The following is a 144,179-nucleotide window of genomic DNA, read 5'->3' on the forward strand; positions in this document are numbered from 1 at the left end:
AGGACTACTGACCGCTGCCTTACAACTTATATCTTCAAGAAGTATTGCTAGCCCGGACACGAATATTTGATAATCGATAACTTTTTGTATGGAGAGAGAGGTCTGCGACAACCTCACAATTCTTATATGATTCATTTGTATCGGCGTTGGCCTGACAGTTCTAAATTTGGGAACCTGTCGAACAATGATGGCTATTCTTATTCTAGCCCATGAAAATGGTCACATGATGTTTTTGTTTGTACACGAGAGATCTTTTTCAGCTGCAACATCATATATATTTCATACTAAATTCTGACATTTGTGTATTGCTGTTCTTATTCTAGTCCATGAAAATAGTCACATGATGTTTTTGTTTGTACGCGAGAGATCTTTTTCAGCTGGAAAATCATATATATTTCATACTAAATTCTGACATTTGTGTATTGCTGTTCTTATTCTAGCACATGAAGATGGTCACATGATGTTCTTGTATGTAATGGTCACAACTTGATTGCAGCGAGAGATATTTTCCTAGCCACAGAGCCATATCTTTCATACTAAATTATGACTGTATGCTGGAGCGCCTTCCCCTGCTTACCAAACTGCCACAGGGACAGGGAAAAGGGGTGATATCCCCGTCGGAGATGGGGATCACCTGTGTTGGTGAAAATCCCCCGCAGGGGTCTTTCACCCTGGGTTATCCTTCCCTTGTAACCAAACAAAGCCTAAGAGTGAGTTTTCATTCCGTATCCTTTCTAGTACTTATCTTCTTTGGAGCCATGGTTGCTTCATGGTTGTCTACTATCCCCGCATACTACGTGATACATCCGGCAACAGATGAAGCAACCATGGCTCCAAACTATTGCAGATCGGAAAACCAGATCCCTGCAGGCCACCAGGCAGTTGATGTGGATCTTGTTGAACAGGTGAACGAGAGCAAACCAGCAGACGCCGCCGGGCCGGCAACCAGCAGTAAAGACGGATGGATCAGACTGGAGAGGCAACGATCTGAACACCTAAGAAGAAAGGATGGCACCAGGACGTTTGGGTTTGCACCAGATATCTATTGGTGCCAACTCAACATTTTCTAAATCACTGTCATCTTTTCCCATAATCTGAAAACAGCATTGACCCAAAAACAAACTGCAGGGCTGGTAGCGGTCTTATTGCACTTCACTGAGCAAGGCAATGGATGGGTACTAAATTACAGAGGATTCTGTCGCCGGTAAGAGATACAACAGAAAAGTGTAGTTATTTTCGATATACTGAATGTTGCAGGTAAGAAGAGATCGACCATTACAGAATGATACTGCTATATGAACTACAGGGATTAATGGGAAACGTCGGGCAGCTCCTACTAAATTCAAAATATGCCAGGCTGATTCCTTGAAGAACAAAAGAAGTACTATGTGCCTCTGTGTCCACCCAACAATAATGCTGGCAACGGTGTTCATCCGGAACTGTCGTTAAATATTGGTGCTGTGTATCAGACGGATATTGGCACCGAGTGTATTGTTTCCCCCTACAAATGACTGTTTACTTTCAGACTCACAACTTATCTATGTATGCGGTAATGATACCATTCGAACATCTTTTCGTTAACTGATGGTGGTATGGAAGAAAACATGAATTCTTATCAAACACTGATGCGAGTGACGACAAATTGTTGAGTAAGAAATTACACAAAATAGTAGAACATTGTAATATATTTGGGTTACATAAATCACTGGAAATAGCATGAGAAGTTAACAGTACACGCAAGGACAAACAGTAGGCTACAAGACTGCTAGCAATACCCAATAATATGACGACCAGTGTGTCACATCCCTAGTTCTGGCCTGACCTAGGCTTGCTTCCATCTGTGCATCATGTTTAAATTTTGAAACTTGAACTGAGGAAAATTGGAAGCCTCAAAATCCTAAATAAAAGAAGGGCAAAAACCCTAAAATCTCATTCATTGTTCCAAAATGTTCTTCTTAAATGTTTGATAATTTTTGGCAAGGGTTCTGGTCCCAACCAAAATATTGAACATTTTTAAGGATTTATTTTTGGGACTTTGAATTTAAATCATTAGCTATTTGAATTTGAATTATATTCATATAATTAGAATATAATTTCAAATACCCCTGAAATATTTTATGAGCTTTTGGAAAAGTCCATCTAGCCAAATAAAATTATTCAGAGGAGTTTTTGGCATTGTTTGAATTTGTTTAAAATTCAAAAACAATGGCAAAAGATATTAAATAAAACAAAACAGAAGAAAAAAATAAAAAAGAGCAGAAGCCTACCTGGCGCTCACCTGGTAGCCAAACCGGCCCAGCACTGCAGCTGGCCGGCCCAGCCCGCCACCGCTACCCCCCTGTCGCCTTCCTCCCTTGCCAGGAGGACGGGCACGCGCCCGGCGCGCGCGGCCACGCGCCCCGGCCACCTCCTGCTTCTCCGGCCACCTCCTGCTTCCCCGGCCCCTCCTAGACGACGCCATGGAGCGCCACGCATCCCCTGGCTCTCTCTCACTCTCTCCCTCGCCTCATCCTCTCCTCTGCTCTCTCTCCCTCTCTGCCCGAGCGGAGCTCGTCGCCACCGACGCCGTTCGCCGCGGCCACAGCCACCCCCTCGCTCCCTCTCCACACCCCTGAGCTCCGTCCCGACCCCATGGAGCTGCACACCGACGCACGCGACCAGAGGAGGCCCCAGTCGACCGGAGCGTCGTCGTCTTCATCTCCGGTGCCCGGAGATCGCCGCCGTAAATTCGCGTCGTCCAGAGCTTCCCCGACCTCGTCGTCGACTCTGCTAGTTCCTACGTGAGCCACTCTTCTTTTTCCCCCTGGAATCCCCGTCGTTCCCCTCCCCTAGCTAGCTTCCCCACCTCGGCCGAGAGCTTCTCGCCGCCGGCCATGGCGTGGCCGTGGCCACAGCCACCGCAGCTCGCTCCCGAGCCCACCATCGTGCTCAGCACGATCGCATGAACGCATAGACACCCACAACGCCTCCTGCCGTGCTCCCTAACACCGACCCCGAGCTCGCCCGAGCTCCGGCCGCCGCCGAGGTCGACGCCGTGCTCAACTCCGGCCACCTCGTGGCCTCCCGCCCGTTCCTTTGGATGCGGAGGAGCAAGAGCTTCTCCCTAGTGCCCTCAGCGCGCCAAACCACCGCTCGTAGCGCCAAACCCGCCACCACCCGAACTCCGGCCGCCGCTCACGAGCTCGCCGTCGTCGGTACCGGCCATCACCGGCACGGCCACCACCACCGTTCGATGCGCACGAGTCCCAGCTCGCCGTAGAACCCAACCGCACCCTAAACTGTGCCCTGTAGCGCGAGCCCGATGCGTTTCCGCCGCTCCGTTGGTCGTCGCCGGCGAAACTCCGGCGGGAGCTGACGTGGCTCCGTCATTAGGAGCTAACCCAGCTGGTTAATCAACCTACAGACACTGACAGTGGGCCCCACCCCTGGTCAAACCCCAGCCAGCGCTGGGTTTGACCGGGATTAATTCCTGTGTCACTGACGTGTGGCCCCCACACGTCAGGTTTGACCTGGACCCGCCCTGTTGACCTGATGACGTCAGGGTGAGGTCATGCTGACGCAATATTCCTTTTCTGGAATTTAGTTTATTTTATAATAATCAGGAAATTCCAGAAAATAGCTAAAACTTCAATAAATCATAGAAAATTAACCGTAACTCCAAATTAAATGTTTTATATATGGAAAATGATCAGAAAAATCCAATCTATCCATCTGTACTATTTTCATGCATGTTAGAACAACTTATAGGTGCTGTTTAGCACAAATCATATTAATGGCATTTAAATATCCACATATGGAGTTTGAGTTTGAATCTTGGATTCAAACCAACTTCATTTAACCTGGTCTAGGTGCATTAGCCCAAAACACACTCATATTGCCATGTCATGAGCATGCATCATATTGTGCATTGCATTGATTGTATTTCTTCTTTGTTGCCGGTATCTGTCCCCTCTCGGTAGACGATGTTTCGACAATGAGATCGATGACACTGATGAAGACTCAATATTATCTTCAGAAGTGCCAGGCAAGCAAAACCCCCTTGTTCATTCCGATAAAATCCCACTCTCTCGCTCCTGCTCTCTATTACTGCATTAGGACAACAATGATTCAACTGTTACTTGCTGCGGTAGCTGAACCCCTTTATCCTTTGCATGACCTGTCATTCCACAGTAAATAGATGAAACCCACTAGCATGAGTAGGAGTTGTTTGAGCCCTGTTGTGCCTACTCATTCATGCTTGTTTGTCATGCCTGCTACTGCTTAGAGTTGAGTCAGGTCTGATTCATCGGGGATGAATCAGAGGCGTGTGAACATGTCCTACTGTTGAGAGCTAAGTGTGTGAACACGATTTGGTAAAGGTAGCGGTGAGAGGCCATGTAGGAGTACATGGTGGGTTGTCTCATTGCAGCCGTCCTCAGGAACTGAGTTCTGTGTTTGTGATCCATGAACAGCTACTACCACACATTGGGATCCTTAATTGACTCTCTCGACTTATTAATCAACATGATCTCTGTCCAGGAGTTGCAACTAGTTTCTGGTGTTTGTAGGTAGTGTTAGTAGTCTACCAAGTGGCACCCGGTACAGGTGGGCTTGTGACAGACTAGGCACCATGGCACGGTGTACCAAGTGGCACCCGGATGGTGGGCTTGGGAACCCTGCTCACATCGTTTGGGGCCGTGAGCGACACCCCGGCCGGATCTCCTCGCGGATGGAACACGAATAGGCGATAAACCTGGACTAGAGACTTGTTCGGTTAGTCAGGTCGTGGCCGACTCCCTCGCCCGGCTTCCGCTTGAAGGTTGCCGAGGTACATGACGTGTACAGGGCGATAAGTGGCGAGAGCATGTGTGAAGAAGTACACCCCTGCAGGGTTAACATCATCTATTCGAATAGCCGGATTCCTCGGATATGGAAACTTGGACCCCTTGTACAGTTCATAGACAAGTGAAAGTGGATACTCTAAAATACGCAAGATAAGCGTGAGTGCTATGGATGGCGTTCTCGTAGGGAGACGGGAGCGGATCCATATTGGTGTATTGATATGGTGAATATGTGGACTCGTGTGCGCCACCCCAAAAGAGTTACTTGCAGTCGTAGTTCAGGTTAGCCACCGAGTCAAAGCTGGCTTGCTGCAGTTAAACTCCACCACCCCCTTTGTTGATAATGATGCATATGTAGATAGATCTGATGTAAGTCTTGCTGGGTACATTTGTACTCACGTTTGCCTATTTTATATTTTTGCAGAGAGACTTCAGTCTCACTAGTAGTTCCGCGTGGAATTCGACGTTTAGCTTGTTACTTCAGCTACGATCTAGTGCCCTCGGCAGGATCTGGTAGATAGTCAGGCTTCTCAGCCTTTTTCATTATAGATGTCTGTACCCAGACATATTAAGCTTCCGCATGTGCTTTGACTTGTATGCTCTGATTGTTGGGTCATGAGACCCATGTTTGTAATATCTCGCTCCTCGGAGCCTATTGAATAAATACTTGAGTTGTAGAGTCATGTTGTGATGCCATGTTGTATTTACACATATCAAGCATATTGTGTGTATGTTATTGAAATGCTTGGTATGTGTGGGATCTGACTATCTAGTTGTTTATCCTTAGTAGCCTCTCTTACCGGGAAATGTCTCCTAGTGTTTCCACCGAGCCATGGTAGCTTGCTACTGCTCCGGAACACTTAGGCTGGCCGGCATGTGTCCTTCTTCGTTCCTGTGTCTGTCCCTTCGGGGAAATGTCACGCGATGAATACCGGAGTCCTGCTAGCCCAGTGCTACAGCCTGGGTTCACTCGCTGATGACCGACACGTTCGATGCTGGGTCATGGATGCCTGTCCCTGTAAGTTAGTGCCACTTTGGGTTCACGACTAGCCATGTCAGCCCGGGTTCTTTGTCATATGGATGCTAGCGACACTATCTTATACGTGAGCCAAAAGGCGCAAACGGTCCCGGGCCAGGTAAGGTGGCACCCGTGGGAATACCGTGCGTGAGGCCGCAAAGTGATATGATGTGTTACATGCTAGATCGGTGTGACTTAGGATCGGGGTCCTGACAGTGTTGGTATCAGAGCTTGACTGCCTGTAGGATTACCAAGCCAAACTGGTCGAAGTAGAGTCTAGAAATTCTTAGTTATATAAGGGAATTGATTGTGGGATGGAACGTAAGGCTCTTTTTACTCCTTATACCTCATGGCCCTCTGATCTGAGTCGTCCTCTTCTCTTCTACGGGGATTAAGAACTAGGCCTTCTCTTCTTTCTATCAGGATCACGTGTTACTAATCCGTAGACTTATAGATTGTTGGATTTAAGCTTGAGTTCAGTTCCTACTACTTCTGTATGTTAATTGTTGATCTCGAAACCTTGATATTGTGTTTTTGAGTGGTTATGCCACCATTTTTGTGAATGTCTCAAATCTTTTCTGAGCATTTACAGCCGTTATGCTGTCCGAGTCATCTCAGGTCTCTAAACAGTCTGATGCACTTGCAAATTCCTTCCTCCCGTTTCAATGTTCCTTTGGGCCAGATTAACCACACTAATCAGTGAGTTGAGGTACTCTGTTACCTTGACATATATGTTGGAGATATTATTATGACCCTAGGTGTCTTAGGGGATCATCTAGTAATTTAGCCATGATTTGTGTCCCAGTGTGATGACTCTGGCCTTTATCCTCGAAAGCATCCCATGATGCCACTTAGTAGTAGGTATTCTACTCCTGGGTTTTGAACCCGAGATTCACCCTACTTGCTTCATGTTGATAGTTTTGCTCGTTCCTTTAGGTTATTAGTAACTTTGCGATAGTCCTCGAAGTTTGTGGTATTTCCTTCTTCCAAATACTAAGAACCACTCTATGGCAGATGTTTATTGGATCAAAAGATCACAATTAGAGTGCTCTCGATGAGTTCTCCATGCTATATTGTGACTCTGCCAGCTCAACCTTTCTGCATGGGTTATCCGGAAGAATCATGTTGAACTTGGTTCGGCATACTAATCTATGCATCCACGACTCAGAAAATTATATGTTCCTTTGAGTTGTCCCTCTTTAGTTGTCTTCTGACCCTCGTCTATCAGTTGATAGTCAAGATTATGTGTGCATTCGTTCATCGATGCCTATTACTCTTGTGGTCTGTCAAGCCATTCTATTCCGGAATGACTAGGAGAAACAAACTCCAGAACCTGACCCATATCCAGGGTTGGGTCAAAGAAGTTGTGCTTCGCAGATCAAATTGCTAATTTAGCTTTTGTTCTGCTCTACCTTGGAGTATTACCATCTTTTTATCGGGAATGTTATAAGAATTGCACACCACCCTATGAACTCTTGGTACAGTGATACTTCTTGCCATCATTGTTCATTCCTCGGTTTCGTGTTGTCGCAACCGGAATGCCAACAAGTGAATCGTGATGTGTGAATTCAATACTCCTAGCAACCTTGTTGCTTGGTAGTTAAATGGACAATAACCTCATTCTTAGCATGTTGATTTTTGAATCATCACCCTAAGGTTGATTGTGCTACCTAGTCCTTATTTCCTGGTGCACTCTTTGATTGATGAGTTAGGATTTTGTCAAGTCCTCGCTCATTTGATCATATCATCTTGCCCTGAAAAGCAAGATTGTTCTCGAGCTTAGTAACATATCGGTGGTTCGTGATTTTTCGAAGATCTTCTCGGTAGTATTACCAGGTTGTCACCTGACCGCTATGTTGAGCTCGTGATCAAGTTGGTTTCTTGTGAACCACTCTTTCTCCAAGATCGGTGTTAGATATCCCTGAGCTAGTTGGTTGAGCTAGACAACAACTTGGAGAGTTGGAAGATAAAAGCTTGCCTGACTTAGTTCGTTCCAAAGAGATATTCTTGTGTAGTGTGTGTTGAAAAAAGATGATATCTTCATCGATTGGTCCCTGTGATCAGTTGCTGGACCTATTGTCTCATCAATCCTTTGATTTGAGTGTGGGCTATCGTCAAATCAAATCAGTACCAACGATGTTTGTAATGTTGTTTTACTCGTGGTTTTTCCTCGAGCATACACCATTATGTTCTTTGGGTCTGACCAATGCTATCACCTGTTCACATAATTAGGGAATTCCATCTTCATGGGAATCTGGATGAATTGTTGTTGAGCCCATCGACAACATCCTTGTCTTCTCCATAATTTTGCTGAACATTAAGCTAGTGTTGGAAACTTTTGAAAGCATTTGTTCATGCTAGCTCATGAAGCATATGTTCGGATGTAAGGAGAGACTTCCTCTAGTTCATGTGCATTGGATGCAAGTTGCCGCCGTGGACTCGAGAAAGTCAATGTTGTTTCCTTTGGAATCATCCCAAATCAGTCATGCATACGTGCGAAGTATTCTGTGGTTCGGAGACTTGCAACCTCCATTCCATATGTATATCCTAGCACACCAAGCCACTGATTGATTTGTTCACGGAAAAGGAGTTGATGTGCTAATTCTAGGTCATGCACAAGACTTCAATATCCTCGATTATGGTTCCCCACCTGAACTCGGTAGTGTTTTATTGTAAGACTACCATGTGATAATGTTTGTCTAGGACAGCGTGTTCACATGTTTGTAGCAGAACCAGCTCATGTTTTGGAGCTTGCTATCGCAGTTCGTCCCTCGAGAATCTCGCAACGTCATCTCGTCGATTTGTGTTGCAAACTTTCATTTTTCTTTCTAGACTTGGTGAGTCTAGAATATCCTGACACCAACCAGATCTGAATCTCAGGCAGATATGATGGTTGGAACATTTCCCCAAGAACTATAATATTGGTCCCTCGATAACTGGTAAAGTGGATGTCGTGGCCAGCACCACCCAGCCGAAAGACCTATTATTATAGTATCTTGATCGAAGAAGTTGGCCACCTCCCCATAAGGTTTTCACAGGATTTACCTCCGTAGTTATTCCTTATGGATTCTTGTGCTCCCGCAGTCCGACCTTTTACTTGATGTTCTAGATATCAAACCATAATTATCTATGGATTACGCTAGCACGTCAAGGAGAACATTAGAAGCGGAGTGCTAAATGTCTCTCGGTCGATCATCCAGATTTTGCTTCCTTGGCCTCGCTAAGGTGAAATCTGAGAAAGTGTTATCTTCCTTTGCGTCTGTATCATCCATCATTAGCCATCATGGTAGTATGTTGTGTTGCCAAGATCCCTGACATGGATATTGGTAAAACCTTGATGAATATGGAAATGCTCAAGTTCTTGAGAGCACGCACAAGCGCTAGGTGTTATCATCGGTACTAACCGGATTGCTCTCAGTTTCCTCGGCAATGCTATGACCTTTTCAAACAGTGAATTCACTCTCTATTGTTGGGTTCTTCCCAGTTACCAGAATCATTCCCAGCATTTGCATTTTTGTTCCCAGCTTGCACCGCCAATGTGCCATTCTACCATGGGTCTCTTCCATTTCCGGTGGTAAGCAAATTCATCCATTACGTTGTCTTCAACAAGGTAATCCACATCATCCAAGTCCGAGTATGCCATTCTACCGACCCCCGCCAATCGATTGTTGTGATTTGCCTTAGGCTGATATAGAGAGTCTCAATGATCTCTATATCAAAGGTAATTCTTTTTGCCACTTAAGGGGATATATCTACGAGTCACCATCCCTAAGATGCCTCATTGTGGTATCATGGCAACTCAACTCCTCGCTACGTTGACAATCAATTACCACCTTCTTAAGCGTGAAATTGTTGTCTACCTAGTGAACCTTCGTCATCTGCTCCACTCCATTCCTATGGATGTGTGCTTCGTCTCTCAGCTCGAGAGATGTTGCTATGTCTCATTCCGAGAGTTAATCCTGAGTTGTTCGACCTTCGAGAAGAACGATTCTTTTAGGGTCTTCCCTTTCCTCTCGCTGACATGGTAGTTGGAGTTCTCAGAGGAAGACTTCGAGACAAAGATGGTGTTTGAATCAAGGTTCTTATGAAGTGCACCCTGGATCGTGAAGATTGTGCTAGTTTGCGTTCCCCCTTCACCTTACCCTACGCTTGAATCTCGGGTCGAGATTCTTGTTTAGTGGGGGTGAGTTGTCACATCCCTAGTTCTGGCCTGACCTAGGCTTGCTTCCATCTGTGCATCATGTTTAAATTTTGAAACTTGAACTGAGGAAAATTGGAAGCCTCAAAATCCTAAATAAAAGAAGGGCAAAAACCCTAAAATCTCATTCATTGTTCCAAAATGTTCTTCTTAAATGTTTGATAATTTTTGGCAAGGGTTCTGGTCCCAACCAAAATATTGAACATTTTTAAGGATTTATTTTTGGGACTTTGAATTTAAATCATTAGCTATTTGAATTTGAATTATATTCATATAATTAGAATATAATTTCAAATACCCCTGAAATATTTTATGAGCTTTTGGAAAAGTCCATCTAGCCAAATAAAATTATTCAGAGGAGTTTTTGGCATTGTTTGAATTTGTTTAAAATTCAAAAACAATGGCAAAAGATATTAAATAAAACAAAACAGAAGAAAAAAATAAAAAAGAGCAGAAGCCTACCTGGCGCTCACCTGGTAGCCAAACTGGCCGGCCCAGCCCGCCACCGCTACCCCCCTGTCGCCTTCCTCCCTTGCCAGGAGGACGGGCACGCGCCCGGCGCGCGCGGCCACGCGCCCCGGCCACCTCCTGCTTCTCCGGCCACCTCCTGCTTCCCCGGCCCCTCCTAGACGACGCCACGGAGCGCCACGCAGCCCCTGGCTCTCTCTCACTCTCTCCCTCGCCTCATCCTCTCCTCTACTCTCTCTCCCTCTCTGCCCGAGCGGAGCTCGTCGCCACCGACGCCGTTCGCCGCGGCCACAGCCACCCCCTCGCTCCCTCTCCACACCCCTGAGCTCCGTCCCGACCCCATGGAGCTGCACACCGACGCACACGACCAGAGGAGGCCCCAGTCGACCGGAGCGTCGTCGTCTTCATCTCCGGTGCCCGGAGATCGCCGCCGTAAATTCGCGTCGTCCAGAGCTTCCCCGACCTCGTCGTCGACTCTGCTAGTCCCTACGTGAGCCACTCTTCTTTTCCCCCCTGGAATCCCCGTCGTTCCCCTCCGCTAGCTAGCTTCCCCACCTCGGCCGAGAGCTTCTCGCCGCCGGCCATGGCATGGCCATGGCCACAGCCACCGCAGCTCGCTCCCGATCCCACCATCGTGCTCAGCACGATCGCATGAACCCATAGACACCCACAACGCCTCCTGCCGTGCTCCCTAACACCGACCCCGAGCTCGCCCGAGCTCCGACCGCCGCCGAGGTCGACGCCGTGCTCAACTCCGGCCACCTCGCGGCCTCCCGCCCGTTCCTTTGGATGCGGAGGAGCAAGAGCTTCTCCCTAGTGCCCTCAGCGCGCCAAACCACCGCTCGTAGCGCCAAACCCGCCACCACCCGAACTCCGGCCGCCGCTCACGAGCTCGCCGTCGTCGGTACCGGCCATCACCGGCACGGCCACCACCACCGTTCGATGCGCACGAGTCCCAGCTCGCCGTAGAACCCAACCGCACCCTAAACTGTGCCCTGTAGCGCGAGCCCGATGCGTTTCCGCCGCTCCGTTGGTCGTCGCCGGCGAAACTCCGGCGGGAGCTGACGTGGCTCCGTCATTAGGAGCTAACCCAGCTGGTTAATCAACCTACAGACACTGACAGTGGGCCCCACCCCTGGTCAAACCCCAGCCAGCGCTGGGTTTGACCGGGATTAGTTCCTGTGTCACTGACGTGTGGCCCCCACACGTCAGGTTTGACCTGGACCCGCCCTGTTGACCTGATGACGTCAGGGTGAGGTCATGCTGACGCAATATTCCTTTTCTGGAATTTAGTTTATTTTATAATAATCAGGAAATTCCAGAAAATAGCTAAAACTTCAATAAATCATAGAAAATTAACCGTAACTCCAAATTAAATGTTTTATATATGGAAAATGATCAGAAAAATCCAATCTATCCATCTGTACTATTTTCATGCATGTTAGAACAACTTATAGGTGCTGTTTAGCACAAATCATATTAATGGCATTTAAATATCCACATATGGAGTTTGAGTTTGAATCTTGGATTCAAACCAACTTCATTTAACCTGGTCTAGGTGCATTAGCCCAAAACACACTCATATTGCCATGTCATGAGCATGCATCATATTGTGCATTGCATTGATTGTATTTCTTCTTTGTTGCCGGTATCTGTCCCCTCTCGGTAGACGATGTTTCGACAATGAGATCGATGACACTGATGAAGACTCAATATTATCTTCAGAAGTGCCAGGCAAGCAAAACCCCCTTGTTCATTCCTATAAAATCCCACTCTCTCGCTCCTGCTCTCTATTACTGCATTAGGACAACAATGATTCAACTGTTACTTGCTGCGGTAGCTGAACCCCTTTATCCTTTGCATGACCTGTCATTCCAAAGTAAATAGATGAAACCCACTAGCATGAGTAGGAGTTGTTTGAGCCCTGTTGTGCCTACTCATTCATGCTTGTTTGTCATGCCTGCTACTGCTTAGAGTTGAGTCAGGTCTGATTCATCGGGGATGAATCAGAGGCGTGTGAACATGTCCTACTGTTGAGAGCTAAGTGTGTGAACACGATTTGGTAAAGGTAGCGGTGAGAGGCCATGTAGGAGTACATGGTGGGTTGTCTCATTGCAGCCGTCCTCAGGAACTGAGTTCTGTGTTTGTGATCCATGAACAGCTACTACCACACATTGGGATCCTTAATTGACTCTCTTGACTTATTAATCAACATGATCTCTGTCCAGGAGTTGCAACTAGTTTCTGGTGTTTGTAGGTAGTGTTAGTAGTCTACCAAGTGGCACCCGGTACAGGTGGGCTTGTGACAGACTAGGCACCATGGCACGGTGTACCAAGTGGCACCCGGATGGTGGGCTTGGGAACCCTGCTCACATCGTTTGGGGCCGTGAGCGACACCCCGGCCGGATCTCCTCGCGGATGGAACACGAATAGGCGATAAACCTGGACTAGAGACTTGTTCGGTTAGTCAGGTCGTGGCCGACTCCCTCGCCCGGCTTCCGCTTGAAGGTTGCCGAGGTACATGACGTGTACAGGGCGATAAGTGGCGAGAGCATGTGTGAAGAAGTACACCCCTGCAGGGTTAACATCATCTATTCGAATAGCCGGATTCCTCGGATATGGAAACTTGGACCCCTTGTACAGTTCATAGACAAGTGAAAGTGGATACTCTAAAATACGCAAGATAAGCGTGAGTGCTATGGATGGCGTTCTCGTAGGGAGACGGGAGCGGATCCATAGTGGTGTATTGATATGGTGAATATGTGGACTCGTGTGCGCCACCCCAAAAGAGTTACTTGCAGTCGTAGTTCAGGTTAGCCACCGAGTCAAAGCTGGCTTGCTGCAGTTAAACTCCACCACCCCCTTTGTTGATAATGATGCATATGTAGATAGATCTGATGTAAGTCTTGCTGGGTACATTTGTACTCACGTTTGCCTATTTTATGTTTTTGCAGAGAGACTTCAGTCTCACTAGTAGTTCCGCGTGGAATTCGACGTTTAGCTTGTTACTTCAGCTACGATCTTGTGCCCTCGGCAGGATCTGGTAGATAGTCAGGCTTCTCAGCCTTTTTCATTATAGATGTCTGTACCCAGACATATTAAGCTTCCGCATGTGCTTTGACTTGTATGCTCTGATTGTTGGGTCATGAGACCCATGTTTGTAATATCTCGCTCCTCGGAGCCTATTGAATAAATACTTGAGTTGTAGAGTCATGTTGTGATGCCATGTTGTATTTACACATATCAAGCATATTGTGTGTATGTTATTGAAATGCTTGGTATGTGTGGGATCTGACTATCTAGTTGTTAATCCTTAGTAGCCTCTCTTACCGGGAAATGTCTCCTAGTGTTTCCACCGAGCCATGGTAGCTTGCTACTGCTCCGGAACACTTAGGCTGGCCGGCATGTGTCCTTCTTCGTTCCTGTGTCTGTCCCTTCGGGGAAATGTCACGCGATGAATACCGGAGTCCTGCTAGCCCAGTGCTACAGCCTGGGTTCACTCGCTGATGACCGACACGTTCGATGCTGGGTCATGGATGCCTGTCCCTGTAAGTTAGTGCCACTTTGGGTTCACGACTAGCCATGTCAGCCCGGGTTCTTTGTCATATGGATGCTAGCGACACTATCTTATACGTGAGCCAAAATGCGCAAACGGTCCCGGGCCAGGTAAGGTGGCACCCGTGGAAATACCGTGCGTGAGGCCGCAAAGTGATATGATGTGTTACATGCTAGATCGGTGTGACTTTGGATCGGGGTCCTGACACAGTGATTCAGATTTTTTTTAAAGAGCATGAGCAGAGTAATTTCAACTACTCATTTTCAATTCAACATGCTTGCGGATTTCATAGGTTGTGGCACTTACATTATTCCTGGATGATATAAGTCTTGAAGCACAGATTTGAACAAATTGTTGCCAATGCTTTCCATCGAATTGTAGTTCCAGGGTTGTACTGAAACGACATCATGAGTCACCCCGACGCATCTCTGACTCCCGTCTTCGAATTCTGCCACTGCCGTCGTCGAAGTCAAATTGAATCTGTTTCTCTAAGTCACATTTCCACATCCTTCCAACGAAACGTGCCTTCACTAAAATGTGAGAGCTTTAATATTGCGGTCTATGCTTATAATGTATCTAAAAAGGCGAGGCTGTCGAATTTCTTACTGTACTGACTGGCATCCCATGGAGGAAGAGCGCGCCTCCGTATAGCATATCATACCCTGGAACCCTGTTCACATGTTGCTGCATGGTCCCTTTTTTTGGTCAATGGTGCAACTCTACAAGCACACGTGAATATTGAACTGTATTTAGTTGCGATTCTTTTTTTTTTAGAATTAGTTGCAAGCCATTTCTAGTAACAATGTATGAGGCTTCCAAGATCAAGCTTCATATTTAAGTGGCAAAGTAAATGACGTTGCTGAGTGCAGCTAACCGGTATAATAAATATAATATTTAGTTGGGAGTCATTTTTTAATACAAAAGATGATACTTTCAACACTTGCAATGTAGAGGTTCCGTCTATTTCCTGTAGAAGTTGAGAGGTTACTTGCCAAAAACAATAATGCTAGAGTTAGAACCGTTCATACTTTCTAAATGTGTAGTTCTTCCTCTTGTGAATGCAAGGGATGATGTTTTCTTCAAGAGTGCGTTAATAAACATGGTGCCATCTGAGACAACTTCCCCGTGGGTGATGTAAAAGGTGCTGAACCGTCGGCCTGTGATTCGGCCAAATGAATGTTATACTTACTAAAAATACACTGAGATGAATGGAACCTTTGAGAGCTAGCAATGCAACAGAACCTACCCAATAGGCTTTCCCAAAGAAGATGATGCTCGGGGACCAATGCTAGAAAGAAGATGCCCCCATTCTGTGAATAAGCCTCTCATCTCAGGGCCTAGGTTGCCATTTCCATCCACGGCCTCCTAAAGTGCCCCACATGTTCTCTTCTTATGTAAATGCGATCTCCAATAATGCAAGATTCCGGAACCTTGTCCATATAGAAGTTCGGATCTTGATTCAAATCAAGGGTTCCGATAGCACACTCTGCTGCTAGTGTAGATAGGAAAGCCGTCCTCTCTCTCTCTCTCTCTCTATACATATATACACTCTGATGTAGGTTTTCATGAAGTATTATTGTTGACATTACCCTTGAGGTAAAAAATTGAGAGGCGAAACTATAAGCCCCTATCTTTCTCTGTGTCCGACTAAAGCTTTGAACCCATAAGTATCGCGTGAGTGTTAGCAATTGTGAAAGACTAAATGATAGTTGAGTATGTGAACTTGCTGAAAAGCTCTTATATCAACTCTTTCCGAGGTTTTGATAAATTGCAATGGCTTCAATTACTGAGATCATAGTTTGTTAGTTTTTAATGAAGTTTCTGATTCATACTTTACCTTGTGAATGAATTGTTACTTTAGAATAAAAAATTATATGACAATATATGTTGCTGTTCTAAAGATGATCATGATGCCCTCATGTCCGTATTTTATTTTTATAGACACCTCTATCTCTAAACATGTGGACATAATTTTTGATTTCGGCTTTCGCTTGAGGACAAGCGAGGTCTAAGCTTGGGGGAGTTGATACGTTCATTTTGCATCATGCTTTTATATTGATATTTATTGCATTATGAGATATTATTACACATTACTCCCTCCGTTCCTCAATATAAGGTGTATTATTTTTCCAAAAAGTCAAACTTCTCTAAGTTTGACCAAATTTATAGACAAAAATATCAATATCTAGAATACCAAATCATTATCACTAGATTCATCATGAACTATATTTTTACTTTTTATGTATTTAGTATTATAAATCTTTATATATTTTGCTGTAAAGTTAGTCAAACATAGACAACAGTTGACTTTTTGAAAAACTAATACACCTTATATTTAGGAACGGAGGGAGTATATCACAATACGTATACCTATTCTCTCTTATTTTACAAGGTTTACATGAAGAGGGAGAATGCCGGCAGCTGGAATTCTGAACTGGAAAATGAGCAATTATTAGAGACCTATTCCACGCAACTCCAAAAGTCCTTAAACTTCATGGAGAATCATTTTGGAATAAATAAAAAATATTGGGCGAAGAAAGCAACATCATTCATCACCCTATACGACCCTTTTTGCTTCAAACCTACGCCCTTCGGACTCAAAAACGCTGGGGCCACTTACCAACGTATGATTCAAAGATGCTTGGAAAAACAAATCGGCAAAACAGCCTAAGCATATGTGGACGACGTGGTCATCAAGACAAAACACGCCGAAACACTAGCCGATGATCTTCGCCTCACCTTCGAAAACCTCCGGACATACGACATACTGCTCAATCCGGAGAAATGTGTCTTCGGCGTTCCAACCAGAAAATTACTATGGTTCATTGTTTCCCATAGAGGAATCGAAGCAAACCCAGCTAAGATAAGAGCCTTGTCACATTTCGCCATACCAACCGAGCTAAAGCATGTCCAAAAACTAGCAGGGTGCATCGCGGCCTTGAGCCACTTCATCTCCAGATTAGGAGAAAAATCATTACCACTCTACAAGCTACTAAGACGCACTGATAGATTTGAATGGACGAATGCTGCCACAACTGGATTGGAAGAAATCAAGGCCCTACTCGCAAGCAACCCAATCCTAGCCGCCCCAGGCGTTGGCGAGCCCATGTTGCTGTATATCTCGGCAACCAATCAGGTAGTCAGTGTCGTACTCGTTGTTGAACGAGGGGAAGAGGGACATAAATTCCCCACCCAAAAACCAGTCTATTATGTATCGGAGGTCCTTACACCATGCAAATCCTGATACCCCCACTACCAAAAGATAGCCTATACGGTCTTCATGGCATCCCAAAAATTATGACACTATTTTCAAGAGTGTTTGATCACAGTGGCATCGGAAGTACCACTTAGCTACATTATTAACAACAGGGACGCCACTGGCCGCATAGCCAAATGGGCCATCAAACTCTTACCATTTGAAATAGCATACAAACCATGCCGGGCTATTAAATCTTAGGTGTTGGCCAACTTTGTCACCGAGTGGACGGAAGCCGAACTCTCTAAAGAGTATAGTTCATACTCCAACTGGACTATGTACTTTGACGTTCAAAAATGCTAGCCGGACTGGGGGTGGGCGTTATCCTGACATCCCCCACCGGGGAACACAGTCCGCTATGTATTACAAATCATGTATACGGACTCCAACAATGCAGCCGAATACAAGGCGCGCCTACACGGTCTTCACATGGTTGTGTTGGGGAACGTAGTAATTTCAAAAAATTTCCTACGTACACGCAAGATCATGGTGATGGCATAGCAGCGAGAGGGGAGAGTGTTGTCCACGTACCCTCGTAGACCATAAGCGGAAGCGTTATGACAACGCGGTTGATGTACTCGTACGTCTTCACGATCCGACCGATCCAAGTACCGAACGTACGACACCTCCGAGTTCAGCACACGTTCAGCTCGATGACGATCCCGGACTCCGATCCAGCAAAGTGTCGGGGATGAGTTCCGTCAGCACGACGGCGTGGTGACGATGATGATGCTCTACCGGCGCAGGGCTTCGCCTAAACTCCGCGACGATATGACCGAGGTGGAATATGGTGGAGGAGGGCACCGCACACGGCTAAGGAACGATCCGTAGATCAACTTGTGTTATTGTGAAGTGCCCCCCTGCCCCCGTATATAAAGGAGGGAGGGGGGAGGTGCGGCCGGCCAGGAGGGGCACGCCAGGAGGAGTCCTCCTCCCACCGGGAGTAGGACTCCCCCCTTCCTTGTTGGAGTAGGAGAGAAGGAAAGAGGGGGAGAGGAGGAAGGAAAAGGGGGCTGCACCCCTTGTCCAATTCGGACCAGAGGGGGGCTGCGCACCTCCTTCCTTTCGGCCTCTCTCCTCTATTCCCGTATGGCCCAATAAGGCCCATATACTCCCGAGCGAATTCCCGTAACTCTCTGGTACTCCGAAAAATACCCGAATCACTCGGAACCTTTCCGAACTCCGAATATAGTTGTCCAATATATCGATCTTTACGTCTCAACCATTTCAAGACTCCTCGTCATGTCCCCGATCTCATCCGGGACACCTAACTCCTTCGGTACATCAAAACTCATAAACTCATAATATAACTGTCATCGAAACCTTAAGCGTGCGGACCCTATGGGTTCGAGAACTATGTAGACATGACCTAGAACTATTCTTGGTCAATAACCAATAGCGGAACCTGGATGCCCATATTGGCTCCTACATATTCTACGAAGATCTTTATCAGTCAAACCGCATAACAACATACTTTGTTCCCTTTGTCATCGGTATGTTACTTGCCCGAGATTCGATCGTCGATATCCAATACCTAGTTCAATCTCGTTACTGGCAAGTCTCTTTACTCGTTTACGTAATGCATCATTCCGTAACTAACTTATTAGCTACATTGCTTGCAAGTCTTATAATGATGTGCATTACCGAGAGGGCCCAGAGATACCTCTCCGACAATCGGAGTGACAAAACCTAATCTCGAAATACGCCAACCCAACATGTACCTTTGGAGACACCTGTAGTACTCCTTTATAATCACCCAGTTACGTTGTGACGTTTGGTAGCACCCAAAGTGTTCCTCCGGTAAACGGGAGTTGCATAATCTCATAGTTACAGGAACATGTATAAGTCATGAAGAAAGCAATAGCAATATACTAAACGATCAAGTGCTAGGCTAACGGAATGGGTCATGTCAATCACATCATTCTCCTAATGATGTGATCCTATTAATCAAATGACAACTCTTTTGTCCATGGTTAGGAAACATAACCATCTTTGATAAACGAGCTAGTCAAGTAGAGGCATACTAGTGACACTATGTTTGTCTATGTATTCACACATGTATTATGTTTCCGGTTAATACAATTCTAGCATGAATAATAAACATTTATCATGATATAAGGAAATAAATAATAACTTTATTATTGCCTCTAGGGCATATTTCCTTCAGTCTCCCACTTGCACTAGAGTCAATAATCTAGTTCACATCGCTATGTGATTTAACACCAATATTCACATCTGTATGTGATTAATACCCATAGTTCACATCGTCATGTGATCAACACCCAAAGGGTTTACTACTTCAAAAAATTTATCAATGTATGTACTCATTGAAAAACTTATCAAGCGTCTTGATCTATCTATATAGATCTTGATGCTCAATGTGTAAGCAGCTTCACCGAGGTCTTTCATTGAAAAATCTTTTATTCAAGTATCCTTTTATGCTATCCAGAAATTCTATATCATTTCTAATCAACAATATGTCTTGCACATATAATATCAGAAATGCTACAGAGCTCCCACTCACTTTCTTGTAAATACATGCCTTTCCAAAAGTCTGTATAAAACCATATGCTTTGATCAACTCATCAAAGCGTATATTCTAACTCCGAGATGCTTGCACCAGTCCATAGATGGATCGCTGGAGCTTGCACAATTTGTTAGCACCTTTAGGATTGACAAAACCTTCTGGTTGCATCATACACAACTCTTCTTTAAGAAAACCATTAAGGAATGGAGTTTTGACATCCATTTGTCAGATTTCATAAATGTGGCAATTGCTAACATGATTCGGACAGACTTAAGCATCGCTACAGTTGAGAAAATCTCATTGTAGTCAACACCTTGAACTTGTCAAAAAACCTTTTTGCAACAAGTCGAGCTTTTTAGATAGTAATACTACTATCAACACCTGTCTTCTTCTTGAAGATCCATTTAATCTCAATGTCTCGCCGATCATTGGGCAAGTCAATCAAAGTCCATACTTTGTTTTCATACATGGATCTTATCTCAGATCTCATGGCCTCAAGCCATTTTGCGGAATCTGGGCTCATCATCGCTTCCTCATAGTTCGTAGGTTCATCATGGTCTAGTAACATGACTTCCGGAACAGGATTACCGTACCACTCTGGTGCGGACTATACTTTGGAAGACCTACGAGGTTTTTGTAGTAATTTGATGTGAAGTTTCATGATCATCATCATTAACTTCCTCACCAATTGGTGTAGGAATCACTGGAACTGATTTCTGTGATGCACTACTTTCCAATTCAGGAGAAGGTACAAATTACCTTATCATGCTCTACTTTCCTCCCACTCACTTCTTTCAAGAGAAACTCCTTTTCTAGAAAGGATCCATTCTTAGCAACGAATTTTCTGCCTTTGGATTTGTGATAGAAGGAGTACCCAACAGTTTCCTTTGGGTATTCTATGAAGACGCATTTCTCCGATTTGGGTTCGAGCTTATCAGGTTGAAACTTTTTCATATAAGCATCGTAGCCCCAAACTTTTAAGAAACGACAACTTTGGTTTCTTGCCAAACCACAGTTCATAAGGCGTCGTCTCAACGGATTTACATGGTGCCCTTTTTAAACGTGAATCCAGCTGTCTCTAATGCACAACCCCAAAACGATAGTGGTAAAACCGATAAGAGACATCATAGATCACACCATATCCAATAAAGTGCGGTTACGACGTTTGGACACACCATAACGTTGTGGTGTTCCAGGTGGCGTGAGCTGTGAAACTATTCCACATTGTTTTAATTGAAGACCAAACTCGTAACTCAAATATTCGTCTCCGCGATCAGATCGTAGAAACTTTATTTTTTTTGTTACAATGATTTTTCCACTTCACTCTGAAATTCTTTGAACCTTTCAATTATTTCAGACTTATGTTTCATCAAGTAGATATACCCATATCTGCTCAAATCATTTTGTGAAGGTCAGAAAATAACGATACTTGCCACAAGCATCAACACTCATTGGATCGCATACATCGGTATGTATTATTTCCAATAAGTCAGTAGCTTGTTCCATTGTTCCGGAGAACGGAGTTTTTAGTCATCTTTCCCAAAAGGTACGGTTCACAAGCATCAAATGATTCATAACCAAGTGATTACGAAAATCCATCTTTATGGAGTTTCTTCATGCACTTTACACCGATATGACCCAAACGGCAGTGCCACAAATAAGTTGCACTATCATTATCAACTTTGCATCTTTTGGCATCAATATTATGAATATGTGTATCACTACGATCGAGATCCAACAAACTATTTTCATTGGGTGTATGACCATCAAAGTTTTTATTCATTTAAACAGAACAACAATTATTCTCTGGTTTTAAATGAATAACCGTATTGCAATAAACATGATCAAATCATATTCATGCTCAACGCAAACACCAAATAATTATTTAGGTTCAACAGTAATCCCGAAAGTATAGGGAGTGTGCGATGATGATCATATCAATCTTGGAACCACTTCCAACACACATCGTCACTTCACCCTCAACTAGTTTCTGTTTATTCTGTAACTCTTGTTTCGAGTTACTAATATTAGCAACCGAACAAGTATCAAATACTCAGGGGTTACTATAAACACTAGTAAGGTACACATCAATAACATGTATATCAAATATACCCTTGTTCATTTTGCCATCCTTCTTATCCACCAAATATTCAAGGCATTTCCGCTTCTAGTGACCATTTCCTTTGTAGTATAATCACTCAGTTTCAGGCTTTGGTCCAGCTTTGGGCTTCTTCGCGGGAGTGACAACTTGCTTGCCATTCTGCTTGAAGTTCCCTTTCTTTCCCTTTGCCCTTTTCTTGAAACTAGTGGTCTTGTCAATCATCAACACTTGATGCTCTTTCTTGATTTCTACCTTCGTCGATTTCAGCATCACGAAGAGCTCGGGAATCGTTTTCGGCATCCCTTGCATTATAGTTCATCACGAAGTTCTACTAACTTGGTGGTGGTGACTAGAGAATTCTGTCAATCACTATCTTATCTGGAAGATTAACTCCCACTTGATTCAAGCGATTGTAGTACCCAGACAATCTGAGCACATGCTCACTAGTTGAGCGATTCTCCTCCATCTTTTAACTATAGAACTTGTTGGAGACTTCATATCTCTCAACTCGGGTATTTGCTTGAAATATTAACTTCAACTCCTGGAACATCTCATATGGTCCATGACGTTCAAAACGTTTTTGAAGTCCCGATTCTAAGCCATAAAGCATGGTGCACAAAACTATCAAGTAGTCATCATATTGAGCTAGCCAAACGTTCATAATGTCTGCATCTGCTCCTGCAATAGGTCTGTCACCTAGCGGTGCATTAAGGACATAATTATTCTGTGCAGCAATGAGGATAAACCTCAGATCACGGATCCAATCCACATCATTGCTGCTAACATCTTTCAACACAATTTCCTCTAGGAACATATCGAAATAAACATATGAAAGCAACAACGCAAGCTATTGATCTACAACATAATTTGCAAAATACTACCAGGACTAAGTTCATGATAAATTTAAGTTCAATTAATCATATTACTTAAGAACTCCCACTTAGAAAGACATCCCTCTAATCCTCTAAGTGATCACGTGATCCAAATCAACTAAACCATAACCGATCATCACGTGAAATGGAGTAGCTTTCAATGGTGAACATCATTATGTTGATCATATCTACTATATGATTCACGCTCGACCTTTCGGTCTCCGTGTTCCGAGGCCATATCTGCATATGCTAGGCTCGTCAAGTTTAACCTGAGTATTCTGCATGTGCAAAACTGGCTTGCACCCGTTGTAGATGGACGTAGAGCTTATCACACCCGATCATCACGTGGTGTCTGGGCACGACGAACTTTGGCAACGGTGCATACTCAGGGAGAACACTTCTTGATAATTTTTAGTGAGAGATCATCTTAAAATGCTACCGTCAATCAAAGCAAGATAAGATGCATAAAGGATAAACATCACATGCAATCAATATAAGTGATATGATATGGCCATCATCATCTTGTGCTTGTGATCTCCATCTTCGAAGCACTGTCGTGATCACCATCGTCACCGGCGCGACACCTTGATCTCCATCGTAGCATCGTTGTCGTTACGCCATCTATTGCTTCTACGACTATCGCTACCGCTTAGTGATAAAGTAAAGCAATTACAGGGCGTTTGCATTTCATACAATAAAGCGACAACCATATGGCTCCTGCCAGTTGCCGATAACTTCGGTTACAAAACATGATCATCTCATACAATAAAATATAGCATCACGTCTTGACCATATCACATCACAACATGCCCTGCAAAAACAAGTTAGACGTCCTCTACTTTGTTGTTGCAAGTTTTACATGGCTGCTACGGGCTTAGCAAGAACCGTTTTTACCTACGCATCAAAACCACAACGATAGTTCGTCAAGTTAGTGCTGTTTTAACCTTCGCAAAGACCGGGCGTAGCCACACTTGACTCAGCTAAAGTGAGAGAGACAGACACCCGCCAGCCACCTTTAAGCACGAGTGCTCGTAACGGTGAAACCAGTCTCGCGTAAGCGTACGCGTAATGTCGGTCCGGGCCGCTTCATCTCACAATACCGCCGAACCAAAATATGACATGCTGGTCAGCAGTATGACTTGTATCGCCCACAACTCACTTGTGTTCTACTCGTGCATATGACATCTACACATAAAACCAGGCTCGGATGCCACTGTTGGGGAACGTAGTAATTTCAAAAAATTTCCTACGTACACGCAAGATCATGGTGATGGCATAGCAACGAGAGGGGAGAGTGTTGTCCACGTACCCTCGTAGACCGTAAGCGGAAGCGTTATGACAACGCGGTTGATGTAGTCGTACGTCTTCACGATCCGACCGATCCAAGTATCGAACGTATGGTACCTCCGAGTTCAGCAGACGTTCAGCTCGATGACGATCCCCGAACTCCGATCCAGCAAAGTGTCGGGGATGAGTTCCGTCAGCACGACGGCGTGGTGACGATGATGATGCTCTACTGGCGCAAGGCTTCGCCTAAACTCCGCGACGATATGACCGAGGTGGAATATGGTGGAGGAGGGCACTGCACATGGCTAAGGAACGATCCGTAGATCAACTTGTGTTATTGTGAAGTGCCCCCTGCCCCCGTATATAAAGGAGGGAGGGGGGAGGTGCGGCCGGCCAGGAGGGGCGCGCCAGGAGGAGTCCTCCTCCCACCGGGAGTAGGACTCCCCCCTTCCTTGTTGGAGTAGGAGAGAAGGAAAGAGGGGGAGAGGAGGAAGGAAAAGGGGGCTGCACCCCTTGTCCAATTCGGACCAGAGGGGGGCTGCGCACCTCCTTCCTTTCGGCCTCTCTCCTCTATTCCCGTATGGCCCAATAAGGCCCATATACTCCCCGGCGAATTCCCGTAACTCTCCGGTACTCCGAAAAATACCCGAATCACTCGGAACCTTTCCGAACTCCGAATATAGTTGTCCAATATATCGATCTTTATGTCTCGACCATTTCGAGACTCCTCGTCATGTCCCCGATCTCATCGGGGACACCTAACTCCTTCGGTACATCAAAACTCATAAACTCATAATATAACTGTCATCGAAACCTTAAGCGTGCGGACCCTACGGGTTCGAGAACTATGTAGACATGACCTAGAACTATTCTTGGTCAATAACCAATAGCGGAACCTGGATGCCCATATTGGCTCCTACATATTCTACGAAGATCTTTATCAGTCAAACCGCATAACAACATACTTTGTTCCTTTTGTCATCGGTATGTTACTTGCCCGAGATTCGATCGTCGGTATCCAATACCTAGTTCAATCTCGTTACCGGCAAGTCTCTTTACTCGTTTACGTAATGCATCATTCCGTAACTAACTTATTAGCTACATTGCTTGCAAGGCTTATAATGATGTGCATTACCGAGAGGGCCCAGAGATACCTCTCCAACAATCGAAGTGACAAAACCTAATCTCGAAATACGCCAACCCAACATGTACCTTTGGAGACACCTGTAGTACTCCTTTATAATCACCCAGTTACGTTGTGACGTTTGGTAGCACCCAAAGTGTTCCTCCGGTAAACGGGAGTTGCATAATCTCATAGTTACAGGAACATGTATAAGTCATGAAGAAAGCAATAGCAATATACTAAACGATCAAGTGCTAGGCTAACGGAATGGGTCATGTCAATCACATCATTCTCCTAATGATGTGATCCCATTAATCAAATGACAACTCTTTTGTCCATGGTTAGGAAACACAACCATCTTTGATAAACGAGCTAGTCAAGTAGAGGCATACTAGTGACACTATGTTTGTCTATGTATTCACACATGTATTATGTTTCCGGTTAATACAATTCTAGCATGAATAATAAACATTTATCATGATATAAGGAAATAAATAATAACTTTATTATTGCCTCTAGGGCATATTTCCTTCAGGTTGTCTCCATGGGTATACAACATCTTGAGGTGCGCGGCGATTCAAACCTCGCAATATACCGGGTCAATGGAGAGTTCGACGCAAAGGACCCAAAAATGACGGCATACTGAAACGCCAGTATTAAAAATATCAGCTCGGTTCGAGGGACTTGAATTCCATCATGTCGCTCGAGACAGTAACCAGGCAGCCGACGTCCTCGCATGCATGGGCGCTAAGCGCAACCCTGTCCCACCTAACACCTTTGTGGAAAGGCTTCTCAAGCCATCCGTAGTATGGCAAGGTGAGAGCAGAGAATCTAGTACGAACCTGGTCACACCCCCAGCAGCCGAACACTAGACAGATACCGTTGGGGGATCGGATATAGAAATAACACCTCTGCTCACGAGATCATGGCTGTTATCGTTGCATGGACCAAACCCTTCCTGGCCTACCTGAATAGGCAGGAGGTTCCCGACGATCAGAATGATGCCTGTTGCATAGTTCGGCACTCTAAAGCCTGCAAAGTGCATGAGGGTGAACTTTACAAAAAGAGCACTACCGGAGTCCTTCAAAGGTGCATCTCCAAAGAAGAGGGACGACAACTCTTGGCAGAAATACATGCTGGTCTGGGCGGTCACCATGCCGCAACTCGAACCCTCGTAAGCAAAGCTTTCAGGACAGGTTTTTTCCGGCCAATGGCCCGGGCAGACGCACAGGCCCTTGTCCAACATTGTGTGGGCTGTTAGCTTTTTGCCAACCGAAGTCATATGCCTCCTACCACCGTAAGAATAATCCCCATTACCTGGCCCTTCGCGGTCTGGGGGCTTGATATGGTCGGTCCCCTTAAAGGGGGTAGCCATAAAAAGAAATTTTTACTGGTGATGGTCGATAAATTCATCAAACGGATAGAGGCCAAACTACTAAAAACACCTTAAGCAGGGTCGGTGATTGATTTTATATCCGGTGTGGTGCATAGTTACGGTGTCCCGCACAATATCATCACTGATAATGGCTCCAATTTTACAACTGATGAGGTGAAAACCTGGTGCACTAAGTTGGGCATTAAACTCGGCTATGCATCTGTATACCACCCTAAAAAATTACCAAGTTGAACGGGTCAATGGTCTGATCATGAGCGGCATTAAACCCAGACTAGTGCGTTCCATACGAGAATCCGACAAGCACTAGGTTGAGGAACTTGATTCCATACTCTAGGGGCTGCGGACCACGCCCAATTGAACGATCGGATACACAACTTTCTTTATGGTGTACGGCGCGGAGGCTGTATTGCCCTGCGATATTATTCATGACTCACCTCGAGTGCGCATGTACGAAGAGCGAGAAGCCGAACTTGATCGGCAGGATGACCTAGATGGACTTGAAGAGGAGCGTGACGTTGCAAAGGCTCGTTCCTCATTCTATCAACAACAGGCCAGGCGATACCAAAGCAGGGAAGTGCGGGCTAAGACATACAATGTCGGAGAACTTGTTTTACGCCTCCCGAAAAAGAAACAAGCTCAAACCAAAATGGGAGGGCCCCTTCATCATAGATGAAGTCCTTACAGGAGGAGCCTATCGCCTTCACAATGCAGCGGATAATTGCCTTGAGCCAAACCCATGGAACGTCGTGCGGCTCCGAAGATTTTACGCATAGTTCGGCCTCTTTTTGTTTTACTTTGACTAGGATTTTCCTTCCTTCTCTCCTTTTTTTGTTTTTCCTTTTTATATCACAGGGAGTGGTCGGATCTACCGCACTATTAGGGGTACACATCTTTAAATGTATAGACCCCATCATACTTGGGGGCTTCTCTAACGAAGCTTATTCAAAGCTTACAGCTTTTTCTATGTCAATTGTTTTACACATCTTTTGCCATTATATGCACCTCTATGACTTAAGTTCGTGCCAAGCTGGGTTGCCTCGCTCCTGTGCTTATGCCCTACGTCCCCGATTGTTCAGCTAGGGTGTAAAGGGAGTACCTCTGCGATTGTTACAACCGGATTATCCGGACCTGTACCTCAGATGGGTGAAGCAGAAAGTTAGCATTCTTAAGGGAATAATTGGTCGGCAAAGAACGACAGACTATTTTTGTGTTTGCAACATATACGGATTAGGCTGTCCGTAATTTTGTAACAAGCCTAGGCATGCATACTTAAGCATGACGACTGAAGGAAAGGAACCCCTAACGGAACTATTTTCCTTGGAAGATGTTTCTTACGTTAAGCAGTAATATAACATAAATCCCGGAACACATTTTGTCTATTCGAGCAATGTGACCGGATTGCCTGGTTTCCGGACATACTAAATATTTCTTATAGTATCCGGAAACACTCCAACTTATTGGTTAGGAGGTTAAAGCCGAAGGTCTGCGATGAAAATTTTCTACGAGTTCGGCCAAGATAAAAAGTTTGATGAAAAAGTAAATTGTTACATAGAATCAAACACCTACTCTTTTTCTACATCATCTATAAGACTATCTAGCTTGCAGTCTGCTTGCAAATATTTCGTCACAATCATCACTTGGTCATATACCAAGCTTACATGAATTTCTTTTCCATCCGGTCCCTGAGGTCCAACTTGGGCCATATGATTCAGATCGAGTCTGGTGTAGCACGTCTTCACCATGGCGCATGCCTCTCGTGCACCTTCCCGGCATGCAGATGTCTTCCATAACTCGAAGCGATGCCGAGCACCCTTGAACAAGTCCTCCAACCCCTCCATACTTTCGGGAGGGGCATCGGATGGCCATAGGGCTTTGACCATACTCTTCATGGCCTTTCGGGCTCGCTCGTGCACCTTCGACAGTTCCTTTAGAACATCGCCTTGGAACCCGGACACTTCCTCTTCGTGACGACTGGTTAATAGACCTGCAAGAACCGCATTATGAAATCCCGTATTATAGGATTATGCAAGTCCTCCGGATTGTTCAAGAATCATACCGAATATGCCGCCCTTCAACTTTTGGTTCTCCTTCTGTGCATCTGAGAGTTGAGCCTTTAAGATCTTTATATCTTTGGCTTGTTTATTCACTTTCCCATCCAGTTTCTTTCTTTTCACCCCTGGTCATGGGAGCGCCCCTAATTTATTCAAGCTCTACGACACCAGCATTTAGTTGTGTCCGATTTTCTTCAAGCTCCTGGGACAGCGTGTTATTCTTCTCTTTGAGAACCTGTGGTTTAATTGATCCTCAAATCGGTTAGTATTTACCGGTTTAAGTCTCAGGGGCTACTGGCACATATCTATTCAAATTACACAAACTATTACTTGTATATCTTTTGAAAACAGGTGAGCAGCGCTTGTGAGTCCATCCCGGGCAGCCCGGATATAGGCATCCACGGTACTAAGGGCGACAAATTGCAGCTCAATAAAAGCCGGAGTGCGTAGGGTCTCCTTCAGACGTCGATGATTCATCGCGCTCTCTACTTTGGAATTCGTGACGGATACATTATCCGAATCCTCTTGAGGCGGATGAGTCGGTGCCACCGCCGTTCTAGCTCACGAATTCGGTGCTAGATTGGCTGTAGCTCGGCTGGCCGGGATCTTTGGTACGGTTCGCCGTGTACCTCTCCTGAAATGATAGGAGGAAGAAGGTGATGATTCGGCATTACGCCTAGGCATGAAGTAAAGAATATACCTCTTTGGTGATGGAGGGGCCTCAGTGGCACTTTCTGTCTCCTTTCGTTTCACGCGTTCACCCCACGAAGACGCTGTCTTTATTTTGACCGCCCGTGCTTGGGTACGGCTAGCTGGGCGTCGATCCTATAAAACACGGTTCAGTGCAGTGGGTGAGATGCAAGTGGAGGTGTCTTTCTTTTAGAATGAATTCTGAACACTTACCTTAATGAAAGGGTAGAGGTCGGGGTAATCGGCCATAATGGCTACCTTCGAGCCGTCAAGGCTTGCCTGGTAGTAGACCCCATTGTCGGTGTCAAAATCGGCGGATCTCGGGTAGGGGGTCCCGAACTGTGCGTCTGAGGTTGATGGTAACAGGAGGCGGGGGACACGGTGTTTACCCAGGTTTGGGCCCTCTCTATGGAGGTAATACCCTACTTCCTGCTTGATTGATCTTGATGAATATGAGTATTACAAGAGTTGATCTACCACGAGATTGTAATGGCTAAAACCCTAGAAGTCTAGCATGTATGATTATGGTCGCCTCTACGGACTAAGCCCTCCGGTTTATATAGACACCGGAGGGGACTAGGGTTGTACAAAGTCAGTTACAGATAAAGGAATCTTCATATCCGAGCACCAAGCTTGCCTTCCACGCCAAGGAGAGTCCCATCCGGACACGGGAAGAAGTCTTCTGTCTTGTATCTTCATAGCCATCAGTCCGGCCCACGTCACATAGGCCGGACGGCCGAGGACACCTTAATCTAGACTCCCTCAGTAGCCCCTGAACCAGGCTTCAATGACGAGGTGTCCGGTGTGCAGATTGTCTTCGGCATTGCAAGGCGGGTTCCTCCTCCGAATACTCCAAAGCATCCTTTGAATATAGAGCACGTGTCCGGCTCTGCAAAACAAATACCACACACAACTGCAGAGAGTATAGTATTTCATGAGTCCAATCCACTGACAACTTTTTTGTTGCGTGACATCACGTCGCCGCCCGGCCATTATTCGAACCGTTTTTAGCCTGCCGCTTCATATTTTGAGATGCGGTTTCATTGGCACGTCTTGTCAAAGCAGAGATCATGTCCCCTTATTGCGGGATTCTCATCAATACGGGCGTGGGTAACCCAACCGTGTCACCTGCACGGCCCTTGGGGAATAGGCGAGTTTTAATGCAAGTAGGGAGGCGCTTAATATTCACTGCCTTTATAAAGAGATAAGGATTTACCCCTTTCACCGATGCCTTCTCTCTCTCTCTCTCTCTGCCTCCCCCATTCTCGAGCTCCAGCGCCCAAGTTCTCATCCTTTCTGCCCCAAGAAAGCACTCCAACCATGTCCGGATCCGGAGCGCAGGGCATGTGGATGGTCTCCTCCATCAAGGAGAAGGACATTACGAAGCTCCGTGAGGCCGGGTATTTGCCCAAGGAAATCGCCCACCGGCTTCCGGCCAAGGGACAGTTCATCCCTACCCCGGAGCCCCACGAGAGGGTGGTGTTCATCCCCCACTTCGTCTGTGGGCTGGGATTTCCTCTCCACCCATTCGTCCGCGGACTCATGTTCTACTATGGCTAGATTTCCATGATATAGCCCCAAATTCTTTCCTCAACATCTTGGCATTCATTGTCGTGTGTGAGGCCTTCCTCCGCATCCCACCCCACTTCGGACTATGGCTAAAGATCTTCAATGTGAAGCCAAAGGTGGTGAGTGGCCAACACACAGAGTGCGGAGACGCCATGGTGAGCAAGATGCCCAACGTCACATGGCCCGAAGGCTCCTTCGTGGAGACAGTCAAAGGGTGACAGAAATCATGGTTCTATATCACTGAGCCGCGCGGCACCACCTGGTCCGCGGCTCCAGAATTCCAGTCCGGAGCCCCGATGCAGCTCACCTCCTGGCCAGAGAAGGGCCTGGACTGGTCTTCCCCGGACAAGCTAATAGCGCTTCAGACGTGCATCAGGAACATGATAGACAAGAATATCAAGCTTGTCAATGTGATCCAGGTGATGCTTATTTGTTGGATCCTTCCGTGCCAAAGCCAGACGTGCTATTTGTGGGAGTACGATCCGGCCAAGCACCAGACCTTGCTGCAGTTCTTCGGCACTACACACAAAGACATCTGGAAGGTGCTTTTTCAAGTCCAGCGAGACATGGCCAGACACGGCCGAGGACTGTGGGCACGACTTGGCCCATCCCGCTAGTCCGGTAAGTTTTTTCATGTTTTCAAGGCGTATCCTTTACTTGCATACTCAAGGAAGATGCCTAAGCCTCCCTACTGATTCTCTCAGGGCTGGATAAAGAAGGCGGAACGGATTCACTGTCCGGCTCCGCTACCCGAAGACCCAGCAATTTCACTTCTGATGAAGATGCTAGTTCCGGCGCCCTATCAAGCGCCAGAGAAGAAGGCCAAGAAGAAGGCCAAGGGGACCAGAGGTGGCCTCCGTGGCAAGGGTGCTTCAGACACGATGTCTGAAGACACCGAGACTCACTCCTCCCCCGCCAAGGATGAAGAGGAGGAGGAAAGCAACTCTCCCCCTGAGGGGGAAGGAAGAATAGGGCAGCCTCCACAAATCTGGAGGCAGAGGCGTCCAAGAGGGGGAAGGGTTCCCTCGCGGATAACTCCGCGTGGGACGTCGATAGCAACCCAGAGCGTCGCTCCCGAGACAAGCCCCTGGCCAAATCGTGAGTACTCAAAAAGTCGGACACATTCATATATCCGGCCTCTCTACTTCATAGTCTTAATATGCTGAATCATGCATTTACAGTCCGGTTTGGTCCGACCTCGAGTGGTCCTCATCTTTGGGAGATTCGCTGGACCCGGAGGCGATGGACAGTGGGTCCCTTCCAGCGGCCTCCTCTCCCAAGGCCATGGATGGCACCGAGGCGTTGTCCCAAAGGATCCCAGGCCAGGAAGAGACTCAGGAGGCCGTCAGGGCAGCGTCGGAGGGTGAAACCTCGGCCGCCGGAGACATGGGGGAGCAAACCCCCATGGATACTGACGATGGGGGCCATATCCATTTCGCCCCCCAGCCGAATACAATTCCGGAGACCTATATGGATCCGGAATCAGGCAAGCAGCCTCCCACAAGAGAAGGAGGTGTGCCAATTCCACCGGTGACCTCTGTCCAGCCAGAGGCGTCGGACACTCTAATGGAAGCGCTGCGAAGTGCTTCCATTGTTGAGGAACACCGTACCCTTATGGGTATGGTGATTGAGAGGATATCGAAGCCTGCACAAGCCTTCTAACAGGCTTTGAGGTATAGATAGTAGCCCCTAAGACACTGTCCGGTGTTCGAAAAGAAAAGCCGGACAGAGGATCAAACAAGTTTCACAGGAGACTAACCAGATGATTCAATGTGAACAAGCAGGCGTCGTTACTGGCTGCGACCTCTCATACTGCCGAGGTTTCTGGACTGAAGCAGAGTCTGGAGCGGGCCGAGGAAGAGCTCGGGCGCGTGAAAAAGCAGGTAGAGGATAATCAAGGTATGCAATAACCTTGTCTATATTCAGGAAGGATGAATGATTTGTGCTGACTAAAGTGGCATGATATTTATTAGGAGCGGCGACCGAGGTGGAGACCCTCAAGAAGGCGCTGGCCGAGGCCGAGGAGAGAGCGGCCAAGGAACAAGTCGCCTGTGAAAAGCATGAGGCCAGGGTCAGTGAGGTCCAACAGGAGTTCCAGGACGCCGTGAAGAAATGTGAATCCTTGGAGCGCAACATTGCGGATCAAGAGTCCGAACTTGCCAAGGCCCGCCAAAGCACACATGATGCCCAGGTTGAAGCCCAGGGTGCCCTCCAGGAAATCCAGGAGGCCAGAAAAAATCGCGCCGGGTAAGGCTTTTATTATGTAGAGCAAATATGTGAAGAAAAGGTACCTCTTACTGACCCGGATTTGGAGTTCTCCAGGGGCGTTTGCGGATCTACCGCGCAACGTTTCAGACGCTGCGGAGTTCTTCTGAGCCGAAGAGGGGAGCTCCACGGAGAAGCTATTTTGGTCGCAATACCTTGCGCCAGAACATCCGGTGCCCTTTAGCGATCAGCTAAAACAGCTGGTCGAACTGCATAGGGTGGCCCATGAAGGATTTAATAATCCGGCTATGGCCTGCCGAAGCCATACCCAACAGCTACTTTGGGATCGTGAAGTGGCTGGTCAATGCCTATCCTCGGCTTGATGTCATTAAGCGGTCGGTCTGCATCGAAGGCGCGCGAATGGCCTTTGCCCGAGTCAAGATGCATTGGGTGAAGATGGCTGTCGTGAAGCTTGTGACCAAGGGACTGCCCACGGGCGAGGAGCACTGCACGCCCGAGCTGTATTTTGACAATGTCTTGGAGGGATCCCGCGTTGTGGCGGGGCAGTGTTCAAAAGACGTTATTTTTTAATGAAGTCATTCATATTGTCCCTTCCTGTATTATGAAATAGAGTCATTATGTAATATAATGTCTATTATTTAAAATTTTACCTCCTGTGCGACCGGTTTGTTAAATATGACAGTTGGCCAGTCGTCGGCTTCAGCCCCCATGTAGGCAGTACGGGGGTATTCGGGATGAATCTAATCACTCGTTATCCCAAAGTTTTGGTCCTTAAAGGAGGTGTTTAGCACAACGAACCAGGCAATCAGACTATGTGGATATATCACCCTCACTTAGCCATAGGAGTTTCACAATAAAAATTTAGGCGCAGCCCCTAGTGTTCGTAAGTCCGAACTTGGGGTCCTGTAACCACCTGATCGGATAAAAACTGATTCATCGCATAATGTGGAAAAATCACAAAAGATTTGTAACCTCTCGAACAGCTGACTGGCTCACGCCACATCATGACAGTCAGTTTTCGGCTTTCTCTACTCAGGTGCTCATCCGGATAAACCAGGACACAATCACAGTAGTTCACCCTTTACTACCCTAGCCGATATAGCAGAACGTAAGGTAGTAAGCACAGGAGCCGGGCAACCCAACTATTGACCAAAGACTTGATTCAGAGTCGATGCATATAATGCTAAAGTTTGGGGTGCCGAACTATACTGTAAAAAAGTGTTCGGTCTTTGTTGTCGTATTATGGGGCGTAATGAAGCCCCTAGCGAATTAAGGCATACCAGAGTGTACGGGTGCAATTGATAAGAATATCAAAAAAAATAAAAATGAAGCAATAGGCTAATGCCGCAGAAATTGGGCCGCAAACTATTTTCGATTGTAGTTTGGTTAATACGTCAAAGCGTATTTGTACAAGTAGTGCAATAAGCAACATGGCTATTTAACATGGCACGACCAAGGGAGAGCTGCGTGTGGGTCCTTAAAACAGGCATAACAATCGTTTAAAGAGACCACCTGGAAATTCCCTTATACGTCAATGCTTCTTGCCGTCTTGGTGTATCCGTCCATGGATTGGTCCGACAATCAGGCCACCAGGAAAGGCATGTGAATAAAAGAAACCTGGAAAGAAGAAGAAAAAGTGAAAGTATGTGGGTCCAGGGAAGGTTGGGGCGTATTATGGACCATGATCTAGCTGTGCCTCCGTCTATGCCCATGGTATTTTGAGTGCGTAGTTATGTACGCGCGGTACGAATGTCGCCATTTGGTCGGGACTGGGATGGAGGCCGAATTGCTAGTCAAGCTCTTGACGAACTGGATTGTCCTGCTACAAAGTAGTTCGGACTTGCTTGACAGTGTCCGGGAGCTTGGCCGCCGAATTAAGGTTCCGCCTAAAAAGGCCGCTCTGTACTTCTACTGCGAGGGCAGCCGTGTGCTCCTTGGTACGGAGGGAGCGTTCCATGTTTCCATTGACTGTTATGACACCATGTGGTCCGGGCATCTTGAGCTTGAGATAAGCGTAGTGTGGCACCACATTGAATCGAGCGAATGCGGTTCGTCCAAGCAGTGCGTGATAGCCACTGCGAAAGGGGACGATATCGAAGATCAACTCTTCACTTCGGAAGTTATCAGGGGATCCGAAGACCACCTCCAGTGTGATTGAGCCTGTACAGCGGGCCTCTACACCTGGTATGACACCTTTAAAGGTGGTTTTTGTGGGCTTGATCCTTGAGGGATCAATACCCATTTTGCGCACTGTATCCTGATAGAGCAGGTTCAGGCTACTGCCACCGTCCATGAGGACTCGCGTAAGATGGAATCCATCAATGATTGGGTTGAGGACCAGTGCGGCTGAACTGCCATAACGGATACTGGTCGGATGGTCCCTGCGATCGAAGGTGATCGCGCAGGACAACCATGGGTTGAACTTTGGGGCGACTAGGTCCATCACGTAGATGTCCCTGAGCGCGCGCTTGCGCTCCCTCTTAGGGATATGGGTAGCGTATATCATGTTCACCGTTTTAACTTGGGGGGGGGGAACTTCTTTTGTCCCCCTATGTTCGGTGGCCGGGGCTCCTCGTCATCGTCCTTGCTTTGCAACCCCTTCTCCTTGTTCTCGACATTTAACTTGCCGGCCTGTTTAAAAACCCAACAGTCTCTGTTAGTATGATTGGCTGGTTTATCAGGAGTGCCGTGGATTTGACATGGACGATCGAGTATGCGGTCCAAGCTAGACGAGCCCGGATTGTTTCTTTTATATGGCTTCTTCTGCTGACCGGACTTAGAGCCACTGAATCCGGTGTTGACCGCCGTGTCCTCGGTGTTGTCACTGTTGTTTCGACACTTGTGTCTGTTGCGTCGGGGTTTGCCATTGCTATTTCTGGCTTCAGAAGTGCCAGGTTCGCTTGCATTGTTATTGGTACAGGCTAGCCAGCTATCCTCGCCCGCGCAGAAGAGGGTCATAAGCATCGTGAGGGCTGCCATAGACTTTGGCTTTTCTTGGCCGAGGTGTCGGGTGAGCTATTCGTTCCTGATGCTATGTTTAAAGGCCGCTAGGGCTTCGGCATCCGGACAGTCGACGATCTGGTTCTTTTTAGTTAAGAACCTAGTCCAGAATTTCCTGGCTGACTCTCCGGGCTGTTGTACTATGTGACTTAAGTCGTCGGCATCCGGAGGTCGGCCATATGTACCTTGGAAGTTGTCGAGGAAGGCATATTCCAAGTCCTCCTAGCTGCCAATGGAGTTTTCGGGTAGACTGTTCAACCAGTGCCGAGCTGGTCCCTTGAGTTTTAGCGGGAGGCATTTGATGGCATGAAGATCATCACCGCGGGCCATATGAATATGGAGAAGAAAATCCTCAATCCATACCGCGGGGTCTGTTGTCCCATCATATGACTCGATGTTCACGGGTTTAAACCCTTCCGGGAATTCATGTTCCATTACTTCATCAGTGAAGAAAAGGGGGTGTGCGGCGCCTCTATATCGGGCCAAGTCGCGACGTAGTTCGGATGGAGTTCGTCTGTGGTCTTCGGTCTGGGCGTGGTTATGTTTGTCACGTCCGGACGGATGGCCATCATCGCGTGTCGGGGCACGCCCCCGCGATCCATAGATCAATCTGGTCCGACCTGCTCTGTTTTCTAGGTCATGCCGCAGGTCATATGTGTATCCCCGAGCTGTTGTGTTTCTGTTTTTACGGCGAGGTAGTGCGGGCTGGTGTTCGGCTTGAGTTGCCACTTTGTCCCAGCCACGTGGAGGTCGGTCAGCCGCATTATGCGCTAGTAGGATGGGCTCCAGCGCCTCGTCATCGAATTGGGGTAGGAATTTGCGCTTCAGGTAAATTTTGGTTGGGCACTCGAGGCCGTATTCCTCGGCTGCCAGGACATTAGTCCATCTATCATTGAGTAGATCCTGATCAGCTTGAAGCTGCTGTTGCTTCTTTTTCAGGCTCCTTGCAGTGGCTATTAGCCGGCGCTTAAAAAGCTCCTGATCGACGGGCTCCTCAGGCACGATAAAGTCTTCGTCACTGAGACTCGCCTCATCCTCGGAGAGTGGAAGATAATTACTGTCCTCTGAGTCTTCTTTAATGGCCCGTTCATTAGGGCTGACTCGCCCATCCTCCCTTTCATCCTGTTTGGAAGTTGGCTCAACGGGGTCTTCTTTGTCTTCGTCATAGTCCGAAGTATTATTTTCTCCTGTGCCGGTATTGCTATTTTTTCAACGGCGTGGTTTAGAGCGGCGCTGCTGACGTCGGCTCTTTGGCTGTATCTCAGGAGGCTTATCCTCGACTGTATCCTTTTCATTGTCGCTGTTGTTCTCTTTGGGTGTATCCACCATGTATACGTCATACAAGGAGGTGGCTGTCTAGCGCCCTGTATGCGGTGGTTTTTGTGCCTGCTCCTCTCCGGCATCGTCATCCATACCGTCGATGTCTTCGGAGCCGTAATCAAGCATGTCGGTTAAGTCTTCGACAATGGCTATGAAGTGGGTTGTGGGTGGGAAGCGGAATTCTCCGTCATCAGCCTCCAATTCAAGCTGGATATAGTTCGGCTAAGAGTCCCCTGACAAGGAGAGGGCTTTTAATGAGTTTAGCACATCGCCTAAAGGTGAGTGTCGGAAGATGTCTGCGGAACTGAATTCAATGATCGATGCCTGATCAGATTTGATGGGCATGGATGCACGTGGTTCGAAACCTATGGCCGGAGACGAATCCGAGGTTCCGGTGACACAGGCCCCGCTCGAGGTGGGATCTGTGTGCGGCTCTAACGCCGCAGAGTCTGCGGCTTCCGCGGCGGGGTTGAGCTTCCCGTCCTTGGACGATGCAGTTTGCTCCGGATCTTGGGCCAGAGTAGTTATAGGCGCTATCTCCTGGGCACGGTCCGATGACAGATTTAGTTCATGTTCATCATGGTGGCAGGGAGCGGCTATCATGGGCTCGAATCCGTCGAAGATCAAGTCTCCGCGGATATCGGCAACGTAATTTAAGCTTCCAAACCTGACCTGATGGCCAGGGGCGTAGCTGTCGATCTGCTCTAGATGCCCAAGCAAGTTGGCCCGCAGTGTGAAGCCGCCGAATATGAAAATCTGTCCAGGGAGGAAGACCCCCCTGGACTTTGTTGTAGATGATTGACGGAGCCATCAAACCTTTTGGTGACGATGCAGCGGAACTCTCAATGAAAGCACCAATGTCGGTGTCAAAACTGGCGGATCTCGGGTAGGGGCTTCCTCCCCGTACATCATCATGTAATAATCTACGACTCCCTTACCCATCATCAAATTCTACAAATATATCTGGATCCTCATGGAATCCGGGATCTTCGTTCCGTGCATCGTCCTCTTGCTGAGGAGGGGGGCAATGGATGTTTTCGAATATCTTCCTCCATGACTGCTTAAAGGCAACCAGAGTAGTTGGATTAGTGAATCCCAACTATAAGGGAAAAATAAATGCTGATAAAAGATCAACTTACCCATTCGATGGGGTTGTACATAAAAAAGCCTTCCCGACAATTCAAACGGGTGAATTCTTCTTCCTCCCCTTTGTACAGGTCGGCCACCATGGCAGCCAGAGCGGCTTGGTTATCTGGACCCTCGCGCCTATAGCGAGATGCGTCGTCCTCCGCGTTATAACACCATAAAGGGGTTACTCTGCATTGGAGAGGCTGGATGCATCATTTTATCGCAATGGCCATGACTTCAATGATGGATAGTTCGGAATGGGCAAGGAGTCTGCTAACCAGTCTCATTACCTCCGCACTGTCCTCTTGCTTGGGGGACTTGGGGCGCCAGTTGAGCAGCTTCTTCAGAGGAGCACTGGAGAATTCAGGAAGACCGCGCCAAACTGGGTCCGGGAGGGGAACATCCTCGATGTAAAACGATTTTGAAGACCACCCTTCGGGTCCCCTTTTGGGAGTCCCAACGGGGTAGCCGGATCTGGATATGCGCCATACTTCGGTGCCGCCCACTTCAAATATAGACCCTCCGCCTTGATGGAGGGGGACGAGGCAAAAGAACTTTCTCCATAGTTCGAAATGAGCCTCGCAGCCTAACAATAATTCAAAGAGAGCGACAAAACCAGAGATGTGCAGAATTGAACCTGGTGTGAGATTGTGCAGCTGGATCCCATAAAATTCCAATAGACCCCTGAGGAAGGGGTGGATTGGGCATCCTATGCCTCTTAGGAGGAACAAGATGAAACACACCCTCTCCTCTTTGCCGGGGTTGGGGAAGTTCTCTGCTAGCACATCATCACCCGTTGAAGCTAATCCTACCCGCACAGGAACTAGATCCACGGGAGGGATATATCCTTGTGTCTGGAGTCGACTCAGCTGAAAGTGGGATACTGAGAAGCTTCGCCAATCCCCCTCTTGAGGGCCATGAGGGCGCGAGGAAGAGCCAGGAATGCTAGCCAAGGTTCAAAACTTTTCGTGATTTACTCCGGTGTTCTCTAGGCGATGTGAGGTGGCATTTGGGGATCTAACCTCGTTATATAAACGCCACCCGCGCCTAGTAAATGGTTAAATTGTAAAACAACACGGGCCGTTCGCATTCGCTCAACATGTGGAAATCGAGGCGATGACAGGAAGGAATCATAAAGACTGGGCTCAGAAACCGATGTCGGACTATTATCACTCCGGAGTATGATGAAGAACCCGCCTTGCAAAGCCGAAGACATGAATCTGCATACTGCATCGTCATTGAAGGCAAGTTCATGGTCTACTGAGGGAGTCCTGGTTTCGGGGGTCCTCAGGTGTCCGGCTCGAGGTTACGGGCCGGGCTGAATGGGCCGTGAAGATAAAAGCTGAAGGTCGTCCTCTGTGTTCGGATAGAACTCCTATGTGCTTGGACGGCAAGATTAGATTCCGGATGTAGTGTTTCCTTCCCTTGTGAACCGACTTTGTACAAACCCTAGACCCTCCTGGTGTGTATATAAACCGGAGGGTTTAGTCCGTAGAGGCTATCATCACACTATTCATAGGCTAGACAAGCTAGGGTTTAGCCATTACAATCTCGAGGTATATCAACTCTTGTAACCCCTATACTCATCAAATACAATCAAGCAAGACGTAGGGTTTTACCTCCTTTAAGAGGGCCCGAACCTGGGTAAACATTGTGTCCCTTTGTCCATTGTTACCATCGATCGTTAGACACACAGCTTGGTCCCCCTACCCGAGATCTGCCGGTTTTGACACCAACAGCCGTGACACCAATATGTTTGAAAATTCCTTCCAATTTACTGCACATGGAATTAACTCACACACAAGTACACAAATATGATTTTTCAAACCGTTACGGTTAGCTGTTACATGAGATGTAGTTAAAATTTGAATTACGGTCATTAAATGACTAGAAAATCACTTAAATGTCTTTAAAAGGTCAAATGACCCCTGGAATTTTCCAAATTTTCAATGATAGTTGTATTAGTGCATGTTAAATGTATAACATTTTTGAAGTCCGCAAGAGGAAGCTATCGCCCGCTCGCCATCAAACATGCATTGTTCCCTCTCAGAACCACGAGCCTTCTAGTGAGTTACTCCTGTTTGTGAGAGGTGTGTGTCCAAACTTAATTCTTGCTCATCCTCGAGTAGGTAAATGATAAAAAAGATAATTTTTGATGTGGAATGCTACCTAGCATAAACTTGATATATCTAATCATGACATGAATATTAAGACACGAATGATTCAAAGCAATAGTCTATAATTTGACATAAAGACATCAATACTCAGGCATCCCAACAAACAATCATGTCTTTCAAAATATCAACTCTAAAGAAAGCTATCCCTACAAAATCATATGGTCTTGTCATGCTCTGTCTTCTTAACACAAAGTATTTATCATGCACAACCCCGATGACAAGCCGAGCAATTGGTTCATACTTTTTAACGTGTTTTAGCTTTTTCAACCCTCACGCAATACATGAGCAGGAGTCATGGATATAGCACTATGGGTGGAATAGAGTATGATGACAGGGGTAAATATAGAGAAGATAAAAAAGTAAGAAAGTCTCACACTGACATGGCTAACTAACAGGCTATGAAGAGGCCCATCAATTGATATCAATGCAAGGAGGGATTGCCATGCAACGAATGCACTAAGAGCTATAAGTGTATGAAAGCTCAATATGAAAACTAAGTGGGTGTGCATCTAACTCTATAATGAAAAATTCCCACTAGTATATGAAAGTGACAACATAGGAGACTCTTCATATGAAAAACATGGTGCTACTTTGAGGCACAAGTCTAGCATGCCCCTTCTCTCTTTTTCTTTCCTTTTTTTCCTTTTTCCTTTTTTCTTCTTTTTTTCTCTCATTGTTCAAAGTCTCAGCCTGACTTGTGGGGGAATCATAGTCTCCATCATCCTTTCCTCACTGGGGCAATGCTCTAAAAATAAATAATGATGATCATCACACTTCTATTTACTTACAACTCAGTATTACAACTCGATACCTATAACAAAAATATGACCCTATATGAATGCCTCTGGCAGTGTACCAGGATGTGCAATGATCTAGCGTAACATGTATTAAAAAATGATGGACGATGGCTGAGCCACAACTACTATGTCAGCTATATGATCATGCAAAGCAATATGACAATGAATGCTCAAGTCATCAAACGGAAGTGGTGGAAGTTGCATGGCAATATATCTCGGAATGACTATGGAAAGGCCATAATAGGTACGTATGGTGGCTGTTTTGAAGAAGATATAATAAAGATTATGTGTGATAAAGCGTATCATATCACGGGGTTTGGATGCACCTGTGAAGTTTGCACCACATTTTGATGTGAGAAAGGGCAGTGCACGGTACCGTAGAGGCTAGCAAATGGTGGAAAGGTAAGAGTGCGCATAATCCATGGACTCACATTAGTCATAAAGAATTCATATACTTATTGCAAAATTTTGTTGGCCCTCGAAGCAAAGTACTACTACGCATGCCCCTAGGGGATAGATTGGTAGGAATCATCACTCGTCCCCGACCGCCACTCATAAGGAAGACAATCAATAATAAATCATGCTCCAACTTCATAGCATAACGAGAGACTATACGTGCATGCTTCGGGAATCACAAACCTTAAGACCAATATTCTTACTAACCACAACCGTTTACTAGTACCTCCCACATATTCCATCTCTATATCGCAAAACTATTGCAAGGAATCAAACATATCATATTCAATGATCCATAAGTTTTATGTAGGATTTTATGACTAACCATGCAATTCACCCATTCCTGTTGACTCTCTAAATAGATATAAGTGAAGCATGAGAGTTTAATTCTTTCTACAAAAGATCATGCTCTAATAAATATAGGTGAAGCATGAGAGTTTAATTCTTTCTACAAAATATCATGCTCTAATAAATATAGGTGAAGCAAAAGAGCGTTCTACAAACAATAGTTTTCTATGTGAAGAGAAACAGGCAATCCGAACTTCAAATGATATAAGTGAAGCACCTGAAGCATTCTATAAAGCCACACTCAAAAGATATAAGTGAAGTGCAATGAGCATTCTATAAATCAACCATGGAATATCTCATACCAGCATGGTGCATAAAATAAAAAAGGAAAACTAAACACAAAAGACGCTCCAAGATTTACACATATCACATGAACGAAATGAAGACGAAAACATACCAATACTTATTGAAGAAAGACGGGATGCCTTTCGGGGCATCCCCAAGCTTAGGCGCTTGAGTCTCCTTGAATATTTACTTGGGTGCCTTGGGCATCCCCAAGCTTGAGCTCTTTCCTCTCCTCCTTCTCCTCATATCGAGACCTCCTTGATCTTTGATCACTTCATCCACACAAAACTCAAAAGAAACCTCATAAGATCCGTTAGTATAATAAATCAAATCACTACTTTAAGTATTGTTGAAAACCAATTCATATTTTGGTTTTTCATTTTATCTACTGTAATATAACTTCTCCACGGCTTATACCGCCGATAAAAATCGATAGTTTCATCAGAACAAGCAAAACAATGCATAAAAAACAGAATATGTCTTAAACAGGACAGTCTGTAGTAATCTGAACTCTACCATACTTCTGTTACTCAAACAATTCTGAAGAATTAGGAACAAACAAACAATTTGTATAGCAATATTGTGCAAAAAGTTTCAGAATCTTCTGACATTCTAGTAAAAAATGTAAATTCACGCACTACAGCCAAAGTTTCTGTTCCTGCGCCGCACATACCAACAAGCAATCTAATCATCCTAAAGGAAAATCTTGGCACCTTATTTTTATAATACAATGGATTTGTAAACGGGGATAATTATTTTTCTTGAAAATTATCTGTAGTTGAGATTCACAAAGTTTCCATGGGCATGAACAAAGTTCAAGGCTAGCTCCCACTTTCACGGTGCTCGTCTTTCTCACTTTAACTTTTCTTTTTGTGAAGTTTTAAGTTCCCCTCTATATTTTTATGTTTTAAACTTTATAAAAGAACTCAACAGAATAAAATGACTCTCTAAAACTTCAGGGTTGTCTCCCTGGAAGCACTTTCTTTAAAGCCATTAAGCTAGGCATAAAGTGCTCAAGTAATGGATCCACCCGGATCCCAAGGTATATCAAAGCCAATTTTAAGTAACAAGGATTTGTCATTTAGTAGTGAGCACAAGTAAACATATATCATGCAATGACGAAGTCTAACTCTCTTCCTACGCATCGGCATGTCATACAATAACAATTCATGCACATCAAGTAAAGGCCAATACATAGCAGAAGCAGTTTCTTGCAATTTTATCGTGTCGGAAACATAGAGGTGGAGATGTAGTTCCTCTCTCATTATAATTGCAAGTAGGAGCAGGAAGCACATGCATATTATATTCATCAAAATCATCATGTGTAGTGGTAGAACGCAACCCATCAATGTAATCCTTAATACGTGCAAATTTCTCTGATATAGTGTAGTTTGGAGAATTCAAAAAGATAATAGGACTATCATGTGTGGCTACAATAGCAACAATTTCATTCTTAACATAAGGAACTATAGCAAGTTCATATCCATAAGCATAATTCATATTGGCATCTTGGCCACAAGCTTAGCAAGCATCAAGTTCATCAAAAAGGGATATTTCAAATGAATCAACGGGATCATAGCAATTACCATAGCAATCATCCTTCGGTAAGAACGAAGGGAAATTAAACAATGTATGAGTTGAAGAGTTACTCTCATTAGAAGGTGGGCACAGGTAGCGAATCCACTCTTCCTCCTTTTGATTTTCGCTCTTCTCATCATCTTTTTCATCCAGTGAGCTCACAGTTTCATCAATTCCTTCTTCCATAGACTTCTGCAAAATATTAATCTCTTCTCGGACAGCGGAGATTTTCTCAATAAATTCATCAATGTCCGAATTATATTTATAATTAGCATAGCAATATTTAAGGATGGCAAAATTTTCAGGTCTATAAACATCATCATCAAAAGCTTCATACTTAAAAAACAAAGATTCAATTTCATAAGCACCCTTAAAAGCAACAAATTCTTCTATTCACTCCACATCATAATAATCATATCTACCATTGGCATAAGAGGCCAAGGTTTCATTATCATTAAATTTGCATGAAAAGGGAAGGTGTGGAGCGTTCATCCTAGAGCAACAAGTATAATCATATCTCTAGCATAAATTCCAAGCATACCAATGCAACATATCAATTTGAACCCATAATACTTTCCCTTTTTGTGTCAAGCAATAATCCCTAAAGTAACGTTGATCCAACGTTACTCCCATTATCAAGTTGACTGGGGTTTACTCAGGATTATTAAAGTAGTGCATAATATTTTTCACGTACCGAGCATCGAGGGTTTTAGGAGGTTCCCCATCTCCATGAGCAGCAAGTACAACTATTTTTTTGGTGTTTCGTGTTCCATATCCATAACTAAAGATAGAGAACAACTTAGAACAGAAAATAAAAACTACTTAGTTATAAAGGAAACAAGCACACATGAGAATATTCACCCCACGCTATTGCTCCCTGGCATCAGCGCCAGAAAAAGGTCTTGATAACCCACAAGTATAGGGGGTCGTTTGTAGCCTTCGTCGATAAATAAGAGTGTCGAACCCAACGAGGAGCTAAAGGCAGAACAAATATTCCCTCAAGTTCTATCGACCACCGATACAATTCTAAGCACACTTGACGTCTGCTTTACCGAAAACAAGTAAGAAACTATTTTGCAAGAATAGAACTACGGATTACTTTGCGAGAATAAAACTACGAATAAATTGTGAGGTAATAAAAGTGGTAGCTTTTGTCAACAAGAAAGTCATTTGTCCCTAGGCAATCAATAACAAGTACCGGTAATCATTCTTGTAATTTTATATGAGGGAGAGGGATGAGGTAACATACTTTCTCTACTCGGATCATATGCACTTATGATTGGACCCCTAGCAAGCATCCCCAACTACTAAAGATCATTAAAGTCGCGAAACCCAACCATAGCATTAAGTATCAAGTCCTCTTTACCCCATACACAATGACCAACTTACTCGGGTTGAAGCTTCTGTCGCTCTTGCAACCCACCATAAGTGAACCATAAACATATTGCAACACCCTACAGCGGGGATCCCTCCATTTGAGCGACATGGAGGGCACCGTAGGACAACACCATAAAAAATATACAGTCATACCAACCAAGATCACGATTAACCCATAGGAAAAAATGAATCTACTCAAACATCATAGGATAACCATAGATCATTAGGAAATAATATATGGAGTTGAGAACCATGTTTAAGTATAGATTGCAGCGGGGAGAAGGGGTACACCGTTGCATAGAGGGGGAGAAAGTTGGTGTTGAAGGTAGCAAGATTAGTGATGTCGATCGCCATCATGATCCTAGCCCCGGCGGCACTCCGACGCCACCGGTAGAGAGAGGGAGATATCCCCCTCCTTATTATTCCTTGGCCTCCCCCTAGATCTGAGGAGAGTTCCCCCTCTGGTCCATGGACTCCATGGCGGCGGAGGGGCGGGAGCCCCTCCGAGATTGGATCTCCCTCTCTGTTCTCTTCTGTTTCGCATTTCTCGGATTTGGCCCTTCACGGTTTCTTAAATCCCCGGAGATCCGTAACTCCGATTGCACTGAAATTCTTACACGGTTTTCCCATAAATTATCTTTCTTCCGCCAGAAGAAGGCCCCAACCGCCTTATGGGGAGGGCATAAAACACCTAGGAGCGCCTAGCACCCCATGGCGCGCCATGGTGTATCTTGGGGGTTGTGGGCCCCCGTTTGTGTTGATTCCACCTCCCAAAAATCACATATATTCCAAAATAGTTCTTCGTAAATTTTTATCGCGTTTGGACTTCGTTTGATATGGATTTTTTGCGAAACAAAAAACATGCAACAAACAGGAACTGGCACTGGGCACTGGATCAATAGGTCAGTCAAATAAATCATATAAATTGTTGCCAAAAATATGTAAAAGTTGTATAATATTGGCATGAAACAATAAAAAATTATAGATACGACGGAGATGTATCAGCACACAAGTACTCAAATATGATTTTTCAAACCATTATGGTTAACTATTGCATGTACATGTAGTTTAAATTTGAATTACAGTCATTCAATGGCTAGAAAATCACTTAAATGTCTTTAAAATGTCAAATGACCCCTGGAATTTTCCAAATTTTCAAATGACAGTTGCATTAGTGCATGTTAACTGTAGAAAAAATTTGAAGGTTGTAAGAGGAAGTCATCGCCCGTTCGTCATGAAACATGTATTGCTCCCTCTCGGAACCAAGAGCCTTCTAGTGAGTTGCTCCTGTTTGTGAGGGGTGTGTGTCTAAACTTTCATCAAACATGCCAAACTTTTTACCACATCATCCTGGTGGCATGACATTACATCAAGCAAGGTTTCATGTGTTTTTTGATCTTTTTTTAATTTTTTGGAATTTAGATGCCACTGGTACAACGAGGTGCTATACAAACAATTTTTAACCCCTTTCTGCAACGACGTTTTGAACCATCGCCAAGTAAGTGACTACGATAGGGGGTCCTTCCCACACGACCCATAAACCGTCGGGGATAGGCCCTCCGGTCACACACGCCTGGCAAAATGAGGTCGTGCGCGGCGGATGAGCGATCAAATACGAATATACGTGCCCAATCGCTTCCGGCCGTAAGTACATCCCACACAGTCAATCCAAGGAATATGTTTCCATTCTTATGTACATCCCACACAGTCAATCCAGAAAAAACCTTTCCGTTCATATGTACATCCCACACTGTCAATCCAGGGAAAATGTTTCCATTCGTATATACGTCCCACACAGTTTTATGTATACCCTCGTGTGCGATAGGTGTAACTATCACACATGCTCTGCCTCGGTTAACCATTTGGTTTTATTCAACTACATCACACACAATTTGATGAAGAAAATTGTATGGTATTGGGCTATACATCACAAGCGCTTTTACTGCTAGAACCGTTTGCAAAGTTCCATGACCCATTTAGGAGGTTTATTAGTTTACAATTAATAATTCTAGTATTACGCAAATTCACATTTCATATCGAACATTTGTTTGCCAATTTCATATCAGGCACATAAATATATTTTAACATAACAGTACGATAGCTACCTGAAAACAACACAGTACATCGTATAACTAGTTCACCTTCATAAGAACAATATTAGAACAATATATTCATTTCCCTAACCGAGATCATCCAGGCTTGTCTTATCCACCTCCGCTTTCAGTTCAGTAAGAACGTATTTTGCACTGGCCAACTGGGAAAGTGCCTCCTCCTTCGTCAACACCATCTTAGCAAAGTCTAATTTAAAAAAATCTGCGCTCATTCTCCATCTTCCTCTTTTTATCCCGCATCTTCAAATATTCTTCAGCGTTGACAACACTTTCTCTAAGCCTATCTCTGTTCTCTTCCTCATACATGCTCTAGAGCTTTGCTAGGCACATCTTCAAAGACCGTGGCCACTCTTGATCAACCCACTCCAGGTAAGAACACTTCCGTTCATCCTATAATATTTAAAACTAGACCAGTAACAATTGTAGGGGAAATGGGTTTCTAGCAACATAGAAAATCACCAAATACATATTTTAAAAAATGGAAGAAACATGTTAATTATGACATATCTTCTTAAAAAGATCAATGTGCAAATAAATTAATTGCTACTAAGACACATCAACCAAATTCTGTCAGAAACTATAATTAACTACAACAACACTACAAGTTCTTAGTCATGTACTATAAATAACAAATTGAACATTTTATGAGGAAGCTAAATATAATTGCAACAACATAGCGACAGTGTTTGGATGACAACAAATTGATACTAACATGTGTGTACATGCACAAATTTAGTAACATAGAACTAATAGCAAGGCCGTCCACTACGTATGCCAAACCCGTGTAAAGACAATTGTTGCTACATTTGGCACCAGTGCCTTGCACTGGCAGCCGATGCAGCGGAAAAAAATATCAGGGACCCGAACTCTGGAGCACCTAGTTGCTCCGATGCCCTATTCCTTCGTGCCATAAAGATTTAGTATTTTACTCTTGGCTGCTCGGATGTGTGGACCAAAGTTGGCTGCACAAACTACTGAAGCCATGCCAAATAATTTTCTAATGGCACCGCTGATGAGATGGCATCATTTTGGATACTAGGTAGAAACCGCGACACTGTCTTAACATCCAGAATAACATAACATAGTGACAGTGTCTGAATCACATCTAACAAATGATTTGTAACAATAGCAGTGGGGTTTTACCCTACTGTTTATAGTAAAAAAAACAAATGATTTGTAACAATGAAAGTGGGGCTAACCTTCTCTACACATGCCAGAAACTTCCTCCCACCGTCCACAGATTCAAACACAACTAGCTTCACGCATGGAGATTGATGGTGACAACGAGCAGGCAGATCTTCATCCGCCCCGCTCCATTCATTGCAACTAATGGTCCTAGTGAGCTACAAGAGGAAGAAATGACTCAAATTGACCGCCGGGTTAAAATCCTTCATTCCAAGTCATAACCCGAGAGAGAGAGAAGAGAGGCATACCCGGGTGGTGAAGGAGTTAGAGGAGGAGGAACCGCTGAGAGGTCATTGAAGAAGACCATGGCAACCCCGGTGGTAGGATGCAAGACAGCGAGAGCAAGGAGGCAAGCGAGGAAGCGGTTATAGCTTCAGAAGGAAGGAAGGAGGAAATAGGGGAAATGTGACTTGTGTTCGGGGAGAAAAGTGGGTGGGGAAGGGGGGCAGGGTAGATATTTCGGCGGTAGGCCAAAAAATTCGAAATGTGGAGGGAAACTTTGCGCGTTGTGCCGCCGGACACCATTCACTTTGAATGATTGTGTGCATCGCAAATGATTCTTCAGCTTTAAGCGCATGGGATGAGTTTGATAATTCAAATTTTGGTGGAAATTTCCCTGGGTACTGTCCTCATCCACGTCATTGCATAATTTAATATGGCTTGCTAATTTGGGCACACAAAAGAGGTACAATACATAGACCACACTTACTGAATCGAGCAATAAGTTGACCTAAACATTGCTCTAACAAAAGACCAGCATTAAAAATAAAGCCTAAGTATGCATAATTTTAACAAAGTCACCGCCGCGCCGGCCTATGCATCGTCGGTGAGAGATGAGACGTTGATGCCTTGTCCTGGTGACATGCCACAGTTGGTGGACTTTGCATCCCATCTGCTGAAGTCAGCCACGTCCTCGTCCTCGTCCTCATCCTCGGTGCCGCCCTCAAGGTTGTAGTACTCGTAGTAGTGGTTGCGCTAGAGCTCGCGTTGGTATTCGCCACCAATTCCTCAACAGACAGACTCTTCTCTAACTCGACCTCGGCCACGCGCAACTCCTCCTCCCGGCGCTCCTCGATCTCCGCCGCCTCCTGCATCTCCAGCTGCCGCTCAGTGATCTCATAAGGAAGCAGGTGCTCCATGGCCACCACCACCTTTTCAGACGTGGGTTGCATGCTGGATTCCGAGGTGGCCTGGAATGTCTTGGCGTGTGAATCCTCGATCATTGACCCAGACCAGGGCGACATCAGCGGCACGGATGACAGCTCGAGTGCTCTCGGTGTTTGCAGCCGCTGTCGCAGTAGCTGATATAGCCATCTCGGCTGCCGCAGCTGCCCTCTCGGCTACCGCAGACGCCCTCTCGGCGGATGCAACCGCACTCAATGCGAATGCAGCAACACTCTCGGCGTAGGCAGTCGTGCTCCCGGCACAGGCAGCGACGCTCGGGGAGGATGCAGCCATCGTACGACCCCTCATGAAGCGTTTCCACGGCATCATCTTTGCAAGAAGGGGTTGCGAGAATGGGGATAGGGATTCATGGATTCGGGGGTTGCCGGCACTGGAGCAGACGAGCCGTCGAAGCTTAAGGAGGAAGACTTAAATAGACACACGAATTTTCGTTGCAAACTGTTCCTACAAAAAACTGTGTGTGATGTTGTTGATATTTTTTATTAGCTATGAAAAACGAATTTGGAGTAAAGTGGCAACATATAGTTTTTAAAATGTACGAGAAAATTTATAATACTAATACAACTGTCATGTCAATTTTTTTAAATTTTAGGGGCCATTTGGCCTTTTAAGACATTTAAGTGATTTTCTAGCCATTTAATGATCGTAATTCAAATTTGAACTACATGTACATGCAACAGCTAACGATAATGGTTTGAAAACTCATATTTGTGTACTTGTGTGCGAGTTAATTCCATGTGCAATAAATTAGAAGGAATTTTCAAACATATTGGTCTCACGACTATGACACAAAGCATGGAGTGCCATGGCATTTAAATTCCAAAAAAAAAAGATCAGAAACACATGAAACCTTGCTTGATGTAATGTCATGCCACCAAGATGATGTGGTAATTTTTTTGGCATGTTTGACAAAAGTCTGGACACACACTCTCACAAACTGGAGCAACTCACTAGAAGGCTCGTGGTCCCAAGAGGGAACAATGCATGTTTGATGATGAACGGGTGATAGCTTCCTCTTACGGCCTTAAAAAAATTCTACAGTTAATGTGCACTAATACAATTGTCATTTGAAAATTTGGAAAATTTCAGGGGTCATTTGACCTTTAAAGACATTTAAGTGATTTTCTAGCCATTTAATGACCGTAATTCAAGTTTGAACTACATCTACATGCAACAGCTAACCATGACGGTTTGAAATATCATAGTTGTGTACTTGTGTGCGAGTTAATTCCATGTGCAGTAAATTGGAAGGAATTTTCAAACATATTGATCTCATGGCTTGGACACATGCATGGAGTGCCATGGCATTTAAATTCCAAAAAATTTAAAAAGATCAAAAATACATGAAAACTTGCTTGATGTAATGTCATGCCACCAAGATGTTGTGGTAATTTTTTGGCATATTTTAAAAAAGTTAGGACACACACCCCTCAAAAACCGGAGCAACTCATTGAAGGCTCGTGGTTCCGAGAGGGAACAATTCATGTTTGATGACGAACAGGTGATAGCTTCCTCTTACGGCCTTAAAACAATTTCTACATTTAACATGCACTAATACAACTGTCACTTGAAAATTTGGAAAGTTCTAGGGGTCATTTGACCTTTTAAAGACATTTAAGTGACTTTCTAGCCATTTAATGACCGTCATTAAAATTTGAACTACATCTACATGCAACGGCTAACTATAACGGTTTGAAAAATCATATTTGTGTACTTGTGTGCGAGTTAATTCTATGTGCAGTAAATTAGAAGGAATTTTCAAACATATTGGTGCCACGGCCTGGACACATGCTTGGAGTGCCATGGCATTTAAATTCCAAAAAATTAAAAAAAAGATCAGAAAGACATGAAACCTTGCTTGATGTAATGTCAAGCCACCAAGATGATGTGTGTCGGTGTACTAGAGTAGGGGTACCCTATTACCCCGAACTCATGCACGGGCAGTTGCAGCGCCCCGCGGCAAGGCTTGCCGGGTGACCGCCAGGACCCTCCGTGGTTCCCTTGAAGACCATTCAAGAACAAAGTACTCAAACCAAGGCCCCGGCAAGAGGAGCTTACCGGGAAGGCCAACCAAGGCCCCGGCAAGAGGAGCTTGCCGGGAAGGCCAACCAAGGCCCCGGCAAGAGGATCTTGCCGGGAAGAGACAAGACCCCGGCAAGAGGAGCTTGCCGGGAAGGCCACTCAAGACATACCAAGAAAGCTTGCCGCAACGCGCCCTGCGTCCCGGCAAGATCCGGCGAGCGACAAGCTTCCGGACGCGACAAGACGACAGCCGCGGCAAGGAGCTTGCCGCGGGAAACCCCCACTTCGTGCCCGCGCTCCATCTTACCTGCTAACGTGTCGCTCTGGGACTCTCCCAAGCACACGTGGCGGGAGGCCGTGCAGCTAGGGGTACGTGGTGGCAAGCGGAGATGAAGAGAAGCCCATCGTGGCAAACGGTGACACTCCTAACGGTCACCTTTTGCACTGTTTAGGAGACTCAGATAGGCATTTAATGCCTTTGTCCCCTGCCCTTAGAGTTAGGTAGGGCGCACTGTATCCACAGTAGCGGTAGCTGCACCTACCGCATCCTTTTCCATTTTTACCCTTCTTGTCTACGTTGCCCCCTATCGGTGACCCCTTGAGAGTATAAAAGGAGGCCCAAGCGCAACGTAGAAGAGGTTCGGAAGTTCAGAGGTTCGGCCAGTTCGGCTCGTTCAACACCAGGAACACTCTCATGCTCAGTCTGGCAGCGTCCATCGCTCCTGAGCAAGAATCCAATATACACAAACAAGCAGCAGTAGGGTTTTACGCATCCGTGCGGCCCGAAGCTGGGTAAAATCGCCCGCGTGCACTGCCTCGATCCGCTCTTTGTGCGCTCTCCGCCCCCCACCGAACCGAAAGGGGCCCTGTCCCCATAGGTGTTGGTGGGAATCAGCATCGCCCCCGACATCTCTGGCGCGCCAGGTAGGGGGCGTCGAGATCGTGCGAACCCGATCCGGCGTGCACGCAAGCTAAATCTTCATCGTCATGGCTCCCGAGGAGCGGGCTAGCAAAAGAACGACGCCAGTGCGGCAACAGAAAAAGCTAAGTCATGCAAAACTTTAGATATTTCCTTACTATATAAGGTTATCCGCCTCAGAGATCTTGTTCTTTGTACGGAAAACCTGTGCGCGGAGGAATCAACTCGTAGCTAGTCGCGCCCTTACTTTGTTTCGAGTCCGCTCAACAACTTAAGTGAGCTGCTAGCGCCCTTACTTTGCTTCGAGTCCGCTCAGCAACTTAAGTGAGCCGCTAGCGCCCTTACTTTGTTTCGAGTCCGCTCAACAACTTAAGCGAGCTGCAACTAGTTGCGACAAGATTGCTTGTCGGTAGCGACCCCGCTAGCAGGCTGCTGAAGTTCCGCACTCGGCGCTCGCGGCAAGGGTGCCTGCACCGGCAAGTTTCCCTAGAAAGCGTAGGGTGGACGTACAAAGAGGGGTTGAACAGGAAGATAGCATGCGCTATTTATTTGAGATTTCTGCATATACCTGTATATGCCGAGGAGCCTTCTCGGAGCTAGTTGCGCTCCATGTTGCCTCGAGTCCGCTCGGCAACTTGTGCGGTTGCGCTAGAACCAAGAAGGTAAACCTTTCCGGGAGGCGTTGTTCCCGAATAGCCGCTAAGGGCCCGTTCCCTCAAGCGCTACTGGCTGGATCATACGCACTGGAAAGCATTCCAGCAGGCATAGGGAATATGCAGCAAAAGTCAAAATTCGCAAGCAAGTTAAGTGCACTTCGGATGCTAATCACTTGCTATGTTTGAACGCAGTTATGGCCCGGGGGCTGGCAACGCCCTTAGGGCCAATCTTTTCGGCGTCAAGAACGACAAAGTTCTTTGCCATAAGCCTTTCCGGCAACGATCTTGCTGGGAGCCGGTGTCAAGAACGACGAAGTTCTTCGCCATAAGCTAGAAGAGCGCTTTGACGGCCTACAAATGGAGCATATCCCAAGAGCTCAGAATGACATTGCTGATGGCCTGTCAAAATGCGCTGCACTAAAGTTGCCTGTGGAACCAGGGATCTTTGTGCTCAAGCTGACTCAACCTTCCGTGACACCATCAACTGGACAGAATAAGAAGAGGAAGTTGGTTTCTGGTGACTACTTTCCGGCAGAGCTCCCCTAAGCCGCCACCAAGAAAGTCCCCAAGATCAACACCAAGGATGCTGAGGGGCAGTCTGCTTCGGCAAACCTTATGGTTTGTTCCGTCGAAGCAAATGCTCCCGACAAGTCCTGCTCCGGCAAGCTTGCCGGGGAATATCACGCTCCGGCAGAACCGCAGGTTCTTGCCGTAGAAGCGGATGTTCCCGCAGCAACAGATATGCCTTTAGTCCTTGTTGTCGAGCCGCAAGCTCCAGCATGGGCGTAGTAGATTGTCCGTTTCCTTCAGACAGGAGAGCTTCCCGAAGAGCAAGAAGAAGCTGAAAAAGTAGCCCGGCAGTCAAGTATGTACAAGTTTGTCGACAGCACACTGTACAGAATAAGACTCAACGGTGTGAAATTGAAGTGCATTCGCCGGGAAGATGGACAACAGCTGTTGGCAGAGATACATGGAGGCATATGTGGTCACCACATTGGCGCGAGAGCACTTGTCGGCAAAGCATTCCGACAAGGCTTCTTCTGGCCGACAGCCCTCCAGGATGCAACTGCACAAGTAACCAAGTGTGAAGCGTGCCAGTTCCATTCCAAACAGATACACCAGCCAGCTCAAGCTCTCCAGACGATCCCTTTATCCTGGCTATTTTCGGTCTGGGGGCTCGACATCCTCGGCCCCTTCCCCCGAGCTGTCGGGGGCTTTGAGTTCTTGTACGTTGCAATCGACAAGTTCACAAAGTGGCCGGAAGTGGAACCAGTGAGGAAGGTGACAGCACAGTCAACAGTCAAGTTCTTCAGGTCGATTGTTTGCCGTTTCAGGATCCCGAACAGGATCATCACCGACAACGGCACGCAATTTCCGAGCCGCACCTTCATGCAGTACGTCCAAGATCTTGGCGCCAAGGTCTGCTTCGCTTCTGTTGCTCATCCGAGAAGCAACGGTCAAGCGGAGAGGGCAAACGCTAAAGTGCTGCGAGGCCTCAAGACCAGAACTTTTGACAGGCTGCACAAGTGCGGAAGAAACTGGATCGAGGAGCTGCCGGTGGTTCTTTGGTCGATCAGGATGACGCCAAATCGAGCCACTGGCCAGACACCCTTCGCTCTAGTCTATGGAGCGGAGGCAGTTCTCCCCACGGAACTCGTATATGGGTCACCTCGAGTGCTCGCTTATGATGAGCTCGAGCAAGAGCAGCTGCGGCAAGATGACGCGCTGCTCCTTGAGGAAGACCGTCTCCAAGCCGCTGTGCGAGCCGCTCGCTACCAGCAAGCTCTGCGCCACTACCATAGCCGTAGAGTCAATGCCAGGAGTCTCGAGGAAGGCGACCTTGTTCTTCGGCGCGTTCAGTCGGCCAAGAATTCCAACAAGTTGACGCTGAGGTGGGAAGGCCCTTATCGAGTGAAACGAGTCACTAGGCCCGGCGATGTCCGCCTTGAGACCGAAGATGGCATTCCGGTGAGCAACTCCTGGAACATCGAGCATCTTTGTAAGTTTTACCCATAAGGCGCGGTTGTCGGACCCTGTCCGGCAACCACCTTTCTGTACAAGTCTTGCCGCTGTTGCATGTAATCCTTTGTACAGAGCCGGGCGCAGACCCCGTGCACTAGTAAAGTTCATGTGCCCCGCACATCTTGGCAGTTTCCTTATGCTATGATCCTTTTTCGCATATATTATCTGACACTTTGTGCAGCACCAGACCCCGGTAAGCGATAACGAGCCCAAGGCTCCATATCATTGCTTTATTTCTCTGTCTCTTTCTCAAAAGAAGGAAGGTTCCCTCGCCCACAAGGTTTACCGAGGGGGGGGGGGAAGGAGAAGATAATGGTGTGGACCAGGCCGTTCAAAAAAAAAGTTTCTCCTTGCCGGGAAGCAGACGACAGAAAAGCTAAGTTGCTAAAGCTTGAGCAATTAGTTTTTTAAAGTTTTTGAGTTATTTTCCTTGAGCGACCGGGCTTTGTATGGAAAACCTGTGCGCGGAGGAACCAATTCACAGCTAGCTACGCCTTTACTTTGTTTCGAGTCCGCTCAACAACTTAAGTGAGCTGCTAGCGCCCCTACTTTGCTTCGAGTCCGCTCAGCAACTTAAGTGAGCCGCTAGCGCCCTTACTTTGTTTCGAGTCCGCTCAACAACTTAAGTGAGCTGCAACTAGTTGCGACAAGGTTGCTTGTCGGTAGCGACCCCGCCAGCAGGCTGCTGAAGTTCCGCACTCGGCGCTCGCGGCAAGGGTGCCTGCACCGGCAAGTTTCCCTAGAAAGTGTAGGGCAGGACCATACAAAGCCAAGAGTCGAGTAAAGGAAGTAACACAGCTGTTTGTTGCCTAAGATAGAGTTATATTACAAGAATAACTTGTCGCGCCTCTAATAAAGTGTTCCCATGACATGACTGGCAGCGACAAGAGAAGAAGAAAACGGACGGCCTAATCTACGCGACCGCCGTCAACCCTTTTGACCTCGTTCACCCTGTCGACAATGGGTGCGACGAGGGCCTTAAGTGCGTCAAGATCAGCGTTCGCCGGCAGCTTCCTGAGGACGTTGGTGAGGTTGAGGCCTGGATTGCGAAAGGCCACCTTCACCAGCACCTTCTCCAGAACTCCGGCACAAATCGAGCGTGACTCGTCGGCCAGCTACTTTGGGATCCGTTCCCGGAGTTGCTGGAGCGCCGCCGCCACGCCTTTGAAGAATAGAGTGAGCTTGGCGCTGGGTTGGAGGTTCTCGTCGGAGGAGTACCCGAAGCCTTCCACCCCCAATTGCACCAGCTCCTGTACGATAACTGCAGCAATGTCCACGAGGCCCTCCGTCCAGAGCTCCACAGTATCTCTGAGAAGATTCTGGGTTTCGACGGCCTAGTTTCCCACTCCACCGTCCGTGACCCCAAGCGCATGGGAGCCGCATGGCGGGGATGCATAACTAAGGCGACAGATGAGGGGGCCTCGCTCCGCCCCGTGAACGCGGGGAGTGGACGTCCCGAAAACCGCGCACCGGCCCCGTCCAGTAAATGCACCATGCCCTCACACCTACCTCCGTTTAAGGAGGAGGGCGTGAACCGTCCCCATCATCGTGGCTTGACGCATGCTCGGGGGGCTTAGCCCCACACACGCCACCCACGATCTCACCCACGACGTCGCGTTTGACGCGTGCCATTCTGGGCGTGCGCGGTGGGAGAGGAGTTAGATTCGGCGTGACCTAGGCCGCGCGTGCTCGTCCACTGTTTTGGGCCTGGCCCAACAGCGCTCGGCACCGTGTATGGCCCAGGCCCGGGGGCTCCTGTCGGTGTACTAGAGTAGGGGTACCCTATTACCCCGAACTCGTGCACGGGCAGTTGCAGCGCCCCGCGGCAAGGCTTGCCGGGTGACCGCCAGGACCCTCCGTGGTTCCCTTGAAGACCATTCAAGAACAAAGTACTCAAACCAAGGCCCCGGCAAGAGGAGCTTACCGGGAAGGCCAACCAAGGCCCCGGCAAGAGGAGCTTGCCGGGAAGGCCAACCAAGGCCCCGGCAAGAGGATCTTGCCGGGAAGAGACAAGACCCCGGCAAGAGGAGCTTGCCGGGAAGGCCACTCAAGACATACCAAGAAAGCTTGCCGCGACGCGCCCTGCGTCCCGGCAAGATCCGGCGAGCGACAAGCTTCCGGACGCGACAAGACGACAGCCGCGGCAAGGAGCTTGCCACGGGAAACCCCCACTTCGTGCCCGCGCTCCAGCTTACCTGCTAACGTGTCGCTCTGGGACTCTCCCAAGCACACGTGGCGGGAGGCCGTGCAGCTAGGGGTACGTGGTGGCAAGCGGAGATGAAGAGAAGCCCATCATGGCAAACGGTGGCACTCCTAACGGTCACCTTTTGCACTGTTTAGGAGACTCAGACAGGCATTTAATGCCTTTGTCCCCTGCCGTCAGAGTTAGGTAGGGCGCACTGTATCCACAGTAGCGGTAGCTGCACCTACCGCATCCTTTTCCATTTTTACCCTTCTTGTCTACGTTGCCCCCTGTCGGTGACCCCTTGAGAGTATAAAAGGAGGCCCAAGCGCAACGTAGAAGAGGTTCGGAAGTTCAGAGGTTCGGCCAGTTCGGCTCGTTCAACACCAGGAACACTCTCACGCTCAGTCTGGCAGCGTCCATCGCTCCTGAGCAAGAATCCAATATACACAAACAAGCAGCAGTAGGGTTTTACGCATCCGTGCGGCCCGAAGCTGGGTAAAATCGCCCGCGTGCACTGCCTCGATCCGCTCTTTGTGCGCTCTCTGCCCCCCACCGAACCGAAAGGGGCCCTGTCCCCATAGGTGTTGGTGGGAATCAGCATCGCCCCCGACAATGTGGTAAAAAAATTGGCATGTTTGACGAAAGTTTGGACACACACACCTCACAAACCGGAGCAACTCATTAGAAGGCTTGTAGTTCCGAGAGGGAATAATGCATGTTTGATGACGAGCGGGAGATAGCTTCCTCTTACGGCCTTCAATTTTTTTTCTACATTTAACATGCACTAATACAACTGTCATGTGAAGATTTGGAAAATTCTAGGGGTCATTTGACCTTTTAAAGACATTTAAGTGATTTTCTATCCATTTAATGTCCGTAATTCAAATTTGAACTACATCTACATGCAACGGCTAACCATAACGGTTTGAAAATTCATATTTGTGTACTTGTGTGCGAGTTAATTCCATGTGCAGTAAATTAGAAGGAATTTTCAAACATATTGGTGTCACGGCCTGGACACATGCATGGAGTGCCATAGCATTTAAATTCCAAAAAATTAAAAAATGATCAGAAAAACATGAAACCTTGCTTAACGTAATGTCATGCCACCAAGATGATGTGGTTAAAAAAATTGGCATGTTTAAATAAAGTTTGGACACACACCCCTCACAAACCGGATACTAGAAGGCTCGTGCTTCTGAGAGGGAACAATGCATGTTTGACGATGAACAGGAGATACCTTCCTCTTATGGCCTTCAAAAGTTTTCTACATTTAACATGCACTAATACAACTCTCATGTGAAAATTTGGAAAATTCTTGGGGTCATTTGACCTTTTAAAGACATTTAAGTGACTTTGTAGCCATTTCATGAACGTAATTCAAATTTGAACTACATCTAGATGCAAAGGCTAACCATAATGGTTTGAAAAATCATATTATTGTATACTTGTGTGCGAATTAATTCCATGTGCAGTAAATTATCAGGAAGTTTCAGACATATCGGTGTCACGGCCTGGACAGATGCATGTAGTGCCATACCATTTCAATTTCAAAAAATTAGAAAATGATCAGAAACACATGAAACCTTGCTTGACGTAATGTCATGCCACCAAGATGATGTGGTAAAAAATTTGGCATGTTTGACGAAAGTTTGGACACACACCCCTCACAAACCGGAGCAACTCACTAGAAGGCTTGTGGTATCGAGAGGGAACAATGCATGTTTGATGACGAATCGACGATAGCTTCGTCTTATGGGCTTCAAAAAATTCTACAGTTAACGTTCACTAATAAACTGCCATGCCATATTAGGAAAACTGCAGGGGTCATTCGACCTTTTCAAGACATTTAAGTGATTTTCTAGCCATTTAATGACCGTAATCCAAATTTGAGTTACATCTACATGCAGCCGCCAACCATAACGGTTTGGAAAAAATATGTACTTGTGTGCCAGGTAATTCCATGTGCAGTAAATTGGAATGGATTTTTAAACATATTGGTGTCACGGCTTAGACACATGCATGGAGTGTCATGGCATTTAAATTCCAAAAAATTAAAATGATCAGACAATGTAAATATCCGGTGTTCAAAAAAGAAATGTAAAGATCTGGCTAGACAACCGGGCCCCACATGATTGACACTTTATTTCACGCCTTGAGGTTTGGAAGGTGAGTGGCGCGGGTTATTAATCAGACACGGTTCTGTATTGGACACCGTCAGCTATTAAGTTCACACACGTCTTTTGCTGCGGGAATCATGTGTAATTCAAACTACATTACTTGTAAATTTTTGCGACCGGCGTGTGTACTGTTCCCATCGATCTAGATTCTGGCCGCCAATAAATACTACCTTGCTCGCGTTGTCTTACCTGCATTCTCATCTACATCCTCCCCTCGCTCGCCCTCTCTCTCTCTCTCTCCCTCTCTCTCTCTCTCAAATCTCTGCCATGGCGCCGCCAATCTGCCCACGCGCCGACGAGGAGCCGCCGCCCCCCGAGGACGCTCAGTCGAAGAATAGCGATGAGGAGGACCCCTACGCGTTGCCGGACGAGGTTGCGCTGGACTCCCGAACTTTGGAGTGGTTTTGGGGCCATTACAATCTTTGTCTGTGGAAGTCGCGGCCGCCGACTGAGAAAGCCAGGCAAGTGGCATTCAAGAAGGAGATGGTGGAGGAGGAAGCCAGGTACCAGGCGGCCTGTGAAGCCTATGATGCCGCCTGGAAAAAGGAGGCGATGGAGCTTTGAGGGCGGGCGCGTCGTCGTGCGGAGGAGGTGTACAAAGACGGGTACTTCGCGAGGAAGGTCAAAGGAGCTAGGTGCCTCATCACCGCGTGGAGGTGGGCCGATAAGCTCCAGCGTGCCACCGACGAGGAGCTCCGGTGAGCGCCCAATGAAATGGCAAGATCGTTCGCCCTCGTCCGCTAGCAAGTGGCAGATCAGTATGTCAAGCGCTGCGAGGCGGAGTACTGCCTCCGCACTGGGAAGACACCACGCACTAGGGAGCTGCTGGCGAGGGGCTGCCAGAATACTGCCCCTAGGAGGGATTATTAGTTTTAGATTGTTCGTTTTCAATTTTATGCATTGTACCTAGTAGTTAAGTATCATCAAGTATATGTGATGATACTATATATATATATATTCCGCGATGAACTAATGAACAATTAATATATATTATGAATTCTATTTTCTATCTGTTTTTGTATACTAATTTGTATCTAGCTGTAATCATCCACATATACAGAATGGAAAGCATATACACACACATTGAAAGAGAACATATAAGAACAGAAAACAGAGTACACGCATTGAAACAGAGAAATAAACAGAGCAATATTATGATTGTTTTGAATACATAGCGATCCACGTCGAAACAACTTAACAAAATAAAATATGTCCATGAGACCATGACCAACAGCCCTTGCCTACGGTAGCTCTTGGCTCTGCCTGAACTCATGCATGCGTTCATCCAAGCGATCGACACGCTCGCGGTACATCTGGAGCACGATCTCGAGCTCCAAGTTGGCTATTTCATCGGAGATCACCATCTCAAGGATGCGACGACAATGTTCCTCTACTGCGCCCAGGTGGACACCTAGGCCAAGGAGACGGTCGAGCCTAGCGACCAGCGCGCTGACATTGAGCGGGTCGCGGATAAGGCGAACGACGCGACCCATGCGAACGGCGCGGCGGGCGTCGGGTGTAAGTACGGCGCAAACAGCCTTTGCCCACTCCTAGCGAGGAATGGGGGTACTGACAGAACGTGTACCCAGCTGCGACACCCTGCCGACAGCAGGCAAGAGCCGATGGATCCGCTCTTGCTGTGCGGCGCGCCGCGCCTTTCGCTCCACGGCGCTCCAACGGTCTCGTTGTGCGGCGAACCGCAGCCTATCGGCGCGAACGAGCCTAGCTTGCTCTGCGGTGTGCCATCGATCATGTTTTGCGGCGAGCTATAGCCTCTCTGCGCTAACATGCCTATCTTGATCCACGACGCTGAAGCCCCATGCGCCAAGGGTCTTCTCAACCCTGGCGATGACGCGCATCACGGCGTTGTCCATCGCGTCACCGGGGAGCGCCTCAGCCTCGATGGGCCGTGGCGCCTTCTCCACTGCAAAAAAAAGATACACCCGTGACATTTTGGGCCGAACCAATTTTTTTTCTGTCATGCTTATGACACTTCCATGACGATAATTATGACAAAACCCGTTATCATCATAGATATGGTGGGATCCTACTTCTATGGAAAAAATCATGACAGAAAATGGGATTTTCGTCCTGGGTGGGCTGGAGATGCAGCTGCATGACATTCTTTGGGCCGTCCATGACGGAAAAAACCATGGTACAAGCGAGGGCGAGGGAAATATCGAGGAGTTCCCGGTTACGGTGGGTGGTCGGGGGCTAAGCGGTGCGCGTTTCTCTCGTACATGTACGCGCGTGGGTGTGAGGCGTTGATCTCTAACTGAACCCGGGCGAGGTGTTCACCTACTGAACCTGAGCGATTGCACTGCAGGCTACGCGTTACGGAACCCAAGCGATCGGTCGATCCCTGGCTGTTAACTGAACCAGATCGAGCGATTCCTTCGCTACTGCTGCTAACTGAAGTCGGTCGAACCTTCTGCCTCTTGATGAACATTGAGCGTTGTTGGGGGGTGGATGAACAGTTCCTGGTGGGGGTTGGATGAACAGGACACCGTGGTAGTAGAGGTCGTTGCCGCTGGATGAACAGGACCCCGATCGATCGAGTCGGTTGGGGGTGGATGAACAGGACCCTGTGGAGGGCTGGATGAACAGAGCGACCCCATGGAGGGCTGGTTGAACAGTAGCTGGTGGAGGGCTGGATGAACAGTAGCCGTGGAGGTGTGGTTGAATAGGGCCCCGTGGAGAGGGTTGGTTGAACAGTAGCCGGTGGAGGAGCGGTGGAGGCTGGATGAACAGGAGCACGTGGATGAACAGTCATAGGTGGAGGCTGGAGGAGGTCGACGGTGAATGAACAGTACCCCGTGGAGGCTAGAGGAGGTCGACGGTGGAGATGAACAGTAGCCCGTGGAGTCCCGTTTTGCGGTACGCCACACCCCTCCCGATGAACAGGACCCCCGTTTCGACTGTAGCACTCCAACACAAGTCCGTTTCCTCTGGTTTGTGGTATGCCACACCCCTTCCGATCAACAGGACCCCGTTTCGACCGTAGGCACTTGAACACAAGTCCGTTTCCTCCGTTTTGCGGTACGCCAGACCCCTCCTGATGAACAGGATCCTGTTTCGACTGTAGGCGGACGAACACAAGGCCGTTTCCTCCATTCTGCGGTACGCCAGGCCTCGTTTCGATCGGCTGTTCCATCCAAGTCGGTTGCCTCCCGATGAACACGATGACACATTTTCTCCGTTCCGACCCAGCCAGTTGGCTGCTGATGAACAGGACTCCGTCGCTGCCTCTCCATGTACACGAGCCCTGGCCGTACGTATGCGCAAGTAGGCATTCAAGACCCCACCCGTATGTATGTGTGTGGTCATATTTACTTTCCTGCACCCTGGTTGTATGTACGTGTACATGCTACGTGCGCGCCTCTACTACGATATGTGCCCTTCCTTACTCGGCCACGGTTCATCGCTACAGTCTGCAGACAAACTGATCGACCAGTATGTACGTACGCGTTCGCGACCAGGATGACAACGCTACGTACGCTTTGACCAGGTGGGTCCCGACTGTCAGGCACTTCCTTGCGTGCGAAGATGTAGCTGGTGGGTCCCAACAGTCAGGGAGGAAACATTTTTTTTGTGAAATACGGTGGCCCGTTCGGTGGGTCCTTGCTATGAGGTGGAGGAATCATTATTTTGCACGTAATAAGGAGGCACTTCCTTGCTGCGGCCGTGGACCCAGCTGTCAACCTCTCCACGTACAGTACTCTTCCGATGGAAGTCATTCCTTGACCACATTGACCACGCCGTGCTGAGAGCACTAAGGCGGTGGACGATGGCGAGGCCTAGGAAGGGGAAGACGCGACAGTGAATGCCCGTGCAGAGAGGAGTATGAGGGTTCACTGGTTCGGCTATGGTGTGGGGCTGCCGTCGCCGCAGGGCCTGGCCAGCGGTGGGAGTAATAGGAGGCGGTGAGGCCTACGCGGCAGCACAGCCTGCCACGGGAGGCAGGAGCAGGCGGCACGACCGGCGCTCGTTTGTGCGGCTGGAGCAAGAAGACCAGAGGTTGAAGAAGCACTACGGCCGTTGGATGGACATCATATAGTCACTAGAGCTAGAATCGTTCATATTGACTAAGTTGATAAAGCCCTCCATCCCCTTCAACTTAGTAGGCCCACAAGTCAGCCTCCCACTATGGTGGGTCCCAGCTAGCAGGGGGAGTATTAATTTTTTTGTGTTGACCACGCCGCACCGAGCGCATCCAAGGTGGTGGACGAGGGCAAGGCCCCGGACAACAACGAGCCGGAGATGGGAAGACGCGGGAGTGGAGTCGCAGACGGAGAGATGTTGTAGGACCTTGAAGTATGTCTAGAGGGGAGGGTGATTAGACTACTTGACCAATTAAAAACTTAACCTTTCCCAATTTTAGAGTTTGGCAGATTTTAGCTATCTTAGGACAAGTCAAGCAAACATCACACAATTCAAGCAAGCATGCAAAGAGTATATAGGCAGCGGAAATTAAAGCATCCAACTTGCAAGAAAGTAAAGGGAAGGGTTTGGAGGATTCAAACGCAATTGGAGACACGGATGTTTTTGGCGTGATTCCGATAGGTGGTGCTATCGTACATCCACGTTGATGGAGACTTCAACCCATGAAGGGTAACGGTTGTGCGAGTCCACGGAGGGCTCCACCCATGAAGGGTCCACGAAGAAGCAACCTTGTCTATCCCACCATGGCCATCACCCACGAAGGACTTGCCTCACTAGCGGTAGATCTTCATGAAGTAGGCGATCTCCTTGCCCTTACAAACTCCTTGGTTCAACTCCACAATCTTGTCGGAGGCTCCCAAGTGACACCTAGCCAATCTAGGAGACACCACTCTCCAAGAAGTAACAAATGGTGCATTGATGATGAACTCCTTGCTCTTGTGCTTCAAATGATAGTCTCCCCAACACTCAACTCTCTCTCATAGGATTTGGATCTGGTGGAAAGAGGATTTGAGTAGAAAGCAACTTGGGAAGGCTAGAGATCAAGATTCATATGGTAGGAATGGAATATCTTGGCCTCAACACATGAGTAGGTGGTTCTCTCTCAGAAATGGTAAGTTGGAAGTGTAGGTTTAGTCTGATGGCTCTCTCCACGAATGAAGAGGAGGTGGAGGGGTATATATAGCCTCCACACAAAATCTAACCATTACACACAATTTACCAAACTCGGTGGGACCGATTCAACAGACTCGGTCGGACCGATTTAGTAAACCTAGTGACCGTTAGTGATTTTTGGTGGGACTGACATGCAACTCGGTAGGACCGATTCAGTTAGGGTTAGGGCATAACATAATCTCGGTAAGACCGATTACACAAACTCGGTGAAACCGATTTTGGTAATAAGCTTTCCAGAGAGTTGGTCAGGTAAACTCGGTGGGACCGATTTGCTCTTTTCGGTGAGACCGAAATGTTACAAAAGGGAAACAGAGAGTTTACATTGCAATCTCGGTGGGACCGATCGCTCACTTCGGTTAGACCGAAACGTTACGAAGGGAAACAGAGAGATTACAATCCCATCTCGGTGAGACCGAGATCCCTATCGGTAGGACCGATTTGCTTAGGGTTTGTGGCAGTGGCTATGACTTTTGGAATTGGTGGCGCCGGATTGGAAGAATCAGTGTGACCGATTTTGGCTTTGGGTTTAGGTCATTTGTGGATGTGGGAAAGCAGCTGAGGGTTTTGGAGCATATCACAAAGCACATGAAGCAAGAGGCTCATTAAGCAACACCTCATCCCTCCTTGATAGTATTGGCTTTTCCTATAGACTCAATGTGATCTTGGATCACTAAAATATAAAATGAAGAGTCTTGAGCTTTTGAGCTTGAGCCAATCCTTTGTCCTTAGTATTTTGAGGGATCCACTTTCATCATCCATGCCATGCCATTCATTGAGCTTTCCTGAAATAATAGTCTTGGAATAGCATTAGCTCAATGAGCTATATGTTGTTATGAATTACCAAAAGCACCTAGGGATAGTTGCACTTTCAATCTCCCCCTTTTTGGTAATTGATGACAACATATAGATCAAAGCTTCGACAAATGATAATAAGAATAAAAACATCGTCGCTTTGAGAAGTATGTGATAAGCAAGAGCTCCCCCTAAATTTGTGCATAGTTTGAAATTTGCTTTGGACTGCAAATGCACAAGGAATTAGGCTCATGGATTACTCTTCCATGTCACATACATCATGGTGGAGCGCTCAAAATGATAAGTATTGAATACATGCACTCATCACCAAGCAAAGTGAATGATCACATAAGATAGATAGGATAATATCATCAAACATGCATAAGTGTAGCTTATGATCAAACACATGATCATCAATGTCTCACAAGCATAGTATCTCAACCAATCAAAAAGCAAACAAGTTTAAACCAACAAAGCAAGAGAGAACAAAAGCAACACTCTCTCTCTCGAAGCCTATGATCCATACATTTTTCTCCCCCTTTGGCAACAAGTTACCAAAAAGTTCATAGAAAATGCATAGTGCTAGATCGACTCTCAGGCTTGATCTCCAGTTGGTGGTGTAGAGATGGTTCCTTGGATGAAGGCTTCAGTTGATGTAGAGGGTGTTGGAGTTGATGCTGAAGCTGGTTGCACTGGAGCTGAAGGGGCAGTAGCTGGTGCTGAAGATGTTGCTCTAGTGTCTGGCACTGGCACAGCAGCTGACCTCTGAGCTCTAGGCACTCTGGCAAAGACATTTGTGGTTGTCTTGCCCTTCCTCTCCTGCATGTCATCCTGCAGTTGCTCCACAACTGACTGAATCTTAGTTACTTTGACATCTAGATCATAGAATTTTTGTTCCATGATTCTTTCCAAGCTCTCCTGGTTTTGAGTTAAGGTGGCCAACCCCTTCTCAATCCTTAGTGATGATGCTATCAAGTAACCAAGCTGCTCCTGCTTGTTTTTCAAGAAATACTCAGATGCCTCCTCTTGAGTTGGCATCTTGGCAGCCTTCTCCTTCCTTGCCTTCTCCTTCTTCTCTTGAGCTTGAACTGATGATGGATCATCCTCATTCATGACAACCTCATTGTCTTCAAAGTCTGGATAGAGTGGAAAATGTTCCCTATCCAATAGATATTTGCCAGTTCCCATCTTTGAGTTGATCAATTCCTGAATCTGAGGTGCATAACCACAGCTCCTCTTCTGATCTGCTACAGTCCTCTTAATGGTTTCAACTATAAGGCTCATGACTTTGAATTTCTGTGGCACATCAAATAAATGCAACATATTGATGGCATGCCCTCTGATCATGTTGTGGTCACCTGACTTGGGCAATAGAGTGTGCCTCAGAATCCAATTGATAGTAGGCAGCCCTGACAACAGAAAATGGACTGATCCAAAAGAGAAAGTCTCTAGGGCTTTGTCTAGGATCTCCTTGTACATGTGTGCCATGGTATTGTGTCCCATTTTCTTCTTGGCATATACATCCAGATCATCATCATTTTCCTTTGGGGCATTTATCAGTTTTGCCCATTCTTCAACAGTGGATTGGTACCTTGTACCTTCAGACATCCAAACAATTCTTCCATCTGGGTAAAAATGTGATGTGGAGTAGAATTGCATGATAAGTTCATCATTCCAGTTTGTGAGCTTTTGCCCAACAAAATCTGCAACTCCACAAGCAACAAAGCTTTCTTGCACTCCAGGATAGTGCTCTTCCTTTTCCTTCATGTAGGTCCAGTTGACCCACCTCATATCACAAACTATGGGCTTCTTGTCCAATAAGATTGTCTCATAGAAGTCCTGTTGTTCCTTTGTATGGAACCTGTAATCAACAACAGTTCTTCTCCTTGTGGCATATGGATCTGCCATCCTCCATAGCCTCAATCCTGAGTCTTTTCTGATGTTCGTGTCCTCAGCCACAGGATGGGCATCATTGTGATCTGGTATCTTAGGCTTGAGCTTCCTTAGAACATGTCCTTCTTCATCTTCCTCCTCAGCAACCTCAGGCACTGGGGCCTTGTTCTTCTCAGCAGCTGGAATACTCCTGGTATTCCTCTTTGGTGCAGACTTGGCCTTGGGGGCAACTTTGGGTGCTTCCTTGGGCTTAGATGTTGCAGTCCCAGATTTAATAGCATCACCCATAAGCTTTGGTGCCTTTGGTGCTGGTGTAGTAAGCTCTTCCTCTTCCATCATGGAAGGTTGCCCAACAACTCTGGCCATGGTCTTCTTGACCCTTTCCTTCCTCTTCTTGCCTTTAGCAGCTGGCTCTTTGGGATCAGGCTTTTCAGGCAGTTGAGTTAATGCTCTGGCCTTGGACATTGGTTGTCTTCCTGCAGGCCTTTTAATCTTCATGCATGGCTTTATATCCTTTGCTGAGCCATATTCCTTCTTGAGCACCACTTTCTTGGAAGTAGCCTCATCTTCTTTAGCTTTGTAGTCCTTATCTTCTGAGTCTGAGGTTCTCTTTCTCCTTTGCCTGGTAGAAGCCTTAGGCAGGTTGCTAGGAGTGCTTCTGCTCCCTTCATCTGAAGTGCTGGAGGGACTAGTGCCCTCACTCATGTGAATCTGCTCTGCTGACCTGTTCTGACTGTCACTCTGGTCTGACATGCTGCAAAAGCTGACTGCTGAGCCTGTGAAGAGTTATAGATGAGATAGAGTGGATGAGCATCACAAAATGCAGAGATTTTTCAAAAGAATGATTCAAAAATTCAGTTTTAGTTTTCCACAAAAAGCATTTCGGATCAACCGATTTTCAAACTCGGTGATACCGAAGCAGTTTTTGGAACCTAAACTGATGAACCCGGTTGGACCGAGTCGCAGTTCGGTGGCACCTAGACTGCTAGGGTTTCACAGAATCCTAAAATCGGTCGCACCGATTAGTAATTCTCGGTCAGACCGAGAGTTACTAGTGCAATGGCATAAGCCAAATCGGTGGGACCGAGTTTTTCAACTCGGTGGGTCTGAGATGGTTTCGGCGGAAACCTAACCCTAAATTTGAATCTAATCTACTCTACGGACTACTTTGGCTGGATAGGATTGTTTCAATCGTGGCAAGAATCAATAGGAGTACAATGTGCTAGCAATCAGATGTGGATAGCACAAAGATCGAGTCCATAACCTAGTGTGGCGATGAACTCTCTACGGCGGCAACGGTGGGGTTGAATTCCATTGATGGCGGCGAAGACCAGCGACAGGAGGCGGCTGGCGACGAGGAGACGATCCGGAGACCTTCGATGGCAGAGCGAGCTATTGCACGGGCGAAGGGGTTCGGAGAAATTTCCAAAATTTTGCCCATGTCTATATATAGCCCGACCCTGTTGGTGTGACCGAGTGGAACAACTCGGTGGCACCGAGATGCATAACTGTGTTCAGTTACAGCAACTCAGTGTGACCGAAAAGTTCAAATCGGTTGCACCGAGATTGAAAACTCAGATCAACTTAATGATCTCGGTAGGACCGAAATGGAGGAATCGGTCAGACCGAGAATCACAAAGAGGTTTTGGAAGTTTAAGTCTATGACGAATCGGGGACTCTGAGTGCTCCTCACACAGAGTGGTTTGAATCTGACTTGATCAAATTTTGTGATGTAGCATGAATAGAGTTTGAGACGAGAAAAGCATAGATAGCTAGAGAGGGTTCTTAGGCATTCTTGTCCATCCACTTGGCCAAAAGAAGAATGAACCAAACAATCAAAACAACAAGTGGATGTCCTTGAATGAGTAAAATATGCACCAACATGCTCACACAATAAAATGGCAAATGAAATATGTGGCGAAGCATGCACAACCAATTCTAGCATCTATCAAACAATTGGCGATGACTAGGTCATCTATATATGAGTATATTGACTTAGGAGTCAAATGAGAACATTTGATCATAGGCCATACTCATCGTTTAAGCTCAAGTGGGGTTACCACTTTTACATAATGCATTTATGTGTTCACACCATTAGAGTTGCTTTGACTCAATTTCTTTGAGTTAAGCCCCCCCTAGATGTGAGATCCCCCCTTTAGAGGGATGAACTAACCTTGGGTTTTGTCGATGATGACTTCATGTAGGTGTTGAAGATGTGGATGCTCAATGTTGAAGTAGAACTTTTGGAGCAATCCTTTGGAGTGAGTTGCACTTTCAACTTGCCTACATGGGTTAGTCCCACAAGGAACAAACAAGAATATCCATAGACATAGAGTGATGCACACACAAGATGATGTCCATGAAACCACTAGGTTACCTTGTCCCTTGCCTTACCAACATGAGGGTTTGTGACTCCTTGAACTAGTGCAAGATGTGGAAGTTGATTGCACTTGTCCTTGCCATAAAGATATGAGTGAAGAATGTTGGCGGAGTCACCCTCAAGAACTCTCTAGTTCTTCTTCTTCGGGATCCACATCATCTTGATGGGAATCCTTGGAGTTGTAGTTGTACTTGATGAAGTAGAACTTGACGTAGTCTTGGGAATCCACTTGACCGAGACCTTAGGTGCTTCTTCAAATGCATCAATCTCTTCATGAAGCTTATCCTTGCCTTTGTTCTTGTGGTCTTGTGGAGGAAGATCATCTTGAGCTTGTGTTCCCTTGAAGGAAGTAGGATCATACTTCTCTTGTTGAGGAACAAACTTCGTATTGGGGTATTGATCTTCTTCCCACTCAACTCCATTGGCATTGAACTTTCGTTCAAAACCAACACCTTGATTCTTCCGGTGTCTTCCTTGCTTGCATACAATTTCCTCGAATTGCTTACTCCCGGCAAGGCTCTTGTAAACACCTTTCTCTATAATTCCCTTCAATAAGCTATTTTCTTGCTCAAGTATAACTTGGCTAAGAGAATCATTAGTGGAATCAAGAGAAATACTAGAAGCAACAATATTGGATTTAACATTATTATTGTTACTACTAGAGGAAGTATTTTTCTTGTACTTGTTACCAGACTTGACTTGAGGCATGTAAGTAGATAAGAGTAAACGCTTGGCAATGTAAGAAGAACTTTTCTTACGGAGATCATCATTGATTGCCTTTAAGAACTCATGCTCTTGCTCAAGATTGAGCTTTTCAAAGCGTAACTTCTCATGAGCCCTTAAAAGTTCTTGATGATCTTCGAAGATAGTTTCATGAGCCAACTTTAGAGTGTTTAGTTCTTTAGTTAGAAGATCAATTTTCTCCTTATCATTGTCATTCATTTGATTAGCATGATTAATTGACGTTTCATCATAGTATTCATCACTAGAGTTGTCAACAAGTAAATCATCATCCACAAGCAAGTCATCTTCATCACTATTGAAATCAACATACTCAGGATGTGTTACCTTTGGACCTTTGGCCATGAAGCATCTTCCAATTCCTTCATTTGGTGAATCAAATATGTCGTAGGAGTTGGTTGACACAAGTGCTAGACCGGCAACACCTTCATCTTGAGTATGTTCGGAGTCGGAGTGATAGCTTCTCTCGGAGTGATTGTCGGAGTCGGAGCCGGATACCCATTCACCAACATGAGCTTGATGTCTTTGTTTTGTGTAGCTCATTGATGACTTGTCCTTCCTTTCCGAATCCTTGCTTCTCCGTGAGGGTCTTCGTTCATAACGATCATCTCTACTCCTCCTCTCTCTTGGTGGTGATTCTTCTCTTTTGCTTCTTCTTTTTGGAGAATCTTCTCTTCTTTTGAAGTGCGCCATACACTCATTGGAGTAGTGTCCAGGCCTCCCACAATTGTAGCAATTGCGCTCTCGACTAGAAGATCTTTTGTCATGATAAGACCTTGACTTGGAGCTTCTTTCTTTGCTTCTACTCTTGTAGAATTTGTTGAAGTTCTTCACCATTAAGCTCAATTCTTCATTGAAGGTTTGTTTCTCACTTGATGATGTGGGGGCTTCACTTGTGGCTTTGTAAGCACCACTTGACTTGTTGTGAAGTTCCTTCTTATCCTTGAGTGACATCTCATGAGCAACAATTCTTCCAATGACTTCTGTTGGCTTGAGATCTTTGTAGTTTGGCATCATTTGGATCAATGTGCACACGGTATCATACTTTCCATCCAATGCTCTTAGGATCTTCTTGATGATGAATCTGTCGGTCATCTCTTCACTCCCTAAGCCGGCAATCTCATTTGTGATAAGTGCAAGCCTAGAGTACATTTCAGCGACACCTTCACCATCCTTCATTTTGAACTTGTCAAGCTGACTTTGGAGCACATCCAACTTGGATTCCTTGACGGATTCGGTACCTTCGTGCATATCAATCAAAGTATCCCAAATTTCCTTTGCATTCTCAAGACGGCTGATTTTGTTGAATTCTTCGGGGCACAATCCGTTGAAGATGATATCACAAGCTTGAGCGTTGTATTGCAGCATCTTCAATTCTTCCGCATTCGCTTCACGGTTCGGTTCTCTCCCATCAAAGAATTCACCTTGCAAGCCAATACAAATAATTGTCCAAACGACGGATTTATGTCCGAGAATTTGCATTTTCATCTTATGCTTCCAACTAGCAAAATTAGTACCATCAAAGTAAGGACCTCTACGGTGATAATTTCCCTCACTAGACGCCATACTCTCCTAGGTTGTGAAACCAAGGCTATGACCACCAAAAGCTATGGAAATCAAAGCAAATGGAGACCAAAGCTCTAATACCACTTGTAGGACCTTGAAGTATGTCTAGAGGGGGGTGATTAGACTACTTGACCAATTAAAAACTTAACCTTTTCCCAATTTTAGAGTTTGGCAGATTTTAGCTATCTTAGGAAAAGTCAAGCAAACATCACACAATTCAAGCAAGCATGCAAAGAGTATATAGGCAGCGGAAATTAAAGCATGCAACTTGCAAGAAAGTAAAGGGAAGGGTTTGGAGGATTCAAACGCAATTGGAGACACGGATGTTTTTGGCGTGGTTCTGATAGGTGGTGCCATCGTACATCCACGTTGATGGAGACTTCAACCCACGAAGGGTAACGGTTGCGCGAGTCCACGGAGGGCTCCACCCACGAAGGGTCCACGAAGAAGCAACCTTGTCTATCCCACCATGGCCGTCGCCCACGAAGGACTTGCCTCACTAGCGATAGATCTTCACGAAGTAGGTGATCTCCTTGCCCTTACAAACTCCTTGGTTCAACTCCACAATCTTGTCGGAGGCTCCCAAGTGACACCTAGCCAATCTAGGAGACACCACTCTCCAAGAAGTAACAAATGGTGCGTTGATGATGAACTCCTTGCTCTTGTGCTTCAAATGATAGTCTCCCTAACACTCAACTCTCTCTCATAGGATTTGGATCTGGTGGAAAGAGGATTTGAGTGGAAAGCAACTTGGGAAGGCTAGAGATCAAGGTTCATATGGTAGGAATGGAATATCTTGGCCTCAACACATGAGTAGGTGGTTCTCTCTCAGAAATGGTAAGTTGGAAGTGTAGGTTTAGTCTGATGGCTCTCTCCACGAATGAAGAGGAGGTGGAGGGGTATATATAGCCTCCACACAAAATCTAACCGTTACACACAATTTACCAAACTTGGTGGGACCGATTCAACAGACTCGGTCGGACCGATTTAGTAAACCTAGTGACCGTTAGTGATTTTCGGTGGGACTGACATGCAACTCGGTAGGACCGATTCGGTTAGGGTTAGGGCATAACATAATCTCGGTAAGACCGATTACACAAACTCGGTGAAACCGATTTTGGTAATAAGTATTCCAGAGAGTTGGTCAGGTAAACTCGGTGGGACCGATTTGCTCTTTTTGGTGAGACCGAAATGTTACAAAAGGGAAACAGAGAGTTTACATTGCAATCTCGGTGGGACCGATCACTCACTTCAGTTAGACCGAAACGTTACGAAGGGAAACAGAGAGATTACAATCCCATCTCGGTGAGACCGAGATCCCTATCGGTAGGACCGATTTGCTTAGGGTTTGTGGCAGTGTCTATGACTTTTGGAATCGGTGGTGCCGGATTGGAAGAATCGATGTGACCAATTTTGGCTTTGGGTTTAGGTCATTTGTGGATGAGGGAAAGCAGCTGAGGGTTTTGGAGCATATCACAAAGCACATGAAGCAAGAGGCTCATTAAGCAACACCTCATCCCTCCTTGATAGTATTGGCTTTTCCTATGGACTCAATGTGATCCTGGATCACTAAAATATAAAATGAAGAGTCTTGAGCTTTTAAGCTTGAGCCAATCCTTTGTCCTTAGTATTTTGAGGGATCCACTTTCATCATCCATGCCATGCCATTCATTGAGCTTTCATGAAATAATAGTCTTGGAATAGCATTAGCTCAATGAGCTATATGTTGTTATGAATTACCAAAACCACCTAGGGATAGTTGCACTTTCTGGTGCGGCGTGGTTTGGTAGTCGGTGGAGAAGAACAGGAGGTGTGGAGGGGTGGAGGGATGGCCTGGCCGGCGGTGGGGTAGCGCTTCATACCGGAGCATGCTAAGCAAAGCTGCTAGCGGTAGGAGGCGGGAGCAGGTGGTCCCGGCGGCGATGGAGAAAGAAGACGAGAGATTGAAGATGGATGCCGGTCGTTGGATGTAAATCCAATAGCTAATGATGTCAGAATCATTTGTTGACTAAGTTGACAACGACTTGCATTGGCTTCGTCCTATTGGCCCACATTTGAGCCTCCAAAAATGTGGCACATACTCAACCCATTTTTTTCAGAATTTACAGTACATTTGATCTTCTTTTTTGAGAATTACAGTCCATTTGCTGGGCTGGGTGAACAAATAATGTAGCGTCCATGCGGCCCATTTTTTTGAACTACATCCCATTTTCACTTTCTCGAAATACACAAATTTGCTGGGCTGGCTCAACAAATAATGTGGCGTCCATGCGGCCCATTTATTTTTTCCTAAAAAATTACAGTCCATTTGCACTTTCTCAAAATACATGACTTTGCTGGGCTGGTTCTAATTATAATGTAGGGCTGGGCGCATCAATGTTATCAAACAATAAACAGGGGCTGAGCATTTTGTTATAAATATATTTAAATAATAAGTGATTTATTATTACATTGGTCCTTAAATCTTACCAAGCTGTTGTACACAATCACCAGGATTTTCGTTGCCTCAATGTAAACAAATCCAGGATTTTATTGTTAAGAAATTATTTTTATAAGTTAATAAGATGTGGGATATTGTTTTCTCATATATGTAAGTATCTATTAAATATATGATGACAATGACAATAATATATAATAACGTATAAAATAATTTAAATATATATAATATCGTTAGAAGGGAAACATAAGTTGGACATGGCATTCCTATTGTTATATAGAAAAATAGAACAGACCTCTGCGTTCTCTTCAAAAAAAAACATAAGTTGGGATGCCGATGTTTCGGGAAAAATAAAACCTCGGATGGGAGGTCCATAGGCTGGTCGATACATGATGGCCCTCAAGGAAATACAAACCGGCAAGTCGTGGGCTGCGCGTGTTAAAAAAGAAAGCCTAGACGGGGCAACCCACAACCCAGCTGATACTTGCTGGCCCACTGATAATAAATGATACTCCCTCCGTCCGGAAATACTTGTCGGAGAAATGGATGTATCTAGACGCATTTTAGTTCTAGATACATCCATTTTTACCTATTTCTCCGACAAGTATTTTCCTCCGAGGGAGTACCTGCCGGCTCCCCGGCTTCGTTGTAAATTTATCTCCTTTAGTAACTATGTTGAAGCACCTCAAAAAAATGTAACTATGTTGACAAACTCGTGGGCCCCAACATTAGCATAGCATTAGGAGGAAGTATTTTTTCAATGAGGCACTTGCTTGCGTATGGCCATAGACCTGATGGGTCCCGACTGCCCGTCTCTCCACGTATAGTCATCTCCAGATTCCTCTCGTTTGTTCAGCATGTTCACAACGGTAGACAGTAGCGCTGCGGCGAGCGCACAAAGGCGCATGACAAGAACAGACCACCTGAAGCAGTGCCTTATTTCTACCGAAACTACTGAACTAGCCCAGTGGCCAAGTGACACTACCCGACCGCTGTTCCGCCCGGGTTCGATTCCACCTGATGCAGGGAAAATATCTCCAAATTTTTTGCCTTTGTCATTATTGACATGTGGGTCCCCATTGTCATCTACGCACACCACGTCCAACACTTTCCAAAATTTCGTCCCTCATTTTCTCTGTTTTTCGCACACTCGACATTGTGTGGGCATTTTGAAAATAGCATATCTTTTTGACTGTGCATCATATGAAGATGTGTTATGCTGCATGAATCTTGATCAACATGATGTTAACTGGATGGTAGTTCCATTTTCGACCATGAATAAAACTTCCAACATGATGTTATCCCTGTTTGAAAAGGGCGTGTTAACATAAATGATCTGCCTCTGAAACTTGCAGTTTCTTATCTGAAACTGAAACTGAAACTTGCAGTTTCTGCTCCGAGAATCACATTGTCTGTACTTTTATACTCCTATGAAACTACATGTTTTAAGTGCTAAAAATAGATCTCTAGAATTCATAAAATAATTAATATGCTCAATACTGCAAATCTGAAATTTAGAAGACATTCATATCTGAAACTACTCTCAAAATTCAAAACATAAAACACAATTCACAACCTACAAATACTGACAACCCTAAGCTCCTCCTGACAATTCACAACCTGCCCGACTATTGGGATGGGAGGACAGTCCCCGCCTATTCCTCGGTGGCAGACAGCCGCCCCGTGAGACGATGTGAACGGCGAGGGAGAGGATGGCGGGGAAGCGTCATCGGGCCAATTGCTTTTCTCCTCTTGCAGTTGGGTTTGGTCGACGAAGACTCCATCGGCTCGCTCCGGCACGGCACCCTCACAAACGACACCCTGTAGATGCTTGATCCTTCATTCTCTGTTGGATGCTCCATCTGGGATCGATACTCCCACTACCGCTCCCTCACGATCGGATTCGGTGAACATGTTTGCTCCGTGGCCCAGAGGAGCAGCTCTATGTACTCCCGCGCGACTCCCTTTGGGAGTATCGCCGCCTTTTCGCTCTGTTGCAGATATTTGGCCATGGATGTGACTGTCGCTGCTAGTTGGTCCTTGTTGTCAAACCAAGACTGTATCTCCAACATCCTAGCTAGCTTCACAGGGTCGCCGTGTGTGATCCTCGCATATCGGTTGTACTCCTCCATCGATCTACTTCTCCACCGCACCTTCACTCACCGGCGGTGGTTTTTGAATGGAAGAGGAGAGGAGTGACTTTGGTTTTGGATTAGAACGGGAGAGGAGCGGTGCTGGTTTTGGATTGGAATAGGAGAGGAGGGGCGGTGGTTTTGAAATGGAAGAGGAGAGGAGCGGCGCTAGATTTAGATTGGAACAGGAGAGGAGCGGCGGTGGTTTAAGAGGAGAGGAGCAGCGCTGGCCTTGGGAGTATTTTTCTATTTTGTGTATTTTGGGTGAAACTTTGACCACGTACTATATTTGACAAGCAAAATGTGAATGCATGTCACCAAAAATTGTATCATTTGGTTCGTATCTAAATGTACTTTCAAATTACATTATTTTTGCAACATATAACATATATTTTATTTGTGAAAATCCTGGTCAATTATGACCCAGAATAAAAGGGAGACTAGTTAATGTGGGGTCGCTTTCTTAATTGAAGGGTAAACTAATTTTGATTTTGATCCAGTCACAGCGCGCAGGCCCTCTCGTCCAATCCTAAATTGCAGTCGCACGCTCCTCTCCCTCTTCTCCATTGCAAAACCACCTCCTATCCTCTCCATCATCTCCATTCCAAAACCACTGTCTCGCCTCTCCCTCTTCTCCATTGCAAAACCACCCCCTCTCCTCTCCATCTTCTCCATTGCAAAACTACCGTCTCGCCTCTCCCTCTTCTCTATTGCAAGACCACCGTCTCTCCTCCCATCTTCCAAAGCTAGCACCGGACCTCTCAGAAGTACATCTATGGAGAGGATGCAACAGCGAATCGGGCAGATCGCCGGCGGTGACTAGGCAAAGTTAGCCAGGTTGAAGGAGGTCCCTACTTGGTTTGACAATGAGTGGGAGATTTCGAGGACGGTGAGGGCCATGTGGCAATGTATGCAAAAGAGCGAGACAGAGGCAATGAGGGCGGCGATGTACTCCTTGGCAGCAGTCACACCGCAGTCCTTCGAGTTCATCGAGTATCTCCTCTGGGTGATGGAGCAGACAGATTCACCTGAGGTGAATGTAGGCAGAGGTGGTGGGCATACAAGTCGAAGGTAGAGCGTCCAGAGGATAACGAATCGATCGAGTATGGTGTGTCGTTCGTGAGGGTGCAGAGCCAGCCGGAGCCACAGGAGTATTCGTACTCCCACCTCAAGTGGAGGCCGGATGGCACAACGTCACTTCCTCGCAGTTCTCCATGGTTCCCTCAACGCTCGCCTCGTTTCAACGGCGGCGGTAGGGTTTAAGGTAAGCTTCGCACTAACCTAATCTTCCATCTTCTCATGCTTACAATCAGTGTGACGTCTAATGAAAATCATGCTTACAATCAGTCTCCGAGTACTACGCCAATCACCCTAAAATAGCTCCAGACCTTTGGGTCAAAGTTGTGACACTGTGTACAAATAAAGAAAAATAGATTGGTGCTTCTTTCAGAAAAGAGTACTCCCTAGAAAACTGCCAATATAAGCTACTAGTATTTGGTTAGAGGATTTGCTGCCAAAAAAATCCGTCCACAGAGAGCGCCACACATCCCACTGGTGGTGGTGGATGCCAATGGTGCATTGAGCATGGTTGGTGTCTGTAATTTTTACTTGGCACACTTCGCACTCTGCATATTTGTCGGTTCCATCCATACATTTGTGCAGTTCCACCGTAATGGAGCTGAATAACCCTGTTTGCACAAATAATGAAAAAGCATGATTACATTATAGTGGCACTAGTTGATGAAACATACACTAATAAATAGAAGAAAATATTGCGATAGTATCATAGTATGCCATGCTGCGAGGGAGAGATGGGCCCTGCGACACCTCATACGTAGGCCTCATATTGGAAATCGACCCAATTTTCCCAGATACACCTTCTGCCAGTGATGAACATTAATGTACAGTGGTAGTACAAGGAGGGGCCTTGAGACATTCCAATCTCTATTTTTGTGCAGATCAACTAAAATTAAGCACCCCAGTTTGCAGAAACGCTTAAACATTAACAATGGGACTAGTTGATGAAACATATACTAACAAAGAGAAGCACTTTCTTTATCTACAACGGAAATAAAATGATAGAGAGGACACTTGATTTTTTTAACTGTATTATTACTTCATTTTATTAGTGGCACTAGGGTCGAGCAGGTGGCAAACGAGGTGTACCATGCGTCGCAAGGATGGAGGCGGGGGTGCTTAGACTGGGATGCTGAAGCTGGCTCTTTCAGTCCCTATCTTCCCCCCTGATGTTTCAGTGGTAGTGTCGGTGTCAAAACTGGCGGATCTCGGGTAGGGGGTCCCGAACTGTGCGTCTAGGCGGATGGTAACAGGAGACAAGGGACACGATGTTTTTACCCAGGTTCGGGCCCTCTCGATGGAGGTAAAACCCTACTCCTGCTTGATTGATATTGATGATATGGGTAGAACAAGAGTAGATCTACCACGAGATCGAAGAGGCTAAACCCTAGAAGCTAGCCTATGGTATGATTGTTGTTCGTCCTACGGACTAAAACCCTCCGGTTTATATAGACACCGGAGAGGGTTAGGGTTACACAGAGTCGGTTACAATGGTAGGAGATCTACATATCCATATCGCCAAGCTTGCCTTCCACGCCAAGGAAAGTCCCATCCGGACACCCCCTAATCCAGGAGTCCGGCCAACGGTGATAGTCCAGGAGTCCGGCCAACGGTGATAGTTCGGCTATACGGACACCCCCTAATCCAGGACTCCCTCAGTAGCCCCTGAACCAGGCTTCAATGATGACGAGTCCGGCGCGCATATTATCTTCGGCATTGCAAGGCGGGTTCCTCCTCCGAATACTTCATAGAAGATTTTGAACACAAGGATAGTGTCCGGCTCGGCAAAATAAGTTCCACATACCATCGTAGAGAGAATAATCTTTACAAAAATTCAATCTGCTGATGTATTCTGCGGCATGACGTCACACCACGGCCAAGCCTTTATTGGAATCGTTTTTACTGTCCCACCTCAGCATGTTCAGCGAGGCGGTTTCCTTGGCACGTCTTATCAAAGTGAAGATCGTGCCCCCTTATTCCGGGATTCTCATCAATACGGGCGTGGGTAATCCAACCGCGCCATTGATTACGGCGCTTGGGAGATAAGCGAGTTTTACCAGGCTGGTGGGGACGCATAGTTTCGTCCGTCCATATAAGGGGATAAGGATCCACCTTTTTACCTACGCCTTCTTCCTCCTTTGCGTATCCATTTCCGCGCACTCGAGCTCCAGCGCCCAAGTCCGCACATCTCGCCTCAACCTTCCCCAGCCATGTCCGGAGCGGGAGGCAAGTGGATGGCCTCCTCCGTCATGGAGGGGCACATCAAAAAGTTGAGGAAAGCCGGATACCTGCACAACGACATTGCGCACCGGCTTCCAGACGAGGGGCAGCTCGTCCCCACCCCCAGGCCCCATGAGAGGGTGGTGTTCCTCACCCACTTCCTCCGCAGACTAGGTTTTCCACTTCACCCATTTGTCCGGGGGTTCATGTTCTACTATGGCCTAGATTTCCATGATCTGGCCCCGAACTTCATCCTCAACATCTCGGCGTTCATCGTCGTGTGCGAGGCCTTCCTCTGCATCCAGCCCCACTTCGGCTTATGGCTGAAGACTTTTAATGTCAAGCCGAAGGTAGTGGGCGGCCGCCAAGCGAAGTGCGGAGGCGCCATGGTGGGCCAGATGGCCAATGTCCTATGGCTTGAGGGCTCCTTTGTGGAGACAATAAAGGGGTGGCAATCGGGGTGGTTCTACATCACCGAGCCGCGCGACTCCAAATGGGCGGCGACCCCCGAATTCCGATCTGGTTTCCCCACACGGCTCACCTCGTGGAAAGAAAAGGGCCTGACGTGGGGAGATTCGGAAGAGCTGACCGGACTTCAAACCTGCGTCCAAAAGCTGGTGAACAAGAATCTCAAGCTTGTCAATGTAGTCCAGGTCATGCTCATCCGCCGGATCCTCCCATGCCAACAACGGGCCTCCAAATTGTGGGAGTTTGATCCGGCACAGCACCAAACCTTGAGCAGGCTCTTCGACACTACGTACGAAGATGCCTGGAAGGTGCTGTTTAAGGGCGCCGAGGCCCCCGCATCCGCTACCGAAGATCGCGGATTCAGCTCGCGGCGTCAGGCCAGCGAGGTAAGCTATTCTACCCTTTACGGGACTCTTGTTTTTCATAGTCTGACTCTATGTGGGATCTAAACTCCCTTACCTTTGACAAGAATGGCTGAAGACGTCCGGGCAGGTTAACTGTCCGACTACTTTGCCAGAAGACCCAGCGGACGCCCGCTTGACGGGGCTGCTGGTTCCGGCACCTCACATGGTGCCAGAGAAGAAGGCCAAGAAGGAGGCCACGGGAACTCGAAGGAGTGCCCGGCGCCAGGTGTTGTCGGACTCATCGTCCGACGATTTCGAGGCGGACTCCTCCCGTGAAGACGACGAGGAGGAAAAAGAGGCCTCTCCCCCAGCGGGGGGAGAGAAGAAAAGGAAGGCCGCCCCAGCTGGGGGGCCAAAGGGTCCAAGAAAGGAAGGACCCTTCCTCCGGACTTTTCCACCAACACCGACGACAGCGAAGAGGAGTGGCCCTCGAGGGCCAAGCCCCTGGCGAGATCGTAAGTGTCCGGATTCCAGAATAACTCATGATTTTTCATTTGTCGCATAGTGTCTTCTAACGCCGAATACAACCATGTAGCCCGCCCAAGGACGAGCTCCCCGCTTCGTCGAGCGGCTCCCTGGATTCGTCGGATGTGAATAGCACTTCACTTCCGACTGCCTCCTCCCCTCGTGACGCAGACGACGCCGCGGTGGAGTCCTAAAAGGGGCCCAACCAGGAGGAGGTGGTCCTGGAGGCGCCACAAGGCGACCTCCCGGACTCCGGGCGCAAAGGGGGCAAAACCCCAGAGGGATCTAAGTCCGGCCCTGTGCCGGACTCCGTACCGGAACCTACAGTGGTTCTGAAGTTCGGCGGGCGGCCCCTTCGTAAGAAGGGTAAGACTGCGACACCGGTGGCCTCCGTCCAACCGGAGGCACCGGATAGCTTGCTGGAGGCGCTTAACGGCGCCTCCATCGACGAGGAGCACCGCACTATCATGAGTGCGGTGATCCAGAAAGTTCAGTCCGCCAAGAGCGGGCTGACTAAAGCCTGTACCAGCCTTCTAACAGGCTTTGAGGTAAGTTTTTAAGATATGTAAGAATATTACCGCATAGACAGTAGCCCCTGATGCTTAGTTCGGTGTTCGGAAAGAAAAGCCGAGCTGAGGATCTAAAAAGATATACGCAGGAGTCTAACATAAATATGTCAATATGGGAATGCAGGTTGCGCTGCTGACCTCTGCCGCACTGACTGTGGAGGTCAATGCATTGAAGGAGAGCCTCGAGCGGTCTGAGAACGAGCTCGGCCTTGCCAAGAAGCAGCTCGAGGACAAGGAAGGTAAGTAATACCTTATTAAAGAAATACCTTATAGAAAGGATTTGGTTGCAAACAATGACAGGAATAACATGAGTATTGCAGGGGCCACGAACGAGGTGGCGACCCTGAAGGAAGCGGTGTCCAAGGTCGAAAATAGTGCGGCCGCGGAGCGCACCGAGCGAGAGAAGCAGGAGGCGCGGGTGGCGGAGGTGCGGCAAGAGCTCCAGGCTCTTGCGGAAAAACACGAGAGTTTGGAGCGTGACTCGAAGACTCGAGAGTCCGAGCTCGCCTTGGCTCTTGAGAGTGCCAAAGCTGCTAAGGCCGAAGCCCAGAAGGCCCTCCAAGAGATTGAGGCGATTAAAAAGATAGCAGCGGGTAAGGCATTCTATATGCAAAGCAAACATGTAAAAGTGAATTATCTGTTACTTACCCGAATCCAGAGCTCTCCAGGAGCGTTCGTAGATCTGCCCCGTAGTGTGTCCGATGCTGCAGCGTTCTACCGAGCCGAGGAGGGGAGCTTGACGGAAAAGGTGTTCTGGTCTCAATATGCTGAGGCCGGACATCCGGTGCCCCTGAGCGAGCTGGTCGAGCTCCACAAGGTGGCCGAACAGGCCATGAAGGGCCTCATAGTTCGGCTGTGGCCTAAAGAAGCCATGCCTGGGAGCTACTTCGGTCTGGTGCGGTGGCTGGTGGATGCCTGTCCATGGATTGAAGTCATCAAGCGCTCCGTCTGCATTGAAGGTGCCCCTCGGGCCCTTGCCCGTGCTAAAGTGCACTGGGGCAAGATGGACGCCGAGAAGCTTGTGACGGACGCGCCACCGCCGGGCAAGGAGTATCGCAAGCCCGAGATGTACTATGAGGGCGTCCTGAAGGGTGCCCGCCTTATAGCGGGTGAATGCTCCAAAGATGTAATTTTTTAGTAGACTCGCATTTGTTATCATGTACGCTGAAAACTTTGTTGATATGCGCTAAGCAACGCTTGTTAATTTAAAATATTACCTTCTGTGCGGCCGTTTATCAAATTTGAGAGATGGCGAGTCATTGGCTTCAGCCCCCATGCCACGAGTGCTGGGGTGTTCGGGATAAACTTAAGCGCTCTTGTTCCCATTCTTGGGTCCTTCGAGGGAGGCGTTCAACACGACGAACGAGGCAACCAGACTATAATGCTTAAACACTCTCACTTAGCCATAGAATTCTATAATTTTAAATTTCGGCGAAGCCCCTGGTATTCGGAAGACCGAGTTCGGGGCGCTATCCACGCCTTGGCCAGATAATGCCGAGTCCTCGCTCTAAGCGGCATGAGTCTTTAGGGACCCGAAAAACCTCTCGAACAGCGACCGGCTCTCGCCCTATCATGACGCTCAGTTTTAGCTTTCTCCACCGAGGTGCTCAACCCAGCTCAATCGGGGCACAATCGCAGTGGTTCTCCCAGCGCTACCTTAGCCGATATAACGAAACGTAAGGTACCAAAACATGGGAGCCGGGCAAACCCAACTATTGACCCAAGACATGATTCAGAGCCGATGCATATAATGCTATAAGTTCGGGGTGCCGCACTTGTGAAAGTGTTCGGACTTATCACACCATGTTTTGGGGTACTTAAGCCCCTGGTGTATTGACTGTACCAAGTTGTACGGGTGCAACATGTCATAGATGAACATTTTATTGAAAAAAGGGGAATGCAATAATAAGCAGAAGCTATGTATTGTTTATTCAAAAGATACTGCAATGAAAGCAGAACGATACAAATAGTGCGATAAGCAAGGGATGAGACTATTTAACATGTCCCCCTCCAGGGGTAGGCTGCGGGATGGTATGTAAAACATGTATACTGCTCGTAATAGAGACCACCTAGACACTCGACGTAGCTTTTCTGCTTCCTTGGCCGTTGCATCGTGAGTTCGGCGATTCTACTACCGGACAGGGCTTCTGGAAAACGGAGTCCTGAGAATAAAAAAAGAATGACACAATTGGGAGCCCCTAGTGCGGTTGAGCCGCACTCTGGGCATGCCGTGGTCGTGCCCCTCCCCCTATGCCCATGGTATCTCCAGAGCGTAGTTATGTACGCGTGGTACTGGTCTCGCGGTTTCGCGAGGGCTGGGGTTGGGGCCGCATTGCTACGCGTGCTCGGAACGTGCCAGGCGGTCTTGTTGTAGGTTACTCCGGGCGCGCTTGACGGTGTCCGAACGTTTAGTAGTCGGACTCAAGAATTGCCTTAAGAGGCTGCTTTGTACTTCCGCCGCGAGGGCCGCCGTATGCTCCTCCGTTTAGAGAGAGTGTTTGGTGTTTCCATTGACCGTGATTACTCCTCGATGGCCTGGCATCTTGAGCTTGAGGTATGCGTAGTGCGGCACCGCATTGAACTTTGCAAATGCGGTTCGTCCGAGTAGTGCGTGATAGCCACTGCGGAACGGGACTATGTCGAAGATTAATTCCTCGCTTCGGAAGTTATCCGGGGATCCGAAGACCACTTCGAGTGTAACTGAGCCTACACAGTTGGCCTCTACACCTGGTATGACGCCTTTAAAGGTCGTTTTTGTGGGTTTAATCCTTGAGGGGTCTATGCCCATTTTGTGCATTGTATCCTGGTAAAGTAGGTTCAAGTTGTTGCCGCCGTCCATCAGGACTCTAGTGAGGTGAAATCCGTCAATGATTGGGTCAAGAACCAACGCAGCGAATCCGCCGTGGCGGATGCTAGTGGGGTGGTCCCTTCAATCAAAAGTGATCGGGCAGGAGGACCATGGGTTGAACTTTGGGGCGACTGGCTCCATCGCGTATACGTCCCTTAGTGCACGCTTCCGCTCCCTTTTGGGTATGTGGGTTGCGTATATCATGTTCACCGTCCGCACTTGTGGGGGAAAGCCCTTCTGTCCTCTATTGTTCGGCGGCCGGGGCTCCTCATCATCATCGCTATGCAGCCCCTTGTCGTTGTTTTCAGCATTTAACTTGCCTGCCTGCTTGAACACCCAACAATCCCTGTAGGTGTGGTTGGCTGGTTTTTCGGGGGTGCCATGTATCTGGCACGAGGGATTGAGTATTCGGTCCAAATTGGACGGGCCCTGAGTATTTCTTTTGAACGGCTTTTTCCGCTGACCGGGTTTAGAGCCTCTGAATCCGGCATTGACTGCCATATCTTCAGCATTATCGCCGTTAATGCGGTGCTTGTGCTTGTTGCGACGCAACATGCCATTGCTGTCCTTGGTATCCGAACTACCAGGGTTTTTGGTCAGGTTGTTACTGCGAGCTAGCCAGATGTCCTCTCCCGCGCAGAAGCGGGTCATGAGTGATGTGAGGGCTGCCATGGATTTCGGCTTTTCCTGTCCTAGGTGCCGGGCAAGCCACTCGTCGTGGATGTTATGTTTGAAGGCTGCAAGGGCCTCTACATCCGGACAGACAACTATTTGATTTTTCTTGGTTAAGAACCGTGTCCAGAATTGTCTGGCCGATTCATCTAGCTGCTGAATTATGTGGCTTAGGTCATCAGCGTCTGGTGGTCGCACATATGTGCCCTGGAAGTTATCAAGGAATGCGGCTTCCAGGTCTTCCCAACAACCAATTGATTCTGCTGGCAAGCTGTTGAGCCAATGCCAAGCTGGTCCTTTAAGCTTGAGTGGGAGGTATTTGATGGCGTGTAGATCATCACCGTGGGCCATGTGGATGTGAAGGAGATAGTCCTCGATCCAAACCGCAGGATCTGTTGTGCTGTCGTATGATTCAATGTTTACGGGTTTGAAACCCTCGGGGATTTGATGATCCATTACTTCGTCTGTGAAGCATAGTGGGTGTGCGGCGCCTCTGTATTGGGCTATATCATGACGCAGCTCAAATGAGCTTTGTCTACTGTGTTCGGCCCGGCCGGAATTACTGTATCCGGCATGAAGGTTGTCATCACGTGTCGTGGGGCACCCACGCGATCCGTAGATCAATCTTTTTTGCCTTGCCTTGTCCTCCAATATGTCTCGCAAGTCTGGCGCATTTCCCCGTGGCTTTGTACTTTTCGAGTGACGCCGGGGTGCGGCTTTAGTGGAGGGCCTAGAGGCCTCTCTATCGCGGCCACGAGGTGGCAGGTCGGCCGTGTCATGCGCTGGTGATGTAGGTTCGGGTGCTTCCTCCTCTAATTGGGGTAGCAGCCTACGTTTTGGGTAGCTCTTGGAGGGGCGATCGAGTTTGTACTCTTCGGCTGCAAGGACTTCGGTCCATCTGTCAGCTAGCAAGTCTTGGTCAGCTCTAAGCTACTGCTGCTTTTTCTTAAGGCTGCTTGCCGTGGCCATAAGCCTGTGCTTGAAACGCTCTTGTTCGACGGGATCCTCGGGCACGACAAATTCATCGTCGTTGAGGCTTGCTTCATCTTCGGAGGGAGGCATATAATTATCGTCCTCTACCTCTCTGCCTGCCGCTCTATCATGAGGGCTGGCTTCTCCCTCCTCCTGTGCTGAATCCTGCTGGAGGGGGTTGTCTTCGGCACTGTCCGGGGTGTTATTATCTCCTGTGCCAGAATCACCGTTTTTGCTGTGGCAGGATTTAGAGCGGCGCCGCTGACGCCGGCGCTTGGGTTGTTTCTTCGAGGGGTCATCCTCCGCTGTTCCATTGCCATTCCCATCTTTTGGGGTGTCCACCATGTATATGTCGTATGACGAGGTGGCCTTCCAGTGCCCTGTAGGCGCTGGTTCTTGGTTGTCTCCTGCATCGTCGTCCATACCGTCGATGTCTTCGGAGTCGAAGTCGAGCATGTCGGTTAAATCATCGACAGTGGCTACAAAGTGGGTGGTGGGTGGGTGTTGAATTTCTTCGTCGTCCGCATCCCAACCTTTCTGACCATAGTCCGGCCAGGGCTCTCCTGATAAAGAGAGAGACTTTAGTGAATTCAGGATGTCGCCGAAGGGTGAGTGCTGAAAGATGTCTGCGGCAGTGAACTCCATAACCGACGCCCAATCGGATTTGATTGGCAGGGGCGCGGGAGGTTTAGAGTCTGGAGAGGAGTCCGGCACCTCAGAGTCACGGGCTTTGCAAAGGACAGGGATGGTGTTTGGCTCAATCGCCATAGAGATCGTAGCCCCCGAGGCGGTGTCCAGCCACTCATCCTCGATCGGCGAAGTCGGCTCCGAGCTAAGGGTCGGAGAGGACGCTAGTGCGGCCTCCAGGGTGGCAGAGCTAGATCATACCCATCGAGACAGTGCGGCGCGCTTGGCTGTGGCTCGAATCCGTCGAAGATCAAGTCTCCGCGGATGTCAGCCGTGTAGTTCAAACTCCCAAATCTGACCTGTTGGCCAGGGGCGTAGCTTTCGATCTGCTCCAGATGGCCAAGTGAATTGGCCTGTAGTGCAAAGCCGCCAAATACGAAGATCTATCCAGGGAGAAAAGTCTCACCCTGGACCGCGTCGTTGTTGATGATCGAAGGAGCCATCGGGCCTAAAGGTGACGACACAGAGGAACTCTCAATGAAAGCACCAATGTCGGTGTCAAAACTGGCGGATCTCGGGTAGGGGGTCCCGAACTGTGCGTTTAGGCGGATGGTAACAGGAGACAAGGGACACGATGTTTTTACCCAGGTTCGGGCCCTCTCGATGGAGGTAAAACCCTACTCCTGCTTGATTGATATTGATGATATGGGTAGTACAAGAGTAGATTTACCACGAGATCGAAGAGGCTAAACCCTAGAACCTAGCCTATGGTATGATTGTTGTTCGTCCTACGGACTAAAACCCTCCGGTTTATATAGACACCGGAGAGGGTTAGGGTTACACAGAGTCGGTTACAATGGTAGGATATCTACATATCCGTATCGCCAAGCTTCCCTTCCACGCCAAGGAAAGTCCCATCCGGACACGAGACGAAGTCTTCAATCTTGTATCTTCATAGTCTAGGAGTCCGGCCAACGGTGATAGTTCAGCTATCCGGACACCCCCTAATCCAGGACTCCCTCAGGTAGCATTTGGGTTGTAACCCAAACTTGGTCGAGCTGGTGTTGCATCCCTCTACCTGCCTAGCTTATGTGCCGAACTTGTCTCCTGCTAGTACTCAGTCCATTCTTGTTGTACTTTCATAACTGCCCATTTACATTGAGATGTTGTCAGATAATGGTTCTCTATGGTTAGGTTTGTTTAATGAAATCAGAGGAAACCCCCTCTTTCAATATATAAAAAAATCAGTGGCACTAGCAGTGCCAAAACATTGCCTCAAATTAATAGTGCCACTAGATTAAGGTGCAAAACAATAACATTACTACTTTATCATGGCAGTGCCAAAACAGTAGCACAAGAGCAGACTCAACATGTAGGATCTTTGGCAAACGGTCGGGCCAAAAAGGAACATACCTCGTGATGGGAACCAAATCTGCAGTCAACGCCATTGTAGAAGGTATGACACCAGTCACCAACATGGATGATTCAATTCATGGGACCTTTTTCTGCAGTTCACCTAAAATGAAGCAATGTCCCATGAGCTAGCAGCTTCTTCTTCATTTTTTTAAGAAAAGGGCTCCAGCCCCGGTTCCATTTCCATCAGAAAACGAAACCCACAGAGCTTCTTCTACATTAGTTGCAATAAAATTGAGCAACATCAAGATTGGTTGTGAAGCTCATGGAATGTTCAACTATAATTTGGATATCATTTGTGCATTTCAACTAAGTTCAAGCGTGAAATGTATATCTTTGTTTGCACAAAAAGGTGGAAAGGATGGTGACTAACAAGTGATGAAACATACATCAAATGAAAAGAAGCATGTTCTTTATCTGAATGGCAATCCTGGAAGGACAGTAGCAATTTCTAAAGCAGCAGCATTGCTAGATATTAGTGTGGGCATTAGGATTAACTATGACAACCGTTAAATACGACATTAATTTAATGGTGCCATTTCTTCATTTTAGCAGCAACATTACATTAACAGCTGCTACAGAGTTGGTATTTGGGCACGGGAGAGTAGCCGGACCAGGAAAGTTGCATTTCTAACAAAAAGAAGCAACTTATCTTAATGGGAAATTTAGCAGGACATGAAAAATAGTGCCATTGCTTCATATTACTGGAGGCATTACATTGAAAACAACATTGGTTTAATGTGTCCTTACTTTTAACAGTGCGACTGCTACATTTTACCAGTGCCATTACATAGGAGGGGATCGGGTAACAAACATCAGAACAGGATACCTGGGTTGGTCCCATTTTTGTTTGGTATAGCCACCTTATACTGTGTGAGGCTAGCAAATCTAGTGCTGGACATACTCTGTTGACTTGTCCCACAGTCCCCACTTTCTTTTCTTTTTCAACCAATAGATCGGGTTTATATTGAGTTTGTACTGTGTTTCCCTTTATTTCCCTATTAGACCAAGAGACCAGTTGGATAGCCAGTCTCTGCTACTTTTTGCCCTCATTATTTCCTCTTTCGACCAAGTCCTAGATTCAGGTAACAAATCTTCCCCCACACCCACCCCCTTTCTTCCTTGTTTGAACCAAGTAGTACTAGATTCGAGTGCATGAAGTAGTTTTACCTCTTAACAGTAAAAATTTAGGTGGCTTTCGAACAGCCAATTGATCCTATCTACGAGGGGGCCTGAGAAATAGTAAAAGATACAAATGCAGCGACATCAGGAGCTGAGGAAGTAGAGCAAGGCTGGTTTCGTAGGAAGTTATACCTCAGGGTCGCCTGGGTGTCGCTAGGTGGGCTGCAGGAGGCCGAATCTGCCAACACTACGACAACAGGGAAGAAGGGGTCGGAGGCCCTCCCTAGCCGACGATGCATGGAGAGAACGGCAAGGCACGCTGATCGGGACGCGCCGGTAGTGGGTAAGAGCTGTCGTCGAGGACGACCGCGTGAACATTGCACCTTCTCACCTTCTCCGGTGGAGAGGATCTAGCTGGATCTGTGACCAGCGGTGAGCAAAGAGAGAGTGTGGCCATCGCTCTCGTGTTTAGATCTGGAGAGGACGAGACAATGTGAAGAGAGCAACACTAGCAAGCAAGCACAGAGGCTCCTGTCTATATAGTGGAGTAGCTTTCTTTTGTCTACCGGAGCCGGCTTGACCTCGTCAATGACTGTTGAGAAGTCTTCATGCACGTGCCCCGGAGGCGCAGTTGTCTTCATTTTGATCTGAAGCACCAGATTAACATATAACACGAAAAAATGCCACATGACAAGAAACCATAACCTCACTGTCCCAAGGAGACAACTTGAATCCCGACGGACATACTAGACGAGGATCAAAGCTAAAATTAAAGATAAACTCATAGAAAAGAGGTCCATCGATAGATGTCCTAATTAACATAGCCGGCTTGACCTAGATGGCAGCCGAGTAGTCTTCGTGCATGTGCCCCCAATGACCAGCACCTTGGAGGAACTCAGTTGTCGTTGTTTAACCCTCACAGTGATCCGAAGCACATGACACGTAATATTGCGAGATGACAAGAAACCTTTTTTTAGATTTCTCATCAGAACTACAACCCTGTACAACACAGCTTGCACAATATGTAGACGATAGCAAATCCAGCTGTGTCTGCTAGAGTCTGGTCACATGCATGGATGAACTGATCTTCCGTGTCATGCAGGGATCATCCAGGAACCGATGGTTGTACAACACTGCTCCAGTACTATCGCTCGTCTCTCTCTTCTATTAACTCACCTGACTTGCGGGGTTGGGGAGTGTGCATATGGTCGGTTCTCAATTGCGGTCCCACATGTGTGTGCAAATGCAATATGACGCGCGTTCCATTCGGAGAGCGGCGTGCCAGACCAACCGACCGTCTGGGGTGCGACGCGAACACGACGGGCGTGTTGTATACTTCGTACATGTGTACCGCCGCATCTTGAGGCTTTTCTCCATGGCGCAATCCATGGATACAAAATTATATTGTACTATTTAAAAGTCGAGGGCGGGGCAGTTCCGCCTAGTCGGTTTGACAGAGACGCGAGAAGATGAGGGAGTAGGCTGCTGCAAATGTAGGGTTGTGTGATTTGACAGCGAGTTACTGCTAGATAGGTGGGGCCCCGTGAGTTGACTTGCCATTATCATTTTAACTGCGGCGCTATGACCGACGTGAGTCTCACGATTCCTAACCACCTCCATGGTATACATGTGCCTCTTCCAATGCTCCACCATGTAGAGCAAGGTTAGTATAGCCAGCTGTTGGTGCTGCATGAGTATATAAACATGCCATGTCATCAAAAGTCAGTAGTATTATTTATTAGTCATACAATAGGGTTGGCTATATGGTTGGCTACAAGGTTTTTATCACTTTCTCTCTCTCTCTCTCTCTCCTTGTATTAAATGCTTTTGTCTAGGAGCAAGTGTACAGGCTGGCTCTTGCATGAGAGCCCTCCTCCACTTTTTCCTTGCCTCTCTCCTCAACATATGAAAAAATGCCATGTAAGCGGGCTTATAGCCCACTATTGTACTTGCCCGTACAGGTGCTAAGCCTGCCACATAGGCATAAAGTCTGATGTGGCAAGTTAATTAAGAAGAGAGAGACTAGTTTGGTGACCCCAGGAAGAAACGGTGCTAAACGCATGTACCTAGGTGAAAAGACAATTTTGAGTCTATAGCTAATGAAATGAAGCAAGCTTAGAGCATCTCCAACAGGTTGTATGTTAGTCTTGTTGGTAAAATGTCCATGTCATCAGCCAACAAGCTATCATACAACTACTCCAATAGGTTGTATCTAAGTTATCCAATAGATGGTGAGAAAATAAATGTGATTGCTCTCTATCTCACGTTGGAGCTTGTGCAAATGTTGTTGGTTAATCTACATACGACTTTGCTCTCTCTCTCTCCACATTTATTACATGCCACATCATCACTATGTCCTAGGTGGAAAATATACCAACATCTGTCTTACAATTGTTGGAGATGCCCTTAGCAACAAAAAACTAAGCACCTATGTGTTGGGGACTTGAGTTGCTAAGCCATTTAATGCCCTTAGCACCTTATCTAAGCACCATTTCATTGGAAGAGGTCACTCCTTGGCAAATGCAATAAATACTACAAGAAAGAGATAGAGAGAAGTAAAAAATACTCTTATAGCCAACCTTATAGCTAACCTTGTTGTATGAGTGACTAAGTGATGACTATGTATGACATGCGAACATCAGATAGCCTAACGCACCGTGTGAAATCTCCAAGGTCGCGACCGCGCGAGCGAGGCGACGGTCGTGTTAGGTGCGACCATGATACAGGCTCCTGGCAGCCCTTGGATCTGAGAACAAACGGCCGCATGCTAAATTGCTGAAACTTTGCAGAATAACCCTCCAGGATAGGTGATACATCTCCGTTGTATCTATAATTTTTGATTGTTCCATGCCAATATTATTCAACTTTCACATACTTTTGGCAACTTTTTATACTATTTTTGGGACTAACATATTGATCCAGTGCCCAGTGCCAGTTCTTGTTTGTTGCATGTTTTATGTTTCGTAGAAACCCCATATCAAACGGAGTCCAAACGGGATAAAAAGGGACGGAGAATATTTTTGGAATATTTATGATTTTCTGGAAGAAAAATCAACGCGAGGCGGTGCCTGAGGGGGCCACGAGGCAGGGGGCGCGCCCCTGACCCTCGTGGGCACCCCATAAGGCGGTTGACGCTCTTCTTTGGCCTCAAGAAAGCTAATTTTTGGAGAAAAATCTAGGGGAAGGTTTCAATCCAATCGGAGTTACGGATCTCCGGATATATAAGAAACGGTGAAAGGGCAGAATCTGAGAACGCAGAAACAGAGAGAGACAGAGAGATGGATCCAATCTCGGAGGGGCTCTCACCCCTCCCACGCCATGTGAGCCAAGGACCAGAGGGGAAACCCTTCTCCCATCTAGGGAGAAGGTCAAGGAAGAAGAAGAAGAAGGGGGGCTCTATCCCCCTTGCTTCCGGTGGCGCCGGAACGACGCCGGGGGCCATCATCATCACCGCGATCTACACCAACACCGCCGTCATCGTCACCAACATATCCATCACCTTCCCCCATCTATATTTAGCGGTCCACTCTCCCACAAGCCTCTGTACCCTCTACTTGAACATGGTGCTTTATGTTTCATATTATTATCCAATGATGTGTTGCCATCCTATTATGTCTGAGTAGATTTTCGTTGTCCTACCGGTGATTGATGAATTGCTATGATTGGTTTAATTTGCTTGTGGTTATGTTGCTGTCCTATTCTGCCCTCCGTGTCACGTGAGCGTGAGGGATTCCCGCTGTAGGGTGTTGCAATACGTTCATGATTCACTTATAGTGGGTTGCTTGAGTGACAGAAGCATAAACCAGAGTAAGGGGGTTGTGGCGTATGGGATAAAGGGGACTTGATTCTTTAATGCTATGGTTGGGTTTTACCTTAATGATCTTTAGTAGTTGCGGATGCTTGCTAGAGTTCCAATCATAAGTGCATATGATCCAAGAGTAGAAAGTATGTTAGCTTATGCCTCTCCCACATAAAACTTGCTATCGGTGTAGTAAAGTAGTCAATTGCTTAGGGACAATTTCACAAGTCCTACCACCACTTTTCCACACTCGCTATATTTACTTTATTGCCTCTTTATCTAAACAGCCCCTAGTTTATATTTACATGCTCTTTATTATCTTGCAATTCTATCCAACAACAACTACAAAGTACTTCTAGTTTCATACTTGTTCTAGGTAAAGCGAACTTCAAGCATGAGTAGAGTTGTATCGGTGGTTGATAGAACTTGAGGGAATATTTGTTCTACCTTTAGATCCTCGTTGGGTTCGACACTCTTACTTATGGAAAGAGGCTACAATTGATCCCCTATACTTGTGGTTTATGAAGACCTTTTCTGGCGCCGTTGCTGGGGAGTCATAGCGTGGGGTGAATATTCTCGTGTGTGCTTATTTGCTTTATCACTAAGTAATTTTTATTTGTTGTTCTAAGTTGTTCTCTATCTTTAGTTATGGATATGGAACATGAAATACCAAAAAAAATAGGTGTACTTGCTACTCATGGAGATGGGGAACCTCCTAAAACCCTCGATGCTGGTTATGTGAAAAATATTATGTACTACTTTAATAATCCTGAGAAAACCACATTCAATTATGTAATGGGAGACACATTGGATCAACGTGAATACTTTACGGATTATCGCTTGACTCAAAAAGGGAAACTATTATGGGATCAAATTCATATGTTGCATTGGTATGCTCGGGAACTATGCTTGAGATATGATTATACTTGTTGCTCTACGATGAAGGCTCCACACCTTCTCTTTTCATGCAAATTCAATGATGGTAAAACCTTGGCTTCTCATGCTCATGGTATATATGATTACTATGATGTGGAACAAATAGAAGAATTTGTTTGCTTTTATGGGTGCTTATGAAATTGAATCTTTGTTTAAAGAGTGTGAAAATCTTGATGATGTTGTTTATAGACCCGAAAATTTTGCTATACTTAAATATTGCTATGAAAATTATGAATTCAATTCCGATATTGATGCATTTATTGAGGAAGTCTCCGCTGTCCAAGAAGAGACTAATATTTTGTAGGAGCCTATGGAAGAATAAATTGATGAAACTGTGAGCTCATTGGATGAAAAAGATGATGAGGAGAGCGAAGAACAAAAGGAGGAAGAGCGGATTAGCTACCCGTGCCCACCTTCTAATGAGAGTGACTCTTCAACTCATACATTGTTTAATTTCCCTTCGTGCTTACCGAAGGATGATTGCTATGATGATAGTTATGATCCCGTTGATTCTCTTGAAATACCCTTTTTTGATGATGCTTGCTATGCTTGTGGCTAAGCTGCCAATATGAATTATGGTTATGGAGATGAACTTGCTATAGTTCCCTATGTTAAACATGAAATTTTTGCTATTGCACCCACACATAATAGTCCTATTATCTTTTTGAATTCTCCCGACTACACTATACCGGAGAAGTTTGTGCTTATTAAGGATTATATTGATGGGTTGCCTTTTACTACTACACATGATGATTTTGATAGATATAATATGCATGTGATTGCTGCTCCAACTTGCAATTATTATGAGAGAGGAACTACATCTCCACCTCTCTATGTTTCCAACACGATAGAATTGCAAGAAACTGCTTATACTATGCATTGACCTTTACTTGGTGTGCATGAATTGTTCTTTTATGACATGCCAATGCATAGGAAGAGAGTTAGACTTCGTTGTTGCATGATATATGTTACTTTGTGCTCACTACTAAATTACAAATCATTGTTAATTAAAATTGGCTTTGATATACCTTGGGATCCGGGTGGATCTATTACTTGAGCACTATATGCCTAGCTTAATGGATTTAAAGAAAGTGCTGCCAGGGAGACAACCTGGAAGTTTTAGAGAGTCATTTACTTATGTTGAGTGCTTTTATATAGTCTAAAAACAAAAAAATAAATAGGGGAACCCAACACTTTTCAAAAAGGAAAGTGAAAGTGAGAGAGACAAGCATTGTTGAAGTGGGAGAGCTCCTTGAACTTTGTTCATGCTCATGGAAACTTGGTGAATCTTAATTACAGAAACTTTTCATCAAAAATAATTATCCCCTTTTACAATTCCATTGTATTATAAAAATAATGTGCTAAGGTTTGCCTTTAGGATGTTTACAATGCTTGTTGGTTTGTACGGTGCAGGACAGAAACTTTGGCTGTAGTGCGCGATTTTACATTTACTGGAACGTCAAATGGTTCTGAAACTTTTTGCACTGTCTTTATGTACAATTTTTTTATTTTTCCTAATTTTTGTAGAATGTTTGGGGTATCATAAGTATGGTGAATGTTCATATTGCTACAGACTGTTCTGTTTTTGACAGATTCTGTTTTTGATGCCTAGTTTACTTGTTTTAATGAAACTATCAATTTCTATCAGTGGATTAAGCCATGGAAAAGTTATATTACAGTAGCTATAATGCAAAAACAAAATATGAATTGGTTTGCAACAGTACTTAGAGTAGTGATTTGCTTTATTATACTAACGGATCTTACCGAGTTTTCTGTTGAAGTTTTGTGTGGATGAAGTGTTTGATCGAGGATGTCTCGATATGAGGAAAAGGAGGAGAGGCAAGAGCTCAAGCTTGGGGATGCCCAAGGCACCCCAAGTAAATATTCAAGAAGACTCAAGCGTCTAAGCTTGGGGATGCCCCGGAAGGCGTCCCCTCTTTCTTCAACATGTATCGGTATGTTTTCGGATTCGTTTTGTTCATGCGATATGTGCAAATCTTGGAGCGTCTTTTGCATTTAGTTTTCACTTTTCTTTTATGCACTATGCTGGTATGAAATAGTCCTTGGTTGACTTACATAATTCTCATTGCACTTCACTTAAATCTTTTGAGTATGGCTTTATAGAATGCTTCATGTGCTTCGCTTATATCATTTGAAGTTTGGATTGCCTGTTTATCTTCACATAGAAAACCACCATTCGTAGAATGCTCTTTTGCTTCACTTATATTTGTTAGAGCGTGGGCATATCTTTTGTAGAAAGAATTAAACTCTCTTGCTTCACTTATATCCATTTAGAGAGATGACAGGAATTGGTCATTCACATGGTTAGTCATAAAATCCTACATAAAACTTGTGGATCACTACATATGATATGTTTGATTCCTTGCAATAGTTTTGCGATATAGAGATGATAATATGTGGGAGGTTCTAGTAAATTGTTGTGTTTAGTAAGGATATTGGTGTTAAGGTTTGTGATTCCCGAAGCATGCACGTATGGTCTACTAACTATGTAACCAAATTGGCGTGCATTGTATTTTGATTTTTTATCTTTGCGTGAAGGTCGGGGGCGTGCAATGGTTAACTCCTACCAACCTCCCCCCTAGGAGCATGCGTAGTAGTACTTTGCTTCAAGGGCTAATAAAATTTTGCAATAAGTATATGAGTTCTTTATGACTAATGTGAGTCCATGGATTATACGCACTCTCACCCTTCCATCATTGCTAGCCTCTTCGGTACCGTGCATTGCCCTTTCTCACCTCGAGAGTTGGTGCAAACTTCGCCGGTGCATCCAAACCCCGTGATACGATATGCTCTATCACACATAAGCCTCCTTATATCTTCCTCAAAACAGCCACCATACATACCTATTATGGCATTTCCATAGCCTTTCCGAGATATATTGCCATGTAACTTCCATCATCATCATATACATGACTTGAGTATTCATTGTCATATTTCTTTGCATGATCGTAAGATAGCTAGCATGATGTTTTCATGGCTTGTCCGTTTTTTGATAACTTTGCTATGCTAGATCATTGCACATCCCGGTACACCGCCGGAGACATTCATATAGAGTCATATCTTTGTTCTAGTATCGAGTTGTAATATTGAGTTGTAAGTAAATAAAAGTGTGATGATCATCATTATAGAGCATTGCCCAATGAAAAAAAAGAGAGGCCAAAGAAGCCTAAATAAGAAAAGGGGGCCAAATAAGCCCGCAAAAAAAAGAAAAAAAAGAAAAAAAGGGGCAATGTTACTATCCTTTCACCACACTTGTGCTTCAAAGTGGCACCATGTTCTTCATATAGAGAGTCTCTTGAGTTATCACTTTCATATACTAGTGGGAATTTTCATTATAGAACTTGGCTTGTATATTCCGATGATGGGATTCCTCAAATGCCTGAGGTCTTCATGAGCAAGCAAGTTGGATGCACACCCACTTAGTTTCAGTTTGAGCTTTCATACACTTATAGCTCTAGTGCATCCGTTCCATGGCAATCCCTACTCATCACATTGACATCAATTGATGGGCATCTCCATAGCCTGTTGATTAGCCGCGTCAATGTGAGACTTTCTCCCTTTTTGTCTTCTCCACACAACCTCCATCATCACATTCTATTCCACCCATAGTGCTATATCCATGGCTTGCGCTCATGTATTGCGTGAGAGTTAAAAAAGTTGAAGCGCGTTAAAAAGTATGAACCAATTGCTTGGCTGACACCGGGATAGGCATGAGGGTACCTTGTGTTAAGAAAAAGGACCATACAAGACTATATGATTTTGTAGGGATAGCGTTCTGAAGCATTAATATTTTGAAAGACATGATTGTTTGTTGGGATGCCTGAAGTATTATTGTTTTCATGTCAAATTCTAGACTATTGCTTTGAATCACTCGTGTCTTAATATCCATGCCATGATTAGATTACATGATCAAGATTTTGCTAGGTAGCATTCCACATCAAAAACTATCTTTTTATCATTTACCTACTCGAGGACAAGCAGGAATTAAGCTTGGGGATGCTGATAAGTCTCCATATTATCTATAATTTTTTATTGTTCCATGCCAATATTATTCAACTTTCACATACTTTTGGCAACTTTTTATACTATTTTTGGAACTAACATATTGATCAAGTGCCCAGTGTTGGTTCATGTTTGTTGCATGTTCTATGTTTCGCAGAAACCCCATATCAAATGGAGTCCAAACGGGATAAAAACGGACGGAGAATATTTTTGGAATATTATGATTTTCTGGAAGAAAAATCAATGCGAGACGGTGCCCGAGGGGGCCACGAGGCAGGGGGCGCGCCCTGACCCTCGTGGGCACCCCGTAAGGCGGTTGACGCTCTTCTTTGGCCACAAGAAAGCTAATTTTCGGAGAAAAATCTGGGCGAAGGTTTCAATCCAATCGGAGTTACGGATCTCCGGATATATAAGAAATGGTGAAAGGGCAGAATCTAAGAATGCAGAAACAAAGAGAGACAGAGAGACAGTCCAATCTCGGAGGGGCTCTCGCCCATCCCACGCCATGGGAGCCAAGGACCAGAGGGGAAACCCTTCTCCCATCTAGGGAGAAGGTCAAGGAAGAAGAAGAATAAGAAGAAGAAGGGGGGCTCTCTCCCCCTTGCTTCCGGTGGCGCCGGAACGCTGCCGGGGGCATCATCATCACCGTGATCTACACCAACACCGCCGTCATCTTCACCAACATATCCATCACCTTCCCCCATGTATATTCAGCGGTCCACTCTCCCGCAACCCGTTGTACCCTCTACTTGAACATGGTGCTTTATGCTTCATATTATTATCGTATGATGTGTTGCCATCCTATTATGTCTGCGTAGATTTTCGTTGTCCTACGGGTGATTGATGAATTGCTATGATTGGTTTAACTTGCTTGTGGTTATGTTTCTGTCCTATTGTGCCCTCCGTGTCGCGCAAGCGTGAGGGATTCCCACTGTAGGGTATTGCAATACGTTCATGATTCACTTATAGTGGGTTGCTTGAGTGACAGAATCATAAACCCGAGTAAGGGGGTTGTGGCGTATGGGATAAAGGGGACTTGATTCTTTAATGCTATGGTTGGGTTTTACCTTAATGATCTTTTGTAGTTGCGGATGCTTGCTAGAGTTCCAATCATAAGTGCATATGATCCGAGAAGAGGAAGTATGTTAGCTTATGCCTCTCCCACATAAAACTTGCTATCGGTCTAGTAAAGTAATCAATTGCTTAGGGACAGTTTCACAACTCCTACCACCACTTTTCCACACTCGCTATATTTACTTTATTGCTTCTTTATCTAAACAGCCCCTAGTTTATATTTACGTGCTCTTTATTATCTTGCAATTCTATCCAACAACACCTACAAAGTACTTCTAGTTTCATACTTGTTCTAGGTAAAGCGAACGTCAAATGTGCATAGAGTTGTATCGGTGGTCGATAGAACTTGAGGGAATATTTGTTCTACCTTTAGCTCCTCGTTGGGTTCGACACTCTTACTTATCGAAAGAGGCTACAATTGATCCCCTATACTTGTGGGTTATCAATAGGATATTCACCCATAGGTCTAGAATCACAACATGCAACCGTTCGATCTCAAATCCAAGGGCTCTCAGAACCCCGTATCATGGGAGCATGGAAAGCTTCGTATCACCTGTAATTTTCAAGACGCTTGACATGCGAACACGCAGATCCATGAAGCCATTTAATTGGGCGTCGAGTAGACATGACATCTAATTGGGCCCCCATAGTACTGTGCATGAATCCATTTATCCACCAGGCAAGCCACTACCTACCGTTCGCACGCCCCACTCAGCATTTTTACAATCGAAAAACCGCTAGTGGTTCATTCCTACTCGTCCCCAGACGTCCTTTAACATTACGATAGTTCACTCCTAGTCGTCCCGTCCTTTCACATTTCAGAAGTTCCACTAATCCTAACCCTCCTCCCAAATCCATGGCGTCCCAAATCTCCATCATCAGCGGTGAGTACAAGGTTAGAACCATCACCGGCGATGAGTTCGACGTCATCTACACCCGCTCCTCCGTGACGGTGAAAGGATGCCTTGCTCGCTTCAGATGCATGTTAGAAAAGTCAAATGATGAGTGGGTCACTGCGCTAGATGTTGAGTAGACCACAACCCTGGACAAAGAGAAGAATCTAAAGGAGGAAGAGAAGATGAAGCCCGCCGTGATCCAGGTTTGTGTGCATAACTTATGCTTGGTCTACCACATATGCCATGTGAAAGTGCTAGTATTCGACTAGAGGGGGGTGAATAGGCGATTTTTATGAAAGCCTTAAAAACATGGGTGCTTTGAAGACAAACAATAGAAATGAACCTATTGATATGCAGCGGAAGGTAGGCTACACTAGACAAGCCATAGTCAAGTAAACAATGTAGTGAAAGCACGAAGACTATCTGCAACTAGGTAGTATGGATTAGGATGGAAGATAGTATGAAGCCAAACAGTAAACAGTCTTCACACAGTGAAGTCAATCAAATCAGGCAAATGGGCAAAGACTTCATGAAGACAAACTGTAAGTAAAGAGAGAGGAAGGATAGAACCAGTTGCTCGGAGAGGACAAGGGGTTTGTTGGACCAGTTCCAGTTGTTGTGACAACTGTACGTCTGGTTAAGGAGGCTGAGATTCAACTCAAGACCGCGTCTTCACCTTATTCCCCTTGAGCTAAGAACACTTAGTCATTGCCCAATCACTCCGGTAAGTCTTCAAGGGAGACTTCCAAACCTTCACAGACTTCGTTCACCGGCAATCCACAATGACTCTTGGATGCTCAGAACGCGACGCCTAACCGGCTAGAGGATTCACGGTCCTCAAGTGTAATAAGTCTTCAGATCACGCGGATAGAAAGACTTCAGTGATGCATAACACTCTTTGGCTCTGGGTGTTTTGGGCTTTGTCCTCGCAAGGATTCTCTCTCAATGGCTTCGGAGGTGGGTTGCTCTCAAACGACAAAAGTCGTGCACTAACTCTGAGCAGCCACCAATTTATGGTGTAGGGGGTGGGCTATTTATAGCAAGGAGGCAACCCGACCTGATTTGTCCAAAATGACCCTGGGTCACTAAGGAACTGACACGTGTCCAACAGTCAGATTTCAAACACACGCGGCAACTTGACTTGGGCTACAAGTAAAACTGACTCATCCAGTTCTGGATAAGATTTGCTCTCATTGTCTTCGCTCGAAGACATAGGATTTGGTTGAGCATCACTTCAGTCACTCTGACTTTGTTCACTTGGACCCCACTTAACAGTACAGTGGTTCCTATGACTCAACAAAGAAGAAAAGGAAACTACAAAACAACTATGTCTTCGCACTCCATAGTCTTCACACGATGTCTTCTCATGTCATAGTCTTCAATGTGAATATCTTCACAGACCACCATTGTCTTCAATGTCTTCACACATTTTTAGGGGTCATCTTTGGTAGGTAAACCGAATCAATATGGGACTACTACCTTTGTTATCCTGCAATTCTCACAAACACATTAGTCCCTCAACCAAGTTTGTCGTCAATACTCCAAAACCAACTAGGGGTGGCACTAGATGCACTTACAGCCCCCCCCCCCCCTTTTTGGTGATTGATGACAAACTGGTTAAAGTTTTCAACGGGGATAAAAGTATGTGAAAGTTTAGTGTTGTGAGTATTGTCTTCATACATATGACGAGGCTCCCCCTAAAGATGTGCATATAAATGATTTGCTTTTGAATGCAAATGCACATGACAGGTTTTGCTTTGTGGAGGCCATCTTCAAAGTGTGAAGACAATACATTATGCATATAGAAAGATAATGAAGATAATGATATGCATAATGGAAAATGGACGTCTGCTGAATGACTTCATGAGAAATTTATCATCGCAACACAGAGTAGCAGAAAAAGTAGCAGACGGCCATCAAGTTTAAGTGTTACAAATCAAAGAACCAAATGTATCAAAAGACGAGAGTTGTAAACTTGGAAAAATAATGCAACCACCCATAAGGACCCGCTTGAAGACTATCAACTCATATGCTTCTCCCCCTTTTGTCAGTAATGACCAAAAAGGTTTGAAGACATAGAGCATGTACTCGTTCCCAGAAGGAGCAGATGGTGGAGCAGGGTCGACGTTGGAGTTTGGTGGTGCATAAGGGCCTGGTGCAGAGTCAAGATGCAGTGTAGCCATGGTCGGTGAAGTGGCGTCGTCTTCTTCATCGACAACATTCGCAATAACAGTTGCAGCCGAAGATGAATACTCAGAATCTTCAAGTGAGGAAGTGTGGTGCCAGCATGCATTCGATGGAGGCCTGGAATCAAACTTGAAGCTTTCGGTGAAGCCATCTGCTCGAAGATCGTCTTCAGAACACAGCAGAGTGAGGCTCTTCCAGGACCGCTGCGCATTCTCATGGGCAACAAATGAGTTCTTGGTGGCTAGATTGCGAATGTGATTGACATCCACCAAGAGACTATGCATCTGACGCTTCAGCCAGTCGTGGTGCTTGTCCTGCTTCTGATGTAGGGCCACAAGCAGCTCTCAGTCATTGAGTACACGAGAACGCTTCCGAGGCCTTTGAGCAATTGTACTGGCAGTGGCTTCGGTATTTGCTTGATGTGGCATACGCGCATTGCCAGCCAGAGGATAAGCAGGAATAGCAGCATTTGGTACGTGAACTCCTTCTATTGGCTGCATGAAGCTTTGATGATCAGCATTGTGAAGATATATCGGCTCCTTGGTAGGATCGGGGTAGATGGCTTCAACTGATAGATCAACCTCAGGCAGAAAGATAAGATGGTTGCGTGCTGAAGGCTGATAGTTGACAGTAGAGTGAAGTTTGATTAGGCGCATCACCCATGGAGCATAAAACTTCAGGCCAAATAGATCAATCCCAGATGCAGCAAGTTGTCTGATGAAGAAATCCTGGGAGTTGAATCTGATGCCATTGACAATATAGAATACCAAAGTCTTCATAGTGCCTTCAAGTTTGGCTTCAGAAGAATGTCCCTTGGTTGGCCATAGAGTACGCCTCAGTATATGATAGACTTTGCGGGGCAAGTACTTGACGTCCTGGACAAAGAATTCCTTGGGATATTCTGCATCTTGAGGCAATGGCTTCATCATGTTGAGCATCTGACTCATATTGGGTTCAGGCCTCTGAAAAATGCTCTGCGGTCCTTCTCTGTGACGCTAACAACCAGTCTCATACAATTCACGTGGAGTGGGCAGGGAGGTAAGCTCGATGATGTCTTGAGCTTTAGCTTCATGGTGCACATCACCTGTCATCCACTCGAGGATCCATGTCATCGGATCCCTATTGTAGCCATGAATGTGAAGAGTAGCATATGCAGCAGAATCTCTTCATTCCAGTGCTCTTTGGCAGTGACAAATTGCAGAAGACTAGCATCCCTAAAGCAGTCCAGAGCTTCTTCAAGACAGGGTAGCCCAGCAATAGCTTCAAAATCAAGACGCATGTGAGGAAAGATTCTCTCTTGATTGTAGAGGACACAGGAGTAATAGATGCGATGTTGATGGCTCCAGAAGCAATCTGAAGAGATCTTTGGCTTCGAGTATGGATTCTTGTCACTATCAAAGAAGGTGTTGTGTGCTCTGAAGCTGTTGACACTGAAAGATCCTGGTGATGTAGTAGCACCTGGAAGCCTTGGCAGTCTTGGCTTAGGCTTCTGTACTTGTGGTCGCTGCTCCACATGATAATCATATTGCGGTCTCGGACCAGTGGGAGGAACCAGGATTGGCCAGCAAACTGTGACCAACTCCCCATCACGGTTGTAAGTCGTTTCCATAGTGTGAGGCCTTGGGGGAGGAACAGCACCATCAGTGGGGACCGGCGTCACAGAAGCTTCAGGATTCACATTGGCTTCAAGCACAACATTAGCTTCAGGCTCCACATGATCTTCAGCCAAGACAAGGTCATTGGCTTCAGCAGTGTTTGTGGTAGCAGGATTGTTCTCAACCTCCATATGGTCAACGACCGGAGGGTCTTGCACAATCACATTCTCCTCAAGAATGACTTGATCTGGGGCAAGGGGTATGGCAACTCTCCCTTCTCTTCTTTCTTCTTCTTTTTCATTGACTGATGTAGCCGGAATGTCTTCAGCAGCTTTGACTTCAGACTCAGGAACCGTCACAGAAGGATTCTCTTCAGGGAACACTTGACGTGCCACTGAGCTGGATTGTTGTGAATCTTCTTCTGGGATGGTTGACATGGAGACCGATGGCCTGAGACCTTTGCGAAGAAGTTGGAACATGGGCGACGCCTTTGGCGATGGAGTGATCTCCATGTAGTTGTCGTCATTCAGTACTGGATTGGTGACTTGCGCTGGTGGAGTGCGGGGTGTCTCATCATGAATAGGTGTTTCTTCTTGCGGGCGCTCAGCCCATGAATCATCTTGAGAAATTGGCGTCAATGGACGACCAATGCTGATGTATTCGCTGCTCGTTGGAGCAGGTGATGATACCAACTGATGCTCGAGTTGAGGAAGGACTTCATCATCAACAACATTGTCTTCATGGCCAATGTCTTCAGCTGCATTGGGGTCAACAGCTGGAACTTGTTCTTCTTCATGAGCCTTTGTGGAAGCAGGCTGGTGGAGCACAACGCATCGTTCTTGATTTGTGGCAGAAGGAGGAGCAACTGAGATGGGTTCAACAATGAGAGGCTGAGAGGGCACAGCATGCTCTTTCTTTGAAGACTTAGTTCCCTTAGTCTTCAATTTCTTCTTAGAAGGGGCATCATCAGATGCGTCCTTGTGCTTGCGCTTCTTGGCTTCGGCTTCAACTGCCCTTGTTTTCTTCAGCTCTGAAGCTGCTGAGGGGACCTTAGGCTTCGAGCCTGTCATACTGGCAGGGAAGACAATGTGAGGCTCTTCCTGCCTTGGTGCAGTTTGGGTCACAGCAGGCTTCTTCTTCTTGGCAGCCATCCTGGGATTGATGCCAAGGCGCCCAAGATCTTTACGCTTCTCAGCTTCATTGTGAGCTTGAATGTGTTTCTTAACGACATACTTCATGCACTCTCGTGAGCCTTTAGCTTCAGTGCGCTTCTTGTGGAACTCCTCCTTGAGGTCATGCAACATCTTCTAAGATTTGAACATCTGCCACGCTGAGCTTGGCCATGTTCTTCTTGAAGTGAGCCTTCTCATAATCAATCTTATTTTTCAGCTCAACAATCTTCTGAGCCAAGGCCAATTCACCAGCAATGGCTCCATGGAAGGTGACGCTGATGTCCACAGGGAGCTGAAGGTCATCAATACGGATGTCCTGGTTGTCGAACCACTCATCGATGAAGTTATTCAGAATATCAACATCAAAGAGGGGTAGACCATTGAAGATTTCTGCCTCTTGCTTGCTCTTGATAAGCATTTCTAGAGCATCATCACCAAGATCTTCATCACTGGACAGATCAATGGCTTCATCTTCATTGCACAGAACAGCAAATGAAGTTAGGGGTTGCCAAGTGGCCTTCTTGAGTAATGGCTTCTTGGTCCTCTTGGACACGCGAGATAAGTCTTCGGAGTGCACACTGGATTCAGGCGGTGCAGTCTTCAGAGTCTTCCTTATTGAAGCTTTTGGTGAAGAAGATGGCTTTGAAGCTTTTGCCTTCTTTTTCTTCTTCTCCTTTGGAGGCGAGGGAGCATCTTCTGAATCAGCTTCATCACCTGATTGATCTATTGCTGCTCTTTGAGCAGCAATGTGAGACAGAAGCCCATCAAAATTGGCGAAGGGGCCAATTCTGTTCTCATTAGCTTCACGTGTCCCATCAGACCTTGGAGCGGAGGGGCCAGGGTTGAAGTTGAGGCCAAACTCCTTGTGGTTCTTGACAGCTGAATCTTTAGCAAACTGATAGTTGTGCTTGAACAGATTGTCGTCACGACACCATAACAGAGAAGATGGGTCGGCGGCTTCAGGTTGTGGTCCTCGGACCATGCATGGATAGAATTTTTGCTCAATGGCTTCAGCCTTGCCCTTTGGCACCAAGCTGCGGTATAGACAGGCCCCCCATGGCTGCTTGATGGCATTCTTTTCAGCATATTCAGGCGTGCCGAACCTGTACTTGAACCATTCCTCAGCCCAATATCTTCAGATCCACTGAATCTGGTTCTTGTGCTGATTGTAGTTTTCTTCAGGATCTGACTTGTATTGCTCATGCAGATCAGGAGGCAGTTCGAGTGCAGTGTTACCACGGTGTTGCCTGCTACCCTTGCATGCAGACTTTTCTGAAGCCATAATATTCAGACTGATTGGCTTCAACACAGTGAATGGCTTTCTTCTGCTGGTCAGACAAGAACTGGCTTCAGGATATTCAATGTGTCACTGTAAGTATTCTGCAAATGAATGGAGACTATGAGAACCAAGGGATTCTCCCACACACATGTACCTGTGACAGCATTAGAGATGCGAGGGAAGGGGAAGAGTTCATATGCATTATCAAAAGATTTTGAAGATAAATCAGTTTAGAATACATTGACCTCATAGTGCGAAGACATTCACTTATTTGGAGAGAGTTGGTTCCAGATTTGTACAAATCCATGAATAAGTACAAGTGAGGAATCTAACTAATTATGAAGAATAAGTGAATATACTTGGCATGGTATGAGATGTAGAAGAGAATAAATCCAGATTTGGAAGTGTAGAAACCACTTTTGGTTGAAGTGGATGGATTTGACGGATCAAAAAGGCAGTAAAAGTAAGTTTTAATTACCGTTGACGAATTTCTAGACGGGGTTGGAAGAGAGGCCGAGAAGTTCAATCTCCCACGCCCTAACTTGGCAGCGGAAGACACCTACAGCGGCGGCGGAGAGGACGAGGTCCGCGGCCGGCGTGAGGACGGCGTCGAAGATGTCGCAGCAGCTAAGCGCTTCGTCTCCGGTGTCGACGCAAGCTAGCGGAGGCGCTAGGGTTTGTGCGAGGTGGCGAGGTGGAAGAATAGATATTGACCGCACGGGTGAGTATTTATAAGAGAGAGGAGGGCGGCGCAGTGCAATTATGCAGGTGCCCCTGGCGGTTCATATCAGAGAGACATGTGGCATGCATGTAACTCATTGAAAGTTGTTCCATGTTCCCACGCACGCCTGGATTGTCGGGTGGTCGTTCCGGCTTCTCTTGTTTTCAGGCAATAAGGATACAACATTAAAACAGATTTAAATGTTTGTCAGATTGTCCTCTGCTGATAGGCACTCAGAGAAGACCATCGACAGGTTTCAATAGAATGCATATGATTTGGACAGATAGAATTGAGGTAGAAGCACCGAATAGGTTAGGGTCCGATCACATTCACTTAGATCAATAAAGATTCAAGAATGAAGACATAGCTATAAGTGAATGCCGTAGAGGACAGAACACGAATATATATATGAAGACCAACTCAACATGGTGAAGATAAACCATGAAGTCAAATCAATGTTGAAGACAAACCAAATGTGAAGACTATGCAACCATAACGCCAAGAGAAACACTTCAATAAGAATTTGGTGGTGGCGTTACCCACCGTATTGGAAGTATTAGACCCAGACACGACGCACAATTATCGTGGCGCTCCGAAGTCAAATTCCACATTAATGTATTCACACTCAGAGGGTAAGTCTTCATTGATTGAAGATAGACGTTACTTCGTGTGTTGCACATCTAAGTCGTTAACATACATAAGCGTTAGGATGTGTGTCCAATTACAGGACATTAGAGGATTATAAGATATTTAGCTCACACCGCAACTTGCAAAACATTTTCCCATCCAAGGGCTTAGTGAAGATATCTGCCAATTGCTCTTCAGTGTTGACGTGAATGATGTCAATATCTTCCTTGTTGACATGATCCCTGAGAAAGTGATGACGGATCTGAATGTGCTTTGTCTTCGAGTGCTGAACTGGATTCTTGGAAAGCTTGATGGCGCTTTCATTGTCACAGAAGAGTGGTACATTCTTCGTGTTGATGCCATAGTCCTTGAGTGTTTGCTTCATCCAGAGAAGCTGAGCACAGCATGATCCAGCAGCAATGTATTCAGATTCAGCAGTGGAGAGTGATACAAAGGTCTGCTTCTTTGAAGACCAATAGACAAGTGATCGATCGAGCAAGTGAAATGTTCCTGAAGTGGACTTGCGATCAACCTTGTCACCAGCATAATCAGCATCAGAATATCCAATAAGATCAAATGTTGAGCCCTTCGGATACCATAATCCTATTGTTGGGGTGTAAGCCAAATATCGAAGTATTCGCTTCACCGCTGGGTGATGCGACTCCTTTGGTGCCGCTTGGAATCGGGTACACATGCAAACGCTAAGCATTATATCTAGCCTAGATGCACATAAGTAAAGTAAAGAACCAATCATGGAGCGGTATACCTTTTGATCGAACTCTTTACCATTATCGTCAGGGCCCAGATGACCTTTGGTTGGCATTGGTGTCATGTATCCTTTGCAGTCTTGCATTCCAAACTTCTTCAGGCAGTCTTTGAGGTATTTTTCTTGAGATATGAAGATGCCATTTCTCTGCTGACGGATTTGAAGGCCGAGGAAGAATTTCAGCTCACCCATCATGGACATCTGATATTGCTCATGCATCATGTGCCCAAACTCATCACTGTATCTTTTGTCAGTGCAGCCGAAGATAATGTCATCCACATAGATTTGACACACAAATAGTTCACTGTCATATGTCTTCGTGAAGAGTGTCGGATCTAGAGAACTAGGTTTGAAGCCTTTGCTCTTCAGGAAGTGTTTGAGTGTGTCATACCAAGCGCGAGGAGCTTCTTTGAGGCCATACAGTGCCTTGTTGAGCTTGTATACCATATCAGGATGTTTTGGATCTTCAAAGCCAGGTGGTTGTGCAACATACACTTCTTCTTCAATCTTTCCATTGAGAAAGGCACTCTTCACATCCTTTTGGTACGGAAGAATGTTATGATGGTTGGCATAGGCTAGCAGTATGCGAATGGCTTCAAGCCTTGCCATGGGAGCAAATGTTTCATCAAAGTCAATTCCTTCTACTTGAGTGTAGCCTTGAGCAACTAGACGAGCCTTGTTTCTGACAAATTGACCATGCTCATCTTGTTTGTTGCGATAGATCCATTTGGTGCCAATGATATTGTGCTTGCGAGGATCAGGACGCTTGACCAGTTCCCATACATTGTTCAACTCGAACTGATGAAGCTCTTCTTGCATAGCTTGAATCCATTCAGGTTCCATAAAGGCTTCAACAACTTTCTTGGGTTCAGATATAGAGACAAATGCAAAGTGCCCACAGAAATTTGCTAGTTGTGTTGCTCTTGAACGAGTGAGTGGACTAGGTGCATTGATGTTATCAATTATCTTCTCAATCTATACTTCATTTGCAACACGGGGATGAACTGGACGAAGATTTTGCCCTGGCAGATCATTGTCTTCAGTTTCAGCATTGACTTCAGGCTGAGCATTGTCTTCATGTTGATTTGGTGCGATGATGAGTTCATCTTCAGCCTGAGCTTCTGAAGGTATGATTTCTCCAGTACCCATGAGCTTGATAGATTCACTAGGAGGGACTTCATCTAGCACATTTGACAGGTGCTCTCTTTGCGAGCCGTTAGTCTCATCAAACCGCACGTCCACAGTTTCAACCACTTTATAGTGAAATAGGTTGAAGACTCTGTAGGAGTGCGAATCCTTTCTATATCCAAGCATAAAACCTTCATGTGCTTTCGGTGCAAATTTTGAAGTGTGATGTGGATCCTTGATCCAGCACCTAGCACCAAATACTCTGAAGTAACTGACGTTTGGCTTCTTACCAGTTAGCAGCTCATATGATGTCTTCTTTAGAAGCTTGTGAAGATAAACACGGTTGACGACATGGCATGTAGTATCAATGGCTTCAGGCCAGAACTTCCTTGTAGTCTTGTACTCATCAAGCATCGTCCGAGCCATCTCAATGAGGGTTCTATTCTTGTGCTCCACGATGCCATTCTGTTGAGGTGTGTAAGGAGCAGAAAACTCATGAGTGATGCCCAGTGTATCAAGATAAGTGTTGAGGCCTATGTTCTTGAATTCTATGTCGTTGTCACTTCTGATGTGCTTGATCTTGACGCCATAGTTCATCATGGCACGATTAGCAAATCGTCTGAAGACATCCTGCACTTCAGTCTTGTAGAGGATTACATGCACCCATGTATATCTTGAGTAATCATCAACAATGACGAAGCCATAGAGACAAGCAATGGTAGTAAGAGTAGAGTAGTGAGTAGGGCCGAATAAGTCCATGTGAAGCAGCTCGAAGGGTTGTGATGTCATCATGATTGTCTTCGAGGGATGCTTGGCCCTAGTCATCTTCCCAGCTTCACAAGCACCACACAGATGATCCTTCTTGAACTTGACGCCCTCGATGCCCATGACATGCTTCTTCTTCGTGAGAGTGTAGAAGTTTCTCATGCCAGCATGTCCTAGCCTCTGATGCCAAAGCTAGCACTCTGAAGCTTTTTCTAGAAGACGTACATCCAACTGTGGTCCTGCTGAGAAATCTACCATATACAGATCATCTTTTCGATACCCTTCAAAGACTAGAGACTTGTCATACTCCATAAGGACAAGGCAACGATATTTCCCAAATATCACAATCATGTTCAAATCACAAAGCATTGAGACAGACATTAAGTTGAAACCAAGGGATTCAACAAGCATCACTTTATCCACGTGCTAATCCTTTGAGATTGCAACTCTACCAAGACCCAATACCTTGCTTTTACCAGTGTCAGCAAATGTGATGTGACATTTATCAGATGGGCGTAGGGTTGAATCCAGCAGAAGACTTCTATCACCAGTCATGTGGTTGGTACAGCCACTATCCATAATCCATTCTGAAGCCTTTGGTGTCATATCCTACAGTACAGTTTGGCGGATAGGCTTCACCAAGAGAGTTGTGAAGCAGAAACATTTGACGAACAAGCGGAACATGAAAGTTCAGATCTTGGTTAGGATAAATAGGATGATTGTTAAGGAATCCCGGGACGAAATACATAGTAAGACCATTTGGACATTTTATCTTGCGTCCCACTAGATGTTTAAGGTCCCCAGCATAAGCATCAGACGCCTTTGATTTCCGGCTGGAGACCTTTCCCTACAAAAGAGAGTTAAGTTTTCTTAACCACCCACATCTTCAGGGGTGGCTTAGAAGCAATGAGTCTAAGTGCAGCATCTGAGAACTTTGTCTTTGGAGCCCTAGCAAATAGCCTTGCAGAAGGTGAATAATACTCATAAGAATAAGCAAAAAAGTTCTTAGACTTATGAACATAGCGGTTTGACGAAACACGCTCATATTCAAAAGTCTAGGTATGGTTTCCCTACAAAACATTGGCGTTAGGGTGACTCAGGTGAGTCCTCTGTCTGTATGAAGCCTTTGGGCCATATGAAGCCTTTGGTCCGGGATTTGTCTTCTTCCCGTGTAGTGTCATGATGGCATTCACAAGAAGACTTTCTAGACAACTTTTGGGTACCCAGATCTTCTTAAGAGGTGGTTCATTCCTGCAGTTAGTACCAATATACCTGGCAAACACTTCACCATTCTGATTCCTGAACAGTTTATAGTTTGCATCAAAGGATTCATCAATGATAATTGGGTTAGCACTAATGAAGCCAGATAAGGTAGATGGGTCCACTGAAGGTCCCTTAGCAGCAACCAATGTGGTTTTGGGGTACTTCTCGGGCATCCAGTAAGAACCATCAACATTCATTTTCCTCTCGAACCCAACACCCTCTTTCCTAGGGTTTCGATTCAGAATCTGCTTTTTAAGAACATCACATAGTGTCTGATGCCCTTTGAGACTTTTGTACATTCCTGTCTCAAGCAATGACTTCATCCTGGCATTCTCATCAGCAATAGTAGTGGTATCCTCAGCAGAGGGGTTAGTTACCACATTAGCAGTTGAAGATATTGTAACAGTAGCAGCAGTTGAACATTCAGCAACAGAGACAGCATTATCACGCTCAAGACATTTTAGACATGGTGGTTCAAATCCTTCCTGAGCGGAACTGATTTGTTGAGCGCGGAGTGACTCGTTCTCCTTTTGAAGATCTTCATCAGCCGATCTCAATTTCTCAAGCTCTTGCTTCCTTTGAAGATAATCATAGGAGAGCTTTTCATGAGAAGTTGACAGCGATTCATGATGACTTTCAAATTCCTCGTACTTAACTTGAAAATCTTTAATGTCTTCAATTAAGGACTGAGTTCGGGTAATTTCCGCGTCCAACAGGTCATCGCTTTTGTCTAACAACTTTTGAATATGTTCCATAGCATTCTGTTGTTCAGTTGCAATTTTAGCAAGTGTTTTGTAGCTAGGTTTAGATTCACATCCAGAGTCATCTTCACTTGATGTTTGAAATTAAGCATCGCGTGAGTTTACCTTGGCACCACGTGCCATGAAGCATTAGGTGGGAGCAGAGTCATCCTCATGCTTGGCATCAGCGTTGGTGACGAGGCCATTGTCTTTAGTGTTGAAGATGGACTTGGCGACATACTCAGAAGCTAGAGTCAGGCTTGCTACTCCAGAATCAGATTCCACCTCTACCTCCTCAGATGCAGACTCATCCTCTGAATCCATCTCCTTGCCAACAAATGCACGAGCCTTGCTTGATGAGCTCTTCTTGTGTGATGAAGACTTCGATGAAGACTTGGAAGAAGACTTTGAGGATTTCTTCTTCTTCTTGTCATCAGAATCATATTCCTTGCTCTTCTTCTTCTTCTTCTTTGTTTCATTGTCCCACTATGGACACTTAGAGATGTGGTGACCAGGTTTCTTGCACTTGTGGTAGGCTCTCTTCTTGTGATCACATGAGGAAGCTTCATCATTTCTTCAGCTGGATCTTGAAGACTTTCTGAAGCCTTTCTTCTTGGCGAACTTCTGGAACTTCTTCACAAGCATAGCAAGCTCCTTTCCAATATCTTCAGGATCCCTAGAACTGCAGCCAGATTCTTCTTCAGATGAGGAGACAACCTTTGCCTTCAAAGCACGAGTACGGCCATAGTTGGGACCATAGATATCTATTTTCTCAAATAGCTGGAACTCATGTGTGTTGAGACTCTCAAGTATGTCAGACGGATCGAGAGTCTTGAAGTCAGGGCACTCTTGAATCATCAGGGCCAGCGTGTCAAATGAGCTATCAAGAGATCTCAAAAGTGTCTTGACGATTTCGTGCTTGGTGATCTTAGTGGCGTCGAGTGCATGAAGCTCATGTGTGATGTCAGTGAGGCGATCAAATGTGAGCTAGACATTCTCATTGTCATTTCCCTTGAAGCGGTTGAAGAGATTGCCAAGAACACTGATCCTTGAATCTCTCTGTGTTGAGACGCCTTCATTGACCTTGGAGAGCCAGTCCCAGACTAGCTTCTCAGTTTCTAGAGCACTCACACGACCATACTGCCCTTTGGTCAGATGACCACAGATGATATTCTTGGCAGTTGAGTCCAGTTGGATGAACTTCTTGACATCAGCAGGAGTAACACCTTCACCGGTCTTGCGAACGCCGTTCTTGACGACATACCAGATATCGACGTCAATGGCTTCAAGATGCATACGCATCTTATTCTTCCAGTAGGGGTAATCAGTTCCATCGAAGACAGGGCACGCAGCGGAGACCTTGATTATCCCTGCAGTCGACATAGCTAAACTCCAGGTGGTTAAACCGAATCACACAGAACAAGAAAGCACCTTGCTCTCATACCAATTGAAAGTGCTAGTATTCGACTAGAAGGGGGCGAATAGGCAATTTTTATGATAGTCTTCAAAACATGTGTGCTTTGAAAACAAACAATAGAAATGAACCTATTGATATGCAGCGGAAGGTAGACTACACTAGACAAGCTGTCGTGGAATTGTCACGTCAGATGTCCTTGTGAAAGGACTTAGTTGTGGAGCCATCGCAACTAGGAAGCTTGAAGGGGTTAATCGGGACAAAGGACACGAGAGATTTTTATACTAGTTCGGCCCCTTGCGGTGAAGGTAAGGCCTACGTCTAGTTGGGTTGGTATTGATGTTTCAATGACCAGGGAGCGAGATACGCTATGCCTGGCTCTCGATGAGTTGTTTCTTGCCCTAAGCCGCCAGCAGGTCGTCCCCTTATATACACGGGTTGGCTCCCTATGGCTTACAGAGTCCCGGCCGGCTTATAAACAGTGTCCGGCTCAGTGACTAGTTAAATCTACCTTATAATACAAGTCACGCCATTATGGCGGTTTACTACAACGGGCCTTAAGCCGCCTGTGGGCCTTAAGCCCTTATTTGAACCGCCATCTTCATGCTTGGTCTTGGGCTTCTTTCTGGTGAATCCTCTTTGCGTAACCAGGCCCCTCCTGGGCGGCTTACACAAATAGTTATATCCTCAACATTAGGCCCCAGATTGATTTGAACCTGTTCATGTCAATATTAAAATACCTTAAAACATAAATCTTCAGTCTTCTGACTATGCAAAAGGTTTTCTTTAACCCGCCATGACGTCATCTTTTGGATCCGTGTTAACCCGCCGTGACGTCATCCTTTCTTAAATTCTTTTTTATTCCACCGTATCCTCCAATGGATCTCTATCTTTATTGACTGTTCTGAAAATCGAGGCGTCGGGGCCGCTGGATAGTGATTCTTATCTCCTCGTTTCTCGCGTCGTCTCAGTTTTTCCTCACCTTATAAATAGGCATGACCTAGGTCTTCCATTCTTCCCTTTTCCAGTCGTCTTCTTCCTCCTGCCTCCTTTCGAGCTCTTCCGCCGCTGCTGTCGAGCTTCCCGTCTTCACCATCCCAGGCCGCTGCATCGACTTGGTTGGACCAGAGAAAACTCGACGCACCTCCGCAGCCCATCCAGATCTGTAAGTTCCCCACCCTTCCTTGCTTAGATCTGCATTAGAGCTTCCTCGAGTTCGTCAGAGTTCATAACCATTAGAGCCAAACTCTTGTTAGTTTTCCTTCTTAGACGCCTCTTCTGATCTGAGAATGATATAAAATAGCCGCAGTAATTGTTTTCGCATTTGTTTTGGATAGAACACAGGTCCCTTTCTTTGCATAAGAGCCTCGTTTGAGCCTATGAACACATCTGCATCAGCTTTCGGGCTAGAAAATTTTCTTGTCAAAACTGCCTTCTGATCTAAAATAATAGTAGCAGTTTATGAAACTTGTTTGCATCACCTGGAAAATTGCTTCTGTCAAATACACTTAAACTCAACTGTCCATGTAACCGGCTTAAATAGATAACACTGATCTATTAACCTTACTTGCTTCTCATGACCTGAAGAAGTTTGAATTGCCTTTGATACATGTGGCGGCTTAGATATTGTTGCACAGTTATCCTTATATCATTAGGCCCCTCATTAAGCCGCCACCTTGAATAATTAGGATATTTCTCCCGGGTTAAAATTGACCCGGATCTTCTTATTTTGTAATAGGCCAACTGTTGGCATGGCACCTAAGGCGGCCAAAGCCCCTGTAACCTGTAATTGGGTCCCATCCATAGTCACTAAGAGTAAACTTGCTGAGTTCATGAAGTCTGGCCACCTGCCAAAAAAGGAGGTCATGTCTTATCATGCCCCTGACCCGTCTGAAGAGAGGCCTCAACCCAAAGAAGGGGAGGTGAAAGTTTTCACGGATCACATGAACCGGGGATTTGCCCCTCCCGACTCAAAATTCTTCAGGGAAGTTTTGAATTTCTTTGATCTTAGACCTCAAGACATTGGACCCAATTCCGTGTCAAACCTTTGCAATTTTCAAGTCTTCTGTGAGGTGTATCTGGGAGAGGAGCCAAGTCTGCTTTTGTTCAGAGAACTTTTTTACTTGAACCGGCAGAATGAACGTGCCAACGGGCCTAGTCTTGAGCTTGGCGGCATCTCGATCCAGCGATGGAGAGACTGCCTTTTTCCTTATGCTGAGCTGCCGAGTCACCCAAAAGATTGGAACCAGACATGGTTCTACTGTCAGGACACTTCTCTGGCTGATGAGAAGCCTCTGCCCGGCTTTCGCGCCCTGCGCCTTGAGTCCAACCATCCGCTGGCGGATAAACTGACTGTTGTTGAACGTCTGCCTCTTAATCCCACCATCAAGAAGATTAAAGCTCTTTTGGGAAATGGTTTAAATGGCATCGATCTGGTCCGAGTCTGGGTTACTTGGCGAATACTTCCATTAAGCCGCCGCCCCGGCTTAATGTGTACTTACACAGGCGAAAAGGACGATCCAATGCGTCATAGTCCTGATGACTTACCAGATGATGTGGTAGATGCTACAACCCGGTCACTTCTAAAGGAGGGCACTATAACCAGTAATACCTTTGGCTAACTTCCCTTCTGCAAAAATAACCCGGCCCCTGCAGTGAGTTATCAATCTTAATAAATACTCTCTGCTTCGTTATACCTTATTTGAGCTCATAATTCTTTATCCTTTTCCACAGGCCGATGATAACTTCTGGAAGGTCAAATATGATCATGATGCTGCCAAACAAGCCAGGGCAGCCAAGAAAACCGAAAGGAAAGCCGCCAAGACGGGAACCTCAAAAAAGAAGAAACCCAGCGCCTCCGAGTTATTCAAATTGGATGATACTTCTTCGGATGATGAAGAGGTAATCATTTAACTTTCTTAACTCCCTTGTCACTATTTTTCTGACATTCTGTCCTTTCAGGAGCATATAGGGAACAGTCAAGCAGTTGAAGAAGAGGTAACTATAATCTCCTCCGACTCAGAGCCTTTGCCAAAACACAAAACCCGAAGGGTGACCCGAAAAGTAAGATTTTCACATCCTCTAGCTTATCAAGATCCTCAATTTCTTTTGAAGCAACAACAGCTTGAGAACCGGAGGCAGACTCGGGCCAATCAAGATGCTGAACTCTCCTCCGGCTTACCCGATGTAACTAGGAAGCGCCGGACCGAGGTTATCTCCATTTACGTTCTGTTTTACCTTTGGCGGGTTTGATTCGTCAATCTCTCAATTCATCTGACTCCAATTATCAGGATACCTCTCCTTCTTCCGACGAGTCTATGCAATAAAACATGCCGGCTTTCAAAACGGCTCCTGGGTAATGTAACCTTTCGTACTTTAAGTTTTACAGTACCCTATGCTTTAATACTCATCCTTCTCCTTTATTGACAGCCTGCAAGTGAAGCCCAGCAAGAAGGCGAGGAAAAATAAGCCGTCCCAATACCCGGTTATCACTAAACCGACGCTTGACTCATCCGCTCCTGCTAGCTCCACCCATCAGCCACCGCCTGAACCGGCTTCTGATATTCTGGTGCCAACCTCTGACCCGCCTGCAGAAGATGTTGTCCATAATTCTGATAACCCGGAAGTTCCTAGCCCGGCCAAGACGACTGACCCGGAAGTTGTGTATCTGAAAAGTCAATTTGTTGAACCGGGGCGGCCTACTGTTCTTGCCCAATGTACTGCCAAGGAAGAATTTGCCGAACATCGAAAATCCAAACAGGACATCACTGACTATACTCACTTAAGCATTGGTGATATAGTCTCGGGCTATCTGAACCAAGTGCATAATAGTCGTGACCTGGAAATTGACATGGTGAAACAAATACAACACAAATCTGAGGTATAACTTATGCTATTCTCCTGAATCTTGCTTACTGTACCAGCCCCCAAGTCTATTGCTTATGAAATAATATGATGTTGACTTAGAAATCTGTTTACTGTTTGTTTGTCCGGTTCAAAGAGAATATATTTAACCCGGTTATAACATGATAGTTTTAAATTTGCGATATACATTAGCCCCCAAGGGTCAAGTATCTTTACTTGTAAAGTGCTTGAGACTTAATATGTGTGACCCGATATGGTAGGTTTAAAATTCTTCAGCATACATTAGCCCCCAAGTGCCAAGTATCTTTACTTGTAAAATGCTTGGGACTTTGAATGTTACCTTACCGTGATCCTTACCAAAACCTGGTGTCAATGCAGGCTACCATAAGTCAATTTGAGTCGGAACTTGCTGTTCTGAAGAGTCGTCTGGAAACTCAAGAACTTGGAACTCAGAAGGCCAACTCCAAATTTGAATTCAGTGTCTCTGAAAATGAGAAGTTGAAGAAAAAATTTGAGTCAGAGAAGAAAGCTTGGGCTGATGAGAAGGCTTCACTGGTAACTCGGGTCGAGACAGCAGAAGCATCTCTTGCAGAGGCAACAACCAAGCTGTCCGACTTAAAACGGCAGATATCTCAAATGGTCTCAGCTATCTTCGGTAAGTTACTGTGCAAAACCTCAAACATTGTAATCTTTCAATGACTATTGTAATAGTTACCTCCGGCTGACTGCTATGCTTTTCCACACACAGGCCCCAGGAGTACCAACCTTAAGCAAAACATGCTGATCAAGCTTAAAGCAGTTTACACCTTAGTAGAACAGCTATACTCCGGGTCACAACGTGCCTTGGCCGTTGTAGCCTTATCAAACACCCCTCCCCGCCTTTTACAAGATGTGCTGAAGCATCTCGCTGTGCTACCTTAGCGAATTCAAGATTTAAGGCGGGCATCCGCAAGAGCCGGAGCCGGAGCCGCATTGAGCCGGGCAAAGGCATGGACGCCAGAGCTTGACTTAGCTGATCTCTCTCTTGGATATCCGAGCCTTAAGGAGGACGGTACTGCATTTGATGATCAAGATTTCACCGCTTGTGTCAAAGTCGTACGTCCCTTGGCTACCCTTATTGGGAATGATACTGATCTTACTAAGTATTCGCCGGGCTATGATAGTGAGAACCAGAGAATTCCAAACATTCCATATGACCAAGTCAGCCTGATCCCTCCAACGCGTAAGCATACCTTTGCCCCTGAAGTGGACCCGGCCGGTTTAATAGATGATGAGGCTGAGTTTGAAGCCTTGAGTGGCATTGACTGGGCCTCGTCCACCTTCCAGGACAAAGCAACCGACTGTAGAGGCGGAGAAGGATAACCCGGAGTCTTCAAGCCCGCCGAAGGAATGAACCGCCGGGTGTTTTATAACTTTGCAAAAGCGATGCTTCATTTATTCAGACTCGGGGAGTCTTGTAATAGGATAGAAAAAACTTCTCAATGTTTGTCATGCCTTCGCGCATGTTTATGGTGCTTAATACTTTTGTAAGCCGCCATTGTTATGTCTTTCTAGCTCATGTTGATCGCTTGTTTCCTTGATGTTAAATCTCACCTGCTTATATGATCTTCACCATGCGGATGAATTTAACTCCCGAAAGTTGGAACATATGATGTTTACTTCACAACCTGGGATAATCAATATTAAGTTGGAAGAACAAAGCCATCTCATAGTGCTTTCAAAAAGTTCTCAAGATAATCAAGTAATTATGCTTATGACATATAATAAACAATGTTCAGAGGCTTCTGATTCAAATACGATCAGTAAACCGTTCCAAAGGGGTTAAGCTAAGATTCGGATACGATCATATAGCCCCAGTGGCATTGGCGATGCTGATCAAGTGGGTATCGACAGATATGTTCTCTTTGGTTCAAGTACGACCCATGTTTGAACAGGAAGCCCCCAAGTGACCATAAGAGTTGTTTAATGACGCGGATTCAAATACGATCCACGTCAGACCCAAAGGAGTTAAGTTGTGATTCAAATATGATCAAGAAGCCCCCAAGTGGGTTTGGCAGTATGCCGATCAAGCGGGTATCGACAACTATGTTCTCTTTGGTTCGAATACGACCCATGTTTGAACAGGAATCCCCCAAGTGATCATGGCTAGATTCAGATACGATCATAAGCCGGACCAAAGGGAAGGCCGGATTCAGATATGATCCGCTCCCTGTTGGTAGTTTCCACCACCTGACAAAGAATACATAAAAACATTCTTTGAGGGGGAAAGGACAGAGGTCCTGCTTTATTGCTTTATATAATATGTACATCATCAAAAATATATACATCTTAGAGCCGGTGGCTCAAGTATAGTAAGGCCGAAGATGGGCAATATTCCACGGCTGGCGGGTCTCCTCCATCGACTTACGTGAGTCTTTGTGCTCTCCAACATCAATGAGGTAATATGACCCGTTGTTCAGATTCTTGCTGACCACAAAGGGTCCTTCCCAAGGCGGAGATAGTTTGTGCATGTCAGATTGATCTTGGATGAGCCAGAGTACCAAGTCGCCTTCCTGAAAGGTTCTGCTCTTAACCCGGTGGCTGTGATAGCGGCGCAGGTCTTGCTGGTAAATCGCCGAGCGGGCTATTGCCAAGTATCGCTCCTCATCCAACAAGTCAAGTGCATCCTGACGATCCTTTTCGTTATCCGCCTCAACGTAAGCCGCCACGCGGGGTGAGTCATGTCGGATGTCACTTGGCAGAACTGCCTCTGCTCCATAGACCATGAAGAAAGGTGTGTAACCCGTAGATCTGTTAGGCGTAGTGTTGATGCTCCATAGCACAGAGGGTAACTCCTCCACCCAACAACCCGGAGTCCGTTTTAAGGGGACAAAGAGTCGGGGCTTGATACCCTTCAGGATCTCCTGATTAGCTCTTTCCGCTTGACCATTGGATTGAGGATGAGCAACAGCCGAAACATCAAGCCGGATATGTTCTCGTTGACAGAACTCTTCCATGGCTCCCTTGGAGAGATTTGTGCCATTATCAGTTATAATGCTGTGTGGGAAACCAAAACGAAAGATCGCCTTTTTCATGAACTGAACCGCTGTGGCCGCATCACACTTACTGACTGGCTCCGCCTCAACCCACTTTGTAAATTTATCCACTGCCACTAGGAGATGTGTCTTTTTATCCTTAGACCTTTTGAAAGGTCCAACCATGTCAAGCCCCCAGACTGCAAATGGCCAAGTAATTGGGATCATCCTTAACTCTTGAGCCGGCACATGAGCATGTCATGAGAACTTCTGACAACCGTCACATTTACTGACCAGATCCTCCGCATCCGCATGAGCCATGAGCCAGTAGAAACCATGACGGAAAGCTTTTGCTACCAGAGATTTTGACCCGGCATGATGGCCACAATCCCCTTCATGGATCTCACGGAGTATTTCTTGGCCTTCCGTAGGGGACACACAGCGTTGAAACGCCCCAGTGACACTTAGGTGATGTAACTCGTTGTTAACAATCATCATAGATTTGGAGCGCCTGACGATCTGTCTTGCCAAGGTCTCATCCTCAGGTAACTCACCCCGGGTCATGTAAGCCAAATAGGGCACTGTCCAATCCGGGATAACGTGAAGAGCCGCCACCAGTTGTTCCTCCGGGTCTGGCACCACTAGTTCTTCCTCGGTAGGCACCTTGACAGAAGGGTTATGCAAAACATCAAGAAAGGTGTTAGGTGGCACCGGCTTACGTTGAGATCCCAGCCGGCTTAAAGCATCAGCCGCCTCATTCTTCCTTCGATCAATGTGTTCCACTTGATAACCCTTGAAATGTCCAGCCACAGCATCTACTTCGCGTCGATAAGCCGCCATGAGAGGATCCTTGGAATCCCACTTGGCTGACACCTATCGAGCCACGAGATCTGAGTCGCCCAGACACCTTACCCGGCTTAAGTTCATCTCCTTGGCCATCCGGAGACCATGGAGTAAGGCCTCATACTCAGTTGCATTGTTAGTACATGGGAACATAAGCCAGAGTACATAACGAAATTTGTCACCTCGAGGGGAAGTTAAAACAATTCCAGCCCCCGAGCCTTCTAGCTGTCTAGACCCATCAAAGTGAATAGTTCAATATGTGTTATCTGGCTTCTCCTCAGGTGCCTGCAACTCTGTCCAATCATTGATAAAGTCCACCAAGGCCTGAGACTTAATAGTAGTACATGGCATGTACTTCAAACCATGAGGCCCAAGCTCTATAGCCCACTTGGCGCCTCGTCCTGTGGCCTCCCTATTCTGGATGATGTCTCCCAAAGGGGCAGAACTTACCACAGTTATAGGATGACTTTGAAAGTACTGCTTCAACTTCCGGTTGGCCATAAACACTCCGTAAACGAGTTTCTGCCAATGTGGATACCTTTGTTTAGACTCAATGAGCACCTCACTGATATAGTAAACCGGTCATTGAACCGGATGCTCCTTGCCAGCTTCCTTACGCTCCACCACGATGGCAACACTGACCGCCCGTGAATTAGCAGCCACATATAATAGCAACGGCTCTCTGTCAATGGGAGTTGCAAGAACCGGTGGTTCAGACAATTGCCTCTTCAAGTCTTCAAAAGCAGCATCAGCAGCATCACTCCAGACAAAAGTGTCAGTTTTCTTCATCATCTGATATAACGGAAGGGCCTTCTCACCTAACCGGCTTATGAACTGGCTTAAAGCGGCAACACGACCCGCCAGTCGCTGAACATCATTGATGCACGCCGGCTTAGCCAGAGAGGTAATCCCCTTAATCTTCTCTGGATTAGCTCCAATGCCTCTGTTTGACACTAGAAAACCTAAGAGCTTGCCCGTAGGTACACCAAACACACACTTGGCTGGGTTAAGCATCATCTTGTAAACTCGGAGATTATCAAAGGTCTCTTTCAAGTCAGATATCAAGGTTTCCTTTTCTCTGGACTTCACCACAATGTCATCTACGTAAGCATGAACATTGCACCCAATTTGATCGTGCAAACAGTTCCGCACACACCGCTGATAAGTCACCTGGGCACTTTTGAGTCCAAATGGCATAGATACATAACAAAAGGCTCCAAACGGAGTGATGAAAGCTGTCTTCTCCTGGTCCTTAACTGCCATCTTGATCTGATGATAACCAGAGTAAGCATCCAAGAAGCTCAAACATTCACAACCTGCCATAGCATCAATGATTTGATCAATACGGGGGAGAGCAAAGGGATCAGCCGGACAAGCCTTGTTTAAGTCCGTGTAATCCACACACATCCGCCAAGTGCCGTTCTTCTTGAGCACTAACACCGGGTTAGCCAACCACTCCGGGTGAAAAACTTCAACAATAAACCCGGCCACTAAGAGCCGGGCGACCTCTTCCCCAATAGCTTTCCGTCTCTCTTCGTTGAACCGTCGGAGAAACTACCTGACCGGCTTATACTTTGGATCAATATTGAGAGTGTGCTCAGCGAGTTCCCTCGGTACACCCGGCATGTCAGAAGGTTTCCATGCAAAGATGTCCTGGTTCTCACGGATGAACTCGATGAGCGCGCCTTCCTATTTAGGATCCAAATTGGCATTGATACTGAACTGCTTAGAGGCATCTCCTGGGGTAAAGTCAACAAGATTTGTCTCAGCGGCTGATTTAAACTTCAACGCCGGGTCATGCTCAGTAGTTGGTTTCTTGAGGGAGGTCATATCCGCCGGGTCAACATTGTCCTGATAAAATTTGAGCTCCTCTGCAGCACAGGCAGACTCAGCATAAGCCGCGTCGCCTTCTTCACATTCCAAGGCCACCTTTCGACTCCCATGCACAGTGATGGTGTCCTTGTAACCCGGCATCTTGAGCTGTAAATAAACGTAACACGGCCGTGCCATGAATTTAGCATAAGTCGGTCGCCTAAATAGAGCGTGATATGGACTCCTGATTTTAACCACTTCAAACGTCAACTTCTTAGCCCTGGAGTCGTACTCATCACCAAAGGCCACCTCCAATTCAATCTTACCAACTGGGTAAGCCGACTTACCCGGAACCACCCCATGGAAAACAGTGTTGGATGTTCTCAAATTCTTCTCAGTCAACCCCATGCGCTGAAAGGTCTCGTAGTAGAGGATATTGATGCTGCTACCACCGTCCATGAGTATCTTAATGAATTTGTATCCACCAACTTGGGGTGCTACCACCAAGGATAACTGACCCGGATTATCGACCCGTGGAGGGTGATCCTCTCTGCTCCATATAATGGGATGTTCTGACCATCTCAAATAACGAGGAATTGTCGGCTCAATAGAATTCACGACCCTCTTATGAACCTTCTGGTCACGTTTGCATAAACTAGTGGTAAACACGTGATACTGCCCACCACTCAACTGTTTCAGATGGCTTTGATAACCCGACTATTGTTGCTGTTGCCCTCCTTGACCAGACTGCTGCTGACTATTAACGCCTGGATGCCCCTGAAAGCCGGAATTTGAACCACCGCCCGAGCCATAAAAACCGCCAGCCCCTGAGCCGCCGCCAGATCCATGACTACCATCAAAGGTGTTGGAATTTTTAAACGCCTTCATGATTGCACAATCCTTCCATAGGTGTGTGGCGGGGCACTCCCGAGTGTTGTGTCTCGGGCAGGGCTCATTGAGTAGCGGCTCAAGAGATGGGCCTGACCCACCAGATCGAGGCTGCTTACCCTTACGTCTCTGATTGCTGCCCTGCGCATTAGCATTGGCTACAAACTCCGGGTTGCCGTCCGCCTTATGCTTATTGCTGCTTAGATTCCCCGGGTTATGCTGTTGACCCTTTCCATTGCCGTTCCTTTTTCCCTACCCTGTCTTCTCATCGTCAGACGCGGGATCCTTGGTACTATGAGAATCGGCATATTTGACTAAAGCCGCCATCAGCGTACCCATATCCTTGCAGTCACATTTAAGGCGCCCCAGTTTCTGCCTCAGCGGCTCAAAGCTGCAATTCTTCTCCAACATAAGGACTGCAGAGCCGGCATCCATCTTGTCAGATGAATGAATTATCTCCTTGGCTCGGCGTATCCAACGGGTGGTGGATTCACCCTCCCCCTGCTTACAATTCGTCAAGTCCACGATCGACATAGACTGCTTACAGGTGTCCTTGAAGTTCTGGATGAAACGGGCTTTTAACTCTTCCCATGAACCAATGGAATTGGGTGGCAAACCTTTTAACCAAGACCGGGCCGTTCCATCGAGCATCATGGTGAAATATTTAGCCATTGCCGTGTCACTGACTTCCAACAGCTCCATGGCCATCTCATAACTCTCGATCCATGCCCCGGGCTGTAAGTCGGCTGTGTAATTTGGCACCTTTCGAGGTCCCTTGAAGTCCTTGGGCAGGCGCATGTTGCGCAAAGCCGGTACCAAACAAGGAACACCACCGATTCGAGTGGCTACTCTCGCCTCAACAGAAGTCGTTGGATACTCTGGGATATCCTGATGAGCCGCCTGTTGAGCCGCCAGCTGAGCCGCCAGCTGAGCCGCCCGCTCGTTCTCCTAACGTATTCGGTCTTGCACCAGGTTATAGACACCGTGTTGGTTACGGCGTTGGGCGTTGCTTGACAAAGCTTTGGACTCCATGTGCCTGCTGTAACTCGGGCTCCAGTTCTGACGAGGCGGTGCTAACCAAGGCGGAGGAGTTGAATGAATCATCTCTCTGCTGTAAGAATAGGTATCTTGCTGAGCCAGGGCCGTCTGGAGAAGCTCTCTGACTCTCCGGGTCTCCACCGCTGTCGGGTCATCACCGTCCATGGGCAGAGCCGCCAAGCGCGCCTAGGCCGCGATTAAGTTCTCCATGGGGTTGGAAAAGTGACCCTCCGGTATCGACACATAACGCGGTGGTGCCATGCTCACATGAGGAGGTGGCATCTCTCGAGGCTGAGCCGGTCCTCCTGCTCCGGCTGTCATAAACTGATTGGCATCTGGCGGGTTACTTGGGCCGGCTCCGGGTGTAGCAAAAAGAACCCGAGGGTCGTAATTCAGAGGTAAACGGGATTGGGTTTTCTGGTGTCTCCTCCTCATTACCTCATTGGACGCGTTTAAGCTCATCGTGAGCTGGTAAGCTTCTGACTGCAACCGTTGTGCCCGGGCGTCGAGAGCCGCCCGCTCTGTAGCTAGTCTAGTATCCTCAGCTGCCAAGGCCTCCTTGGCCTGAGCTATCTCCTCACGCACCCGTGCCACCTCCGTGTCATGCTCATCTTTGTTCGAGGGATCACCGTGGTGGTTAACAGGGCCGTAAGCTTGTCCATGAGGTCTATCAACACCTGAGCCGACGGGCGCACAGGGCCACCTGCCCGGGATGTCCCTATCCTGGATGTTATTGCTGCAGCAGCTGTAGAGTTAGAGCCGGGCTGAGTCCCAGCCATGAAGATTACTGCCCATCTTGGCGGCTCATAGGGGTCCGGAATACTGATGCCATCGGAACAGCCCCCGAGCACGCCATCTTGCACCTGATACAACGAATCTGTTGAACCGGCGGACGAATCACCGTCTGAGAGGACGGTCGTCTCACCACCATCTTCAGATCCTTTAGAAAGTTCCTCTCCGTGGATGCAGCCCACGAAAACACGCTTCATGACGGGTTGAGCTCGGGTCTTCCTTGCATGCTGAGCCGTCTCGATGAGGTCGGTGCCGCTGTCTGGCTCAGGTCCTGGCTCTCCGATCCGGCCGATGAAGACGTGGATTCCGCCGAAGGGGACCCGGTACCCGTACTCAATTGAGCCGGCATCGGGGCCCCAGCCTTTGTCGTCGATGTAGATCTTGCCGCGACGACTCTTGGTCATCCGGCCCATTACGTATCCCTTCAGCCCTTCGAAGTTGCCCTTCAAGAACTCAAATCCACCGTGCGCTGGCCCCACGGTGGGCGCCAATTGTCGTGGAATTGTCACGTCAGATGTCCTCGTGAAAGGACTTAGTTGTGGAGCCATCGCAACTAGGAAGCTTGAAGGGGTTAATCGGGACAAAGGACACGAGAGGTTTTTATACTAGTTCGGCCCCTTACGATGAAGGTAAGGCCTATGTCTAGTTGGGTTGGTATTGATGTTTCGATGACCAGGGAGCAAGATACGCTATGCCCGGCTCTCGATGAGTTGTTTCTTGCCCTAAGCCGCCAGCAGGTCGTCCCCTTATATACACGGGTTGGCGCCCTGTGGCTTATAGAGTCCCGGCCGGCTTATAAACAGTGTCCGGCTCGGTGACTAGTTAAATCTACCTTATAATATAAGTCACGCCATTATGGCGGTTTACTACAACGGGCCTTAAGCCGCATGTGGGCCTTAAGCCCTTATTTGAACCGCCATCTTCATGCTTGGGTCTTGGGCTTCTTTCTGGTGAATCTTCTTTGCGTAACCCGGCCCCTCCTGGGCGGCTTACACAAATAGTTATATCCCCAACACAAGCCATAGTCAAGTAAGCAATGCAGTGAAAGCACGAAGACTATCTGTAGCTAGGTAGTATGGATTAGGATGGAAGATAGTATGAAGTCAAACAATAAACAGTCTTCACACAGTGAAGTCAATCAGATCAGGCAAATGGCAAAGACTTCACAAAGACAAATTGTAAGTAAAGAGAGAGGAAGGATAGAACCAGTTGCTCGGAGAGGAAAGGGGGTTTGTTGAACCAGTTCCAGTTGCTGTGACAACTGTACGTATGGTAGGGAGGCTGAGATTCAACTCAGAAGACCGTGTCTTCACCTAAGAACACTTAGTCCTCGCCCAATCACTCTGGTAAGTCTTCAAGGGAGACTTCCAAACCTTCACAGACTTTGTTCACCAGCAATCCACAATGACTCTTGGATGCTCAGAACGCGACGCCTAACCGGATGGAGGATTCACAGTCCTCAAGTGTAATAAGTCTTCAGATCACATGGACAGAAAGACTTCAGTGATGCCTAACACTCTTTGGCTCTGGGTGTTTTGGGCTTTGTCCTTGCAAGGATTCTCTCTCAATGGCTTCGGAGCTGGGTTGCTCTCAAACAACAAAAGTCATTCACTAACTCTAAGCAGCCACCAATTTATGGTGTAGGGGGTGGGCTATTTATAGCAAGGAGGCAACCTGATGCGGAGCATCCTACGGTCATCACCATGTCAAGAGTCCGTTTGGCAAGTGACACGTGCGACCTCTACTTCACATACACAAAGGTGAATCTTCTCCTTTACACGTGCTCATTTGACCCCTTTGAGGATGGTGTACTACTTGACACTTCTCCCGTGTGCATGCATAGGTATTGTCGGAGCTTCACGGATGTCAAGGGGGAGTACAAGCGCCAAGGAACGACTACACCATCCGCGAGGGAAGCGTGGAAGAGAAGACGGAAGAAAGGAGAAGAAGACGGAGCGGCTGCAGGAGCCAGGCCGGACATCCGGACCGTCGTCCAGATCATCCGGGCTCAGCCGGATCATCCGGGTACCCCTCCGGATCATCCGGATAATTGCGTCCGAAGACACCCGAAGGCCTCATGTGAAGCCGGATCATCCGGGCCCCCTCCTGGATCATCCGGACGATGGCCGGATCATCCGGACCCTCATCCGGATCATCCGGGCCTTGCCTGCGTGCAACGTTTCGGGCCGAGGCCCATGTACCCATTCGCCCCCTCACTTACCCCTTCGCCCACTAGACTATAAATAGACCTCCTCCTCCCCATTTTTAGGGTTAGCAAATATGATAGCTCATTCTTAGGTGAGCTTTGCTCCTACCTCTACTCTTGAGAGAGAGAGACTACCACTCCCATGGAGTTCAAGACCTCCATGTGAGAAGATCCTGCGGGATATCATCAAGACCCCCTTGTGGGAAGATCCATCTAGGATATCATCAAGACCTCCTCTTGGAGATGAACCTTACCTTGTATCTTTCCCTTTGTTGTTCATGTACCTTGCGATCTTGTGTGTTTGATTGTCTAGTGGATGTGTGATTTGGACTTGTTCTTGAGTGTTTCCCCTTGTGATTTCTCCCCGTTCTTCCCCGTGTTCATCGTGTTCTTTGAGGGATCCCGCTCCAAACGTGAAAGATCGACGCTATAGGGTTCCACCCTACATCATTATGGTATCATGAGCCACGTTGATCACGTTTTTGGAGCCCCTACCCCTCTTTTTCTAGCTTGATTTTGTTGTTTTCGTCCTAAATCCGAAAATCCCCACCAAAAATAGCCCCAAATTTTTTTTGAGATTTGTTGGTTTGATGATGTTTTGTTGATTTTGATCCGTGGATTTGCTTGGTTTCAAGTGGATCTAGCATTTCTCCAAGTTTCCCCACCTTCCATCTACGAAATCCCGTCAAATTTTGCCCCGAAAATCATCCATTTCCGCCCAAAAATTCATCCCCGAGAGGAAATCCCGAGCAATTTGACCTGCCCGGATCATCCGGACCTTCTCCCGGATCAGCTGGACCCTCTCCCGGACGTCCGGATACCCCACGCACCCAGAAAACAGAACCGGAGCTGACGAACCCGGATCATCCGGATGTACACCCGGATCATCCGGACCTAGCCCGGATCATCCGGACCTCCTCCCGGATGTCCGGTTAACCCTGACACTGCTTCGGCTGAAATTTTGTTTTGGTCATAACTAATTCATCCGGAGTCCGTTTTTGACGTTCTTTAGCTTGTTTTGAAGCTATTGACATCCCCCATCCCACAAAAATACCACCAACACCATTTGACACCATCAAATTTTCGGGATTTTGGCATCTTTGCCTAGGGCTTCCACCATATCATCCGCATAGCCACCACCGACTTCCGCAACCTAACCCATTTTGTTCCCCATTGCATATGTGGTTGTATGAGTTGTGATTAGAGTCTCCTAAGGTGTTTCGGCTACTTAGGGACAATTGCTTCTTCATCAACCACCACCACCACTTCCACATAACCCTGCCCATCATACACTTCCACCAACCCAACTTAACCCAATTGTTGTTTGAGCTTGTTTGAGTTGTGGCTTGTGTCTCCTAAGGTGTTTCGGCTACTTAGGGACGGCAACTTCAACTTTGACACGTGTATAGCCCGTCATCCCACCTCCGCATTGCCTAGTGCACACCACCACCGCTTTCGGCTACCACCATTTGACATTTGTCATTTGAGATTTTGAGTTCGCGGTTTTTCCGTTTCCTAAGGTGTTTCGGCTACTTAGGGACGAGTCTCCATCATCTTGGTATCTACATCAAGAACACCGCCACTCATCATCGCAAAGGACGGTAACCTCGATGACACCTTTGTATATTCCCTTGCAATTGCATTGTTAACCCCTAGCCCATTTTGCGTTACTTGCCTATCGAGACTAGCCATTTGAGTATTGCCGGCAACGTGACTTGTGCACATTAGTGGTCTACACCATCCATTGCATACATACCATATCATCTTGGTATCATACCATCCATTGTGCCTCAAGTTTGTTCCCGCATATACACAATTGCTATCTTGGTTTGTGCATTGTGCAAAAGTGGCCATAGAAAAAAAAAGAGAAAATAAAGCTTTTAAGCAAAAGAAAGAGACCAAAGAGCTTATAAGCAATAGCCATAGCATCACAATATATCATACGGTATCATATTTGATCATCTTGGATCATTGTGTGAGAAACACCGGGAACCATACATATATAGCATACTTGGGATAGAAAGTTTATCCATTTTGCATCTTATAGGTTGTGCACAAGTGTCGTATCGGCCTATTGAGCAATCGTGCTAGTGTCTCTCTTGAGTTGTGCAACACGAGCGTTTTTCGTGGATTCCATATTTTGTGCTCATTCCTTGGTTGCATGACCCCATTTATCTATCCGTGTGTGTGTTTCCGTGAGCCACATATTGCTATTGGTCTACTTGTTTCGCTTGCGAATTTGTGAATCTCTTTCAACATTATTGACTCTTGCTAACATTTTGCATCAAATTTTTGTGCCACTATCCTCACCGAGCTCTACCATAAGCTTTACTTGATAGGTGTGAGTGAACAAGTCCGGTACCAATTCCACTATTCTTTCATCTCACATTGAGTGAAACGAGATACATCCTCAACTTTGGGAGAAGGTAACTTGGTATTGTTTATCTCATTTCCTACTCACCTCTACTCGAGTCTTGTGATGGATAGGCAAGGCATTTCATCTTCGGTCTACAACAACAACGACGAGTTCGATGCCATGAACAACAACTCCGATGCCAAGATGCAAGCTAAAATGGAGGAGATCAAAGCCCTCATCAAGTCCTACAAGCGATCTTCCTCATCTTCGAGAAGACGCTCAAGAGCACATGCTTCCGAGCTACCATCTCCGGCAAGATCACATCGGCATCGACACCATCACCAACAAGAACGTGAAGGTCAAGAGCCCTACGTCAACAACCGCTCAATGACTTCACCATCTCCCTTGGCATCTTCGCCAAGCGACTTCAAGGCATCTTCGCCTACGGACATATGGCATCTTCGCCAACAAGAACCCCAAGACTACGCTCAAGAGAAGCTCCCCAAGCTCAAGTCCGTGACTTCCACGAGCTACTACGACCTCGACATCGACCACACGATTCCTTTCTATGGGACTCAAGAACCCGAGGAGTACCTCGAGTGGGAGCGTTTGATGGACGACTACCTCAAGCTACATCAAGTTCGTCCCGAAGATCAAGTGAAGTGCGCCACAAGAAACTTCCACGACTACGCCTCGATATGGTGGCTTCACACACCTTCGGAGAGCTACGAGATGAGTTGGCCCAAGACGAAGAGAGCTTTACGGCGAGAGTTTGTGCCTCCAACCTACACGGAACAACTTCGACGCCAATTGGAGAAAACCACCCAAGGATCCAAGTCCATCGACAAGTACTTCAAGGAGATGATGATTGCCTTGCGACGAGCCGGCGTGGACGACCCCATTTCGATGAAGTTCCACTTCATGATGGGATTGCACAACGACATTTCCAAGACCATCTTCCTCGAGAACTACAAGTCCATCGACGACTACTACATTGGTGCTCTCAAGGCGGAACAAGAACTCATGAAGGCCAAGGCTTCTCCACCCCAAGCAAACTTCACGGCGACCAAGCTCTACGACAAGCATGAGGCTAGTACCACCAAGATGTCCAAGCCCGACGAGCTCCAAGACGATGCTCCCAAGTTTGACTTCACCACCATCCCTCTTTGTGGCATTGATGGTGCCGAGTCTACTTTGACTCTTTTTCAAGACGGTGCGGCGACGAGTACGACTACGGAGACCCTCAAGGACCAAGCTTTGGAGGCGAGCGACAAGGTGGCGAGAAAGGATGATGCTTCCATCTTTGGGGGCGAGAGTGATGATGTGCCATCTTCGGCCTTCATCTACGGCGACGGTGACTAGATGATCGAGCATGGGATTTTCCCTTCGGTCATGGAGGAGAGTGATGATGTGCCATCTTCGGCCTTCATCCACGGCGACGATGACGAGATGGTTGAGCATGGGATCTTCCCTTCGACCACGGCGACGTATGATGACTTGAGTGACTTGTGCCACCATATTGAGAGTGAGAGTGACTTCACCACTAGCCCCATATATGATGAGTTGCCACAATTCCCATGTGAGGAGAGCCACAACCCCCACCACTTGAGTGAGATGAGTGACTCCACCATACGTGAGTTTGAGTGCACCTATTTTGAGGGAGTGAGTGAACCACCACATAGAGAGAGTGAGATAGTTGATAGGTCTCGTGAGGCCATTTGCATTTCTAACAACTTGACCTCTACCTATATTGTGTCTTCTCGTTTGGTGCTAGGTCCCATTTATGATGACGCCCCGATCCTCGACGACTTCGTCCTCCCTTTGGACAAGACGATGGCCATGGTGGAATATGATGCACCGCCCACATGGTTCCATCAAGATGATGATGATGACCACCATTTGGTCTTTCCCACCTCACCTACACCACTTGTCTGGAATGAACAAGGTAACATAGGTGAAGATGACGCTCTAGTCTCACTAGTGGACATTCTTGACATTGATTGCTTGCATGATGTTGATCCACCTAGTACCTTGCTTCATGCTAGTATGATTTCCCCATGTGATGATTTTTCCATTTATGATGAATATGATGATTCTCATGTGGAATCTATTAGTAATGATGTCATGTTACATAGGATTTCTTGTGACAATTCTTTAGGTCACATCATGTTTGCTAATTCGCTTGATTTGTCATATGCTATGCATGAGATCAATCATATGTCATATTTGCAATCTCTTCATAGTGACTATGCATATGCCATTAAAATAAACCCAATTTGCACATATGGCATAGATGACAAGCCCATGGTTATTGGCATTTGTTTTTCTTGTGATGATATTGATATGCTCCCTTTGCATAATTTATCTCATATGCCATGCCATGCCCACCTAGCTTCAGATATGCATTGTTTTGGATGTTGTCCATTTTCTCCATGTGATGTTTCCGATATTGTTCATGAGGAGACCCCCATAGTTTCCTCATGCATTGTAGGAGATTTTGATCCATCCCATTCATTGCATGATCCAAATACTTGTGTGCACCATATGCTCCCCATGAATGAAAATCCTATTGATGTGCCATATAATTGTATCCTCAATTTGCATCCCCATCGTGTCATACATAATAACTATTCTTTCATGATGGATGACATGTTCTTATACCATGCATCAAATTTCTTTGAGCATTTCTTATCTTGTGCTAACTCACACGTGCACATACACATCATGATGGATGATGTGTACATTTACCACGCGCACAATTTCTTTGGTTTGTGTCTCTTTTGTGTAGGTACCCATGAATACTTGTCAACCTCGCAATCCCACGAGTTGACAAAACGAGCTCTAGAGAGCAATGATGCCTTGGGATCCCATGGATTGTCTTTCCCACCGCTCTCTTCGTGCAAAGACGTTGTGCATTTATTCTACATGGCCCTCACTTGGCTATGGGTTATTGTTCATTACATATCATATGCCCATCTTGCCATGTTCACTTTGCATGATATGCTCATTCATATGCCTTTGACATGCATTTGTGACCCATGCTTTGCATTACACATGATGATTGATTCTAGTACTTGTATGTGTATTTGCAAGCTTGGTGGAGATATTGCTTGTTCTTGCCATGTTCCTTTTGTGCACCATTCCTATGGTGACACTTCCATCTTGCTTTGTGTTCGTGCTTGCGATATGTCATGTGCATTCCCTATGCCTATTATTTGCTCACATGACTTGATTGCCATGATTTATTATAGTGTGTTGCATCTTCGCTCCACTAGTTTGCATGACTTGATTACTATGCTTGCTTATGTTGCATCACCAATGACTCATACTTGCTCATTTCATGCGGTTGATGACAACCATCTACATGATTTGCACATGATTGTTATTGCTTCTTGTCACATATATCCATATGTTGCCTCTCTCATGCTAGATTTGCCATGTATTGAGTGCAACAATGATTCTCTTCTTGCTCATGAGATTGCCCCCATAGCATTCTCGCATATATTTGGAGATTTTGACATAATTCTTGTGAAACATGCTTGTCTTACTTCTATGCACCATATACCTAGTGCCATGAATATTGCCATTGTTGCATCATATTATTCATGCACTTGTGCTTCTAATGGTTATGTGCAAAAGATGAGAACCATCATGATGGATGATGTGTTCATCTACCATGCGCATACATTCTTTGTTTTGTTTTGTGCATGTGTAGGATACTTGGACTTTGTGTCGACTTCCACTTCATGTGAGTTGACCATTCGAGCTCTTGAGAGCGAGCCTCATACATTCTACCACGACTCGCTTCTACACCGTATTTGCTTCCACTTCGGCATTGTGAAGAATGCACAAGGACACACTTTCAAGGTGATATCCTTCTTGAGCTTGGATATTGTGGATCATACTTCATGTGTTTCTTGCACCATTTGCACGCATGTTCGAGATATTGCTTTCTACCATGATTGCCACATTTCCATGCTTCATGACATATATACCTTGTGTGTTGCATCCAATTCTTGGACTACTTGCTACTATCATATGGTTGGTTGCACCAATATCATTTCTTCACATATGCCATGTCCCTTTGCTTGTCACATGCTTGACTTGATTGCCTCACACATGATGAACAATTGCTCTTTCTATTGTGTTGAGTGCCACACTATATTCACTACACCCTATGCACATTATGCTTGGATTGTCTTGCACTTGACCCATGTGTTTAGACACTTCATTTTATTTGGTGTTGTGAATACTTCCTATGCCTACCATAGACCTTTCATTGAGCAATTTGTCAATGCTTGCTATGACCTCGAGGTAGCTGCTTATTCTCTTGTCACACATGTTTGCATCTCTATCTCACATTTGCATACTTGTCCCCATGATATCTTTGCTTGTGCTCGATTGATATGCTTACATGCCATGTCACAATCCTTTGTCAAACCATATGCTATGCATGATGACAACACTTGTTTGGTGAATCACCTCTTCAATGATTGGTTTTGCACTAATGCTAACCACATTTGTTTTTCCAAGTGTTTGTTCTATTTGCTCCTTTTGAAGGAATCACGAGACGGTGCGACATTGGAGAGTGCCACATTCGAGCTACTAGACGATGAGTGCTTGGTGATCGACCACTTTGACACGGCACCGCCATCTCTTTCCCATGGTGATTTGGTTTTTGATCCGAGGTCGGATCTTTTCCAAGGGGGAGGGGATGATGCGGAGCATCCTACGGTCATCACCATGTCAAGAGTCCGTTTGGCAAGTGACACGTGCGACCTCTACTTAACATACACAAAGGTGAATCTTCTCCTTTACACGTGCTCACTTGACCCCTTTGAGGATGGTGTACTACTTGACACTTCTCCCGTGTGCACGCATAGGTATTGTCGGAGCTTCACGGATGTCAAGGAGGAGTACAAGCGCCAAGGAACGACTACACCATCCGCGAGGGAAGCGTGGAAGAGAAGACGGAAGAAAGGAGAAGAAGACGGAGCGGCTGCAGGAGCCAGGCCGGACATCCGGACCGCCATCCGGATCATCCGGGCTCAGCCGGATCATCCGGGTACCCCTCCGGATCATCCGGATAATTGCGTCCGAAGACACTCGAAGGCCTCATGTGAAGCCGGATCATCCGGGCCCCCTCCCGGATCATCCGGACGATGGCCGGATCATCCGGACCCTCATCCGGATCATCCGGGCCTTGCCTGCGTGCAACGTTTCGGGCCGAGGCCCATGTACCCATTCGCCCCCTCACTTACCCCTTCGCCCACTAGACTATAAATAGACCTCCTCCTCCCCATTTTTAGGGTTAGCAAATATGATAGCTCATTCTTAGGTGAGCTTTGCTCCTACCTCTACTCTTGAGAGAGAGAGACTACCACTCCCATGGAGTTCAAGACCTCCATGTGAGAAGATCCTGCGGGATATCATCAAGACCCCCTTGTGGGAAGATCCATCTAGGATATCATCAAGACCTCCTCTTGGAGATGAACCTTACCTTGTATCTTTCCCTTTGTTGTTCATGTACCTTGTGATCTTGTGTGTTTGATTGTCTAGTGGATGTGTGATTTGGACTTGTTCTTGAGTGTTTCCCCTTGTGATTTCTCCCCGTTCTTCCCCGTGTTCATCGTGTTCTTCGAGGGATCCCGCTCCAAACGTGAAACATCGACGCTATAGGGTTCTACCCTACATCACAACCTGACCTGATTTGCCCAAAGTGACCCTGGGTCACTAAGGAACTGGCATGTGTCCAACGGTCAGATTTCAAACACCCGCAACAGTTTGACTTGAGCTACAAGTAAAGCTGACTCATCCAGCTCTGGATAAGATTTGCTATCATTGTCTTCGCTCGAAGACATAGGATTTGGTTGAGCATCACTTTAGTCACTCTGACTTTGTTCACTTGGACCCCACTTAACTGTACGGTGGTTCCTATGACTCAACAAAGAAGAAAAGGAAACTATGAAACAACTATGTCTTCGCACTCCATAGTCTTCATACGATGTCTTCTCATGTTATAGTCTTCAATGTGAATATCTTCACAGACCACCATTGTCTTCAACGTCTTCACACATTTTTAGGGGTCATCTCTGGTAGGAAAACCGAATCAATATGGGACTACTACTTGTGTTATCCTGCAATTCTCACAAACACATTAGTCCCTCAACCAAGTTTGTCATCAATACTCCGAAACCAACTAGGGGTGGCACTAGATGCACTTACACCATGCCGGCGTTGAGTGCGAGGAATTTAAGAACTTCCTCGCGAGCAGCCTAGTCAAATTCGTTACTGTAGACTTTATGAATGATAGAATAGTCCTGGGTCAGATGGGCCTCGTTGTAGGTGAGCCCTTCGACCTCCAGAAGAATGGGTTGGTGCCCTCCCGTGATTAGCCTTCAATGCTGACCCTGGTAGGAGCCATGGTTCATCCTTCGTATGGTAAACTGAAGAAACCTCTGCCCAAGTTTCATCGTGCATTGAAGTGGAATGTACTAGATATAGACCACATCCACTCCGCTGCAATGGATGCCTACCTTTGTTTCAATATCTACAAGGGTTGGATGAAGAGCAAGAGTCAAGTGTGCGGTTCAAGCAAAGAAGTATCGGCCAAGAGGAAGAGGGACAAGGACGAAGTCGAGCACGTGGACGAGGAGTCCGAGTAAGGTGGCAGTGTCGTTGCTCATGGTGGTTCTAATGCAGTTTCTACCGGATTAGTTGCTTAGTTTAATTTCAGGGGTGCTTAGTTTTATTTGAGGGGTGTGTTGTGCTGAGCCCCCAGCAGAACTATGTTATGTTCCTTCTCGTTACTTTAACTCTTCAGTACATACATACTAGTATTTCTTACAGATCATCTTTTAGCTTGTATAGTACTACCACTCGTTTCTTCACATTATCTACGTACAATATATATGGCCAACATCATATAGCCAGTAGTTTAGTTGTCAAAGAATTTCAGGGTGCTTAGTTTTATTTGAGGGGTGTGTTGTGTTGGACACCATTATTGTTACTCAAATCTCTTTTGCCATATTATAATGACATAAATACATATGTACCAACATGCCAGCTCTCCCTCTATATCACTATAGTACAATAAAGTGTGGGGCCTACTTGATGCCAATAGTGTTCTTATTTTCCTGTAAAATTATTCGCTTGGTTACTCCTAAAAAGTGGGGCCACACTTATCATTGTGAGAATCGGCTTATTTTTGTCATATAACATGGTCAACGGGTTTGACGTGAAAACAACAATGTCTAATGGCATTAGCAAACATCTAACAGAGTGATGACATTTTTGAGATATCTAATTGCATTTTTGAGGAAGCAGCTCACGGATCGATGGAATTTTTGAGTAGTTGTAACTTCTAATGGCAAAACTGAGTAGTGATACACAACTAGTGACATAAATAATAAGAACCCGAGAATTAAATAGGTATGCTAACTTGTTTAATAGAATTTAGCACCCCATTTAAGCACGTACTACTTTTTTAATAGTACTATATGCATAATTTGGCGACGAGCGCTCTCTATATGTACCACCTTTTTTCTTTAATTTCATCTTGATAGTTTTGCTCCATGGCACAATCCATCGATACTACTACTGTACAAAAGTATACATTTTTAAAAGGCTAGAGGGCGGGGCAATCTCGCTTGGTCGGTTTCACGAGAGGCGAGGGCCTTTGTGATTTGACGACTCATTACTACTGGAAGGTGGGGCCTTGTGATTTGACTGATCGTATAAATGTTGCCGACGACCTGAGGAGGATCAAAGAACCGTGTGGTATACTCAAGTTTTCCACTGGAGTACTAGTACGACAGAGGAGCACGAAACACGGCAGCCCAGTGCCATATGGCGATAAAAAATGATCTAATTTGCTAGTCATCGATCCCACGACGACGCTCATCGCTAGAATTGTTCTATTCATGCCTCGCAGAGAACGTGACACATGCGCCGAAACACCCGAAGCAAAAGAAGAAACACAGGAGCAAAAGAAGAAGGAAGATTATCACCCAAAAATAAGAAGGAAGATGCACACACAAGTTTGGAGCGCTGCTCTCTACTACATGAAGGGTTGCTGGCCGCGGAGTCGTAACTGCTTCTTCATCGCCTCCACGACCTCAATCTCCTTGCGTGTCTCCTTCGCCATCGTCTTCATGTTGTCCATGACGCGGGATTTCTCGATGCGAGCCTTCATCATCTGTTCCACGGCCGCATTACGTACCTTGATAGCAACCGGGTGCTCGATGCGGAGCTTCTCCAACTCCTACTTCTGTTCCATGATGTTGGCCTGCAGCATCTTCATCGAGGAACTACTCTTCTCATGCAGCTTCTTCCAGTCGGCGTTCTCCTCCTTCAGCAGGTCGAGCTCGTGGCAGATCTTCGCCTTGTCCTCCTGAAGTTGCAGGATTTCGTCCATCGCCTTCTTATCCAACGTAATGCTCTTCTTCAGCAGCATCACCAAGCCAGCGGTCAACTCCCCCTGCTCATTGAGCTCAGCGGGCAGGCCATCGAGGCTCTCCTTCAGCAACTCCACCAAGCCGTCGATGAACTCCTCCTGCATATTGAGCTGATCGGGCATGTTGTCGAAGGATAACGACTCCAGCGCCGCCAGCACGGCATGTTTGCCTCCGTGGCTATGGCACTCCTGGGAGCCCTCGCCTCTGCAGCTAGGGCGCTCCTGGGAGCCCTCGCCTGTCTCTGCCAGGCGGTGAGCCCTCTCTTTTTTTTCTGCGACCTTGGTTGCCGCTCCCTTGTTACGAGTAGTTCTCGACCTAGAGCTCTGCACAACGGCCATGGCAAGAACAGACGAACAAGGAAGACTTATGAGGAGGAAGAGGTAGAGTGATTTTCGTCTAGGTACTAGTTCCCCTTTTTATAACCTAGTACTAGCAATAGTACTAAAACCTGCATAGTGGGAACACGTTCAGGTTTGATACGTACTACTAGGTGTGAGCAGGTTTGCACTTATAATTATACTATACACATTGGAATGTGATGGGAACAAGCTAAAGATTAATTGATGATTTTGGTTTCGAGGCCCGAAATGGCTCCCGATGAGTCTCCTGGAACACAAATTTCAAGTACTACTGCTCAAATATGGTAGCACAAGTCAGTGATGTAACTGGTCGTACATGTCAGACCAAGCCGATGCATGTCACGGGTCCGACCGGCCATCTATTGGTGCGACGACCGTAAGTATTACGCGATGGAGTCTTCTGGTTGTGGCTTCGGGTGATTGTCACGACCAAGCATTCAAAAACTAGTGATAAATCAATTACCATCTTTTTCCAAACGACCAAGTATTTTCACAGGAATACAATACACATAGATGGAGGGATTGTCACGGTTGCAAACCGCCATGGCGCCACAAGTTCACTACAGCAGCAATCGAGTAGGTCACTGCATTGCCGACCGGGAAGGAGGGCATCTCACCTCGCCTATGATGCATGCCTAGCAGCGGCACCGCAGCTAGTCCCGCCATTTGGCTTCTCCTACCGCCCATTTGAATAGTTGCACCGGCTGCTCATGCCATTCCGCAGGCATGCACGTTCTTTCCTCCACAGTTGACTCCGTGAATATGATCTCTACCATTAGCCCTAGCTTGAAATCAACGCGACGCTGCCAGATGCTGACATCCCTCAGCATCTCTCCCCCGAGATCAACTTGCGCCTCCGCCTTGTGCTGCGCCAGGCGCACCTCCTTCGAACTTCTCTCCAATCAATGCGACGCTTCCTCGATCCGATTTGCCCTTGCTGCCCACCACCTGAAATGCAGCACTGGCATGTCCTCCGGTGCCATGATCTATGATTGCAGAGCAATGGATCCCCTCTAAAATACATGTGGGTTTTGCTCAAAGGCGGTAGTGTTGCGAGCCACAGTGAGAGGGCAGCCTGAGGGATCCTGGGATCTAAGGGATTATCCATGGCGGGATCCGGTGGGCGAGGTGGGGGGCGAGCCTGGGCGCTGGGAGAGCCCTACGAGGCTAAGATAAAGATAGTACCACTCCACTCCGTCCATATTTAAATACAAAGGCCACCAACAGTAGCCTTGGCAAAAATTGATCATGTTTCCTGCGTCCTGGTTTATTGGCCCCCTTTTTTGTGCCACTTTTTATGACATAAATAAATATTATGTTACTCCTACTTAAAAATATGGTCAAAATTGGCACAAAATACTAAGGAGACCAATGGAAGTAGCAACCCATGATTTAACTACTCGCATGCACGCAGTGGAGTAGTAATGTCTTTCTCAACTACTTCCTCCCTCACGTCCACTCAATTTGCATGCGCTGTATTAATTGACCATCAATGAAGTGAAGGACTTTACACGTGTCAAATTATCACATGGGGTGGATCTTCGTACAAAAATGTGTCCCACCGTGTACCCACGTGTGTGTGTGTGTGTGTGCGTGCACATATTCGCTTCGTGTACTGCCAGTGTGCCTGAGAGAGGACGAGTACATTCTTCTAGAACCAGGAGCATGTCACTGTGATCAATCCACACAAGGAGGTCGCGACAACGCCTCCACATGTGCCACGTGGCTTCATGAACTGAAAGAGAGACACTATGTAACGTGCCATTGGAATTCTAATTTACGTGTTTTGCACATACTGGAAGTACTAGTAAGGTACACGTGCATTGCACGCATCAGATTTGGAAACCAAATTATGAATAAATACCACACGATAGCATGTAAGATTTGAGTCATATATGCATGATGTAGATGTTCATTTAATTCTTATAGTTCATCTCATTCAAAATCAATTAGTTTTTATAAAAAAGTTAGGGCCTCTTTGATTCATAGGATTTCCAATTCGCAGAAATAGGAAAAACATGGGATTAGAGTGGAATGTCGTCTTGAATCCTAAGGATGGTACGAGTGTTTGATTGTGCATAGAAAAAAACGTAGGATTCTTTCAAAGAGGTTTGAGTGGATGGAAAGTTTCCTATGAAATCTAGTGCAAATGAATCCTATGGAAAAATTCCTATGGTTTACAATCCTACGAATCAAACAACCAAGATAGGAAAAATTCCTAAGGATTAGAATCCTCCAAAATTCCTTTGAGAATACTTTGAATCAAAGAAGCCCTTAATCTATTTTATGATTCATGGAATTATGCGTTGTAAAGCATAAAGTAAAATCAAATAATGGCAATTCAACTAGAAAAAAATTTGGGCAGTTATGATACGGAAGATTCTAGAACAAAGGAGAAGCACTCGTGTTTTGAGGTTTGTGCATTATGCTTAAGTTCAACCATGGAGTCTGCTAGATTGTACATATGGCAAAATCCGGTGGGGGGCTAGAAGATGGTGCGAGGGGCCAAGTGGAGGGAGACTACGAAGGAGTGCACAAGTGTGAGATTGATATTTAAAGAGAGGGGGCGAGAACGTGCGATGTTGCGCGCAGTGGCGGAGCCATGAAAATAAATGAGCTAGGGGGCCAAGCATTGCTAATCCTTTACGAGGAGGGCCAATTCATCAACTTAAACCATTTTACCAGCGATTGATCTACTGATCACATTCATATTAGCATCAATATATAGTGATGTTAGGGGGGCAGGGCCCTTGCTGCCCCCTATCTTCGCCATTGTGCGCGCGTCTGAGAGATGAAGTGGAAGGCATGGATGATGAGAGGGGGACGTTGGATATATAATTAATGTGGGTGTATTAGCTATGTAATCCTATATAGAGGTATAGACTGATCGATGTGTACGTGGGAAAGAGGGTGAGACCTCACTAGATATATAGATTGATCGGTTTGTGTGGAAAACTGGGAAAGACCTAGCTATATATACACACACATAGAGGAACATCGATCGTTGTGCATGCACGTGAGAGATAAAGAATGCCCGATATGATGAAGAGGGGGAGGTGTGTGTGTGTGTGTGTGTGTGTGTGCGTGCGTGCGTGCATGCATGGGAGACCGAGCTGAAGAAAAAGATTGCATGTGTGCGATGGATAATGCCGAGTGGTAGTGTGTGTGCATGCATTCATGAGAGAAAGTTAGTGGTACAATTATAAAGAGAAGACAATTGTGCGGGTGTAAAAGACTAGGTGAGATCATAATCAATGTAAAGTTGAATTCAAATACTTGAATAAGAGATCATGATGTTTGAAACCCATGCATGCATGAATATAACTGAGATATGCACGGTGTGGTTGGGAAACGAGCATGATATACTGTATATACATTGAACAAGGTCAGACTGATTTGAATTTGAGATACCAATGGTAGACATCGTTTGGCCACATTGCATTCATGCATGGACACACTATTCTAATTGGAGATAATGGGTGGCTTTCACATCACATATCTATATCTATACCCCTATATATTATATTTTATATTTTTTATATAGTGTGCGAATAACTTTAACTTTGAAAGATGGTCGTTGGATGAAGCCAACCCGATGGTGCAGAGATGGCAAACTCGAGCACTACTCGTCGTTGGATATTCTACATTCCACCAGATTTTGCCACATGTACAATCTAGAAGACTCCATGGTTGAACTTAAGAATAATGCACAAAACTCAAAATAAAAGCACTTCTTCTTTGTTATAGAATCTTCCGTATCATAATTGCCCAAATGTCTTTCTACATGATTTGCAATTATTTGTTTTTACTTTATGCTTTACAATTCACAATTCCATGAATCTTAAAATAGATTAGCTTTCTTATAAAAACTAGATAATTTTGAATGAGATGAACTATAAGAATTAAACGAACATCTACATCATGCATATATGATTCAAAGCTTACATGCTATAATGTGGTATTTATTCATAATTTGGTTGCCAAATCTCATGCATGCAATGCACATGTACCTTACTAGTCTAAATGGTGTTTGTGTGTGTGTTGTGTGTGTTAAACACATTGTACATAGTATTATACATGGTTTAGATTCCGAACATCTAGCTAGAGTACATGTACTATGATTTGAATTCAACATAAAATGGATACCTATATTTGAATTTGAGA

The 144,179-nt window shown here is 46.3% G+C and overlaps 1 long non-coding RNA gene across 4 annotated transcripts in view; it reads left to right on the top strand.

Moving 5' to 3' along the window:
• Positions 1 to 1,524, top strand: part of LOC119308227 — a 3,622-nt gene extending 2,098 nt beyond the window's left edge. The window contains exons 1-4 of one of the 4 annotated variants that reach the window (XR_005149935.1): positions 1 to 710; positions 906 to 1,048; positions 1,129 to 1,204; positions 1,307 to 1,524. The exon at positions 1 to 710 is cut by the window's left edge and continues 2,098 nt beyond it. This is a non-coding gene — a long non-coding RNA (uncharacterized LOC119308227). Of the gene's footprint in view, positions 711 to 905 lie in introns of all 4 variants that reach the window. The other 3 variants (XR_005149933.1, XR_005149934.1, XR_005149932.1) reach the window with 3 other exon arrangements.
• Positions 1,525 to 144,179: the final 142,655 nt, after the last annotated feature.

This window comes from Triticum dicoccoides, chromosome 5B (assembly GCF_002162155.2).
Source record: "Triticum dicoccoides isolate Atlit2015 ecotype Zavitan chromosome 5B, WEW_v2.0, whole genome shotgun sequence".
Classification (NCBI taxonomy): domain Eukaryota; kingdom Viridiplantae; phylum Streptophyta; class Magnoliopsida; order Poales; family Poaceae; genus Triticum; species Triticum dicoccoides.